The sequence below is a fragment of the Ochotona princeps genome, chromosome 1 (assembly GCF_030435755.1).
Source record: "Ochotona princeps isolate mOchPri1 chromosome 1, mOchPri1.hap1, whole genome shotgun sequence".
NCBI lineage: Eukaryota > Metazoa > Chordata > Mammalia > Lagomorpha > Ochotonidae > Ochotona > Ochotona princeps.
The window spans coordinates 138,998,809-139,142,987 of NC_080832.1; positions in this window are offsets into that span (position 1 = coordinate 138,998,809).

The window sequence follows — 144,179 nt, forward strand, 5'->3', positions numbered from 1 at the left end:
AAGTTCAGTGCCCAAGCCATTTCCCGCTGCCATGGAAACCAAGTGCTCTGGCAGCACATAGGTCTGAAAGTGGATATGACACCTAGGGAAGGGAGTGTGCTGGTGAATGGCAACTGCCCGAAGCAGCAGCACAGCTCTTCCAGTGCCAAAACAACTCCCACTGCCTGATGAATTTCACATACCATCAGCTGTCCTGGCCTCTATCTAGGAAACCCTGTTGGGTCACTTCCGGTCCCATGCCCATTGAGCCCAGTGGGATGGAATCAAGCAGCTTCAGCACCCACACAAAACGAACATGGGGCTCCTCATTCAAGGCGCTCAAAACTCCACGGCCAAACTCATGTTCAGTGCCCAAGCCATTTCCCGCTGCCATGGAAACCAAGTGCTCTGGCAGCACATATGTCTGAAAGTGGATATGACACCTAGGGAAGGGAGTGTGCTGGTGAATGGCAACTGCCCGAAGCAGCAGCACAGCTCTTCCAGTGCCAAAACAACTCCACCTGCCTCATGAACTTCACATACCATCAGCTGTCCTGGCAGCTATCTAGGAAACCCTGTTGGGTCACTTCCGGTCCCATGCCCATTGAGCTCAGTGGGATGGAATCAAGCAGCTTCAGCACCCACACAAAACTAAGATGGAGCTCCTCACTCAAGGCGCTCAAAACTCCACAGACAAAGACAAGTTCAGTGCCAGAGCGATTTCCCGCTGCCATGGAAACCAAGTGCTCTGGCAGCACATATATCTGAAAGTGGATATGACACCTAGGGAAGGGAGTGTGCTGGTGAATGGCAACTGCCTGAAGCAGCAGCACAGCTCTTCCACTGCCAAAACAACTCCACCTGCCTCATGAACTTCACATACCATCAGCTGTCCTGGCAGCTATCTAGGAAACCCTGTTGGGTCACTTCCGGTCCCATGCCCATTGAGCCCAGTGGGATGGAATCAAGCAGCTTCAGCACCCACACAAAACGAACATGGAGCTCCTCACTCAAGGCGCTCAAAACTCCACAGCCAAAGACAAGTTCAGTGCCCAAGCCATTTCCCGCTGCCATGGAAACCAAGGTCTCTGGCAGCACATATGTCTGAAAGTGGATATGACACCTAGGGAAGGGAGTGTGGTGGTGTATGGCAACTGCCCGAAGCAGCAGCACAGCTCTTCCACTGCCAAAACAACTCCCACTGCCTCATGAATTTCACATACCATCAGCTGTCCTGGCCTCTATCTAGGAAACCCTGTTGGGTCACTTCCGGTCCCATGCCCATTGAGCCCAGTGGGATGGAATCAAGCAGCTTGAGCACCCACACAAAACGAACATGGGGCTCCTCATTCAAGGCGCTCAAAACTACATGGCGAAAGACAAGTTCAGTGCCTAAGCCATTTCCCGCTGCCATGGAAACCAAGTGCTCTGGCAGCACATAGGTCTGAAAGTGGATATGACACCTAGGGAAGGGAGTGTGGTGATGTATGGCAACTGCCCGAAGCAGCCGCCCAGCTCTTCCACTGCCAAAACAACTCCACCTGCCTCATGAACTTCACATACCATCAGCTGTCCTGGCAGCTATCTAGGAAACCCTGTTGGGTCACTTCCGGTCCCATGCCCATTGAGCCCAGTGGGATGGAATCAAGCAGCTTCAGCACCCACACAAAACGAACATGGAGCTCCTCACTCAAGACGCTCAAAACTCCACAGCCAAAGACGAGTTCAGTGCCCAAGCCATTTCCCGCTGCCATGGAAACCAAGTGCTCTGGCAGCACATAGGTCTGAAAGTGGATATGACACCTAGGGAAGGGAGTGTGCTGGTGAATGGCAACTGCCCGAAGCAGCAGCACAGCTCTTCCACTGCCAAAACGACTCCAACTGCCTCATGAACTTCACATACCATCAGCTGTCCTCGCAGCTATCTAGGAAACCCTGTTGGGTCACTTCCGGTCCCATGCCCATTGAGCCCAGTGGGATAGAATCAAGCAGCTTCAGCACCCACACAAAACGAACATGGAGCTCTTCACTCAAGGCGCTCAAAACTCCACAGCCAAAGACAAGTTCAGTGCCTAAGCCATTTCCCGCTGCCATGGAAACCAAGTGCTCTGGCAGCACATATGTCTGAAAGTGTATATGACACCTAGGGAAGGGAGTCTGGTGCTGAAAGGAAACTGCCCGAAGCAGCACAACAGCTCTTCCACTGCGAAAACAACTCCACCTGCCTCATGAACTTCACATACCATCAGCTGTCCTGGCAGCTATCTAGGAAACCCTGTTGGGTCACTTCCGGTCCCATGCCCATTGAGTCCAGTGGGATGGAATTAAGCAGCTTCAGCACCCACACAAAACTAAGATGGAGCTCCTCACTCAAGGCGCTAAAAACTCCACAGACAAAGACAAGTTCAGTGCCAGAGCGATTTCCCGCTGCCATGGAAACCAAGTGCTCTGGCAGCACATATATCTGAAAGTGGATATGACACCTAGGGAAGGGAGTGTGCTGGTGAATGGCAACTGCCTGACGCAGCAGCACAGCTCTTCCAGTGCCAAAACAACTCCACCTGCCTCATGAACTTCACATACCATCAGCTGTCCTGGCAGTTATCTAGGAAACCCTGTTGGGTCACTTCCGGTCCCATGCCCATTGAGCCCAGTGGGATGGAATCAAGCAGCTTCAGCCCCCACACAAAACGAACATGGAGCTCCTCACTCAAGACGCTCAAAACTACATGGCGAAAGACAAGTTCAGTGCCCAAGCCATTTCCCGCTGCCATGGAAACCAAGTGCTCTGGCAGCACATATGTCTGAAAGTGGATATGACACCTAGGGAAGGGAGTGTGCTGGTGAATGGCAACTGCCCGAAGCAGCAGCACAGCTCTTCCACTGCCAAAACAACTCCACCTGCCTCATGAACTTCACATACCATCAGCTGTCCTGGCAGCTATCTAGGAAACCCTGTTGGGTCACTTCCGGTCCCATGCCCATTGAGCCCAGTGGGATGGAATCAAGCAGCTTCAGCACCCACACAAAACGAACATGGAGCTCCTCACTCAAGACGCTCAAAACTACATGGGAAAGACGAGTTCAGTGCCCAAGCCATTTCCCGCTGCCATGGAAACCAAGTGCTCTGGCAGCACATATGTCTGAAAGTGGATATGACACCTAGGGAAGGGAGTGTGCTGGTGAATGGCAACTGCCCGAAGCAGCAGCACAGCTCTTCCACTGCCAAAACAACTCCACCTGCCTCATGAACTTCACATACCATCAGCTGTCCTGGCAGCTATCTAGGAAACCCTGTTGGGTCACTTCCGGTCCCATGCCCATTGAGCCCAGTGGGATGGAATCAAGCAGCTTCAGCACCCACACAAAACGAACATGGAGCTCCTCACTCAAGGCGCTCAAAGCTCCACGGCCAAAGACAAGTTCAGTGCCCAAGCCATTTCCCGCTGCCATGGAAACCAAGTGCTCTGGCAGCACATATGTCTGAAAGTGGATATGACACCTAGGGAAGGGAGTGTGCTGGTGAATGGCAATTGCCCGAAGCAGCAGCCCAGCTCTTCCACTGCCAAAACAACTCCACCTGCCTCATGAACTTCACATACCATCAGCTGTCCTGGCAGCTATCTAGGAAACCCTGTTGGGTCACTTCCGGTCCCATGCCCATTGAGCCCAGTGGGATGGAATCAAGCAGCTTCAGCACAAACACAAAACGAACATGGAGCTCCTCACTCAAGGCGCTCAAAACTCCACAGCCAAAGACGAGTTCAGTGCCGAGGCCATTTCCCGCTGCCATGGAAACCAAGTGCTCTGGCAGCACATAGGTCTGAAAGTGGATATGACACCTAGGGAAGGGAGTGTGCTGGTGAATGGCAACTGCCCGAAGCAGCAGCACAGCTCTTCCACTGCCAAAACGACTCCACCTGCCTCATGAACTTCACATGCCATCAGCTGTCCTGGCAGCTATCTAGGAAACCCTGTTGGGTCACTTCCGGTCCCATGCCCATTGAGCCCAGTGGGATGGAATCAAGCAGCTTCAGCACCCACACAAACGAACATGGAGCTCCTCACTCAAGGCGCTCAAAACTCCACGGCCAAAGACAAGTTCAGTGCCCAGGCCATTTCCCGCTGCCATGGAAACCAAGTGCTCTGGCAGCACATATGTCTGAAAGTGGATATGACACCTAGGGAAGGGAGTGTGCTGGTGAATGGCAACTGCCCGAAGCAGCAGCACAGCTCTTCCACTGCCAAAACAACTCCACCTGCCTCATGAACTTCACATACCATCAGCTGTCCTGGCAGCTATCTAGGAAACCCTGTTGGGTCACTTCCGGTCCCATGCCCATTGAGCCCAGTGGGATGGAATCAAGCAGCTTCAGCACCCACACAAAACGAACATGGAGCTCCTCACTCAAGGTGCTCAAAACTCCACAGACAAAGACAAGTTCAGTGCCCAAGCCATTTCCCGCTGCCATGGAAACCAAGTGCTCTGGCAGCACATATGTCTGAAAGTGGATATGACACCTAGGGAAGGGAGTGTGCTGGTGAAAGGCAACTGCCCGAAGCAGCAGCACAGCTCTTCCACTGCCAAAACAACTCCACCTGCCTCATGAACTTCACATACCATCAGCTGTCCTGGCAGCTATCTAGGAAACCCTGTTGGGTCACTTCCGGTCCCATGCCCATTGAGCCCAGTGGGATGGAATCAAGCAGCTTGAGCACCCACACAAAACGAACATGAAGCTCCTCACTCAAGGCCCTAGAAACTCCACAGCCAAAGACAAGTTCAGTGCCTAAGCCATTTCCCGCTGCCATGGAAACCAAGTGCTCTGGCAGCACATATGTCTGAAAGTGGATATGACACCTAGGGAAGGGAGTGTGGTGGTGAATGGCAACTGCCCGAAGCAGCAGCACTGCTCTTCCACTGCCAAAACAACTCCACCTACCTCATGAACTTCACATACCATCAGCTGTCCTGGCAGCTATCTAGGAAACCCTGTTGGGTCACTTCCGGTCCCATGCCCATTGAGCCCAGTGGGATGGAATCAAGCAGCTTCAGCACCCACACAAAACTAAGATGGAGCTCCTCACTCAAGGCGCTAAAACTCCATGGCCAAAGACAAGTTCAGTGCCCAAGCCATTTCCTACTGCAATGGAAACCAAGTGCTCTGGCAGCACATATGTCTGAAAGTGGATATGACACCTAGGGAAGGGAGTGTGTTGGTGAATGGCAACTGCCCGAAGCAGCAGCACAGCTCTTCCACTGCCAAAACAACTCCACCTGCCTCATGAACTTCACATACCATCAGATGTCCTGGCAGCTATCTAGGAAACCCTGTTGGGTCACTTCCGGTCCCATGCCCATTGAGCCCAGTGGGATGGAATCAAGCAGCTTCAGCACCCACACAAAACGAACATGGAGCTCCTCACTCAAGGCGCTCAAAACTCCATGGCCAAAGACAAGTTCAGTGCCAGAGCCATTTCCCGCTGCCATGGAAACCAAGTGCTCTGGCAGAACATATATCTGAAAGTGGATATGACACCTAGGGAAGGGAGTGTGCTGGTGAATGGCAACTGCCCGAAGCAGCAGCACAGCTCTTCCACTGCCAAAACAACTCCACCTGCCTCATGAACTTCACATACCAGCAGCTGTCCTGGCAGCTATCTAGGAAACCCTGTTGGGTCACTTCCGGTCCCATGCCCATTGAGCCCAGTGGGATGGAATCAAGCAGCTTCAGCACCCACACAAAACGAACATGGAGCTCCTCACTCAAGGCGCTCAAAACTCCACAGCCAAAGACAAGTTCAGTGCCCAAGCCATTTCCCGCTGCCAAGGAAACCAAGTGCTCTGGCAGCACATATGTCTGAAAGTGGATATGACACCTAGGGAAGGGAGTGTGGTGGTGAATGGCAACTGCCCGAAGCAGCAGCACAGCTCTTCCACTGCCAAAACAACTCCACCTGCCTCATGAACTTCACATACCATCAGCTGTCCTGGCAGCTATCTAGGAAACCCTGTTGGGTCACTTCCGGTCCCATGCCCATTGAGCCCAGTGGGATGGAATCAAGCAGCTTCAGCACCCACACAAAACGAACATGGAGCTCCTCACTCAAGGCGCTAAAACTCCACAGCCAAAGACGAGTTCAGTGCCTAAGCCATTTCCCGCTGCCATGGAAACCAAGTGCTCTGGCAGAACATATATCTGAAAGTGGATATGACACCTAGGGAAGGGAGTGTGCTGGTGAATGGCAACTGCCCGAAGCAGCAGCACAGCTCTTCCACTGCAAAAAACAACTCCACCTGCCTCATGAACTTCACATACCATCAGCTGTCCTGGCAGCTATCTAGGAAACCCTGTTGGGTCACTTCCGGTCCCATGAACATTGAGCCCAGTGGGATGGAATCAAGCAGCTTCAGCACCCACACAAAACGAACATGGAGCTCCTCACTCAAGGCGCTCAAAGCTACACGGCCAAAGACAAGTTCAGTGCCCAAGCCATTTCCCGCTGCCATGGAAACCAAGTGCTCTGACAGCACATATGTCTGAAAGTGGATATGACACCTAGGGAAGGGAGTGTGCTGGTGAATGGCAACTGCCCGAAGCAGCAGCACAGCTCTTCCACTGCCAAACAATTCAACCTGCCTAATGAACTTCACATACCATCAGCTGTCCTGGCAGCTATCTCGGAAACCCTGTGGGGTCACTTCCGGTCCCATGCCCATTGAGCCCAGTGGGATGGAATCAAGCAGCTTCAGCACCCACACAAAACGAACATGGAGCTCCTCACTCAAGGCGCTCAAAATTCCACAGCCAAAGACAAGTTCAGTGCCCAAGCCATTTCCCGCTGCCATGGGAAACCAAGTGCTCTGGCAGCACATATGTCTGAAAGTGGATATGACACCTAGGGAAGGGAGTGTGCTGGTGAATGGCAACTGCCCGAAGAAGCAGCACAGCTCTTCCACTGCCAAAACAACTCCACCTGCCTCATGAACTTCACATACCATCAGCTGTCCTGGCAGCTATCTAGGAAACCCTGTTGGGTCACTTCCGGTCCCATGCCCATTGAGCCCAGTGGGATGGAATCAAGCAGCTTCAGCACCCACACAAAACGAACATGGAGCTCCTCACTCAAGGCGCTAAAACTCCACAGCCAAAGACGAGTTCAGTGCCCAAGCCATTTCCCGCTGCCATGGAAACCAAGTGCTCTGGCAGAACATATATCTGAAAGTGGATATGACACCTAGGGAAGGGAGTGTGGTGGTGAATGGCAACTGCCCGAAGCAGCAGCACAGCTTTTCCACTGCAAAAAACAACTCCACCTGCCTCATGAACTTCACATACCATCAGCTGTCCTGGCAGCTATCTAGGAAACCCTGTTGGGTCACTTCCGGTCCCATGCCCATTGAGCCCAGTGGGATGGAATCAAGCAGCTTCAGCACCCACACAAAACGAACATGGAGCTCTTCACTCAAGGCGCTCAAAACTCCACAACCAAAGACAAGTTCAGTGCCCAAGCCATTTCCCGCTGCCATGGAAACCAAGTGCTCTGGCAGCACATATGTCTCAAAGTGGATATGACACCTAGGAAAGGGAGTGTGCTGGTGAATGGCAACTGCCCGAAGCAGCAGCACAGCTCTTCCACTGCCAAAACAACTCCACCTACCTCATGAACTTCACATACCATCAGCTGTCCTGGCAGCTATCTAGGAAACCCTGTTGGGTCACTTCCGGTCCCATGAACATTGAGCCCAGTGGGATGGAATCAAGCAGCTTCAGCACCCACACAAAACGAACATGGAGCTCCTCACTCAAGGCGCTCAAAGCTACACGGCCAAAGACAAGTTCAGTGCAAAAGCCATTTCCCGCTGCCATGGAAACCAAGTGCTCTGACAGCACATATGTCTGAAAGTGGATATGACACCTAGGGAAGGGAGTGTGCTGGTGAATGGCAACTGCCCGAAGCAGCAGCACAGCTCTTCCACTGCCAAAACAACTCCAACTGCCTCATGAACTTCACATACCATCAGCTGTCCTGGCAGCTATCTCGGAAACCCTGTGGGGTCACTTCCGGTCCCATGCCCATTGAGCCCAGTGGGATGGAATCAAGCAGCTTCAGCACACACACAAAACTAACATCGAGCTCCTCACTCAAGGCGCTCAAAATTACATGGCCAAAGACAAGTTCAGTGCCCAAGCCATTTCCCGCTGCCATGGAAACCAAGTGCTCTGGCAGCACATATGTCTGAAAGTGGATATGACACCTACGGAAGGGAGTGTGGTGGTGAATGGCAACTGTCAGAAGCAGCAGCACAGCTCTTCCACTGCCAAAACAACTCCACCTACCTCATGAACTTCACATACCATCAGCTGTCCTGGCAGCTATCTAGGAAACCCTGTTGGGTCACTTCCGGTCCCATGCCCATTGAGCCCAGTGGGATGGAATCAAGCAGCTTCAGCACCCACACAAAACTAACATCGAGCTCCTCACTCAAGGCGCTCAAAACTCCACGGCCAAAGACAAGTTCAGTGGAGAAGCCAATTCCCGCTGCCATTTAAACCAAGTGCTCTGGCAGCACATATGTCTGAAAGTGGATATGACACCTAGGGAAGGGAGTGTGCTGGTGAATGGCAACTGCCCGAAGCAGCAGCCCAGCTCTTCCACTGCCAAAACAACTCCACCTACCTCATGAACTTCACATACCATCAGCTGTCCTGGCAGCTATCTAGGAAACCCTGTTGGGTCACTTCCGGTCCCATGCCCATTGAGCCCAGTGGGATGGAATCAAGCAGCTTCAGCACCCACACAAAACTAAGATGGAGCTCCTCACTCAAGGCGCTAAAACTCCATGGCCAAAGACAAGTTCAGTGCCCAAGCCATTTCCTACTGCAATGGAAACCAAGTGCTCTGGCAGCACATATGTCTGAAAGTGGATATGACACCTAGGGAAGGGAGTGTGTTGGTGAATGGCAACTGCCCGAAGCAGCAGCACAGCTCTTCCACTGCCAAAACAACTCCACCTGCCTCATGAACTTCACATACCATCAGCTGTCCTGGCAGCTATCTAGGAAACCCTGTTGGGTCACTTCCGGTCCCATGCCCATTGAGCACAGTGGGATGGAATCAAGCAGCTTCAGCACCCACACAAAACTAAGATGGAGCTCCTCACTCAAGACGCTCAAAACTCCACAGCCAAAGACGAGTTCAGTGCCTAAGCCATTTCCCGCTGCCATGGAAACCAAGTGCTCTGGCAGCACATATATCTGAAAGTGGATATGACACCTAAGGAAGGGAGTGTGGTGGTGAATGGCAACTGCCCGAAGCAGCAGCACAGCTCTTCCACTGCCAAAACAACTCCACCTGCCTCATGAACTTCACATACCATCAGCTGTCCTGGCAGCTATCTAGGAAACCCTGTTGGGTCACTTCCGGTCCCATGCCCATTGAGCCCAGTGGGATGGAATCAAGCAGCTTCAGCACCCACACAAAACGAACATGGAGCTCTTCACTCAAGGCGCTCAAAACTCCACAGCCAAAGACAAGTTCAGTGCCCAAGCCATTTCCCGCTGCCATGGAAACCAAGTGCTCTGGCAGCACATATGTCTGAAAGTGGATATGACACCTAGGAAAGGGAGTGTGCTGGTGAATGGCAACTGCCCGAAGCAGCAGCACAGCTCTTCCACTGCCAAAACAACTCCACCTACCTCATGAACTTCACATACCATCAGCTGTCCTGGCAGCTATCTAGGAAACCCTGTTGGGTCACTTCCGGTCCCATGAACATTGAGCCCAGTGGCATGGAATCAAGCAGCTTCAGCACCCACACAAAACGAACATGGAGCTCCTCACTCAAGGCGCTCAAAGCTACACGGCCAAAGACAAGTTCAGTGCCCAAGCCATTTCCCGCTGCCATGGAAACCAAGTGCTCTGACAGCACATATGTCTGAAAGTGGATATGACACCTAGGGAAGGGAGTGTGCTGGTGAATGGCAACTGCCCGAAGCAGCAGCACAGCTCTTCCACTGCAAACAATTCAACCTGCCTCATGAACTTCACATACCATCAGCTGTCCTGGCAGCTATCTAGGAAACCCTGTTGGGTCACTTCCGGTCCCATGCCCATTGAGCCCAGTGGGATGGAATCAAGCAGCTTCAGCACACACACAAAACTAACATCGAGCTCCTCACTCAAGGCGCTCAAAATTACATGGCGAAAGACAAGTTCAGTGCCTAAGCCATTTCCCGCTGCCATGGAAACCAAGTGCTCTGGCAGCACATATGTCTGAAAGTGGATATGACACCTAGGGAAGGGAGTGTGCTGGTGAATGGCAACTGTCAGAAGCAGCAGCACAGCTCTTCCACTGCCAAAACAACTCCACCTACCTCATGAACTTCACATACCATCAGCTGTCCTGGCAGCTATCTAGGAAACCCTGTTGGGTCACTTCCGGTCCCATGCCCATTGAGCCCAGTGGGATGGAATCAAGCAGCTTCAGCACCCACACAAAACGAACATGGAGCTCCTCACTCAAGGCGCTCAAAACTCCACGGCCAAAGACTAGTTCAGTGCCCAAGCCAATTCCCGCTGCCATGGAAACCAAGTGCTCTGGCAGCACATATGTCTGAAAGTGGATATGACACCTAGGGAAGGGAGTGTGGTGGTCAATGGCAACTGCCCGAAGCAGCAGCCCAGCTCTTCCACTGCCAAAACAACTCCACCTACCTCATGAACTTCACATACCATCAGCCGTCCTGGCAGCTATCTAGGAAATCCTGTTGGGTCACTTCCGGTCCCATGCTCATTGAGCCCAGGGGGATGGAATCAAGCAGCTTCAGCACCCACACAAAACGAACATGGAGCTCCTCACTCAAGGCGCTCAAAACTCCACAGCCAAAGACAAGTTCAGTGCCCAAGCCATTTCCCGCTGCCATGGAAACCAAGTGCTCTGGCAGCACATATGTCTGAAAGTGGATATGACACCTAGGGAAGGGAGTGTGCTGGTGAATGGCAACTGCCCGAAGAAGCAACACAGCTCTTCCACTGCCAAAACAACTCCACCTGCCTCATGAACTTCACATACCATCAGCTGTCCTGGCAGCTATCTAGGAAACCCTGTTGGGTCACTTCCGGTCCCATGCCCATTGAGCCCAGTGGGATGGAATCAAGCAGCTTGATCACAAACACAAAACGAACATGGAGCTCCTCACTCAAGGCCCTAGAAACTCCACAGCCAAAGACAAGTTCAGTGCACAAGCCATTTCCCGCTGCCATGGAAACCAAGTGCTCTGGCAGCACATATGTCTGAAAGTGGATATGACACCTAGGGAAGGGAGTGTGCTGGTGAATGGCAACTGCCCGAAGCAGCAGCACAGCTCTTCCACTGCCAAAACAAGTCCACCTGCCTCATGAACTTCACATACCATCAGCTGTCCTGGCAGCTATCTAGGAAACCCTGTTGGGTCACTTCCGGTCCCATGCCCATTGAGCCCAGTGGGATGGAATCAAGCAGCTTGAGCACCCACACAAAACGAACATGGAGCTCCTCACTCAAGGCGCTCAAAACTCCACAGCCAAAGACAAGTTCAGTGCCCAAGCCATTTCCCGCTGCCATGGAAACCAAGTGCTCTGGCAGCACATATGTCTGAAAGTGGATATGACACCTAGGGAAGGGAGTGTGCTGGTGAATGGCAACTGCCCGAAGCAGCAGCACAGCTCTTCCACTGCCAAAACAACTCCACCTACCTCATGAACTTCACATACCATCAGCTGTCCTGGCAGCTATCTAGGAAAACCTGTTTTGTCACTTCCGGTCCCATGCTCATTGAGCCCAGTGGGATGGAATCAAGCAGCTTCAGCACCCACACAAAACGAACATGGAGCTCCTCACTCAAGGCGCTCAAAACTACACGGCGAAAGACAAGTTCAGTGCCCAGGCCATTTCCCGCTGCCATGGAAACCAAGTGCTCTGGCAGCACATATGTGTGAAAGTGGATATGACACCTAGGGAAGGGAGTGTGCTGGTGAATGGCAACTGCCCGAAGCAGCAGCACAGCTCTTCCACTGCCAAAACAACTCCAACTGCCTCATGAACTTCACATACCATCAGCTGTCCTGGCAGCTATCTAGGAAACCCTTTTGGGTCACTTCCGGTCCCATGCCCATTGAGCCCAGTGGGATGGAATCAAGCAGCTTGAGCACCCACACAAAACTAACATGGAGCTCCTCACTCAAGGCGCTCAAAGCTCCACAGCCAAAGACAAGTTCAGTGCCCAAGCCATTTCCCGCTGCCATGGAAACCAAGTGCTCTGGCAGCACATATGTCTGAAAGTGGATATGACACCTGGGGAAGGGAGTGTGCTGGTGAATGGCAACTGTCAGAAGCAGCAGCACAGCTCTTCCAGTGCCAAAACAACTCCACCTGCCTCATGAACTTCACATACCATCAGCTGTCCTGGCAGCTATCTAGGAAACCCTGTTGGGTCACTTCCGGTCCCATGCCCATTGAGCTCAGTGGGATGGAATCAATCAACTTCAGCACCCACACAAAACGAACATGGAGCTCCTCACTCAAGGCGCTCAAAACTACACGGCGAAAGACAAGTTCAGTGCCTAAGCCATTTCCCGCTGCCATGGAAACCAAGTGCTCTGGCAGCACATATGTCTGAAAGTGGATATGACACCTAGGGAAGGGAGTGTGCTGGTGAATGGCAACTGCCCGAAGCAGCAGCACAGCTCTTCCAGTGCCAAAACAACTCCACCTGCCTCATGAACTTCACATACCATCAGCTGTCCTGGCAGCTATCTAGGAAACCCTGTTGGGTCACTTCCGGTCCCATGCCCATTGAGCCCAGTGGGATGGAATCAAGCAGCTTCAGCACCCACACAAAACGAACATGGAGCTCCTCACTCAAGGCGCTCAAAACTCCACAGCCAAAGACTAGTTCAGTGCCGAAGCCATTTCCCGCTGCCATTTAAACCAAGTGCTCTGGCAGCACATATGTCTGAAAGTGGATATGACACCTAGGGAAGGGAGTGTGCTGGTGAATGGCAACTGACCGAAGCAGCAGCACAGCTCTTCCACTGCCAAAACAACTCCACCTACCTCATGAACTTCACATACCATCAGCTGTCCTGGCAGCTATCTAGGAAACCCTGTTGGGTCACTTCCGGTCCCATGCCCATTGAGCTCAGTGGGATGGAATCAAGCAGCTTCAGCACCCACACAAAACGAACATGGAGCTCCTCAATCAAGGCGCTAGAAACTCCACAGCCAAAGACAAGTTCAGTGCCGAAGCCATTTCCCGCTGCCATGGAAACCAAGTGCTCTGGCAGCACATATGTGTGAAAGTGGATATGACACCTAGGGAAGGGAGTGTGTTGGTGAATGGCAACTGCCTGAAGCAGCAGCACAGCTCTTCCAGTGCCAAAACAACTCCACCTACCTCATGAACTTCACATACCATCAGCTGTCCTGGCAGCTATCTCGGAAACCCTGTTGGGTCACTTCCGGTCCCATGCCCATTGAGCCCAGTGGGATGGAATCAAGCAGCTTCAGCACCCACACAAAACGAACATGTAGCTCCTCACACAAGGCCCTAGAAACTCCACAGCCAAAGACAAGTTCAGTGCCCAGGCCATTTCCCGCTGCCATGGAAACCAAGTGCTCTGGCAGCACATATGTGTGAAAGTGGATATGACACCTAGGGAAGGGAGTGTGCTGGTGAATGGCAACTGCCCGAAGCAGCAGCACAGCTCTTCCACTGCAAAAAACAACTCCACCTACCTCATGAACTTCACATACCATCAGCTGTCCTGGCAGCTATCTAGGAAACCCTGTTGGGTCACTTCCGTTCCCATGCCCATTGAGCCCAGTGGGATGGAATCAAGCAGCTTCAGCACCCACACAAAACGAACATGGAGCTCCTCACTCAAGGCGCTCAAAGCTCCACAGCCAAAGACAAGTTCAGTGCCCAAGCCATTTCTCGATGCCATGGAAACCAAGTGCTCTGGCAGCACATATGTCTGAAAGTGGATATGACACCTGGGGAAGGGAGTGTGCTGGTGAATGGCAACTGCCCGAAGCAGCAGCACAGCTCTTCCAGTGCCAAAACAACTCCACCTGCCTCATGAACTTCACATACCATCAGCTGTCCTGGCAGCTATCTAGGAAACCCTGTTGGGTCACTTCCGGTCCCATGCCCATTGAGCTCAGTGGGATGGAATCAAGCAGCTTCAGCACCCACAGAAAACGAACATGGAGCTCCTCACTCAAGGCGCGAGAAGCTCCACAGCCAAAGACAAGTTCAGTGCCCAAGCCATTTCCCGCTGCCATGGAAACCAAGTGCTCTGGCAGCACATATGTGTGAAAGTGGATATGACACCTAGGGAAGGGAGTGTGCTGGTGAATGGCAACTGCCCGAAGCAGCAGCACAGCTCTTCCACTGCAAAAAACAACTCCACCTACCTCATGAACTTCACATACCATCAGCTGTCCTGGCAGCTATCTAGGAAACCCTGTTGGGTCACTTCCGGTCCCATGCCCATTGAGCCCAGTGGGATGGAATCAAGCAGCTTCAGCACCCACACAAAACGAACATGGAGCTCCTCACTCAAGGCGCTCAAAACTCCACAGCCAAAGACAAGTTCAGTGCCCAAGCCATTTCTCGATGCCATGGAAACCAAGTGCTCTGGCAGCACATATGTCTGAAAGTGGATATGACACCTGGGGAAGGGAGTGTGCTGGTGAATGGCAACTGCCCGAAGCAGCAGCACAGCTCTTCCAGTGCCAAAACAACTCCACCTGCCTCATGAACTTCACATACCATCAGCTGTCCTGGCAGCTATCTAGGAAACTCTGTTGGGTCACTTCCGGTCCCATGCCCATTGAGCCCAGTGGGATGGAATCAAGCAGCTTCAGCACCCACACAAAACGAACATGGAGCTCCTCACTCAAGGCGCTCAAAACTACACGGCGAAAGACAAGTTCAGTGCACAAGCCATTTCCTGCTGCCATTTAAACCAAGTGCTCTGGCAGCACATATGTCTGAAAGTGGATATGACACCTAGGGAAGGGAGTGTGCTGGTGAATGGCAACTGCCCGAAGCAGCAGCACAGCTCTTCCACTGCCAAAACAACTCCACCTACCTCATGAACTTCACATACCATCAGCTGTCCTGGCAGCTATCTAGGAAACCCTGTTGGGTCACTTCCGGTCCCATGCCCATTGAGCTCAGTGGGATGGAATCAAGCAGCTTCAGCACCCACACAAAACGAACATGGAGCTCCTCACTCAAGGCGCTAGAAACTCCACAGCCAAAGACAAGTTCAGTGCACAGGCCATTTCCCGCTGCCATGGAAACCAAGTGCTCTGGCAGCACATATGTGTGAAAGTGGATATGACACCTAGGGAAGGGAGTGTGCTGGTGAATGGCAACTGACCGAAGCAGCAGCACAGCTCTTCCACTACCAAAACAACTCCACCTACCTCATGAACTTCACATACCATCAGCTGTCCTGGCAGCTATCTAGGAAACCCTGTTGGGTCACTTCCGGTCCCATGCCCATTGAGCTCAGTGGGATGGAATCAAGCAGCTTCAGCACCCACACAAAACGAACATGGAGCTCCTCACTCAAGGCGCGAGAAGCTCCACAGCCAAAGACAAGTTCAGTGCCCAAGCCATTTCCCGCTGCCATGGAAACCAAGTGCTCTGGCAGCACATATGTGTGAAAGTGGATATGACACCTAGGGAAGGGAGTGTGCTGGTGAATGGCAACTGCCCGAAGCAGCAGCACAGCTCTTCCACTGCAAAAAACAACTCCACCTGCCTCATGAACTTCACATACCATCAGCTGTCCTGGCAGCTATCTAGGAAACCCTGTTGGGTCACTTCCGGTCCCATGCCCATTGAGCCCAGTGGGATGGAATCAAGCAGCTTCAGCACCCACACAAAACGAACATGGAGCTCCTCACTCAAGGCGCTCAAAGCTCCACAGCCAAAGACAAGTTCAGTGCCCAAGCCATTTCCCGCTGCCATGGAAACCAAGTGCTCTGGCAGCACATATGTCTGAAAGTGGATATGACACCTAGGGAAGGGAGTGTGCTGGTGAATGGCAACTGCCCGAAGCAGCAGCACAGCTCTTCCACTGCAAAAAACAACTCCGCCTACCTCATGAACTTCACATACCATCAGCTGTCCTGGCAGCTATCTAGGATTGTCTGTTGGGTCACTTCCGGTCCCATGCCCATTGAGCCCAGTGGGATGGAATCAAGCAGCTTGAGCACCCACACAAAACGAACATGGAGCTCCTCACTCAAGGCGCTCAAAACTCCACAGCCAAAGACAAGTTCAGTGCCTAAGCCATTTCCCGCTGCCATGGAAACCAAGTGCTCTGGCAGCACATATGTGTGAAAGTGGATATGACACCTAGGGAAGGGAGTCTAGTGCTGAAAGGAAACTGCCCGAAGCAGCAGCACAGCTCTTCCACTGCCAAAACAACTCCACCTGCCTCATGAACTTCACATACCATCAGCTGTCCTGGCAGCTATCTAGGAAACCCTGTTGGGTCACTTCCGGTCCCATGCCCATTGAGCTCAGTGGGATGGAATCAAGCAGCTTCAGCACCCACACAAAACGAACATGGAGCTCCTCACTCAAGGCGCTCAAAACTACATGGCGAAAGACAAGTTCAGTGCCTAAGCCATTTCCCGCTGCCATGGAAACCAAGTGCTCTGGCAGCACATATGTCTGAAAGTGGATATGACACCTAGGGAAGGGAGTGTGCTGGTGAATGGCAACTGCCCGAAGCAGCAGCACAGCTCTTCCAGTGCCAAAACAACTCCACCTGCCTCATGAACTTCACATACCATCAGCTGTCCTGGCAGCTATCTAGGAAACCCTGTTGGGTCACTTCCGGTCCCATGCCCATTGAGCACAGTGGGATGGAATCAAGCAGCTTCAGCACCCACACAAAACGAACATGGAGCTCCTCACTCAAGGCGCTCAAAGCTCCACAGCCAAAGACAAGTTCAGTGCCCAAGCCATTTCCCGCTGCCATGGAAACCAAGTGCTCTGGCAGCACATATGTCTGAAAGTGGATATGACACCTGGGGAAGGGAGTGTGCTGGTGAATGGCAACTGCCCGAAGCAGCAGCACAGCTCTTCCACTGCAAAAAACAACTCCGCCTACCTCATGAACTTCACATACCATCAGCTGTCCTGGCAGCTATCTAGGATTGCCTGTTGGGTCACTTCCGGTCCCATGCCCATTGAGCCCAGTGGGATGGAATCAAGCAGCTTCAGCACCCACACAAAACGAACATGGAGCTCCTCACTCAAGGCGCTCAAAACTCCACAGCCAAAGACAAGTTCAGTGCCTAAGCCATTTCCCGCTGCCATGGAAACCAAGTGCTCTGGCAGCACATATGTCTGAAAGTGGATATGACACCTAGGGAAGGGAGTCTGGTGCTGAAAGGAAACTGCCCGAAGCAGCACAACAGCTCTTCCACTGCCAAAACAACTCCACCTGCCTCATGAACTTCACATACCATCAGCTGTCCTGGCAGCTATCTAGGAAACCCTGTTGGGTCACTTCCGGTCCCATGCCCATTGAGCTCAGTGGGATGGAATCAAGCAGCTTCAGCACCCACACAAAACGAACATGGAGCTCCTCACTCAAGGCGCTCAAAACTACATGGCGAAAGACAAGTTCAGTGCCTAAGCCATTTCCCGCTGCCATGGAAACCAAGTGCTCTGGCAGCACATATGTCTGAAAGTGGATATGACACCTAGGGAAGGGAGTGTGCTGGTGAATGGCAACTGCCCGAAGCAGCAGCACAGCTCTTCCAGTGCCAAAACAACTCCACCTGCCTCATGAACTTCACATACCATCAGCTGTCCTGGCAGCTATCTAGGAAACCCTGTTGGGTCACTTCCGGTCCCATGCCCATTGAGCACAGTGGGATGGAATCAAGCAGCTTCAGCACCCACACAAAACGAACATGGAGCTCCTCACTCAAGGCGCTCAAAACTCCACAGCCAAAGACTAGTTCAGTGCCGAAGCCATTTCCCGCTGCCATTTAAACCAAGTGCTCTGGCAGCACATATGTCTGAAAGTGGATATGACACCTAGGGAAGGGAGTGTGCTGGTGAATGGCAACTGACCGAAGAAGCAGCACAGCTCTTCCACTGCCAAAACAACTCCACCTACCTCATGAACTTCACATACCATCAGCTGTCCTGGCAGCTATCTAGGAAACCCTGTTGGGTCACTTCCGGTCCCATGCCCATTGAGCTCAGTGGGATGGAATCAAGCAGCTTCAGCACCCACACAAAACGAACATGGAGCTCCTCACTCAAGGCGCTAGAAACTCCACAGCCAAAGACAAGTTCAGTGCCCAGGCCATTTCCCGCTGCCATGGAAACCAAGTGCTCTGGCAGCACATATGTGTGAAAGTGGATATGACACCTAGGGAAGGGAGTGTGCTGGTGAATGGCAACTGCCCGAAGCAGCAGCACAGCTCTTCCACTGCAAAAAACAACTCCACCTACCTCATGAACTTCACATACCATCAGCTGTCCTGGCAGCTATCTAGGAAACCCTGTTGGGTCACTTCCGGTCCCATGCCCATTGAGCCCAGTGGGATGGAATCAAGCAGCTTCAGCACCCACACAAAACGAACATGGAGCTCCTCACTCAAGGCGCTCAAAGCTCCACAGCCAAAGACAAGTTCAGTGCCCAAGCCATTTCCCGCTGCCATGGAAACCAAGGTCTCTGGCAGCACATATGTCTGAAAGTGGATATGACACCTGGATAAGGGAGTGTGCTGGTGAATGGCAACTGCCCGAAGCAGCAGCACAGCTCTTCCACTGCAAAAAACAACTCCGCCTACCTCATGAACTTCACATACCATCAGCTGTCCTGGCAGCTATCTAGGATTGCCTGTTGGGTCACTTCCGGTCCCATGCCCATTGAGCCCAGAGGGATGGAATCAAGCAGCTTCAGCACCCACACAAAACGAACATGGAGCTCCTCACTCAAGGCGCGCAAATCTACATGGCGAAAGAAAGTTCAGTGCCCAAGCCATTTCCCGATGCCATGGAAACCAAGTGCTCTGGCAGCACATATGTCTGAAAGAGGATATGACACCTAGGGAAGGGAGTGTGCTGGTGAATGGCAACTGACCGAAGCAGCAGCACAGCTCTTCCACTGCCAAAACAACTCCACCTACCTCATGAACTTCACATACCATCAGCTGTCCTGGCAGCTATCTAGGAAACCCTGTTGGGTCACTTCCGGTCCCATGCCCATTGAGCTCAGTGGGATGGAATCAAGCAGCTTCAGCACCCACACAAAACGAACATGGAGCTCCTCACTCAAGGCGCTCAAAACTCCACGAGCCAAAGACTAGTTCAGTGCCGAAGCCATTTCCCGCTGCCATTTAAACCAAGTGCTCTGGCAGCACATATGTCTGAAAGTGGATATGACACCTAGGGAAGGGAATGTGCTGGTGAATGACAACTGCCCGAAGCAGCAGCACAGCTCTTCCAGTGCCAAAACAACTCCACCTGCCTCATGAACTTCACATACCATCAGCTGTCCTGGCAGCTATCTAGGAAACCCTGTTGGGTCACTTCCGGTCCCATGCCCATTGAGCTCAGTGGGATGGAATCAAGCAGCTTCAGCACCCACACAAAACGAACATGGAGCTCCTCACTCAAGGCGCTCAAAACTACACGGCGAAAGACAAGTTCAGTGCCTAAGCCATTTCCCGCTGCCATGGAAACCAAGTGCTCTGGCAGCACATATGTCTGAAAGTGGATATGACACCTAGGGAAGGGAGTGTGCTGGTGAATGGCAACTGCCCGAAGCAGCAGCACAGCTCTTCCACTGCCAAAACAACTCCACCTACCTCATGAACTTCACATACCATCAGCTGTCCTGGCAGCTATCTAGGAAACCCTGTTGGGTCACTTCCGGTCCCATGCCCATTGAGCTCAGTGGGATGGAATCAAGCAGCTTCAGCACCCACACAAAACGAACATGGAGCTCCTCACTCAAGGCGCTAGAAACTCCACAGCCAAAGACAAGTTCAGTGCCCAGGCCATTTCCCGCTGCCATGGAAACCAAGTGCTCTGGCAGCACATATGTCTGAAAGTGGATATGACACCTAGGGAAGGGAGTGTGCTGGTGAATGGCAACTGCCCGAAGCAGCAGCACAGCTCTTCCACTGCAAAAAACAACTCCACCTACCTCATGAACTTCACATACCATCAGCTGTCCTGGCAGCTATCTAGGAAACCCTGTTGGGTCACTTCCGGTCCCATGCCCATTGAGCTCAGTGGGATGGAATCAAGCAGCTTCAGCACCCACACAAAACGAACATGGAGCTCCTCACTCAAGGCGCTCAAAACTACATGGCGAAAGACAAGTTCAGTGCCCAAGCCATTTCCCGCTGCCATGGAAACCAAGTGCTCTGGCAGCACATATGTCTGAAAGTGGATATGACTCCTACGGAAGGGAGTGTGCTGGTGAATGGCAACTGCCCAAAGCAGCAGCACAGCTCTTCCACTGCCAAAACAACTCCACCTACCTCATGAACTTCACATACCATCAGCTGTCCTATCAGCTATCTAGGAACCTCTTGGGTCACTTCCGGTCTCATGCCCATTGAGCTCAGTGGGATGGAATCAAGCAGCTTCAGCACCCACACAAAACGAACATGGAGCTCCTCACTCAAGGCGCTCAAAACTACACGGCGAAAGACAAGTTCAGTGCCTAAGCCATTTCCCGCTGCCATGGAAACCAAGTGCTCTGGCAGCACATATGTCTGAAAGTGGATATGACACCTAGGGAAGGGAGTGTGCTGGTGAATGGCAACTGCCCGAAGCAGCAGCACAGCTCTTCCAGTGCCAAAACAACTCCACCTGCCTCATGAACTTCACATACCATCAGCTGTCCTGGCAGCAATCTAGGAAACCCTGTTGGGTCACTTCCGGTCCCATGCCCATTGAGCTCAGTGGGATGGAATCAAGCAGCTTGAGCACCCACACAAAACGAACATGGAGCTCCTCACTCAAGGCGCTCAAAACTCCACAGCCAAAGACAAGTTCAGTGCCTAAGCCATTTCCCGCTGCCATGGAAACCAAGTGCTCTGGCAGCACATATGTCTGAAAGTGGATATGACACCTAGGGAAGGGAGTGTGCTGGTGAATGGCAACTGCCCGAAGCAGCAGCACAGCTCTTCCACTGCCAAAACAACTCCACCTGCCTCATGAACTTCACATACCATCAGCTGTCCTGGCAGCTATCTAGGAAACCCTGTTGGGTCACTTCCGGTCCCATGCCCATTGAGCCCAGTGGGATGGAATCAAGCAGCTTCAGCACCCACACAAAACGAACATGGAGCTCCTCAATCAAGGCGCTCAAAGCTACACGGCCAAAGACAAGTTCAGTGCCCAGGCCATTTCCCGCTGCCATGGAAACCAAGTGCTCTGGCAGCACATATGTGTGAAAGTGGATATGACACCTACAGAAGGGAGTGTGCTGGTGAATGGCAACTGTCAGAAGCAGCAGCACAGCTCTTCACTGCCAAAACAACTCCACCTACCTCATGAACTTCACATATCATCAGCTGTCCTGGCAGCTATCTAGGAAACCCTGTTGGGTCACTTCCGGTCCCATGCCCATTGAGCCCAGTGGGATGGAATCAAGCAGCTTGAGCACCCACACAAAACGAACATGGAGCTCCTCACTCAAGGCGCTCAAATCTACATGGCGAAAGACAAGTTCAGTGCCCAAGCCATTTCCCGCTGCCATGGAAACCAAGTGCTCTGGCAGCACATAGGTCTGAAAGTGGATATGACACCTAGGGAAGGGAGTGTGCTGGTGAATGGCAACTGCCCGAAGCAGCAGCACAGCTCTTCCAATGCAAAAAACAACTCCACCTACCTCATGAACTTCACATACCATCAGCTGTCCTGGCAGCTATCTAGGAAACACTGTTGGGTCACTTCCGGTCCCATGCCCATTGAGCTCAGTGGGATGGAATCAAGCAGCTTCAGCACCCACACAAAACGAACATGGAGCTCCTCACTCAAGGCGCTCAAAACTACACGGCGAAAGACAAGTTCAGTGCCTAAGCCATTTCCCGCTGCCATGGAAACCAAGTGCTCTGGCAGCACATATGTCTGAAAGTGGATATGACACCTAGGGAAGGGAGTGTGCTGGTGAATGGCAACTGCCCGAAGCAGCAGCACAGCTCTTCCACTGCCAAAACAACTCCACCTACCTCATGAACTTCACATACCATCAGCTGTCCTGGCAGCTATCTAGGAAACCCTGTTGGGTCACTTCCGGTCCCATGCCCATTGAGCTCAGTGGGATGGAATCAAGCAGCTTCAGCACCCACACAAAACGAACATGGAGCTCCTCACTCAAGGCGCTAGAAACTCCACAGCCAAAGACAAGTTCAGTGCCCAGGCCATTTCCCGCTGCCATGGAAACCAAGTGCTCTGGCAGCACATATGTCTGAAAGTGGATATGACACATAGGGAAGGGAGTGTGCTGGTGAATGGCAACTGCCCGAAGCAGCAGCACAGCTCTTCCACTGCAAAAAACAACTCCACCTACCTCATGAACTTCACATACCATCAGCTGTCCTGGCAGCTATCTAGGAAACCCTGTTGGGTCACTTCCGGTCCCATGCCCATTGAGCTCAGTGGGATGGAATCAAGCAGCTTCAGCACCCACACAAAACGAACATGGAGCTCCTCACTCAAGGCGCTCAAAACTACATGGCGAAAGACAAGTTCAGTGCCCAAGCCATTTCCCGCTGCCATGGAAACCAAGTGCTCTGGCAGCACATATGTCTGAAAGTGGATATGACTCCTACGGAAGGGAGTGTGCTGGTGAATGGCAACTGCCCAAAGCAGCAGCACAGCTCTTCCACTGCCAAAACAACTCCACCTACCTCATGAACTTCACATACCATCAGCTGTCCTATCAGCTATCTAGGAAACCTCTTGGGTCACTTCCGGTCTCATGCCCATTGAGCTCAGTGGGATGGAATCAAGCAGCTTCAGCACCCACACAAAACGAACATGGAGCTCCTCACTCAAGGCGCTCAAAACTACACGGCGAAAGACAAGTTCAGTGCCTAAGCCATTTCCCGCTGCCATGGAAACCAAGTGCTCTGGCAGCACATATGTCTGAAAGTGGATATGACACCTAGGGAAGGGAGTGTGCTGGTGAATGGCAACTGCCCGAAGCAGCAGCACAGCTCTTCCAGTGCCAAAACAACTCCACCTGCCTCATGAACTTCACATACCATCAGCTGTCCTGGCAGCAATCTAGGAAACCCTGTTGGGTCACTTCCGGTCCCATGCCCATTGAGCTCAGTGGGATGGAATCAAGCAGCTTGAGCACCCACACAAAACGAACATGGAGCTCCTCACTCAAGGCGCTCAAAACTCCACAGCCAAAGACAAGTTCAGTGCCTAAGCCATTTCCCGCTGCCATGGAAACCAAGTGCTCTGGCAGCACATATGTCTGAAAGTGGATATGACACCTAGGGAAGGGAGTGTGCTGGTGAATGGCAACTGCCCGAAGCAGCAGCACAGCTCTTCCACTGCCAAAACAACTCCACCTGCCTCATGAACTTCACATACCATCAGCTGTCCTGGCAGCTATCTAGGAAACCCTGTTGGGTCACTTCCGGTCCCATGCCCATTGAGCCCAGTGGGATGGAATCAAGCAGCTTCAGCACCCACACAAAACGAACATGGAGCTCCTCACTCAAGGCGCTCAAAGCTACACGGCCAAAGACAAGTTCAGTGCCCAGGCCATTTCCCGCTGCCATGGAAACCAAGTGCTCTGGCAGCACATATGTGTGAAAGTGGATATGACACCTACAGAAGGGAGTGTGGTGGTGAATGGCAACTGTCAGAAGCAGCAGCACAGCTCTTCACTGCCAAAACAACTCCACCTACCTCATGAACTTCACATATCATCAGCTGTCCTGGCAGCTATCTAGGAAACCCTGTTGGGTCACTTCCGGTCCCATGCCCATTGAGCCCAGTGGGATGGAATCAAGCAGCTTGAGCACCCACACAAAACGAACATGGAGCTCCTCACTCAAGGCGCTCAAATCTACATGGCGAAAGACAAGTTCAGTGCCCAAGCCATTTCCCGCTGCCATGGAAACCAAGTGCTCTGGCAGCACATAGGTCTGAAAGTGGATATGACACCTAGGGAAGGGAGTGTGCTGGTGAATGGCAACTGCCCGAAGCAGCAGCACAGCTCTTCCAATGCAAAAAACAACTCCACCTACCTCATGAACTTCACATACCATCAGCTGTCCTGGCAGCTATCTAGGAAACCCTGTTGGGTCACTTCCGGTCCCATGCCCATTGAGCTCAGTGGGATGGAATCAAGCAGCTTCAGCACCCACACAAAACGAACATGGAGCTCCTCACTCAAGGCGCTCAAAACTCCACAGCCAAAGACAAGTTCAGTGCCGAAGCCATTTCCCGCTGCCATGGAAACCAAGTGCTCTGGCAGCACATATGTCTGAAAGTGGATATGACACCTAGGGAAGGGAGTGTGCTGGTGAATGGCAACTGCCCGAAGCAGCAGCACAGCTCTTCCACTGCAAAAAACAACTCCACCTACCTCATGAACTTCACATACCATCAGCTGTCCTGGCAGCTATCTAGGAAACCCTGTTGGGTCACTTCCGGTCCCATGCCCATTGAGCCCAGTGGGATGGAATCAAGCAGCTTCAGCACCCACACAAAACGAACATGGAGCTCCTCACTCAAGGCGCTCAAAGCTCCACAGCCAAAGACAAGTTCAGTGCCCAAGCCATTTCCCGCTGCCATGGAAACCAAGTGCTCTGGCAGCACATATGTCTCAAAGTGGATATGACACCTAGGGAAGGGAGTGTGCTGGTGAATGGCAACTGCCCGAAGCAGCAGCACAGCTCTTCCACTGCCAAAACAACTCCACCTGCCTCATGAACTTCACATACCATCAGCTGTCCTGGCAGCTATCTAGGAAACCCTGTTGGGTCACTTCCGGTCCCATGCCCTTTCAGCCCAGTGGGATTGAATCAAGCAGCTTCAGCACCCACACAAAACGAACATGGAGCTCCTCACTCAAGGCCCTAGAAACTCCACAGCCAAAGACAAGTTCAGTGCCCAAGCCATTTCCCGCTGCCATGGAAACCAAGTGCTCTGGCAGCACATATGTCTCAAAGTGGATATGACACCTAGGGAAGGGAGTGTGCTGGTGAATGGCAACTGCCCGAAGCAGCAGCACAGCTCTTCCAGTGCCAAAACAACTCCACCTGCCTCATGAACTTCACATACCATCAGCTGTCCTGGCAGCTATCTAGGAAACCCTGTTGGGTCACTTCCGGTCCCATGGCCATTGAGCTCAGTGGGATGGAATCAAGCAGCTTGAGCACCCACACAAAACGAACATGGAGCTCCTCACTCAAGGCCCTAGAAACTCCACAGCCAAAGACAAGTTCAGTGCCCAGGCCATTTCCCGCTGCCATGGAAACCAAGTGCTCTGGCAGCAAATATGTCTGAAAGTGGATATCACACCTAGGGAAGGGAGTGTGCTGGTGAATGGCAACTGCCCGAAGCAGCAGCACAGCTCTTCCACTGCCAAAACAACTCCACCTACCTCATGAACTTCACATACCATCAGCTGTCCTGGCAGCTATCTAGGAAACCCTGTTGGGTCAGTTCCGGTCCCATGCCCATTGAGCTCAGTGGGATGGAATCAAGCAGCTTCAGCACCCACACAAAACGAACATGGAGCTCCTCACTCAAGGCGCTCAAAATTTCACGGCCAAAGACAAGTTCAGTGCCCAAGCCATTTCCCGCTGCCATGGAAACCAAGTGCTCTGGCAGCACATATGTGTGAAAGTGGATATGACACCTAGGGAAGGGAGTGTGCTGGTGAATGGCAACTGCCCGAAGCAGCAGCACAGCTCTTCCACTGCCAAAACAACTCCACCTACCTCATGAACTTCACATACCATCAGCTGTCCTGGCAGCTATCTAGGAAACCCTGTTGGGTCAGTTCCGGTCCCATGCCCATTGAGCTCAGTGGGATGGAATCAAGCAGCTTCAGCACCCACACAAAACGAACATGGAGCTCCTCACTCAAGGCGCTCAAAACCCCACAGACAAAGACAAGTTCAGTGCCCAAGCCATTTCCCGCTGCCATGGAAACCAAGTGCTCTGGCAGCACATATGTGTGAAAGTGGATATGACACCTAGGGAAGGGAGTGTGCTGGTGAATGGCAACTGCCCGAAGCAGCAGCACAGCTCTTCCACTGCAAAAAACAACTCCACCTACCTCATGAACTTCACATACCATCAGCTGTCCTGGCAGCTATCTAGGAAACCCTGTTGGGTCACTTCCGGTCCCATGCCCATTGAGCCCAGTGGGATGGAATCAAGCAGCTTCAGCACCCACACAAAACGAACATGGAGCTCCTCACTCGGGGCGCTCAAAACTACATGGCGAAAGACAAGTTCAGTGCCCAAGCCATTTCCCGCTGCCATGGAAACCAAGTGCTCTGGCAGCACATATGTCTGAAAGTGGATATGACACCTAGGGAAGGGAGTGTGCTGGTGAATGGCAACTGACCGAAGCAGCAGCACAGCTCTTCCACTGCCAAAACAACTCCACCTGCCTCATGAACTTCACATACCATCAGCTGTCCTGGCAGCTATCTAGGAAACCCTGTTGGGTCACTTCCGGTCCCATGCCCATTGAGCCCAGTGGGATGGAATCAAGCAGCTTCAGCACCCACACAAAACGAACATGGAGCTCCTCACTCAAGGCGCTCAAAACTACATGGCGAAAGACAAGTTCAGTGCCAAAGCCATTTCCCGCTGCCATGGAAACCAAGTGCTCTGGCAGCACATATGTCTGAAAGTGGATATGACACCTAGGGAAGGGAGTGTGCTGGTGAATGGCAACTGCCCGAAGCAGCAGCACAGCTCTTCCACTGCCAAAACAACTCCACCTGCCTCATGAACTTCACATACCATCAGCTGTCCTGGCAGCTATCTAGGAAACCCTGTTGGGTCACTTCCGGTCCCATGCCCATTGAGCTCAGTGGGATGGAATCAAGCAGCTTCAGCACCCACACAAAACAAACATGGAGCTCCTCACTCAAGGCGCTAGAAACTCCACAGCCAAAGACAAGTTCAGTGCCCAGGCCATTTCCCGCTGCCATGGAAACCAAGTGCTCTGGCAGCACATATGTGTGAAAGTGGATATGACACCTAGGGAAGGGAATGTGCTGGTGAATGGCAACTGCCCGAAGCAGCAGCACAGCTCTTCCACTGCAAAAACAACTCCACCTACCTCATGAACTTCACATACCATCAGCTGTCCTGGCAGCTATCTAGGAAACCCTGTTGGGTCACTTCCAGTCCCATGCCCATTGAGCTCAGTGGGATGGAATCAAGCAGCTTCAGCACCCACACAAAACGAACATGGAGCTCCTCACTCAAGGCGCTCAAAGCTCCACAGCCAAAGACAAGTTCAGTGCCCAGGCCATTTCCCGCTGCCATGGAAACCAAGTGCTCTGGCAGCACATATGTGTGAAAGTGGATATGACACCTAGGGAAGGGAGTGTGCTGGTGAATGGCAACTGCCCGAAGCAGCAGCACAGCTCTTCCACTGCAAAAAACAACTCCACCTACCTCATGAACTTCACATACCATCAGCTGTCCTGGCAGCTATCTAGGAAACCCTTTTGGGTCACTTCCGGTCCCATGCCCATTGAGCTCAGTGGGATGGAATCAAGCAGCTTCAGCACCCACACAAAACGAACATGGAGCTCCTCACTCAAGGCGCTCAAAACTCCACAGCCAAAGACAAGTTCAGTGCCCAGGCCATTTCCCGCTGCCATGGAAACCAAGTGCTCTGGCAGCACATATGTGTGAAAGTGGATATGACAGCTAGGGAAGGGAGTGTGCTGGTGAATGGCAACTGCCCGAAGCAGCAGCACAGCTCTTCCAGTGCCAAAACAACTCCACCTGCCTCATGAACTTCACATACCATCAGCTGTCCTGGCAGCTATCTAGGAAACCCTGTTGGGTCACTTCCGGTCCCATGCCCATTGAGCCCAGTGGGATGGAATCAAGCAGCTTCAGCACCCACACAAAACGAACATGGAGCTCCTCACTCAAGGCGCTCAAAACTACACGGCGAAAGACAAGTTCAGTGCCTAAGCCATTTCCCGCTGCCATGGAAACCAAGTGCTCTGGCAGCACATATGTCTGAAAGTGGATATGACACCTAGGGAAGGGAGTGTGCTGGTGAATGGCAACTGCCCGAAGCAGCAGCACAGCTCTTCCAGTGCCAAAACAACTCCACCTGCCTCATGAACTTCACATACCATCAGCTGTCCTGGCAGCTATCTAGGAAACCCTGTTGGGTCACTTCCGGTCCCATGCCCATTGAGCTCAGTGGGATGGAATCAAGCAGCTTGAGCACCCACACAAAACGAACATGGAGCTCCTCACTCAAGGCGCTCAAAACTCCACAGCCAAAGACTAGTTCAGTGCCCAAGCCATTTCCCGCTGCCATTTAAACCAAGTTCTCTGGCAGCACATATGTCTGAAAGTGGATATGACACCTAGGGAAGGGAATGTGCTGGTGAATGGCAACTGCCCGAAGCAGCAGCACAGCTCTTCCAGTGCCAAAACAACTCCACCTACCTCATGAACTTCACATACCATCAGCTGTCCTGGCAGCTATCTAGGAAACCCTGTTGGGTCACTTCCGGTCCCATGGCCATTGAGCTCAGTGGGATGGAATCAAGCAGCTTCAGCACCCACACAAAACGAACATGGAGCTCCTCACTCAAGGCCCTAGAAACTCCACAGCCAAAGACAAGTTCAGTGCCCAAGCCATTTCCCGCTGCCATGGAAACCAAGTGCTCTGGCAGCACATATGTCTGAAAGTGGATATGACACCTAGGGAAGGGAGTGTGCTGGTGAATGGCAACTGCCCGAAGCAGCAGCACAGCTCTTCCACTGCCAAAACAACTCCACCTGCCTCATGAACTTCACATACCATCAGCTGTCCTGGCAGCTATCTAGGAAACCCTGTTGGGTCACTTCCGGTCCCATGCCCATTGAGCTCAGTGGGATGGAATCAAGCAGCTTCAGCACCCACACAAAACGAACATGGAGCTCCTCACTCAAGGCGCTAGAAACTCCACAGCCAAAGACAAGTTCAGTGCCGAGGCCATTTCCCGCTGCCATGGAAACCAAGTGCTCTGGCAGCACATATGTGTGAAAGTGGATATGACAGCTAGGGAAGGGAGTGTGCTGGTGAATGGCAACTGCCCGAAGCAGCAGCACAGCTCTTCCACTGCCAAAACAACTCCACCTACCTCATGAACTTCACATACCATCAGCTGTCCTATCAGCTATCTAGGAAAACCTGTTGGGTCACTTCCGGTCTCATGCTCATTGAGCCCAGTGGGATGGAATCAAGCAGCTTCAGCACCCACACAAAACGAACATGGAGCTCCTCACTCAAGGCGCTCAAAACTACACGGCGAAAGACAAGTTCAGTGCCTAAGCCATTTCCCGCTGCCATGGAAACCAAGTGCTCTGGCAGCACATATGTCTGAAAGTGGATATGACACCTAGGGAAGGGAGTGTGCTGGTGAATGGCAACTGCCCGAAGCAGCAGCACAGCTCTTCCAGTGCCAAAACAACTCCACCTGCCTCATGAACTTCACATACCATCAGCTGTCCTGGCAGCTATCTAGGAAACCCTTTTGGGTCACTTCCGGTCCCATGCCCATTGAGCTCAGTGGGATGGAATCAAGCAGCTTCAGCACCCACACAAAACGAACATGGAGCTCCTCACTCAAGGCGCTCAAAACTCCACAGCCAAAGACAAGTTCAGTGCCGAAGCCATTTCCCGCTGCCATGGAAACCAAGTGCTCTGGCAGCACATATGTCTGAAAGTGGATATGACACCTAGGGAAGGGAGTGTGCTGGTGAATGGCAACTGCCCGAAGCAGCAGCACTGCCAAAACAACTCCACCTACCTCATGAACTTCACATACCATCAGCTGTCCTGGCAGCTATCTAGGAAACCCTGTTGGGTCACTTCCGGTCCCATGGCCATTGAGCTCAGTGGGATGGAATCAAGCAGCTTCAGCACCCACACAAAACGAACATGGAGCTCCTCACTCAAGGCGCTAGAAACTCCACAGCCAAAGACAAGTTCAGTGCCCAGGCCATTTCCCGCTGCCATGGAAACCAAGTGCTCTGGCAGCACATATGTCTGAAAGTGGATATGACACCTAGGGAAGGGAGTGTGCTGGTGAATGGCAACTGCCCGAAGCAGCAGCACAGCTCTTCCAGTGCCAAAACAACTCCACCTACCTCATGAACTTCACATACCATCAGCTGTCCTGGCAGCTATCTAGGAAACCCTGTTGGGTCACTTCCGGTCCCATGCCCATTGAGCTCAGTGGGATGGAATCATGCAGCTTCAGCAACCACACAAAACGAACATGGAGCTCCTCACTCAATGCGCTCAAAACTCCACAGCCAAAGACTAGTTCAGTGCCGAAGCCATTTCCCGCTGCCATTTAAAACCAAGTGCTCTGGCAGCACATATGTCTGAAAGTGGATATGACACCTAGGGAAGGGAGTGTGCTGGTGAATGGCAACTGACCGAAGCAGCAGCACAGCTCTTCCACTGCCAAAACAACTCCACCTACCTCATGAACTTCACATACCATCAGCTGTCCTGGCAGCTATCTAGGAAACCCTGTTGGGTCACTTCCGGTCCCATGGCCATTGAGCTCAGTTGGATGGAATCAAGCAGCTTCAGCACCCACACAAAACGAACATGGAGCTCCTCACTCAAGGCGCTCAAAACTACACGGCGAAAGACAAGTTCAGTGCCTAAGCCATTTCCCGCTGCCATGGAAACCAAGTGCTCTGGCAGCACATATGTCTGAAAGTGGATATGACACCTAGGGAAGGGAGTGTGCTGGTGAATGGCAACTGCCCGAAGCAGCAGCACAGCTCTTCCACTGCCAAAACAACTCCACCTGCCTCATGAACTTCACATACCATCAGCTGTCCTGGCAGCTATCTAGGAAACCCTTTTGGGTCACTTCCGGTCCCATGCCCATTGAGCTCAGTGGGATGGAATCAAGCAGCTTCAGCACCCACACAAAACGAACATGGAGCTCCTCACTCAAGGCGCTCAAAACTCCACAGCCAAAGACAAGTTCAGTGCCGAAGCCATTTCCCGCTGCCATTTAAACCAAGTGCTCTGGCAGCACATATGTCTGAAGTGGATATGACACCTAGGGAAGGGAGTGTGCTGGTGAATGGCAACTGCCCGAAGCAGCAGCACAGCTCTTCCACTGCAAAACAACTCCACCTACCTCATGAACTTCACATACCATCAGCTGTCCTGGCAGCTATCTAGGAAACCCTGTTGGGTCACTTCCGGTCCCATGGCCTTTGAGCTCAGTGGGATGGAATCAAGCAGCTTCAGCACCCACACAAAACGAACATGGAGCTCCTCACTCAAGGCGCTCAAAGCTCCACAGCCAAAGACAAGTTCAGTGCCGAGGCCATTTCCCGCTGCCATGGAAACCAAGTGCTCTGGCAGCACATATGTGTGAAAGTGGATATGACACCTAGGGAAGGGAGTGTGCTGGTGAATGGCAACTGCCCGAAGCAGCAGCACAGCTCTTCCAGTGCCAAAACAACTCCACCTACCTCATGAACTTCACATACCATCAGCTGTCCTGGCAGCTATCTAGGAAACCCTGTTGGGTCACTTCCGGTCCCATGCCCATTGAGCCCAGTGGGATGGAATCAAGCAGCTTCAGCACTCACACAAAACTAACATGTAGCTCCTCACTCAAGGCGCTCAAAGCTCCACAGCCAAAGACAAGTTCAGTGCCCAGGCCATTTCCCGCTGCCATGGAAACCAAGTGCTCTGGCAGCACATATGTCTCAAAGTGGATATGACACCTAGGGAAGGGAGTGTGCTGGTGAATGGCAACTGCCTGAAGCAGCAGCACAGCTCTTCCACTGCCAAAACAACTCCACCTGCCTCATGAACTTCACATACCATCAGCTGTCCTGGCAGCTATCTAGGAAACCCTGTTGGGTCACTTCCGGTCCCATGCCCATTGAGCCCAGTGGGATGGAATCAAGCAGCTTGAGCACCCACACAAAACGAACATGGAGCTCCTCACTCAAGGCCCTAGAAACTCCACAGCCAAAGACAAGTTCAGTGCCCAGGCCATTTCCCGCTGCCATGGAAACCAAGTGCTCTGGCAGCACATATGTCTGAAAGTGGATATGACACCTAGGGAAGGGAGTGTGGTGGTGAATGGCAACTGCCCGAAGCAGCAGCACAGCTCTTCCACTGCAAAAAACAACTCCACCTACCTCATGAACTTCACATACCATCAGCTGTCCTGGCAGCTATCTAGGAAACCCTGTTGGGTCACTTCCGGTCCCATGCCCATTGAGCCCAGTGGGATGGAATCAAGCAGCTTCAGCACTCACACAAAACTAACATGTAGCTCCTCACTCAAGGCGCTCAAAGCTCCACAGCCAAAGACAAGTTCAGTGCCCAAGCCATTTCCCGCTGCCATGGAAACCAAGTGCTCTGGCAGCACATATGTCTCAAAGTGGATATGACACCTAGGGAAGGGAGTGTGCTGGTGAATGGCAACTGCCAGAAGCAGCAGCACAGCTCTTCCACTGCCAAAACAACTCCACCTGCCTCATGAACTTCACATACCATCAGCTGTCCTGGCAGCTATCTAGGAAACCCTGTTGGGTCACTTCCGGTCCCATGCCCATTGAGCCCAGTGGGATGGAATCAAGCAGCTTCAGCACCCAGACAAAACGAACATGGAGCTCCTCACTCAAGGCCCTAGAAACTCCACAGCCAAAGACAAGTTCAGTGCCCAAGCCATTTCCCGCTGCCATGGAAACCAAGTGCTCTGGCAGCACATATGTCTCAAAGTGGATATGACACCTAGGGAAGGGAGTGTGCTGGTGAATGGCAACTGCCCGAAGCAGCAGCACAGCTCTTCCAGTGCCAAAACAACTCCACCTGCCTCATGAACTTCACATACCATCAGCTGTCCTGGCAGCTATCTAGGAAACCCTGTTGGGTCACTTCCGGTCCCATGGCCATTGAGCTCAGTGGGATGGAATCAAGCAGCTTCAGCACCCACACAAAACGAACATGGAGCTCCTCACTCAAGGCGCTAGAAACTCCACAGCCAAAGACAAGTTCAGTGCCCAGGCCATTTCCCGCTGCCATGGAAACCAAGTGCTCTGGCAGCACATATGTGTGAAAGTGGATATGACACCTAGGGAAGGGAGTGTGTTGGTGAATGGCAACTGCCCGAAGCAGCAGCACAGCTCTTCCACTGCAAAAAACAACTCCACCTACCTCATGAACTTCACATACCATCAGCTGTCCTGGCAGCTATCTAGGAAACCCTGTTGGGTCACTTCCGGTCCCATGGCCATTGAGCTCAGTGGGATGGAATCAAGCAGCTTCAGCACCCACACAAAACGAACATGGAGCTCCTCACTCAAGGCGCTAGGAACTCCACAGCCAAAGACAAGTTCAGTGCCCAGGCCATTTCCCGCTGCCATGGAAACCAAGTGCTCTGGCAGCACATATGTGTGAAAGTGGATATGACACCTAGGGAAGGGAGTGTGCTGGTGAATGGCAACTGCCCGAAGCAGCAGCACAGCTCTTCCAGTGCCAAAACAACTCCACCTACCTCATGAACTTCACATACCATCAGCTGTCCTGGCAGCTATCTAGGAAACCCTGTTGGGTCACTTCCGGTCCCATGCCCATTGAGCTCAGTGGGATGGAATCAAGCAGCTTCAGCAACCACACAAAACGAACATGGAGCTCCTCACTCAAGGCGCTCAAAACTCCACAGCCAAAGACTAGTTCAGTGCCGAAGCCATTTCCCGCTGCCATTTAAAACCAAGTGCTCTGGCAGCACATATGTCTGAAAGTGGATATGACACCTAGGGAAGGGAGTGTGCTGGTGAATGGCAACTGACCGAAGCAGCAGCACAGCTCTTCCACTGCCAAAACAACTCCACCTACCTCATGAACTTCACATACCATCAGCTGTCCTGGCAGCTATCTAGGAAACCCTGTTGGGTCACTTCCGGTCCCATGGCCATTGAGCTCAGTTGGATGGAATCAAGCAGCTTCAGCACCCACACAAAACGAACATGGAGCTCCTCACTCAAGGCGCTCAAAACTACACGGCGAAAGAAAAGTTCAGTGCCTAAGCCATTTCCCGCTGCCATGGAAACCAAGTGCTCTGGCAGCACATATGTCTGAAAGTGGATATGACACCTAGGGAAGGGAGTGTGCTGGTGAATGGCAACTGCCCGAAGCAGCAGCACAGCTCTTCCACTGCCAAAACAACTCCACCTGCCTCATGAACTTCACATACCATCAGCTGTCCTGGCAGCTATCTAGGAAACCCTTTTGGGTCACTTCCGGTCCCATGCCCATTGAGCTCAGTGGGATGGAATCAAGCAGCTTCAGCACCCACACAAAACGAACATGGAGCTCCTCACTCAAGGCGCTCAAAACTCCACAGCCAAAGACAAGTTCAGTGCCGAGGCCATTTCCCGCTGCCATGGAAACCAAGTGCTCTGGCAGCACATATGTGTGAAAGTGGATATGACACCTAGGGAAGGGAGTGTGCTGGTGAATGGCAACTGCCCGAAGCAGCAGCACAGCTCTTCCAGTGCCAAAACAACTCCACCTACCTCATGAACTTCACATACCATCAGCTGTCCTGGCAGCTATCTAGGAAACCCTGTTGGGTCACTTCCGGTCCCATGCCCATTGAGCCCAGTGGGATGGAATCAAGCAGCTTCAGCACTCACACAAAACTAACATGTAGCTCCTCACTCAAGGCGCTCAAAGCTCCACAGCCAAAGACAAGTTCAGTGCCCAAGCCATTTCCCGCTGCCATGGAAACCAAGTGCTCTGGCAGCACATATGTCTCAAAGTGGATATGACACCTAGGGAAGGGAGTGTGCTGGTGAATGGCAACTGCCTGAAGCAGCAGCACAGCTCTTCCACTGCCAAAACAACTCCACCTGCCTCATGAACTTCACATACCATCAGCTGTCCTGGCAGCTATCTAGGAAACCCTGTTGGGTCACTTCCGGTCCCATGCCCATTGAGCCCAGTGGGATGGAATCAAGCAGCTTGAGCACCCACACAAAACGAACATGGAGCTCCTCACTCAAGGCCCTAGAAACTCCACAGCCAAAGACAAGTTCAGTGCCCAGGCCATTTCCCGCTGCCATGGAAACCAAGTGCTCTGGCAGCACATATGTCTCAAAGTGGATATGACACCTAGGGAAGGGAGTGTGCTGGTGAATGGCAACTGCCAGAAGCAGCAGCACAGCTCTTCCACTGCCAAAACAACTCCACCTGCCTCATGAACTTCACATACCATCAGCTGTCCTGGCAGCTATCTAGGAAACCCTGTTGGGTCACTTCCGGTCCCATGGCCATTGAGCTCAGTGGGATGGAATCAAGCAGCTTCAGCACCCACACAAAACGAACATGGAGCTCCTCACTCAAGGCGCTCAAAACTCCACAGCCAAAGACAAGTTCAGTGCCCAGGCCATTTCCGGCTGCCATGGAAACCAAGTGCTCTGGCAGCACATATGTCTCAAAGTGGATATGACACCTAGGGAAGGGAGTGTGCTGGTTAATGGCAACTGCCAGAAGCAGCAGCACAGCTCTTCCACTGCCAAAACAACTCCACCTGCCTCATGAACTTCACATACCATCAGCTGTCCTGGCAGCTATCTAGGAAACCCTGTTGGGTCACTTCCGGTCCCATGCCCATTGAGCCCAGTGGGATGGAATCAAGCAGCTTGAGCACCCACACAAAACGAACATGGAGCTCCTCACTCAAGGCCCTAGAAACTCCACAGCCAAAGACAAGTTCAGTGCCCAAGCCATTTCCCGCTGCCATGGAAACCAAGTGCTCTGGCAGCACATATGTCTGAAAGTAGATATGACACCTAGGGAAGGGAGTGTGCTGGTGAATGGCAACTGCCCGAAGCAGCAGCACAGCTCTTCCAGTGCCAAAACAACTCCACCTGCCTCATGAACTTCACATACCATCAGCTGTCCTGGCAGCTATCTAGGAAACCCTGTTGGGTCACTTCCGGTCCCATGCCCATTGAGCCCAGTGGGATGGAATCAAGCAGCTTCAGCACCCACACAAAACGAACATGGAGCTCCTCACTCAAGGCGCTCAAAACTCCACAGCCAAAGACAAGTTCAGTGCCCAAGCCATTTCCCGCTGCCATGGAAACCAAGTGCTCTGGCAGCACATATGTCTGAAAGTGGATATGACACCTAGGGAAGGGAGTGTGCTGGTGAATGGCAACTGCCCGAAGCAGCAGCACAGCTCTTCCAGTGCCAAAACAACTCCACCTGCCTCATGAACTTCACATACCATCAGCTGTCCTGGCAGCTATCTAGGAAACCCTGTTGGGTCACTTCCGGTCCCATGCCCATTGAGCTCAGTGGGATGGAATCAAGCAGCTTGAGCACCCACACAAAACGAACATGGAGCTCCTCACTCAAGGCGCTAGAAACTCCACAGCCAAAGACTAGTTCAGTGCCCAGGCCATTTCCCGCTGCCATTTAAACCAAGTGCTCTGGCAGCACATATGTCTGAAAGTGGATATGACACCAAGGGAAGGGAGTATGCTGGTGAATGGCAACTGCCCGAAGCAGCAGCACAGCTCTTCCAGTGCCAAAACAACTCCACCTACCTCATGAACTTCACATACCATCAGCTGTCCTGGCAGCTATCTAGGAAACCCTGTTGGGTCACTTCCGGTCCCATGCCCATTGAGCCCAGGGGGATGGAATCAAGCAGCTTCAGCACCCACACAAAACGAACATGGAGTTCCTCACTCAAGGCGCCCAAAATTACATGGCCAAAGACAAGTTCAGTGCCCAAGCCATTTCCCGCTGCCATGGAAACCAAGTGCCCTGGCAGCACATATGTCTGAAAGTGGATATGACACCTAGGGAAGGGAGTGTGCTGGTGAATGGCAACTGCCCGAAGCAGCAGCACAGCTCTTCCACTGCCAAAACAACTCCACCTGCCTCATGAACTTCACATACCATCAGCTGTCCTGGCAGCTATCTAGGAAACCCTTTTGGGTCACTTCCGGTCCCATGCCCATTGAGCTCAGTGGGATGGAATCAAGCAGCTTCAGCACCCACACAAAACGAACATGGAGCTCCTCACTCAAGGCGCTCAAAACTCCACAGCCAAAGACAAGTTCAGTGCCGAAGCCATTTCCCGCTGCCATTTAAACCAAGTGCTCTGGCAGCACATATGTCTGAAGTGGATATGACACCTAGGGAAGGGAGTGTGCTGGTGAATGGCAACTGCCCGAAGCAGCAGCACAGCTCTTCCACTGCAAAACAACTCCACCTACCTCATGAACTTCACATACCATCAGCTGTCCTGGCAGCTATCTAGGAAACCCTGTTGGGTCACTTCCGGTCCCATGGCCTTTGAGCTCAGTGGGATGGAATCAAGCAGCTTCAGCACCCACACAAAACGAACATGGAGCTCCTCACTCAAGGCGCTCAAAGCTCCACAGCCAAAGACAAGTTCAGTGCCGAGGCCATTTCCCGCTGCCATGGAAACCAAGTGCTCTGGCAGCACATATGTGTGAAAGTGGATATGACACCTAGGGAAGGGAGTGTGCTGGTGAATGGCAACTGCCCGAAGCAGCAGCACAGCTCTTCCAGTGCCAAAACAACTCCACCTACCTCATGAACTTCACATACCATCAGCTGTCCTGGCAGCTATCTAGGAAACCCTGTTGGGTCACTTCCGGTCCCATGCCCATTGAGCCCAGTGGGATGGAATCAAGCAGCTTCAGCACTCACACAAAACTAACATGTAGCTCCTCACTCAAGGCGCTCAAAGCTCCACAGCCAAAGACAAGTTCAGTGCCCAAGCCATTTCCCGCTGCCATGGAAACCAAGTGCTCTGGCAGCACATATGTCTCAAAGTGGATATGACACCTAGGGAAGGGAGTGTGCTGGTGAATGGCAACTGCCCGAAGCAGCAGCACAGCTCTTCCACTGCCAAAACAACTCCACCTGCCTCATGAACTTCACATACCATCAGCTGTCCTGGCAGCTATCTAGGAAACCCTGTTGGGTCACTTCCGGTCCCATGCCCATTGAGCCCAGTGGGATGGAATCAAGCAGCTTGAGCACCCACACAAAACGAACATGGAGCTCCTCACTCAAGGCCCTAGAAACTCCACAGCCAAAGACAAGTTCAGTGCCCAGGCCATTTCCCGCTGCCATGGAAACCAAGTGCTCTGGCAGCACATATGTCTGAAAGTGGATATGACACCTAGGGAAGGGAGTGTGGTGGTGAATGGCAACTGCCCGAAGCAGCAGCACAGCTCTTCCACTGCAAAAAACAACTCCACCTACCTCATGAACTTCACATACCATCAGCTGTCCTGGCAGCTATCTAGGAAACCCTGTTGGGTCACTTCCGGTCCCATGCCCATTGAGCCCAGTGGGATGGAATCAAGCAGCTTCAGCACTCACACAAAACTAACATGTAGCTCCTCACTCAAGGCGCTCAAAGCTCCACAGCCAAAGACAAGTTCAGTGCCCAAGCCATTTCCCGCTGCCATGGAAACCAAGTGCTCTGGCAGCACATATGTCTCAAAGTGGATATGACACCTAGGGAAGGGAGTGTGCTGGTGAATGGCAACTGCCAGAAGCAGCAGCACAGCTCTTCCACTGCCAAAACAACTCCACCTGCCTCATGAACTTCACATACCATCAGCTGTCCTGGCAGCTATCTAGGAAACCCTGTTGGGTCACTTCCGGTCCCATGCCCATTGAGCCCAGTGGGATGGAATCAAGCAGCTTCAGCACCCAGACAAAACGAACATGGAGCTCCTCACTCAAGGCCCTAGAAACTCCACAGCCAAAGACAAGTTCAGTGCCCAAGCCATTTCCCGCTGCCATGGAAACCAAGTGCTCTGGCAGCACATATGTCTCAAAGTGGATATGACACCTAGGGAAGGGAGTGTGCTGGTGAATGGCAACTGCCCGAAGCAGCAGCACAGCTCTTCCAGTGCCAAAACAACTCCACCTGCCTCATGAACTTCACATACCATCAGCTGTCCTGGCAGCTATCTAGGAAACCCTGTTGGGTCACTTCCGGTCCCATGGCCATTGAGCTCAGTGGGATGGAATCAAGCAGCTTCAGCACCCACACAAAACGAACATGGAGCTCCTCACTCAAGGCGCTAGAAACTCCACAGCCAAAGACAAGTTCAGTGCCCAGGCCATTTCCCGCTGCCATGGAAACCAAGTGCTCTGGCAGCACATATGTGTGAAAGTGGATATGACACCTAGGGAAGGGAGTGTGTTGGTGAATGGCAACTGCCCGAAGCAGCAGCACAGCTCTTCCACTGCAAAAAACAACTCCACCTACCTCATGAACTTCACATACCATCAGCTGTCCTGGCAGCTATCTAGGAAACCCTGTTGGGTCACTTCCGGTCCCATGGCCATTGAGCTCAGTGGGATGGAATCAAGCAGCTTCAGCACCCACACAAAACGAACATGGAGCTCCTCACTCAAGGCGCTAGGAACTCCACAGCCAAAGACAAGTTCAGTGCCCAGGCCATTTCCCGCTGCCATGGAAACCAAGTGCTCTGGCAGCACATATGTGTGAAAGTGGATATGACACCTAGGGAAGGGAGTGTGCTGGTGAATGGCAACTGCCCGAAGCAGCAGCACAGCTCTTCCAGTGCCAAAACAACTCCACCTACCTCATGAACTTCACATACCATCAGCTGTCCTGGCAGCTATCTAGGAAACCCTGTTGGGTCACTTCCGGTCCCATGCCCATTGAGCTCAGTGGGATGGAATCAAGCAGCTTCAGCAACCACACAAAACGAACATGGAGCTCCTCACTCAAGGCGCTCAAAACTCCACAGCCAAAGACTAGTTCAGTGCCGAAGCCATTTCCCGCTGCCATTTAAAACCAAGTGCTCTGGCAGCACATATGTCTGAAAGTGGATATGACACCTAGGGAAGGGAGTGTGCTGGTGAATGGCAACTGACCGAAGCAGCAGCACAGCTCTTCCACTGCCAAAACAACTCCACCTACCTCATGAACTTCACATACCATCAGCTGTCCTGGCAGCTATCTAGGAAACCCTGTTGGGTCACTTCCGGTCCCATGGCCATTGAGCTCAGTTGGATGGAATCAAGCAGCTTCAGCACCCACACAAAACGAACATGGAGCTCCTCACTCAAGGCGCTCAAAACTACACGGCGAAAGAAAAGTTCAGTGCCTAAGCCATTTCCCGCTGCCATGGAAACCAAGTGCTCTGGCAGCACATATGTCTGAAAGTGGATATGACACCTAGGGAAGGGAGTGTGCTGGTGAATGGCAACTGCCCGAAGCAGCAGCACAGCTCTTCCACTGCCAAAACAACTCCACCTGCCTCATGAACTTCACATACCATCAGCTGTCCTGGCAGCTATCTAGGAAACCCTTTTGGGTCACTTCCGGTCCCATGCCCATTGAGCTCAGTGGGATGGAATCAAGCAGCTTCAGCACCCACACAAAACGAACATGGAGCTCCTCACTCAAGGCGCTCAAAACTCCACAGCCAAAGACAAGTTCAGTGCCGAGGCCATTTCCCGCTGCCATGGAAACCAAGTGCTCTGGCAGCACATATGTGTGAAAGTGGATATGACACCTAGGGAAGGGAGTGTGCTGGTGAATGGCAACTGCCCGAAGCAGCAGCACAGCTCTTCCAGTGCCAAAACAACTCCACCTACCTCATGAACTTCACATACCATCAGCTGTCCTGGCAGCTATCTAGGAAACCCTGTTGGGTCACTTCCGGTCCCATGCCCATTGAGCCCAGTGGGATGGAATCAAGCAGCTTCAGCACTCACACAAAACTAACATGTAGCTCCTCACTCAAGGCGCTCAAAGCTCCACAGCCAAAGACAAGTTCAGTGCCCAAGCCATTTCCCGCTGCCATGGAAACCAAGTGCTCTGGCAGCACATATGTCTCAAAGTGGATATGACACCTAGGGAAGGGAGTGTGCTGGTGAATGGCAACTGCCTGAAGCAGCAGCACAGCTCTTCCACTGCCAAAACAACTCCACCTGCCTCATGAACTTCACATACCATCAGCTGTCCTGGCAGCTATCTAGGAAACCCTGTTGGGTCACTTCCGGTCCCATGCCCATTGAGCCCAGTGGGATGGAATCAAGCAGCTTGAGCACCCACACAAAACGAACATGGAGCTCCTCACTCAAGGCCCTAGAAACTCCACAGCCAAAGACAAGTTCAGTGCCCAGGCCATTTCCCGCTGCCATGGAAACCAAGTGCTCTGGCAGCACATATGTCTCAAAGTGGATATGACACCTAGGGAAGGGAGTGTGCTGGTGAATGGCAACTGCCAGAAGCAGCAGCACAGCTCTTCCACTGCCAAAACAACTCCACCTGCCTCATGAACTTCACATACCATCAGCTGTCCTGGCAGCTATCTAGGAAACCCTGTTGGGTCACTTCCGGTCCCATGGCCATTGAGCTCAGTGGGATGGAATCAAGCAGCTTCAGCACCCACACAAAACGAACATGGAGCTCCTCACTCAAGGCGCTCAAAACTCCACAGCCAAAGACAAGTTCAGTGCCCAGGCCATTTCCGGCTGCCATGGAAACCAAGTGCTCTGGCAGCACATATGTCTCAAAGTGGATATGACACCTAGGGAAGGGAGTGTGCTGGTTAATGGCAACTGCCAGAAGCAGCAGCACAGCTCTTCCACTGCCAAAACAACTCCACCTGCCTCATGAACTTCACATACCATCAGCTGTCCTGGCAGCTATCTAGGAAACCCTGTTGGGTCACTTCCGGTCCCATGCCCATTGAGCCCAGTGGGATGGAATCAAGCAGCTTGAGCACCCACACAAAACGAACATGGAGCTCCTCACTCAAGGCCCTAGAAACTCCACAGCCAAAGACAAGTTCAGTGCCCAAGCCATTTCCCGCTGCCATGGAAACCAAGTGCTCTGGCAGCACATATGTCTGAAAGTAGATATGACACCTAGGGAAGGGAGTGTGCTGGTGAATGGCAACTGCCCGAAGCAGCAGCACAGCTCTTCCAGTGCCAAAACAACTCCACCTGCCTCATGAACTTCACATACCATCAGCTGTCCTGGCAGCTATCTAGGAAACCCTGTTGGGTCACTTCCGGTCCCATGCCCATTGAGCCCAGTGGGATGGAATCAAGCAGCTTCAGCACCCACACAAAACGAACATGGAGCTCCTCACTCAAGGCGCTCAAAACTCCACAGCCAAAGACAAGTTCAGTGCCCAAGCCATTTCCCGCTGCCATGGAAACCAAGTGCTCTGGCAGCACATATGTCTGAAAGTGGATATGACACCTAGGGAAGGGAGTGTGCTGGTGAATGGCAACTGCCCGAAGCAGCAGCACAGCTCTTCCAGTGCCAAAACAACTCCACCTGCCTCATGAACTTCACATACCATCAGCTGTCCTGGCAGCTATCTAGGAAACCCTGTTGGGTCACTTCCGGTCCCATGCCCATTGAGCACAGTGGGATGGAATCAAGCAGCTTGAGCACCCACACAAAACGAACATGGAGCTCCTCACTCAAGGCGCTAGAAACTCCACAGCCAAAGACTAGTTCAGTGCCCAGGCCATTTCCCGCTGCCATTTAAACCAAGTGCTCTGGCAGCACATATGTCTGAAAGTGGATATGACACCAAGGGAAGGGAGTATGCTGGTGAATGGCAACTGCCCGAAGCAGCAGCACAGCTCTTCCAGTGCCAAAACAACTCCACCTACCTCATGAACTTCACATACCATCAGCTGTCCTGGCAGCTATCTAGGAAACCCTGTTGGGTCACTTCCGGTCCCATGCCCATTGAGCCCAGGGGGATGGAATCAAGCAGCTTCAGCACCCACACAAAACGAACATGGAGTTCCTCACTCAAGGCGCCCAAAATTACATGGCCAAAGACAAGTTCAGTGCCCAAGCCATTTCCCGCTGCCATGGAAACCAAGTGCCCTGGCAGCACATATGTCTGAAAGTGGATATGACACCTAGGGAAGGGAGTGTGCTGGTGAATGGCAACTGCCCGAAGCAGCAGCACAGCTCTTCCACTGCCAAAACAACTCCACCTGCCTCATGAACTTCACATACCATCAGCTGTCCTGGCAGCTATCTAGGAAACCCTGTTGGGTCACTTCCGGTCCCATGCCCATTGAGCCCAGTGGGATGGAATCAAGCAGCTTGAGCACCCACACAAAACTAACATGGAGCTTCTCACTCAAGGCGCTCAAAACTCCACAGCCAAAGACAAGTTCAGTGCCCAAGCCATTTCCCGCTGCCATGGAAACCAAGTGCTCTGGCAGCACATATGTCTGAAAGGGGATATGACACCTAGGGAAGGGAGTGTGCTGGTGATTGGCAACTGCCCGAAGCAGCAGCACAGCTCTTCCAGTGCCAAAACAACTCCACCTGCCTCATGAACTTCACATACCAACAGCTGTCCTGGCAGCTATCTAGGAAACGCTGTTGGGTCACTTCCGGTCCCATGCCCATTGAGCCCAGTGGGATGGAATCAAGCAGCTTCAGCACCCACACGAAACGAACATGGAGCTCCTCACTCAAGGCGCTCAAAACTCCATGGCCAAAGACAAGTTCAGTGCCCAAGCCATTTCCCGCTGCCATGGAAACCAAGTGCTCTGGCAGCACATATGTCTGAAAGTGGATATGACACCTAGGGAAAGGAGTGTGCTGGTCAATGGCAACTGCCCGAAGCAGCAGCACAGCTCTTCCACTGCCAAAACAACTCCACCTGCCTCATGAACTTCACATACCATCAGCTGTCCTGGCAGCTATCTACTAACCCCTGTTGGGTCACTTCTGGTCCCATGCCCATTGAGCCCAGGGGGAAGGAATCAAGCAGCTTCAGCACCCACACAAAACTAACATGGAGCTCCTTACGCAAGGTGCTCAAAACCCCACAGCCAAAGACAAGTTCAGTGCCCAAGCCATTTCCCGCTGCCATGGAACTCAAGTGCTCTGGCAGCACATATGTCTGAAAGTGGATATGGCACCTAGGGAAGGGAGTGTGGTGGTGAATGGCAACTGCCTGAAGCAGCAGCAGAGCTCTTCCAGTGCCAAAACAACTCCACCTGCCTCATGAACTTCACATACCATCAGCTGTCCTGGCACCTATCTAGGAAACCCTGTTGGGTCACTTCCGGTCCCATGCCCATTGAGCCCAGTGGGATGGAATCAAGCAGCTTCAGCACCCAGACAAAACGAACATGGAGCTCCTCACTCAAGGCCCTAGAAACTCCACAGCCAAAGACAAGTTCAGTGCCCAAGCCATTTCCCGCTGCCATGGAAACCAAGTGCTCTGGCAGCACATATGTGTGAAAGTGGATATGACACCTAGGGAAGGGAGTGTGCTGGTGAATGGCAACTGCCCGAAGCAGCAGCACAGCTCTTCCAGTGCCAGAACAACTCCACCTGCCTCATGAACTTCACATACCATCAGCTGTCCTGGCAGCTATCTAGGAAACCCTGTTGGGTCACTTCCGGTCCCATGCCCATTGAGCCCAGTGGGATGGAATCAAGCAGCTTCAGCACCCACACAAAACGAACATGGAGCTCCTCACTCAAGGCGCTAGAAACTCCACAGCCAAAGACTAGTTCAGTGCCGAAGCCATTTCCCGCTGCCATTTAAACCAAGTGCTCTGGCAGCACATATGTCTGAAAGTGGATATGACACCAAGGGAAGGGAGTGTGCTGGTGAATGGCCACTGCCCGAAGCAGCAGCACAGCTCTTCCACTGCCAAAACAACTCCACCTACCTCATGAACTTCACATACCATCAGCTGTCCTGGCAGCTATCTAGGAAACCCTGTTGGGTCACTTCCGGTCCCATGGCCATTGAACTCAGTGGGATGGAATCAAGCAGCTTCAGCACCCACACAAAACGAACATGGAGCTCCTCACTCAAGGCGCTAGAAACTCCACAGCCAAAGACAAGTTCAGTGCCCAGGCCATTTCCCGCTGCCATGGAAACCAAGTGCTCTGGCAGCACATATGTGTGAAAGTGGATATGACACCTAGGGAAGGGAGTGTGCTGGTGAATGGCAACTGCCCGAAGCAGCAGCACAGCTCTTCCACTGCAAAAAACAACTCCACCTACCTCATGAACTTCACATACCATCAGCTGTCCTGGCAGCTATCTAGGAAACCCTGTTGGGTCACTTCCGGTCCCATGCCCATTGAGCCCAGTGGGATGGAATCAAGCAGCTTGAGCACCCACACAAAACTAACATGGAGCTCCTCACTCAAGGCGCTCAAAGCTCCACAGCCAAAGACAAGTTCAGTTCCAAAGCCATTTCCCGCTGCCATGGAAACCAAGTGCTCTGGCAGCACATATGTCTCAAAGTGGATATGACACCTAGGGAAGGGAGTGTGCTGGTGAATGGCAACTGCCTGAAGCAGCAGCACAGCTCTTCCACTGCCAAAACAACTCCACCTGCCTCATGAACTTCACATACCATCAGCTGTCCTGGCAGCTATCTAGGAAACCCTGTTGGGTCACTTCCGGTCCCATGCCCATTGAGCCCAGTGGGATGGAATCAAGCAGCTTGAGCACCCACACAAAACGAACATGGAGCTCCTCACTCAAGGCCCTAGAAACTCCACAGCCAAAGACAAGTTCAGTGCCCAAGCCATTTCCCGCTGCCATTTAAACCAAGTGCTCTGGCAGCACATATGTCTGAAAGTGGATATGACACCTAGGGAAGGGAGTGTGCTGGTGAATGGCAACTGCCCGAAGCAGCAGCACAGCTCTTCCAGTGCCAAAACAACTCCACCTGCCTCATGAACTTCACATACCATCAGCTGTCCTGGCAGCTATCTAGGAAACCCTGTTGGGTCACTTCCGGTCCCATGGCCATTGAGCTCAGTGGGATGGAATCAAGCAGCTTCAGCACCCACACAAAACAAACATGGAGCTCCTCACTCAAGGCGCTAGAAACTCCACAGCCAAAGACAAGTTCAGTGCCCAAGCCATTTCCCGCTGCCATGGAAACCAAGTGCTCTGGCAGCACATATGTGTGAAAGTGGATATGACACCTAGGGAAGGGAGTGTGCTGGTGAATGGCAACTGCCTGAAGCAGCAGCACAGCTCTTCCACTGCAAAAAACAACTCCACCTACCTCATGAACTTCACATACCATCAGCTGTCCTGGCAGCTATCTAGGAAACCCTGTTGGGTCACTTCCGGTCACATGCCCATTGAGCCCAGTGGGATGGAATCAAGCAGCTTCAGCACTCACACAAAACTAACATGGAGCTCCTCACTCAAGGCGCTCAAAGCTCCACAGCCAAAGACAAGTTCAGTGCCCAAGCCATTTCCCGCTGCCATGGAAACCAAGTGCTCTGGCAGCACATATGTCTCAAAGTGGATATGACACCTAGGGAAGGGAGTGTGCTGGTGAATGGCAACTGCCTGAAGTAGCAGCACAGCTCTTCCACTGCCAAAACAACTCCACCTGCCTCATGAACTTCACATACCATCAGCTGTCCTGGCAGCTATCTAGGAAACCCTGTTGGGTCACTTCCGGTCCCATGCCCATTGAGCCCAGTGGGATGGAATTAAGCAGCTTGAGCACCCACACAAAACGAACATGGAGCTCCTCACTCAAGGCCCTAGAAACTCCACAGCCAAAGACAAGTTCAGTGCCCAAGCCATTTCCCGCTGCCATGGAAACCAAGTGCTCTGGCAGCACATATGTCTGAAAGTGGATATGACACCTAGGGAAGGGAGTGTGCTGGTGAATGGCAACTGCCCGAAGCAGCAGCACAGCTCTTCCACTGCCAAAACAACTCCACCTGCCTCATGAACTTCACATACCATCAGCTGTCCTGGCAGCTATCTAGGAAACCCTGTTGGGTCACTTCCGGTCCCATGCCCATTGAGCCCAGTGGGATGGAATCAAGCAGCTTCAGCACCCACACAAAACGAACATGGAGCTCCTCACTCAAGGCGCTCAAAACTCCACAGCCAAAGACAAGTTCAGTGCCCAAGCCATTTCCCGCTGCCATGGAAACCAAGTGCTCTGGCAGCACATATGTCTGAAAGTGGATATGACACCTAGGGAAGGGAGTGTGCTGGTGAATGGCAACTGCCCGAAGCAGTAGCACAGCTCTTCCACTGCAAAAAACAACTCCACCTGCCTCATGAACTTCACATACCATCAGCTGTCCTGGCAGCTATCTAGGAAACCCTGTTGGGTCACTTCCGGTCCCATGCCCATTGAGCTCAGTGGGATGGAATCAAGCAGCTTCAGCACCCACACAAAACGAACATGGAGCTCCTCACTCAAGGCGCTCAAAACTCCACAGCCAAAGACAAGTTCAGTGCCGAAGCCCTTTCCCGCTGCCATTTAAACCAAGTGCTCTGGCAGCACATATGTCTGAAAGTGGATATGACACCTAGGGAAGGGAGTGTGCTGGTGAATGGCAACTGACCGAAGCAGCAGCACAGCTCTTCCACTGCCAAAACAACTCCACCTACCTCATGAACTTCACATACCATCAGCTGTCCTGGCAGCTATCTAGGAAACCCTGTTGGGTCACTTCCGGTCCCATGCCCATTGAGCTCAGTGGGATTGAATCAAGCAGCTTCAGCACCCACACAAAACGAACATGGAGCTCCTCACTCAAGGCGCTCAAAACTCCACAGCCAAAGACAAGTTCAGTGCCCAAGCCATTTCCCGCTGCCATGGAAACCAAGTGCTCTGGCAGCACATATGTCTGAAAGTGGATATGACACCTAGGGAAAGGAGTGTGCTGGTGAATGGCAACTGCACGAAGCAGCAGCACAGCTCTTCCACTGCCAAAACAACTCAACCTACCTCATGAACTTCACATACCATCAGCTGTCCTGGCAGCTATCTAGGAAAACCTGTTGGGTCACTTCCGGTCCCATGCTCATTGAGCCCAGTGGGATGGAATTAAGCAGCTTCAGCACCCACACAAAACGAACATGGAGCTCCTCACTCAAGGCGCTCAAAACTACAGGCCAAAGACAAGTTCAGTGCCTAAGCCATTTCCCGCTGCCATGGAAATCAAGTGCTCTGGCAGCACATATGTCTGAAAGTGGATATGACACCTAGGGAAGGGAGTGTGCTGGTGAATGGCAACTGCCCGAAGCAGCAGCACAGCTCTTCCAGTGCCAAAACAACTCCACCTGCCTCATGAACTTCACATACCATCAGCTGTCCTGGCAGCTATCTAGGAAACCATGTTGGGTCACTTCCGGTCCCATGAACATTGAGCCCAGTGGGATGGAATCAAGCAGCTTCGGCACCCACACAAAACGAACATGGAGCTCCTCACTCAAGGCGCTCAAAACTCCACAGCCAAAGACAAGTTCAGTGCCCAAGCCATTTCCCGCTGCCATGGAAACCAAGTGCTCTGGCAGCACATATGTCTGAAAGTGGGTATGACACCTAGGGAAGGGAGTGTGCTGGTGAATGGCAACTGCCTGAAGCAGCAGCACAGCTCTTCCACTGCCAAAACAACTCCACCTACCTCATGAACTTCACATACCATCAGCTGTCCTGGCAGCTATCTAGGAAACCCTGTTGGGTCACTTCCGGTCCCATGCCCATTGAGCCCAGTGGGATGGAATCAAGCAGCTTCAGCACCCACACAAAACGAACATGGAGCTCCTCACTCAAGGCGCTAGAAACTCCACAGCCAAAGACAAGTTCAGTGCCCAAGCCATTTCCCGCTGCCATGGAAACCAACTGCTCTGGCAGCACATATGTCTGAAAGTGGATATGACACCTAGGGAAGGGAGTGTGCTGGTGAATGGCAACTGCCCGAAGCAGCAGCACAGCTCTTCCAGTGCCAAAACAACTCCACCTACCTCATGAACTTCACATACCATCAGCTGTCCTGGCAGCTATCTAGGAAACCCTGTTGGGTCACTTCCGGTCCCATGCCCATTGAGCCCAGTGGGATGGAATCAAGCAGCTTCAGCACCCACACAAAACGAACATGGAGCTCCTCACTCAAGGCGCTCAAAACTCCACAGCCAAAGACAAGTTCAGTGCCCAAGCCATTTCCCGCTGCCATGGAAACCAAGTGCTCTGGCAGCACATATGTCTGAAAGTGGATATGACACCTAGGGAAAGGAGTGTGCTGGTGAATGGCAACTGCACGAAGCAGCAGCACAGCTCTTCCACTGCCAAAACAACTCCACCTACCTCATGAACTTCACATACCATCAGCTGTCCTGGCAGCTATCTAGGAAAACCTGTTGGGTCACTTCCGGTCCCATGCTCATTGAGCCCAGTGGGATGGAATTAAGCAGCTTCAGCACCCACACAAAACGAACATGGAGCTCCTCACTCAAGGCGCTCAAAACTACAGGCCAAAGACAAGTTCAGTGCCTAAGCCATTTCCCGCTGCCATGGAAACCAAGTGCTCTGGCAGCACATATGTCTGAAAGTGGATATGACACCTAGGGAAGGGAGTGTGCTGGTGAATGGCAACTGCCCGAAGCAGCAGCACAGCTCTTCCACTGCCAAAACAACTCCACCTGACTCATGAACTTCACATACCATCAGCTGTCCTGGCAGCTATCTAGGAAACCATGTTGGGTCACTTCCGGTCCCATGAACATTGAGCCCAGTGGGATGGAATCAAGCAGCTTCGGCACCCACACAAAACGAACATGGAGCTCCTCACTCAAGGCGCTCAAAACTCCACAGCCAAAGACAAGTTCAGTGCCCAAGCCATTTCCCGCTGCCATGGAAACCAAGTGCTCTGGCAGCACATATGTCTGAAAGTGGATATGACACCTAGGGAAGGGAGTGTGCTGGTGAATGGCAACTGCCCGAAGCAGCAGCACAGCTCTTCCACTGCCAAAACAACTCCACCTACCTCATGAACTTCACATACCATCAGCTGTCCTGGCAGCTATCTAGGAAACCCTGTTGGGTCACTTCCGGTCCCATGCCCATTGAGCTCAGTGGGATAGAATCAAGCAGCTTCAGCACCCACACAAAACGAACATGGAGCTCCTCACTCAAGGCGCTAGAAACTTCACAGCCAAAGACAAGTTCAGTGCCCAGGCCATTTCCCGCTGCCATGGAAACCAAGTGCTCTGGCAGCACATAGGTCTGAAAGTGGATATGACACCTAGGGAAGGGAGTGTGCTGGTGAATGGCAACTGCCCGAAGCAGCAGCACAGCTCTTCCACTGCAAAAAACAACTCCACCTACCTCATGAACTTCACATACCATCAGCTGTCCTGGCAGCTATCTAGGAAACCCTGTTGGGTCACTTCCGGTCCCATGCCCTTTGGGCCCAGTGGGATGGAATCAAGCAGCTTCAGCACTCACACAAAACTAACATGTAGCTCCTCACTCAAGGTGCTCAAAGCTCCACAGCAAAAGACAAGTTCAGTGCCCAAGCCATTTCCCGCTGCCATGGAAACCAAGTGCTCTGGCAGCACATATGTCTGAAAGTGGATATGACACCTAGGGAAGGGAGTGTGCTGGTGAATGGCAACTGCCCGAAGCAGCAGCACAGCTCTTCCAGTGCCAAAACAACTCCACCTGCCTCATGAACTTCACATACCATCAGCTGTCCTGGCAGCTATCTAGGAAACCCTGTTGGGTCACTTCTGGTCCCATGCCCATTGAGCCCAGTGGGATGGAATCAAGCAGCTTCAGCACCCACACAAAACGAACATGGAGCTCCTCACTCAAGGCCCTAGAAACTCCACAGCCAAAGACAAGTTCAGTGCCCAAGCCATTTCCCGCTGCCATGGAAACCAAGTGATCTGGCAGCACATATGTCTGAAAGAGGATATGACACCTAGGGAAGGGAGTGTGCTGGTGAATGGCAACTGCCCGAAGCAGCAACACAGTTCTTCCACTACCAAAACAACTCCACCTGCCTCATGAACTTCACATACCATCAGCTGTCCTGGCAGCTATCTAGGAAACCCTGTTGGGTCACTTCCGGTCCCCAGCCCATTGAGCCCAGTGGGATGGAATCAAGCAGCTTCAGCACCCACACAAAACGAACATGTAGCTTCTCACTCAAGGCGCTCAAACTCCACAGCCAAAGACAAGTTCAGTGCCTAAGCCATTTCCCGCTGCCATGGAAACCAAGTGCTCTGGCAGCACATATGTCTGAAAGTGGATATGACACCTAGGGAAGGGAGTGTGCTGGTGAATGGCAACTGCTCGAAGCAGCAGCACAGCTCTTCCACTGCCAAAACAACTCCGCCTACCTCATGAGCTTCACATACCATCAGCTGTCCTGGCAGATATCTAGGAAAACCTGTTGGGTCACTTCCGGTCCCATGCTCATTGAGCCCAGTGGGATGGAATTAAGCAGCTTCAGCACCCACACAAAACGAACATGGAGCTCCTCACTCAAGGCGCTCAAAACTACAGGCCAAAGACAAGTTCAGTGCCTAAGCCATTTCCCGCTGCCATGGAAACCAAGTGCTCTGGCAGCACATATGTCTGAAAGTGGATATGACACCTAGGGAAGGGAGTGTGCTGGTGAATGGCAACTGCCCGAAGCAGCAGCACAGCTCTTCCACTGCCAAAACAACTCCACCTGACTCATGAACTTCACATACCATCAGCTGTCCTGGCAGCTATCTAGGAAACCATGTTGGGTCACTTCCGGTCCCATGAACATTGAGCCCAGTGGGATGGAATCAAGCAGCTTCGGCACCCACACAAAACGAACATGGAGCTCCTCACTCAAGGCGCTCAAAACTCCACAGCCAAAGACAAGTTCAGTGCCCAAGCCATTTCCCGCTGCCATGGAAACCAAGTGCTCTGGCAGCACATATGTCTGAAAGTGGATATGACACCTAGGGAAGGGAGTGTGCTGGTGAATGGCAACTGCCCGAAGCAGCAGCACAGCTCTTCCACTGCCAAAACAACTCCACCTACCTCATGAACTTCACATACCATCAGCTGTCCTGGCAGCTATCTAGGAAACCCTGTTGGGTCACTTCCGGTCCCATGCCCATTGAGCTCAGTGGGATAGAATCAAGCAGCTTCAGCACCCACACAAAACGAACATGGAGCTCCTCACTCAAGGCGCTAGAAACTTCACAGCCAAAGACAAGTTCAGTGCCCAGGCCATTTCCCGCTGCCATGGAAACCAAGTGCTCTGGCAGCACATAGGTCTGAAAGTGGATATGACACCTAGGGAAGGGAGTGTGCTGGTGAATGGCAACTGCCCGAAGCAGCAGCACAGCTCTTCCACTGCAAAAAACAACTCCACCTACCTCATGAACTTCACATACCATCAGCTGTCCTGGCAGCTATCTAGGAAACCCTGTTGGGTCACTTCCGGTCCCATGCCCTTTGGGCCCAGTGGGATGGAATCAAGCAGCTTCAGCACTCACACAAAACTAACATGTAGCTCCTCACTCAAGGTGCTCAAAGCTCCACAGCAAAAGACAAGTTCAGTGCCCAAGCCATTTCCCGCTGCCATGGAAACCAAGTGCTCTGGCAGCACATATGTCTGAAAGTGGATATGACACCTAGGGAAGGGAGTGTGCTGGTGAATGGCAACTGCCCGAAGCAGCAGCACAGCTCTTCCAGTGCCAAAACAACTCCACCTGCCTCATGAACTTCACATACCATCAGCTGTCCTGGCAGCTATCTAGGAAACCCTGTTGGGTCACTTCTGGTCCCATGCCCATTGAGCCCAGTGGGATGGAATCAAGCAGCTTCAGCACCCACACAAAACGAACATGGAGCTCCTCACTCAAGGCCCTAGAAACTCCACAGCCAAAGACAAGTTCAGTGCCCAAGCCATTTCCCGCTGCCATGGAAACCAAGTGATCTGGCAGCACATATGTCTGAAAGAGGATATGACACCTAAGGAAGGGAGTGTGCTGGTGAATGGCAACTGCCCGAAGCAGCAACACAGTTCTTCCACTACCAAAACAACTCCACCTGCCTCATGAACTTCACATACCATCAGCTGTCCTGGCAGCTATCTAGGAAACCCTGTTGGGTCACTTCCGGTCCCCAGCCCATTGAGCCCAGTGGGATGGAATCAAGCAGCTTCAGCACCCACACAAAACGAACATGTAGCTTCTCACTCAAGGCGCTCAAACTCCACAGCCAAAGACAAGTTCAGTGCCTAAGCCATTTCCCGCTGCCATGGAAACCAAGTGCTCTGGCAGCACATATGTCTGAAAGTGGATATGACACCTAGGGAAGGGAGTGTGCTGGTGAATGGCAACTGCTCGAAGCAGCAGCACAGCTCTTCCACTGCCAAAACAACTCCGCCTACCTCATGAGCTTCACATACCATCAGCTGTCCTGGCAGATATCTAGGAAAACCTGTTGGGTCACTTCCGGTCCCATGCCCATTGAGCCCAGTGGGATGGAATCAAGCAGCTTGAGCACCCACACAAAACGAACATGGAGCTCCTCACTCAAGGCGCTCAAAACTACATGGCCAAAGACAAGTTCAGTGCCCAAGCCATTTCCCGCTGCCATGGAAACCAAGTGCTCTGGCAGCACATATGTCTGAAAGTGGATATGACACCTAGGGAAGGGAGTGTGTTGGTGAATGGCAACTGCCCGAAGCAGCAGCACAGCTCTTCCACTGCCAAAACAACTCCACCTACCTCATGAACTTCACATACCATCAGCTGTCCTGGCAGCTATCTAGGAAACCCTGTTGGGTCACTTCCGGTCCCCTGCCCATTGAGCCCAGTGGGATGGAATCAAGCAGCTTCAGCACCCACACAAAACGAACATGGAGCTCCTCACTCAAGGCGCTCAAAGCTCCACAGCCAAAGACAAGTTCAGTGCCCAAGCCATTTCCCGCTGCCATGGAAACCAAGTGCTCTGGCAGCACATAGGTCTGAAAGTGGATATGACACCTAGGGAAGGGAGTGTGCTGGTGAATGGCAACTGCCCGAAGCAGCAACACAGCTCTTCCAGTGCCAAAACAACTCCACCTGCCTCATGAACTTCACATACCATCAGCTGTCCTGGCAGCTATCTAGGAAAGCCTGTTGGGTCACTTCCGGTCCCATGCCCATTGAGCCCAGAGGGATGGAATCAAGCAGCTTCAGCACCCACACAAAACGAACATGGAGCTCCTCACTCAAGGCGCTCAAAACTACATGGCGAAAGACAAGTTCAGTGCCCAAGCCATTTCCCGCTGCCATGGAAACCAAGTGATCTGGCAGCACATATGTCTGAAAGTGGATATGACACCTAGGGAAGGGAGTGTGCTGGTGAATGGCAACTGTCGAAGAAGCAGCATAGCTCTTCCAGTGCCAAAACAACTCCACCTGCCTCATGAACTTCACATACCATCAGCTGTCCTGGCAGCTATCTAGGAAACCCTGTTGGGTCACTTCCGGTCCCATGCCCATTGAGCCCAGTGGGATGGAATCAAGCAGCTTCAGCACCCACACAAATCGAACATGGAGCTCCTCACTCAAGGCCCTAAAAACTCCACAGCCAAAGACAAGTTCAGTGCCCAAGCCATTTCCCGCTGCCATGGAAACCAAGTGCTCTGGCAGCACATATGTCTGAAAGTGGATATGACACCTAGGGAAGGGAGTGTGCTGGTGAATGGCAACTGCCCGAAGCAGCAACACAGCTCTTCCACTGCCAAAACAACTCCACCTTCCTCATGAACTTCACATACCATCAGCTGTCCTGGCAGCTATCTAGGAAACCCTGTTGGGTCACTTCTGGTCCCATGCCCATTGAGCCCAGTGGGATGGAATCATGCATCTTGAGCACCCACACAAAACTAACATGGAGCTCCTCACTCAAGGCGCTCAAAACTACATGGCCAAAGACAAGTTCAGTGCACAAGCCATTTCCCGCTGCCATGGAAACCAAGTGCTCTGGCATCACATATGTGTGAAAGTGGATATGAAACCTAGGGAAGGGAGTGTGCTGGTGAATGGCAACTGCCCGAAGCAGCAGCACAGCTCTTCCACTGCAAAAAACAACTCCACCTACCTCATGAACTTCACATACCATCAGCTGTCCTGGCAGCTATCTAGGAAACCCTGTTGGGTCACTTCCGGTCCCATGCCCATTGAGCCCAGTGGGATGGAATCAAGCAGCTTCAGCACCCACACAAAACGAACATGGAGCTCCTCACTCAAGGCACAAAAAACTCCACGGCCAAAGACAAGTTCAGTGCCCAAGCCATTTCCCGCTGCCATGGAAACCAAGTGCTCTGGCAGCACATATGTCTGAAAGTGGATATGACACCTAGGGAAGGGAGTGTGCTGGTGAATGGCAATTCCCGAAGCAGCAACACAGCTCTTCCAGTGCCAAAACAACTCCACCTGCCTCATGAATTTCACATACCATCAGCTGTAATGGCAGCTATCTGGGAAATCCTGTTGGGTCACTTCCGGTCCCATGCCCATTGAGCCCAGTGGGATGGAATCAAGCAGCTTCAGCACCCACACAAAACGAACATGGAGCTCCTCACTCAAGGCGCTCAAAACTACATGGCCAAAGACAAGTTCAGTGCCCAAGCCATTTCCCGCTGCCATGGAAACCAAGTGCTCTGGCAGCACATATGTCTGAAAGTGGATATGACACCTAGGGAAGGGAGTGTGTTGGTGAATGGCAACTGCCCGAAGCAGCAGCACAGCTCTTCCACTGCCAAAACAACTCCACCTACCTCATGAACTTCACATACCATCAGCTGTCCTGGCAGCTCTCTAGGAAACCCTGTGGGGTCACTTCCGGTCCCCTGCCCATTGAGCCCAGTGGGATGGAATCAAGCAGCTTCAGCACCCACACAAAACGAACATGGAGCTCCTCACTCAAGGCGCTCAAAGCTCCACAGCCAAAGACAAGTTCAGTGCCCAAGCCATTTCCCGCTGCCATGGAAACCAACTGCTCTGGCAGCACATATGTCTGAAAGTGGATATGACACCTAGGGAAGGGAGTGTGCTGGTGAATGGCAACTGTCAGAAGCAGCAGCACAGCTCTTCCAGTGCCAAAACAACTCCACCTGCCTCATGAACTTCACATACCATCAGCTGTCCTAGCAGCTATCTAGGAAACCCTGTTGTGTCACTTCCGGTCCCATACCCATTGAGCCCAGTGGGATGGAATCAAGCAGCTTCAGCACCCACACAAAACGAACATGGAGCTCCTCACTCAAGGCGCTCAAAACTACATGGCCAAAGACAAGTTCAGTACCCAAGCCATTTCCCGCTGCCATGGAAACCAAGTGCTCTGGCAGCACATATGTCTGAAAGTGGATATGACACCTAGGGAAGGGAGTGTGCTGGTGAATGGCAACTGCCCGAAGCAGCAGCACAGCTCTTCCAGTGCCAAAACAACTCCACCTACCTCATGAACTTCACATACCATCAGCTGTCCTGGCAGCTATCTAGGAAACCCTGTTGGGTCACTTCCGGTCCCATGCCCATTGAGCTCAGTGGGATGGAATCAAGCAGCTTCAGCACCCACACAAAACGAACATGGAGCTCCTCACTCAAGGCGCTCAAAACTACATGTCGAAAACAAGTTCAGTGCCCAAGCCATTTCCCGCTACCATGGAAAACAAGTGCTCTGGCAGCACATATGTCTGAAAGTGGATATGACACCTAGGGAAGGGAGTGTGCTGGTGAATGGCAACTGCCCGAAGCAGCAGCACAGCTCTTCCACTGCCAAAACAACTCCACCTGCCTCATGAACTTCACATACCATCAGCTGTCCTGGCAGCTATCTAGGAAACCCTGTTGGGTCACTTCCGGTCCCATGCCCATTGAGCACAGTGGGATGGAATCAAGCAGCTTGAGCACCCACACAAAACGAACATGGAGCTCCTCACTCAAGGCGCTCAAAACTCCACAGCCAAAGACAAGTTCAGTGCCGAAGCCATTTCCCGCTGCCATGGAAACCAAGTGCTCTGGCAGCACATATGTCTGAAAGTGGATATGACACCTAGGGAAGGGAGTGTGCTGGTGAATGGCAACTGCCCGAAGCAGCAGCACAGCTCTTCCAGTGCCAAAACAACTCCACCTACCTCATGAACTTCAAATACCATCAGCTGTAATGGCAGCTATCTAGGAAACCCTGTTGGGTCACTTCCGGTCCCATGCCCATTGAGCCCAGTGGGATGGAATCAAGCAGCTTCAGCACCCACACAAAACGAACATGGAGCTCCTCACTCAAGGCGCTCAAAACTCCACAGCCAAAGACAAGTTCAGTGCCCAAGCCATTTCCCGCTGCCATGGAAACCAAGTGCTCTGGCAGCACATATGTCTGAAAGTGGATATGGCACCTAGGGAAGGGAGTGTGCTGGTGAATGGCAACTGCCCGAAGCAGCAGCACAGCTCTTCCAGTGCCAAAACAACTCCACCTACCTCATGAACTTCACATACCATCAGCTGTCCTGGCAGCTATCTAGGAAACCCTGTTGGGTCACTTCCGGTCCCATGCCCATTGAGCCCAGTGGGATGGAATCAAGCAGCTTCAGCACCCACACAAAACGAACATGGAGCTCCTCACTCAAGGCGCTCAAAACTCCACAGCCAAAGACAAGTTCAGTGCCCAAGCCATTTCCCGCTGCCATGGAAACCAAGTGCTCTGGCAGCACATATGTCTGAAAGTGGATATGACACCTAGGGAAGGGAGTGTGCTGGTGAATGGCAACTGCCCGAAGCAGCAGCACAGCTCTTCCAGTGCCAAAACAACTCCACCTACCTCATGAACTTCAAATACCATCAGCTGTCCTGGCAGCTATCTAGGAAACCCTGTTGGGTCACTTCCGGTCCCATGCCCATTGAGCCCAGTGGGATGGAATTAAGCAGCTTCAACACCCACACAAAACGAACATGGAGCTCCTCACTCAAGGCGCTCAAAACTCCACGGCCAAAGACAAGTTCAGTGCCCAAGCCATTTCCCGCTGCCATGGAAACCAAGTGCTCTGGCAGCACATATGTCTGAAAGTGGATATGACACCTAGGGAAGGGAGTGTGCTGGTGAATGGCAACTGCCCGAAGCAGCAGCACAGCTCTTCCAGTGCCAAAACAACTCCACCTGCCTCATGAACTTCACATACCATCAGCTGTCCTGGCAGCTATCTAGGAAACCCTGTTGGGTCACTTCCGGTCCCATGCCCATTGAGCCCAGTGGGATGGAATCAAGCAGCTTGAGCACCCACACAAAACGAACATGGAGCTCCTCACTCAAGGCACTCAAAACTACATGGCGAAAGACAAGTTCAGTGCCCAAGCCATTTCCCGCTGCCATGGAAACCAAGTGCTCTGGCAGCACATATGTCTGAAAGTGGATATGACACCTAGGGAAGGGAGTGTGCTGGTGAATGGCAACTGCCCGAAGCAGCAGCACAGCTCTTCCAGTGCCAAAACAACTCCACCTACCTCATGAACTTCACATACCATCAGCTGTCCTGGCAGCTATCTAGGAAACCCTGTGGGGTCACTTCCGGTCCCATGCCCATTGAGCTCAGGGGATGCAATCAAGCAGCTTCAGCACCCACACAAAACGAACATGGAGCTCCTCACTGAAGACACAAAAAACTCCACGGCCAAAGACAAGTTCAGTGCCCAAGCCATTTCCCGCTGCCATGGAAACCAAGTGCTCTGGCAGCACATATGTCTGAAAGTGGATATGACACCTAGAGAAGGGAGTGTGCTGGTGAATGGCAACTGCCCGAAGCAGCAGCACAGCTCTTCCAGTGCCAAAACAACTCCACCTGCCTCATGAACTTCATATACAATCAGCTGTCCTGGCAGCTCTCTAGGAAACCCTGTTGTGTCACTTCCGGTCCCATGCCCATTAAGCCCAGTGGGATGGAATCAAGCAGCTTCAGCACCCACACAAAACGAACATGGAGCTCCTCACTCAAGGCGCTCAAAACTACATGGCGAAAGACAAGTTCAGTGCCAGAGCCATTTCCCGCTGCCATGGAAACCAAGTGCTCTGGCAGCACATATGTGTGAAAGTGGATATGACACCAAGGGAAGCGAGTGTGCTGGTGAATGGCAACTGCCCGAAGCAGCAGCACAGCTCTTCCAGTGCCAAAACAACTCCACCTGCCTCATGAACTTCACATACCATCAGCTGTCCTGGCAGCTATCTAGGAAACCCTGTTGGGTCAATTCCGGTCCCATGCCCATTGAGCCCAGTGGGATGCAATCAAGCAGCTTCAGCACCCACACAAAACGAACATGGAGCTCCTCACTCAAGGCACAAAAAACTCCACGGCCAAAGACAAGTTCAGTGCCCAAGCCATTTCCCGCTGCCATGGAAACCAAGTGCTCTGGCAGCACATATGTCTGAAAGTGGATATGACACCTAGGGAAGGGAGTGTGCTGGTGAATGGCAACTGTCCGAACCAGCAAAACAGCTCTTCCAGTGCCAAAACAACTCCACCTGCCTCATGAACTTCACATACCATCAGCTGTCCTGGCAGCTGTGTAGGAAACCCTGTGGGGTCACTTCCGGTCCCATGCCCATTGAGCCCAGTGGGATGGAATCAAGCAGCTTCAGCACCCACACAAAACGAACATGGAGCTCCTCACTCAAGGCACTCAAAACTACATGGCGAAAGACAAGTTCAGTGCCCAAGCCATTTCCCGCTGCCATGGAAACCAAGTGCTCTGGCAGCACATATGTCTGAAAGTGGATATGACACCTAGGGAAGGGAGTGTGGTGGTGAATGGCAACTGCCTGAAGCAGCAGCACAGCTCTTCCAGTGCCAAAACAACTCCACCTACCTCATGAACTTCACATACCATCAGCTGTCCTGGCAGCTATCTAGGAAACCCTGTTGGGTCACTTCCGGTCCCATGCCCATTGAGCCCAGTGGGATGCAATCAAGCAGCTTCAGCACCCACACAAAACGAACATGGAGCTCCTCACTCAAGGCACAAAAAACTCCACGGCCAAAGACAAGTTCAGTGCCCAAGCCATTTCCCGCTGCCATGGAAACCAAGTGCTCTGGCAGCACATATGTCTGAAAGTGGATATGACACCTAGGGAAGGGAGTGTGCTGGTGAATGGCAACTGCCCGAAGCAGCAAAACAGCTCTTCCAGTGCCAAAACAACTCCACCTGCCTCATGAACTTCACATACCATCAGCTGTCCTGGCAGGTATGTTGGACACCCTGTTGGGTCACTTCCGGTCCCATGCCCATTGAGCCCAGTGGGATGGAATCAAGCAGCTTCAGCACCCACACAAATCTAACATGGAGCTCCTCACTCAAGGCGCTCAAAACTCCACGGCCAAAGACAAGTTCAGTGCCCAAGCCATTTCCCGCTGCCATGGAAACCAAGTGCTCTGGCAGCACATATGTGTGAAAGTTAATATGACACCTAGGGAAGGGAGTGTGCTGGTGAATGGCAACTGCCCGAAGCAGCAGCACAGCTCTTCCAGTGCCAAAACAACTCCACCTGCCTCATGAACTTCACATACCATCAGCTGTCCTGGCAGCTATCTAGGAAACCCTGTTGGGTTACTTCCGGTCCCATGCAAATTCAGCCCAGTGGGATGGAATCAAGCAGCTTCAGCACCCACACAAAACGAACATGGAGCTCCTCACTCAAGGCCCTAAAAACTCCACAGCCAAAGACAAGTTCAGTGCCGAAGCCATTTCCCGCTGCCATGGAAACCAAGTGCTCTGGCAGCACATATGTGTGAAAGTGGATATGACACCTAGGAAAGGGAGTGTGCTGGTGAATGGCAACTGTCAGAAGCAGCAGCACAGCTCTTCCACTGCCAAAACAACTCCACCTGCCTCATGAACTTCACATACCATCAGCTGTCCTGGCAGCTATCTAGGAAACCCTGTTGGGTCACTTCCGGTCCCATGCCCATTGAGCCCAGTGGGATGGAATCAAGCAGCTTCAGCACCCACACAAAACGAACATGGAGCTCCTCACTCAAGGCGCTCAAAGCTCCACAGCCAAAGACAAGTTCAGTGCCCAAGCCATTTCCCGCTGCCAGGGAAACCAAGTGCTCTGGCAGCACATATGTCTGAAAGTGGATATGACACCTAGGGAAGGGAGTGTGCTGGTGAATGGCAACTGCCCGAAGCAGCAGCACAGCTCTTCCAGTGCCAAAACAACTCCACCTGCCTCATGAACTTCACATACCATCAGCTGTCCTGGCAGCTATCTAGGAAACCCTGTTGGGTCACTTCCGGTCCCATGCCCATTGAGCCCAGTGGGCTGGAATCAAGCAGCTTCAGCACCCACACAAAACGAACATGGAGCTCCTCACTCAAGGCGCTCAAAGCTCCACAGCCAAAGACAAGTTCAGTGCCCAAGCCATTTCCCGCTGCCATGGAAACCAAGTGCTCTGGCAGCACATATGTGTGAAAGTGGATATGACACCTAGGAAAGGGAGTGTGCTGGTGAATGGCAACTGTCAGAAGCAGCAGCACAGCTCTTCCACTGCCAAAACAACTCCACCTGCCTCATGAACTTCACATACCATAAGCTGTCTTGGCAGCTATCTAGGAAACTCTGTTGGGTCACTTCCGGTCCCATGCCCATTGAGCCCAGTGGGATGGAATCAAGCAACTTCAGCACCCACACAAAACGAACATGGAGCTCCTCACTCAAGGCGCTCAAAGCTACACAGCCAAAGACAAGTTCAGTGCCCAAGCCATTTCCCGCTGCCATGGAAACCAAGTGCTCTGGCAGCACATATGTGTGAAAGTGGATATGACACCAAGGGAAGCGAGTGTGCTGGTGAATGGCAACTGCCCGAAGCAGCAGCACAGCTCTTCCACTGCCAAAACAACTCCACCTACCTCATGAACTTCACATACCATCAGCTGTCCTGGCAGCTATCTAGGAAACCCTGTTTGGTGACTTCGTGTCCCATGGCCATTGAGCTCAGTGGGATGGAAAGAAGCAGCTTCAGCACCCACACAAAACGAACATGGAGCTCCTCACTCAAGGCGCTCAAAACTCCACAGCCAAAGACAAGTTCAGTGCCGAAGCCATTTCCCGCGGACATGGAAACCAAGTGCTCTGGCAGCACATATGTCTGAAAGTGGATATGACACCTAGGGAAGGGAGTGTGCTGGTGAATGGCAACTGCCTGAAGCAGCAGCACAGCTCTTCCACTGCCAAAACAACTCCACCTGACTCATGAACTTCACATACCATCAGCTGTCCTGGCAGCTATCTAGGAAACCCTGTTGGGTCACTTCCGGTCCCATGCCCATTGAGCCCAGTGGGATGGAATCAAGCAGCTTCAGCACCCACACAAAACGAACATGGAGCTCCTCACTCAAGGCGCTCAAAACTCCACAGCCAAAGACAAGTTCAGTGCCGAAGCCATTTCCCGCGGACATGAAAACCAAGTGCTCTGGCAGCACATATGTCTAAAAGTGGATATGACACCTAGGGAAGGGAGTGTGCTGGTGAATGGCAACTGACCGAAGCAGCAGCACAGCTCTTCCACTGCCAAAACAACTCCACCTACCTCATGAACTTCACATACCATCAGCTGTCCTGGCAGCTATCTAGGAAACCCTGTTTGGTGACTTCCTGTCCCATGCCCATTGAGCTCAGTGGGATGGAATCAAGCAGCTTCAGCACCCACACAAAACGAACATGGAGCTCCTCACTCAAGGCGCTCAAAACTCCACTGCCAAAGACAAGTTCAGTGCCCAAGCCATTTCCCGCTGCCATGGAAACCAAGTGCTCTGGCAGCACATATGTCTGAAAGTGGATATGACACCTAGGGAAGGGAGTGTGCTGGTGAATGGCAACTGCCCGAAGCAGCAGCACAGCTCTTCCACTGCCAAAACAACTCCACCTACCTCATGAACTTCACATACCATCAGCTGTCCTGGCAGCTATCTAGGAAACCCTGTTGGGTCACTTCCTGTCCCCAGCCCATTGAGCCCAGTGGGATGGAATCAAGCAGCTTCAGCACCCACACAAAACGAACATGGAGCTCCTCACTCAAGGCGCTCAAAGCTCCACAGCCAAAGACAAGTTCAGTGCCCAAGCCATTTCCCGCTGCCATGGAAACCAAGTGCTCTGGCAGCACATATGTCTGAAAGTGGATATGACACCTAGGGAAAGGAGTGTGCTGGTGAATGGCAACTGCCCGAAGCAGCAGCACAGCTCTTCCACTGCCAAAACAACTCCACCTACCTCATGAACTTCACATACCATCAGCTGTCCTGGCAGTTATCTAGGAAACCCTGTTTGGTGACTTCGTGTCCCATGCCCATTGAGCTCAGTGGGATGGAATCAAGCAGCTTCAGCACCCACACAAAACGAACATGGAGCTCCTCACTCAAGGCGCTCAAAACTACATGGCGAAAGACAAGTTCAGTGCCCAAGCCATTTCCTGCTGCCATGGAAACCAAGTGCTCTGGCAGCACATATGTCTGAAAGTGGATATGACACCTAGGGAAGGGAGTGTGCTGGTGAATGGCAACTGCCCGAAGCAGCAGCACAGCTCTTCCAGTGCCAAAACAACTCCACCTGCCTCATGAACTTCACATACCATCAGCTGTCCTGGCAGCTATCTAGGAAACCCTGTTGGGTCACTTCCGGTCCCATGCCCATTGAGCCCAGTGGGATGGAATCAAGCAGCTTGAGCACCCACACAAAACGAACATGGAGCTCCTCACTCAAGGCGCTCAAAACTCCACAGCCAAAGACAAGTTCAGTGCCCAAGCCATTTCCCGCTGCCATGGAAACCAAGTGCTCTGGCAGCACATATGTCTGAAAGTGGATATGACACCTAGGGAAGGGAGTGTGCTGGTGAATGGCAACTGCCTGAAGCAGCAGCACAGCTCTTCCACTGCCAAAACAACTCCACCTACCTCATGAACTTCACATACCATCAGCTGTCCTGGCAGCTATCTAGGAAACCCTGTTGGGTCACTTCCGGTCCCATGCCCATTGAGCCCAGTGGGATGGAATCAAGCAGCTTGAGCACCCACACAAAACGAACATGGAGCTCCTCACTCAAGGCACTCGAAACTACATGGCGAAAGACAAGTTCAGTGCCCAAGCCATTTCCCGCTGCCATGGAAACCAAGTGCTCTGGCAGCACATATGTCTGAAAGTGGATATGACACCTAGGGAAGGGAGTGTGCTGGTGAATGGCAACTGCCCGAAGCAGCAGCACAGCTCTTCCACTGCCAAAACAACTCCACCTACCTCATGAACTTCACATACTATCAGCTGTCCTGGCAGCTATCTAGGAAACCCTGTGGGGTCACTTCCGGTCCCATGCCCATTGAGCCCAGTGGGATGGAATCAAGCAGCTTCAGCACCCACACAAAACGAACATGGAGCTCCTCACTCAAGGCGCTCAAAGCTCCACAGCCAAAGACAAGTTCAGTGCCCAAGCCATTTCCCGCTGCCAGGGAAACCAAGTGCTCTGGCAGCACATATGTCTGAAAGTGGATATGACACCTAGGGAAGGGAGTGTGCTGGTGAATGGCAACTGCCCGAAGCAGCAGCACAGCTCTTCCACTGCCAAAACAACTCCACCTGCCTCATGAACTTCACATACCATCAGCTGTCCTGGCAGCTATCTAGGAAACCCTGTTGGGTCACTTCCGGACCCATGCAAATTCAGCCCAGTGGGATGGAATCAAGCAGCTTCAGCACCCACACAAAACGAACATGGAGCTCCTCACTCAAGGCCCTAAAAACTCCACAGCCAAAGACAAGTTCAGTGCCCAAGCCATTTCCCGCTGCCATGGAAACCAAGTGCTCTGGCAGCACATATGTGTGAAAGTGGATATGACACCTAGGAAAGGGAGTGTGCTGGTGAATGGCAACTGTCAGAAGCAGCAGCACAGCTCTTCCACTGCCAAAACAACTCCACCTGCCTCATGAACTTCACATACCATAAGCTGTCTTGGCAGCTATCTAGGAAACTCTGTTGGGTCACTTCCGGTCCCATGCCCATTGAGCCCAGTGGGATGGAATCAAGCAACTTCAGCACCCACACAAAACGAACATGGAGCTCCTCACTCAAGGCGCTCAAAGCTACACAGCCAAAGACAAGTTCAGTGCCCAAGCCATTTCCCGCTGCCATGGAAACCAAGTGCTCTGGCAGCACATATGTGTGAAAGTGGATATGACACCAAGGGAAGCGAGTGTGCTGGTGAATGGCAACTGCCCGAAGCAGCAGCACAGCTCTTCCACTGCCAAAACAACTCCATCTACCTCATGAACTTCACATACCATCAGCTGTCCTGGCAGCTATCTAGGAAACCCTGTTTGGAGACTTCGTGTCCCATGGCCATTGAGCTCAGTGGGATGGAAAGAAGCAGCTTCAGCACCCACACAAAACGAACATGGAGCTCCTCACTCAAGGCGCTCAAAACTCCACAGCCAAAGACAAGTTCAGTGCCGAAGCCATTTCCCGCGGACATGGAAACCAAGTGCTCTGGCAGCACATATGTCTGAAAGTGGATATGACACCTAGGGAAGGGAGTGTGCTGGTGAATGGCAACTGCCTGAAGCAGCAGCACAGCTCTTCCACTGCCAAAACAACTCCACCTGACTCATGAACTTCACATACCATCAGCTGTCCTGGCAGCTATCTAGGAAACCCTGTTGGGTCACTTCCGGTCCCATGCCCATTGAGCCCAGTGGGATGGAATCAAGCAGCTTCAGCACCCACACAAAACGAACATGGAGCTCCTCACTCAAGGCGCTCAAAACTCCACAGCCAAAGACAAGTTCAGTGCCCAAGCCATTTCCCGCTGCCATGGAAACCAAGTGCTCTGGCAGCACATATGTCTAAAAGTGGATATGACACCTAGGGAAGGGAGTGTGCTGGTGAATGGCAACTGACCGAAGCAGCAGCACAGCTCTTCCACTGCCAAAACAACTCCACCTACCTCATGAACTTCACATACCATCAGCTGTCCTGGCAGCTATCTAGGAAACCCTGTTTGGTGACTTCCTGTCCCATGCCCATTGAGCTCAGTGGGATGGAATCAAGCAGCTTCAGCACCCACACAAAACGAACATGGAGCTCCTCACTCAAGGCGCTCAAAACTCCACTGCCAAAGACAAGTTCAGTGCCCAAGCCATTTCCCGCTGCCATGGAAACCAAGTGCTCTGGCAGCACATATGTCTGAAAGTGGATATGACACCTAGGGAAGGGAGTGTGCTGGTGAATGGCAACTGCCCGAAGCAGCAGCACAGCTCTTCCACTGCCAAAACAACTCCACCTACCTCATGAACTTCACATACCATCAGCTGTCCTGGCAGCTATCTAGGAAACCCTGTTGGGTCACTTCCGGTCCCATGCCCATTGAGCCCAGTGGGATGGAATCAAGCAGCTTCAGCACCCACACAAAACGAACATGGAGCTCCTCACTCAAGGCGCTCAAAGCTCCACAGCCAAAGACAAGTTCAGTGCCCAAGCCATTTCCCGCTGCCATGGAAACCAAGTGCTCTGGCAGCACATATGTCTGAAAGTGGATATGACACCTAGGGAAAGGAGTGTGCTGGTGAATGGCAACTGCCCGAAGCAGCAGCACAGCTCTTCCACTGCCAAAACAACTCCACCTACCTCATGAACTTCACATACCATCAGCTGTCCTGGCAGTTATCTAGGAAACCCTGTTTGGTGACTTCGTGTCCCATGCCCATTGAGCTCAGTGGGATGGAATCAAGCAGCTTCAGCACCCACACAAAACGAAAATGGAGCTCCTCACTCAAGGCGCTCAAAACTCCACTGCCAAAGACAAGTTCAGTGCCCAAGCCATTTCCCGCTGCCATGGAAACCAAGTGCTCTGGCAGCACATATGTCTGAAAGTGGATATGACACCTAGGGAAGGGAGTGTGCTGGTGAATGGCAACTGCCCGAAGCAGCAGCACGGCTCTTCCACTGCCAAAACAACTCCACCTACCTCATGAACTTCACATACCATCAGCTGTCCTGGCAGCTATCTAGGAAACCCTGTTGGGTCACTTCTACTACCATGCCCATTGAGCCCAGTGGGATGGAATCCAGCAGCTTCAGCACCCACACAAAACGAACATGGAGCTCCTCACTCAAGGCCCTAAAAACTCCACGGCCAAAGACAAGTTCAGTGCCCAAGCCATTTCCCGCTGCCATGGAAACCAAGTGCTCTGGCAGCACATATGTCTGAAAGTGGATATGACACCTAGGGAAGAGAGTGTGCTGGTGTATGGCAACTGCCCGAAGCAGCAACACAGCTCTTCCAGTGCCAAAACAACCCCACCTGCCTAATGAACTTCACATACCATCAGCTGTCCTGGCAGCTATCTAGGAAACCCTGTTGGGTCACTTCCGGTCCCATGCCCATTGAGCCCAGTGGGATGGAATCAAGCAGCTTCAGCACCCACACAAATCTAACATGGAGCTCCTCATTCAAGGCACTCAAAACTACATGGCGAAAGACAAGTTCAGTGCCCAAGCCATTTCCCGCTGCCATGGAAACCAAGTGCTCTGGCAGCACATATGTCTGAAAGTGGATATGACACCTAGGGAAGGGAGTGTGCTGGTGAATGGCAACTACTCAAAGCAGCAACACAGCTCTTCCACTGCCAAAACAACTCCACCTACCTCATGAACTTCACATACCATCAGCTGTCCTGGCAGCTATCTAGGAAACCCTGTTTGGTAACTTCCTGTCCCATGCCCATTGAGCTCAGTGGGATGGAATCAAGCAGCTTCAGCACCCACACAAAACGAACATGGAGCTCCTCACTCAAGGCGCTCAAAACTACATGGCGAAAACAAGTTCAGTGCCCAAGCCATTTCCCGCGGACATGGAAACCAAGTGCTCTGGCAGCACATATGTCTGAAAGTGGATATGACACCTAGGGAAGGGAGTGTGCTGGTGAATGGCAACTGCCCGAACCAGCAAAATAGCTCTTCCAGTGCCAAAACAACTCAACCTGCCTCATGAACTTCACATACCATCAGCTGTCCTGGCAGCTATCTAGGAAACCCTGTTGGGTCACTTCCGGTCCCATGCCCATTGAGCCCAGTGGGATGGAATCAAGCAGCTTGAGCACCCACACAAAACGAACATGGAGCTCCTCACTCAAGGCGCTCAAAACTCCACAGCCAAAGACAAGTTCAGTGCCCAAGCCATTTCCCGCTGCCATGGAAACCAAGTGCTCTGGCAGCACATATGTCTGAAAGTGGATATGACACCTAGGGAAGGGAGTGTGCTGGTGAATGGCAACTGCCCGAAGCAGCAGCACAGCTCTTCCACTGCCAAAACAACTCCACCTACCTCATGAACTTCACATACCATCAGCTGTCCTGGCAGCTATCTAGGAAACCCTGTTGGGTCACTTCCGGTCCCATGCCCATTGAGCCCAGTGGGATGGAATCAAGCAGCTTGAGCACCCACACAAATCTAACATGGAGCTCCTCACTCGAGGCGCTCAAAACTCCACAGCCAAAGACAAGTTCAGTGCCCAAGCCATTTCCCGCGGACATGGAAACCAAGTGCTCTGGCAGCACATATGTCTGAAAGTGGATATGGCACCTAGGGAAGGGAGTGTGCTGGTGAATGGCAACTGCCCGAAGCAGCAGCACAGCTCTTCCAGTGCCAAAACAACTCAACCTGCCTCATGAACTTCACATACCAACAGCTGTTCTGGCAGCTATCTAGGAAACCCTGTTGGGTCACTTCCGATCCCATGCCCATTGAGCCCAGTGGGATGGAATCAAGCAGCTTCAGCACCCACACAAAACGAACATGGAGCTCCTCACTCAGGGCGCTCAAAACTTCACAGCCAAAGACAAGTTCAGTGCCCAAGCCATTTCCCGCTGCCATGGAAACCAAGTGCTCTGGCAGCACATATGTCTGAAAGTGGATATGACACCTAGGGAAGGGAGTGTGCTGGTGAATGGCAACTGCCGGAACCAGCAAAACAGCTCTTCCAGTGCCAAAACAACTCCACCTGCCTCATGAACTTCACATACCATCAGCTGTCCTGGCAGCTATCTAGGAAACCCTGTTGAGTCACTTCCGGTCCCATGCCCATTGAGCCCAGTGGGATGGAATCAAGCAGCTTCAGCACCCACACAAATCTAACATGGAGCTCCTCACTCAAGGCGCTCAAAACTCCACGGCCAAAGACAAGTTCAGTGCCGAATCCATTTCCCGCTGCCATGGAAACCAAGTGCTCTGGCAGCACATATGTCTGAAAGTGGATATGACACCTAGGGAAGGGAGTGTGCTGGTGAATGGCAACTGCCCGAAGCAGCAGCACAGCTCTTCCACTGCCAAAACAACTCCACCTCCCTATGAACTTCACATACCATCAGCTGTCCTGGCAGCTATCTAGGAAACCCTGTTGGGTCACTTCCGGTCCCATGCCCATTCAGCCCAGTGGGATGGAATCAAGCAGCTTCAGCACCCACACAAAACGAACATGGAGCTCCTCACTCAAGGCCCTAAAAACTTCACGGCCAAAGACAAGTTCAGTGCCCAAGCCATTTCCCGCTGCCATGGAAACCAAGTGCTCTAGCAGCAAATATGTCTGAAAGTGGATATGACACCTAGGGAAGGGAGTGTGTTGGTGAATGACAACTGCCCGAAGCAGCAGCACAGCTCTTCCAGTGCCAAAACAACTCCACCTGCCTCATGAACTTCACATACCATCAGCTGTCCTGGCAGCTATCTAGGAAACCCTGTTGGGTCACTTCCGGTCCCATGCCCATTGAGCCCAGTGGGATGGAATCAAGCAGCTTCAGCACCCACACAAAACGAACATGGAGCTCCTCACTCAAGGCCCTAAAACTCCACAGCCAAAGACAAGTTCAGTGCCCACGCCATTTCCCGCTGCCATGGAAACCAAGTGCTCTGGCAGCACATATGTCTGAAAGTGGATATGACACCTAGGGAAGGGAGTGTGCTGGTGAATGGCAACTGCCCGAAGCAGCAGCACAGCTCTTCCACTGCCAAAACAACTCCACCTACCTCATGAACTTCACATACCATCAGCTGTCCTGGCAGCTATCTAGGAAACCCTGTTGGGTCACTTCGTGTCCCATGCCCATTGAGCTCAGTGGGATGGAATCAAGCAGCTTGAGCACCCACACAAATCTAACATGGAGCTCCTCACTCGAGGCGCTCAAAACTCCACAGCCAAAGACAAGTTCAGTGCCCAAGCCATTTCCCGCTGCCATGGAAACCAAGTGCTCTGGCAGCACATATGTGTGAAAGTGGATATGGCACCTAGGGAAGGGAGTGTGCTGGTGAATGGCAACTGCCCGAAGCAGCAGCACAGCTCTTCCAGTGCCAAAACAACTCAACCTGCCTCATGAACTTCACATACCAACAGCTGTTCTGGCAGCTATCTAGGAAACCCTGTTGGGTCACTTCCGGTCCCATGCCCATTGAGCCCAGTGGGATGGAATCAAGCAGCTTCAGCACCCACACAAAACGAACATGGAGCTCCTCACTCAGGGCTCTCAAATCTTCACAGCCAAAGACAAGTTCAGTGCCCAAGCCCTTTCCCGCTGCCATGGAAACCAAGTGCTCTGGCAGCACATATGTCTGAAAGTGGATATGACACCTAGGGAAGGGAGTGTGTTGGTGAATGGCAACTGCCCGAAGCAGCAGCACAGCTCTTCCACTGCCAAAACAACCTCACATCCCTATGAACTTCACATACCATCAGCTGTCCTGGCAGCTATCTAGGAAACCCTGTTGGGTCACTTCCGGTCCCATGCCCATTGAGCCCAGTGGGATGCAATCAAGCAGCTTCAGCACCCACACAAAACGAACATGGAGCTCCTCACTCAAGGCCCTAAAAACTTCACGGCCAAAGACAAGTTCAGTGCCCAAGCCATTTCCCGCTGCCATGGAAACCAAGTGCTCTGGCAGCACATATGTCTGAAAGTGGATATGACACCTAGGGAAGGGAGTGTGCTGGTGAATGGCAACTGCCCGAAGCAGCAGCACAGCTCTTCCACTGCCAAAACAACTCCACCTACCTCATGAACTTCACATACCATCAGCTGTCCTGGCAGCTATCTAGGAAACCCTGTTGGGTCACTTCCGGTCCCATGCCCATTGAGCCCAGTGGGATGGAATCAAGCAGCTTCAGCACCCACACAAATCTAACATGGAGCTCCTCACTCGAGGCGCTCAAAACTCCACAGCCAAAGACAAGTTCAGTGCCCAAGCCATTTCCCGCGGACATGGAAACCAAGTGCTCTGGCAGCACATATGTCTGAAAGTGGTTATGGCACCTAGGGAAGGGAGTGTGCTGGTGAATGGCAACTGCCCGAAGCAGCAGCACAGCTCTTCCAGTGCCAAAACAACTCAACCTGCCTCATGAACTTCACATACCAACAGCTGTTCTGGCAGCTATCTAGGAAACCCTGTTGGGTCACTTCCGGTCCCATGCCCATTGAGCCCAGTGGGATGGAATCAAGCAGCTTCAGCACCCACACAAAACGAACATGGAGCTCCTCACTCAGGGCGCTCAAAACTTCACAGCCAAAGACAAGTTCAGTGCCCAAGCCATTTCCCGCTGCCATGGAAACCAAGTGCTCTGGCAGCACATATGTCTGAAAGTGGATATGACACCTAGGGAAGGGAGTGTGCTGGTGAATGGCAACTGCCCGAACCAGCAAAACAGCTCTTCCAGTGCCAAAACAACTCCACCTGCCTCATGAACTTCACATACCATCAGCTGTCCTGGCAGCTATCTAGGAAACCCTGTTGAGTCACTTCCGGTCCCATGCCCATTGAGCCCAGTGGGATGGAATCAAGCAGCTTCAGCACCCACACAAATCTAACATGGAGCTCCTCACTCAAGGCGCTCAAAACTCCACGGCCAAAGACAAGTTCAGTGCCGAATCCATTTCCCGCTGCCATGGAAACCAAGTGCTCTGGCAGCACATATGTCTGAAAGTGGATATGACACCTAGGGAAGGGAGTGTGCTGGTGAATGGCAACTGCCCGAAGCAGCAGCACAGCTCTTCCACTGCCAAAACAACTCCACCTCCCTATGAACTTCACATACCATCAGCTGTCCTGGCAGCTATCTAGGAAACCCTGTTGGGTCACTTCCGGTCCCATGCCCATTGAGCCCAGTGGGATGGAATCAAGCAGCTTGAGCACCCACACAAAACGAACATGGAGCTCCTCACTCAAGACGCTTAAAATTCCATGGCCAAAGACAAGTTCAGTGCCCAAGCCATTTCCCGCTGCCATGGAAACCAAGTGCTCTGGCAGCACATATGTCTGAAAGTGGATATGACACCTAGGGAAGGGAGTGTGCTGGTGAATGGCAACTGCCAGAAGCAGCAGCACAGCTCTTCCAGTGCCAAAACAACTCCACCTACCTCATGAACTTCACATACCATCAGCTGTCCTGGCAGCTATCTAGGAAACCCTGTTGTGTCACTTCCGGTCCCATGCCCATTGAGCCCAGTGGGATGGAATCATGCAGCTTCAGCACCCACACAAAACTAACATGGAGCTCCTCACTCAAGGCGCTCAATGCCCACAGTCAAAGACAAGTTCAGTGCCCAAGCCATTTCCCGCTGCCATGGAAACCAAGTGCTCTGGCAGCACATATGTCTGAAAGTGGATATGACACCTAGGGAAGGGAGTGTGCTGGTGAATGGCAACTGCCCAAAGCAGCAGCACAGCTCTTCCAGTGCCAAAACAACTCCACCTACCTCATGAACTTCACATACCATCAGCTGTCCTGGCAGCTATCTAGGAAACCCTGTTGGGTCACTTCCTGTCCCATGCCCATTGAGCTCAGTGGGATGGAATTAAGCAGCTTGAGCACCCACACAAATCTAACATGGAGCTCCTCACTCAAGGCGCTCAAAGCTCCACAGCCAAAGACAAGTTCAGTGCCCAAGCCATTTCCCGCTGCCATGGAAACCAAGTGCTCTGGCAGCACATATGTCTGAAAGTGGATATGACACCTAGGGAAGGGAGTGTGCTGGTGAATGGCAACTGCCCGAAGCAGCAGCACAGCTCTTCCAGTGCCAAAACAACTCCCACTGCCTGATGAATTTCACATACCATCAGCTGTTCTGGCCTCTATCTAGGAAACCCTGTTGGGTCACTTCCGGTCCCATGCCCATTGAGCAAAGTGGGATGGAATTAAGCAGCTTCAGCACCCACACAAAACGTACATGGAGCTCCTCACTTAAGGCCCTAAAAACTCCACAGAAAAAGACAAGTTCAGTGCCCAAGCCATTTGCCGCTGCCATGGAAACCAAGTGCTCTGGCAGCACATATGTCTGAAAGTAGATATGACACCTAGGGAAGGGAGTGTGCTGGTGAATGGCAACTGCCCGAAGCAGCAGCACAGCTCTTCCAGTGCCAAAACAACTCCACCTGCCTCATGAACTTCACATATCATCAGCTGTCCTGGCAGCTCTCTAGGAAACCCTGTTGTGTCACTTCCGGTCCCATGCCCATTGAGCCCAGTGGGATGGAATCAAGCAGCTTCAGCACCCACACAAAACGAACATGGAGCTCCTCACTTAAAGCCCTAAAAACTCCACAGCCAAAGACAAGTTCAGTGCCCAAGCCATTTCCCGCGGCCATGGAAACCAAGTGCTCTAGCAGCAAATATGTCTGAAAGTGGATATGACTCCTAGGGAAGGGAGTGTGTTGGTGAATGGCAACTGTCCGAAGCAGCAGCACAGCTCTTCCACTGCCAAAACAACTCCACCTACCTCATGAACTTCACATACCATCAGCTGTCCTGGCAGCTATCTAGGAAACCCTGTTGGGTCACTTCCAGTCCCATGCCCATTGGGCCCAGTGGGATGGAATCAAGCAGCTTGAGCACCCACACAAAACGAACATGGAGCTCCTCACTCAAGGTCCTAAAAACTCCACAGCCAAAGACAAGTTCAGTGCCCAAGCCATTTCCCGCTGCCATGGAAACCAAGTGCTCTGGCAGCACATATGTCTGAAAGTGGATATGACACCTAGGGAAGGGAGTGTGCTGGTGAATGGCAACTGCCCGAAGCAGCAGCACAGCTCTTCCAGTGCCAAAACAACTCCACCTGCCTCATGAACTTCACATACCATCAGCTGTCCTGGCAGCTATCTAGGAAACCCTGTTGGGTCACTTCCGGTCCCATGCCCATTGAGCCCAGTGGGATGGAATCATGCAGCTTCAGCACCCACACAAAACGAACATGGAGCTCCTCACTCAAGGCGCTCAAAGCCCACAGTCAAAGACAAGTTCAGTGCCCAAGCCATTTCCCGCTGCCATGGAAACCAAGTGCTCTGGCAGCACATATGTCTGAAAGTGGATATGACACCTAGGGAAGGGAGAGTGCTGGTGAATGGCAACTGCCCGAAGCAGCAGCACAGCTCTTCCACTGCCAAAACAACTCCACCTGCCTCATGAACTTCACATACCATCAGCTGTCATGGCAGCTATCTAGGAAACCCTGTTGAGTCACTTCCGCTCCCCAGCCCATTGAGCCCAGTGGGATGGAATCATGCAGCTTCAGCACCCACACAAAACGAACATGGAGCTCGTCAATCAAGGTCCTAAAAACTACACGGCCAAAGACAAGTTCAGTGCCCAAGCCATTTCCCGCTGCCATGGAAACCAAGTGCTCTGGCAGCACATATGTCTGAAAGTGGATATGACACCTAGGGAAGGGAGTGTGCTGGTGAATGGCAACTGCCCGAAGCAGCAGCACAGCTCTTCCACTGCCAAAACAACTCCACCTGCCTCATGAACTTCACATACCATCAGCTGTCCTGGCAGCTATCTAGGAAACCCTGTTGGGTCACTTCTGGTCCCATGCCCATTGAGCCCAGTGGGATGGAATCATGCAGCTTCAGCACCCACACAAAACTAACATGGAGCTCCTCACTCAAGGCGCTCAAAGCCCACAGTCAAAGACAAGTTCAGTGCCCAAGCCATTTCCCGCTGCCATTTAAACCAAGTGCTCTGGCAGCACATATGTCTGAAAGTGGATATGACCCCTAGGGAAGGGAGTGTGGTGGTGAATGGCAACTGCCCGAAGCAGCAGCACAGCTCTTCCACTGCCAAAACAACTCCACCTGCCTCATGAACTTCACATACCATCAGCTGTCCTGGCAGCTATCTAGGAAACCCTGTTGGGTCACTTCCGGTCCCATGCCCATTGAGCCCAGTGGGATGGAATCAAGCAGCTTCAGCACCCACACAAAACGAACATGGAGCTCCTCACTTAAAGCCCTAAAAACTCCACAGCCAAAGACAAGTTCAGTGCCCAAGCCATTTCCCGCTGCCATGGAAACCAAGTGCTCTGGCAGCAAATATGTCTGAAAGTGGATATGACACCTAGGGAAGGGAGTGTGTTGGTGAATGGCAACTGCCCGAAGCAGCAGCACAGCTCTTCCACTGCCAAAACAACTCCACATCCCTATGAACTTCACATACCATCAGCTGTCCTGGCAGCTATCTAGGAAACCCTGTTGGGTCACTTCCGGTCCCATGCCCATTGAGCCCAGTGGGATGCAATCAAGCAGCTTCAGCACCCACACAAAACGAACATGGAGCTCCTCAATCAAGGCCCTAAAAACTTCACGGCCAAAGACAAGTTCAGTGCCCAAGCCATTTCCCGCTGCCATGGAAACCAAGTGCTCTGGCAGCACATATGTCTGAAAGTGGATATGACACCTAGGGAAGGGAGTGTGCTGGTGAATGGCAACTGCCCGAAGCAGCAGCACAGCTCTTCCACTGCCAAAACAACTCCACCTACCTCATGAACTTCACATACCATCAGCTGTCCTGGCAGCTATCTAGGAAACCCTGTTGGGTCACTTCCGGTCCCATGCCCATTGAGCCCAGTGGGATGGAATCAAGCAGCTTGAGCACCCACACAAATCTAACATGGAGCTCCTCACTCGAGGCGCTCAAAACTCCACAGCCAAAGACAAGTTCAGTGCCCAAGCCATTTCCCGCGGACATGGAAACCAAGTGCTCTGGCAGCACATATGTCTGAAAGTGGATATGGCACCTAGGGAAGGGAGTGTGCTGGTGAATGGCAACTGCCCGAAGCAGCAGCACAGCTCTTCCAGTGCCAAAACAACTCAACCTGCCTCATGAACTTCACATACCAACAGCTGTTCTGGCAGCTATCTAGGAAACCCTGTTGGGTCACTTCCGGTCCCATGCCCATTGAGCCCAGTGGGATGGAATCAAGCAGCTTCAGCACCCACACAAAACGAACATGGAGCTCCTCACTCAGGGCGCTCAAAACTTCACAGCCAAAGACAAGTTCAGTGCCCAAGCCATTTCCCGCTGCCATGGAAACCAAGTGCTCTGGCAGCACATATGTCTGAAAGTGGATATGACACCTAGGGAAGGGAGTGTGCTGGTGAATGGCAACTGCCGGAACCAGCAAAACAGCTCTTCCACTGCCAAAACAACTCCACCTGCCTCATGAACTTCACATACCATCAGCTGTCCTGGCAGCTATCTAGGAAACCCTGTTGAGTCACTTCCGGTCCCATGCCCATTGAGCCCAGTGGGATGGAATCAAGCAGCTTCAGCACCCACAGAAATCTAACATGGAGCTCCTCACTCAAGGCGCTCAAAACTCCACGGCCAAAGACAAGTTCAGTGCCGAATCCATTTCCCGCTGCCATGGAAACCAAGTGCTCTGGCAGCACATATGTCTGAAAGTGGATATGACACCTAGGGAAGGGAGTGTGCTGGTGAATGGCAGCTGCCCGAAGCAGCAGCACAGCTCTTCCACTGCCAAAACAACTCCACCTCCCTATGAACTTCACATACCATCAGCTGTCCTGGCAGCTATCTAGGAAACCCTGTTGGGTCACTTCTGGTCCCATGCCCATTGAGCCCAGTGGGATGGAATCAAGCAGCTTGAGCACCCACACAAAACGAACATGGAGCTCCTCACTCAAGACGCTTAAAATTCCATGGCCAAAGACAAGTTCAGTGCCCAAGCCATTTCCCGCTGCCATGGAAACCAAGTGCTCTGGCAGCACATATGTCTGAAAGTGGATATGACACCTAGGGAAGGGAGTGTGCTGGTGAATGGCAACTGCCCGAAGCAGCAGCACAGCTCTTCCAGTGCCAAAACAACTCCACCTACCTCATGAACTTCACATACCATCAGCTGTCCTGGCAGCTATCTAGGAAACCCTGTTGTGTCACTTCCGGTCCCATGCCCATTGAGCCCAGTGGGATGGAATCAAGCAGCTTCAGCACCCACACAAAACGAACATGGAGCTCCTCAAACAAGGCGCTCAAAACTACGTGGCGAAAGACAAGTTCAGTGCCCAAGCCATTTCCCGCTGCCATGGAAACCAAGTGCTCTGGCAGCACATATGTCTGAAAGTGGATATGACACCTAGGGAAGGGAGTGTGCTGGTGAATGGCAACTGCCCAAAGCAGCAGCACAGCTCTTCCAGTGCCAAAACAACTCCACCTACCTCATGAACTTCACATACCATCAGCTGTCCTGGCAGCTATCTAGGAAACCCTGTTGGGTCACTTCCTGTCCCATGCCCATTGAGCTCAGTGGGATGGAATCAAGCAGCTTCAGCACCCACACAAAACGAACATGGAGCTCCTCACTCAAGGCGCTCAAAGCTCCACAGCCAAAGACAAGTTCAGTGCCCAAGCCATTTCCCGCTGCCATGGAAACCAAGTGCTCTGGCAGCACATATGTCTGAAAGTGGATATGACACCTAGGGAAGGGAGTGTGCTGGTGAATGGCAACTGCCCGAAGCAGCAGCACAGCTCTTCCAGTGCCAAAACAACTCCCACTGCCTCATGAATTTCACATACCATCAGCTGTCCTGGCCTCTATCTAGGAAACCCTGTTGGGTCACTTCCGGTCCCATGCCCATTGAGCAAAGTGGGATGGAATTAAGCAGCTTCAGCACCCACACAAAACGTACATGGAGCTCCTCACTTAAGGCCCTAAAAACTCCACAGAAAAAGACAAGTTCAGTGCCCAAGCCATTTGCCGCTGCCATGGAAACCAAGTGCTCTGGCAGCACATATGTCTGAAAGTAGATATGACACCTAGGGAAGGGAGTGTGGTGGTGAATGGCAACTGTCAGAAGCAGCAGCACAGCTCTTCCACTGCCAAAACAACTCCACCTGGCTCATGAACTTCACATATCATCAGCTGTCCTGGCAGCTCTCTAGGAAACCCTGTTGTGTCACTTCCGGTCCCATGCCCATTGAGCCCAGTGGGATGGAATCAAGCAGCTTCAGCACCCACACAAAACGAACATGGAGCTCCTCACTTAAAGCCCTAAAAACTCCACAGCCAAAGACAAGTTCAGTGCCCAAGCCATTTCCCGCTGCCATGGAAACCAAGTGCTCTAGCAGCAAATATGTCTGAAAGTGGATATGACACCTAGGGAAGGGAGTGTGTTGGTGAATGGCAACTGTCCGAAGCAGCAGCACAGCTCTTCCACTGCCAAAACAACTCCACCTACCTCATGAACTTCACATACCATCAGCTGTCCTGGCAGCTATCTAGGAAACCCTGTTGGGTCACTTCCAGTCCCATGCCCATTGAGCCCAGTGGGATGGAATCAAGCAGCTTGAGCACCCACACAAAACGGACATGGAGCTCCTCACTCAAGGTCCTAAAAACTCCACAGCCAAAGACAAGTTCAGTGCCCAAGCCATTTCCCGCTGCCATGGAAACCAAGTGCTCTGGCAGCACATATGTGTGAAAGTGGATATGACACCTAGGGAAGGGAGCGTGCTGGTGAATGGCAACTGCCCGAAGCAGCAGCACAGCTCTTCCACTGCCAAAACAACTCCACCTGCCTCATGAACTTCACATACCATCAGCTGTCCTGGCAGCTATCTAGGAAACCCTGTTGGGTCACTTCCGGTCCCATGCCCATTGAGCCCAGTGGGATGGAATCATGCAGCTTCAGCACCCACACAAAACGAACATGGAGCTCCTCACTCAAGGCGCTCAAAGCCCACAGCCAAAGACAAGTTCAGTGCCCAAGCCATTTCCCGCTGCCATGGAAACCAAGTGCTCTGGCAGCACATATGTCTGAAAGTGGATATGACACCTAGGGAAGGGAGAGTGCTGGTGAATGGCAACTGCCCGAAGCAGCAGCACAGCTCTTCCACTGCCAAAACAACTCCACCTGCCTCATGAACTTCACATACCATCAGCTGTCCTGGCAGCTATCTAGGAAACCCTGTTGAGTCACTTCCGCTCCCCAGCCCATTGAGCCCAGTGGGATGGAATCATGCAGCTTCAGCACCCACACAAAACGAACATGGAGCTCGTCAATCAAGGTCCTAAAAACTACACGGCCAAAGAGAAGTTCAGTGCCCAAGCCATTTCCCGCTGCCATGGAAACCAAGTGCTCTGGCAGCACATATGTCTGAAAGTGGATATGACACCTAGGGAAGGGAGTGTGCTGGTGAATGGCAACTGCCCGAAGCAGCAGCACAGCTCTTCCACTGCCAAAACAACTCCACCTGCCTCATGAACTTCACATACCATCAGCTGTCCTGGCAGCTATCTAGGAAACCCTGTTGGGTCACTTCTGGTCCCATGCCCATTGAGCCCAGTGGGATGGAATCATGCAGCTTCAGCACCCACACAAAACTAACATGGAGCTCCTCACTCAAGGCGCTCAAAGCCCACAGTCAAAGACAAGTTCAGTGCCCAAGCCATTTCCCGCTGCCATCTAAACCAAGTGCTCTGGCAGCACATATGTCTGAAAGTGGATATGACCCCTAGGGAAGGGAGTGTGGTGGTGAATGGCAACTGCCCGAAGCAGCAGCACAGCTCTTCCACTGCCAAAACAACTCCACCTGCCTCATGAACTTCACATACCATCAGCTGTCCTGGCAGCTATCTAGGAAACCCTGTTGGGTCACTTCCGGTCCCATGCCCATTGAGCCCAGTGGGATGGAATCAAGCAGCTTCAGCACCCACACAAAACGAACATGGAGCTCCTCACTTAAAGCCCTAAAAACTCCACAGCCAAAGACAAGTTCAGTGCCCAAGCCATTTCCCGCTGCCATGGAAACCAAGTGCTCTGGCAGCAAATATGTCTGAAAGTGGATATGACACCTAGGGAAGGGAGTGTGTTGGTGAATGGCAACTGTCCGAAGCAGCAGCACAGCTCTTCCACTGCCAAAACAACTCCACCTGCCTCATGAACTTCACATACCATCAGCTGTCCTGGCAGCTATCTAGGAAACCCTGTTGGGTCACTTCCAGTCCCATGCCCATTGAGCCCAGTGGGATGGAATCAAGCAGCTTGAGCACCCACACAAAACGAACATGGAGCTCCTCAATCAAGGTCCTAAAAACTACACAGCCAAAGACAAGTTCAGTGCCCAAGCCATTTCCCGCTGCCATGGAAACCAAGTGCTCTGGCAGCACATATGTCTGAAAGTGGATATGACACCTAGGGAAGGGAGCGTGCTGGTGAATGGCAACTGCCCGAAGCAGCAGCACAGCTCTTCCAGTGCCAAAACAACTCCACCTGCCTCATGAACTTCACATACCATCAGCTGTCCTGGCAGCTGTCTAGGAAACCCTGTTGGGTCACTTCCGGTCCCATGCCCATTGAGCCCAGTGGGATGGAATCATGCAGCTTCAGCACCCACACAAAACGAACATGGAGCTCCTCACTCAAGGCGCTCAAATCCCACAGTCAAAGACAAGTTCAGTGCCCAAGCCATTTCCCGCTGCCATGGAAACCAAGTGCTCTGGCAGCACATATGTCTGAAAGTGGATATGACACCTAGGGAAGGGAGAGTGCTGGTGAATGGCAACTGCCCGAAGCAGCAGCACAGCTCTTCCACTGCCAAAACAACTCCACCTGCCTCATGAACTTCACATACCATCAGCTGTCCTGGCAGCTATCTAGGAAACCCTGTTGAGTCACTTCCGCTCCCCAGCCCATTGAGCCCAGTGGGATGGAATCATGCAGCTTCAGCACCCACACAAAACGAACATGGAGCTCGTCAATCAAGGTCCTAAAAACTACACGGCCAAAGAGAAGTTCAGTGCCCAAGCCATTTCCCGCTGCCATGGAAACCAAGTGCTCTGGCAGCACATATGTCTGAAAGTGGATATGACACCTAGGGAAGGGAGTGTGCTGGTGAATGGCAACTGCCCGAAGCAGCAGCACAGCTCTTCCAGTGCCAAAACAACTCCACCTGCCTCATGAACTTCACATACCATCAGCTGTCCTGGCAGCTATCTAGGAAACCCTGTTGGGTCACTTTTGGTCCCATGCCCATTGAGCCCAGTGGGATGGAATCATGCAGCTTCAGCACCCACACAAAACTAACATGGAGCTCCTCACTCAAGGCGCTCAATGCCCACAGTCAAAGACAAGTTCAGTGCCCAAGCCATTTCCCGCTGCCATGGAAACCAAGTGCTCTGGCAGCACATATGTCTGAAAGTGGATATGACACCTAGGGAAGGGAGTGTGGTGGTGAATGGCAACTGCCCGAAGCAGCAGCACAGCTCTTCCACTGCCAAAACAACTCCACCTGCCTCATGAACTTCACATACCATCAGCTGTCCTGGCAGCTATCTAGGAAACCCTGTTGGGTCACTTCCGGTCCCATGCCCATTGAGCCCAGTGGGATGGAATCAAGCAGCTTCAGCACCCACACAAAACGAACATGGAGCTCCTCACTCAAGGTCCTAAAAACTCCACAGCCAAAGACAAGTTCAGTGCCGAAGCCCTTTCCCGCTGCCATGGAAACCAAGTGCTCTGGCAGCACATATGTCTGAAAGTGGATATGACACCTAGGGAAGGGAGTGTGCTGGTGAATGGCAACTGTCAGAAGCAGCAGCACAGCTCTTCCAGTGCCAAAACAACTCCACCTGCCTCATGAACTTCACATATCATCAGCTGTCCTGGCAGCTATCTAGGAAACCCTGTTGAGTCACTTCCGGTCCCATGCCCATTGAGCCCAGTGGGATGGAATCAAGCAGCTTCAGCACCCACACAAAACGTACATGGAGCTCCTCACTTAAGGCCCTAAAAACTCCACAGCCAAAGACAAGTTCAGTGCCCAAGCCATTTCCCGCTGCCATGGAAACCAAGTGCTCTGGCAGCACATATGTCTGAAAGTGGATATGACACCTAGGGAAGGGAGAGTGCTGGTGAATGGCAACTGCCCGAAGCAGCAGCACAGCTCTTCCACTGCCAAAACAACTCCACCTGCCTCATGAACTTCACATACCATCAGCTGTCCTGGCAGCTATCTAGGAAACCCTGTTGAGTCACTTCCGCTCCCCTGCCCATTGAGCCCAGTGGGATGGAATCAAGCAGCTTCAGCACCCACACAAAACGAACATGGAGCTCCTCAATCAAGGTCCTAAAAACTACACGGCCAAAGACAAGTTCAGTGCCCAAGCCATTTCCCGCTGCCATGGAAACCAAGTGCTCTGGCAGCACATATGTCTGAAAGTGGATATGACACCTAGGGAAGGGAGTGTGGTGGTGAATGGCAACTGCCCGAAGCAGCAGCACAGCTCTTCCACTGCCAAAACAACTCCACCTACCTCATGAACTTCACATACCATCAGCTGTCCTGGCAGCTATCTAGGAAACCCTGTTGGGTCACTTCCGGTCCCATGCCCATTGAGCCCAGTGGGATGGAATCAAGCAGCTTCAGCACCCACACAAAACGAACATGGAGCTCCTCACTCAAGGCCCTAAAAACTCCACAGCCAAAGACAAGTTCAGTGCCCAAGCCATTTCCCGCTGCCATGGAAACCAAGTGCGCTAGCAGCAAATATGTCTGAAAGTGGATATGACACCTAGGGAAGGGAGTGTGTTGGTGAATGGCAACTGCCAGAAGCAGCAACACAGCTCTTCCACTGCCAAAACAACTCCACCTGCCTCATGAACTTCACATACCATCAGCTGTCCTGGCAGCTATCTAGGAAACCCTGTTGGGTCACTTCCGGTCCCATGCCCATTGAGCCCAGTGGGATGGAATCAAGCAGCTTCAGCACCCACACAAAATGAACATGGAGCTCCTCACTCAAGGTCCTAAAAACTCCACAGCCATAGACAAGTTCAGTGCCGAAGCCCTTTCCCGCTGCCATGGAAACAAAGTGCTCTGGCAGCACATATGTCTGAAAGTGGATATGACACCTAGGGAAGGGAGTGTGCTGGTGAATGGCAACTGTCAGAAGCAGCAGCACAGCTCTTCCACTGCCAAAACAACTCCACCTGCCTCATGAACTTCACATATCATCAGCTGTCCTGGCAGCTATCTAGGAAACCCTGTTGAGTCACTTCCGCTCCCCTGCCCATTGAGCCCAGGGGGATGGAATCAAGCAGCTTCAGCACCCACACAAAACGAACATGGAGCTCCTCAATCAAGGTCCTAAAAACTACACGGCCAAAGACAAGTTCAGTGCCCAAGCCATTTCCCGCTGCCATGGAAACCAAGTGCTCTGGCAGCACATATGTCTGAAAGTGGATATGACACCTAGGGAAGGGAGTGTGCTGGTGAATGGCAACTGCCCGAAGCAGCAGCACAGCTCTTCCACTGCCAAAACAACTCCACCTGCCTCATGAACTTCACATACCATCAGCTGTCCTGGCAGCTATCTAGGAAACTCTGTTGGGTCACTTCTGCCCCCCTGCCCATTGAGCCCAGTGGGATGGAATCAAGCAGCTTCAGCACCCACACAAAACGAACATGGAGCTCCTCACTCAAGGCGCTCAAAACTACACAGCCAAAGACAAGTTCAGTGTCCAAGCCATTTCCCGCTGCCATGGAAACCAAGTGCTCTGGCACCACATATGTCTGAAAGTGGATATGACACCTAGGGAAGGGAGTGTGCTGGTGAATGGCAACTGCCCGAAGCAGCAGCACAGCTCTTCCAGTGCCAAAACAACTCCACCTGCCTCATGAACTTCACATATCATCAGCTGTCCTGGCAGCTATCTAGGAAACCCTGTTGGGTCACTTCCAGTCCCATGCCCATTGAGCAAAGTGGGATGGAATCAATCAGCTTCAGCATCCACACAAAATGAACATGGAGCTCCTCACTCAAGGCGCTCAAAACTACATGGCGAAAGACAAGTTCAGTGCCCAAGACATTTCCCGCTGCCATGGAAACCAAGTGCTCTGGCAGCACATATGTCTGAAAGTGGGTATGACACCTAGGGAAGGGAGTGTGCTGGTGAATGGCAGCTGCCCGAAGCAGCAGCACAGCTCTTCCAGTGCCAAAACAACTCCACCTGCCTAATGAAATTCTCATACCATCAGCTGTCCTGGCAGCTATCTAGGAAACCCTGTTGGGTCACTTCCAGTCCCATGCCCATTGAGCCCAGTGGGATGGAATCAAGCAGCTTCAGCACCCACACAAATCTAACAATGAGCTCCTCACTCAAGGCGCTCAAAACTTCACAGCCAAAGACAAGTTCAGTGCCCAAGCCATTTCCCGCTGCCATGGAAACCAAGTGTTCTGGAAGCACATATGTCTGAAAGTTAATATGACACCTAGGGAAGGGAGCGTGCTGGTGAATGGCAACTGTCAGAAGCAGCAGCACAGCTCTTCCACTGCCAAAACAACTCCACCTGCCTCATGAACTTCACATACCATCAGCTGTCCTGGCAGCTATCTAGGAAACCCTGTTGGGTCACTTCCGGTCCCATGCCCATTGAGCCCAGTGGGATGGAATCAAGCAGCTTCAGCACCCACACAAAACGAACATGGAGCTCCTCACTCAAGGCGCTCAAAACTACATGGCGAAAGACAAGTTCAGTGCCAAAGCCATTTCCCGCTGCCATGAAAACCAAGTGCTCTGGCAGCACATATGTCTGAAAGTGGGTATGACACCTAGGGAAGGGACTGTGGTGGTGAATGGCAGCTGCCCGAAGCAGCAGCACAGCTCTTCCACTGCCAAAACAACTCCACCTGCCTCATGAAATTCTCATACCATCAGCTGTCCTGGCAGCTATCTAGGAAACCCTGCTGGGTCACTTCCGGTCCCATGCCCATTGAGCCCAGTGGGATGGAATCAAGCAGCTTCAGCACCCACACAAAACGAACATGGAGCTCCTCACTCAAGGCGCTCAAAACTACACAGCCAAAGACAAGTTCAGTGCCCAAGCCATTTCCCGCTGCCATGGAAACCAAGTGCTCTGGCAGCACATATGTCTGAAAGTGGATATGACACCTAGGGAAGGGAGTGTGCTGGTGAATGGCAACTGCCCGAAGCAGCAGCACAGCTCTTCCAGTGCCAAAACAACTCCACCTGCCTCATGAAATTCTCATACCATCAGCTGTCCTGGCAGCTATCTAGGAAACCCTGTTGGGTCACTTCCGGTCCCATGCCCATTGAGCCCAGTGGGATGGAATCAAGCAGCTTCAGCACCCACACAAAACGAACATGGAGCTCCTCACTCAAGGCGCTCAAAACTCAATTTTATCTCTCAACACAAATGGCCTGAACTCACCAATCAAAAGGCATAGATTAACAGAATGGATTATCAAACAGCACCCAACTATCTGTTGCCTACAAGAGACACATCTAACCAGAAGAGATTCAAAGAAGCTGAAAGTGAAAGGTTGGAAACAGATATTTCATGCCAATGGACGAGAAAAAAAGGATGGGGTAGCTGTCTTAATTTCAGATGATGTGGACTTCAATCTGACACACATCAAAAAGGACAGGGAAGGACATTATATATTGGTGAAGGGACTGATCCATCAGGAAGTAATTACCATTGTGAACATATATGCACCAAATTCAAACGCACCTAGCTACGTGAAGCAATTACTCACGGACTTAAGGGGAGACATAGATATGCACACAATAATAGTGGGTGATCTTAACACCCCACTAACAACTATAGACAGATCAACAAAACAAAAACTCAACAAAGAAACAACAGAACTCATACAAACAATAGAACAACTGGACTTGGTTGACATTTATAGAATTTTTTACCCTAAGGCCACAGATTATACATTTTTTTCAGCAGTGCATGGCACCTTCTCCAGGATCGACCACATGATAGGACACAAAGCAAACCTAAATAACTTCAAAAAGATAGGAATCATACCATGTACCCTCTCAGACCACCACGGAATGAAGCTGGAAATCAGCAATTCAAAATGCCCCAGGAAATACAGAAACTCTTGGAGGCTGAACAATATGCTACTAAACGAACAATGGATCAGAGAAGAAATTAAAGATGAGATCAAAAAATTTATGGAAACCAATGAAAACTCTGACACAACATTCCAAAATTTGTGGGACACTGCCAAAGCAGTGCTACGGGGTAAACTCATCGCAATTGGAGCTCATGTCAAGGCCCAAGAGAGGCGCCAAATACAGGAACTAAACACACACCTCCAGGAACTGGAAAAACAACAGCAGAAGAGCCCCACACACAATAGGAAACAAGAAATCATCAAAACAAGGGAGGAAATCAACCAGATAGAAATAAAAAAAAACATACACAAAATCAATGAATCAAAAAGCTGGTTTTTTGAGAAGATAAACAAGATAGACACTCCACTGGCCCGACTGACAAAGAAAAAACAAGAGAAGGCAAGAATTAACAGCATCAAAGATGAAAAAGGCAACATAACAACAGACACCGCATCCATTAAGGCCATAATCAGAAATTACTACAAAGCACTGTACTCCAACAAATCAGAAGATCACCAAGAAATGGAAAAGTTCTTAGACTTCTACCACTTGCCAAAACTTAGCCCAGAGGCAACAAACGACCTGAACAAACCCATAACTGAAGTAGAGATTGAATCAGTGATTAAAGACCTCCCAACAAGGAAAAGCCCAGGCCCAGACGGCTTCACTCCAGAATTCTACAAAACATTCCGAACAGAGCTGACCCCAATCCTCTACAAACTCTTCAAAACAATAGAAAAAGAGGCAACCCTTCCAAACTCATTCTATGAAGCCAACATTACCTTAATCCCAAAACCAGACAGAGAACTAACAGAGAAGGAAAACTACAGACCTATCTCTTTGATGAACATTGATGCTAAGATTCTCAACAAAATCCTAGCCAACAGAATTCAAAAACACATCAGACAGATCATTCATCCAGATCAAGTAGGATTCATCCCTGGAATGCAGGGATGGTTCAACATTCGAAAATCTATAAATGTGATACACCACATCCAAAAACTGAAAAACAAGAATCACATGATAGTATCAATAGATGCAGAAAAAGCTTTCGACAAAATCCAACATCACTTCCTACTAAAAACCCTAACCAAGGTAGGCATAGATGGAAAAATCCACAACATAATTAAAGCAATATATGAAAAACCCAACGCCAGCATCATACTGAATGGAGAAAAGCTGGAACCCTTCCCACTGAGATCTGGAACAAGACAGGGATGTCCACTTTCTCCACTACTATTCAACATAGTCCTAGAGGTACTCGCTGAGGCCATAAGACAAGAAAAAGAAATCAGAGGAATCCAAATGGGAAACGAAGAAGTCAAGCTCTCACTATACGCAGATGATATGATTCTTTATGTAGAAGAGCCAAGAGACTCAATACAGAGACTGCTAGAACTTGTACGAGAGTTTGGTAGAGTGGCAGGGTACAAAATTAATGAACAAAAATCAACAGCCATAGTGTATGCGAACAGCCCCAAGATGGAAAAAGACTTAACCAACAAGATACCATTCAAAATAACAGAGAAAAGTATGAAATATCTGGGAATAAATCTAACCAAAAATGTAGAAGACTTATTTGAAGAAAACTACAATCTGCTTAAAAAAGAAATTGAACAAGACCTCAAAAGATGGAGTAATATCCCATGCTCCTGGATAGGTAAAATCAATATCATTAAAATGTCTATACTGCCAAAAGCAATATATACATTCAACGCAATCCCAATCAAATTGCCCAAAATATTCTTCATGGAACTGGAAACAATGATCCAAAGGTTCATCTGGAAGCACAAAAAACCACGGATAGCTAGAACTATCCTGAAGAACAGGAAGTTAGCAGGGGGAATCACAGTTCCGGACCTCTGGACATACTATAGGGCAGTGGTTATCAAAACAGCGTGGTACTGGCACAAAGATAGAGAGGAAGATCAATGGAGCAGAATAGAAACGCCAGAAGGAAACCCACACAGATACAGCCAAATAATCTTTGACAAAAAGACAAACGACAACCCAGGCAAATGGGAAGGTCTGTTCAATAAAAGCTGCTGGGACAACTGGTTGATAGCCTGCAGAAACAAAAAAATAGATCCACATCTCTCACCATACACTAAGATCAGATCTAAATGGATAACAGATCTAAACCTACATCCAGAAACCTTCAAACTTTTGGAAGAAAATGTTGGAAACACACTGGAACACTTAGGGGTAGGCCCTCACTTCCTAAAAAAGACTCCAGATGCAGTAGAAATCAAGACCAAAATAAACAATTGGGACCTCATCAAACTAAGAAGCTTCTGTACAGCTAGAGAAACAATCAACAAAGTAAAAAGGCAACCCACAGAATGGGAGAAGATCTTCGCACACGACATAGGTGATAGAGGGCTAATATCCAGAATATACAAAGAGCTACAAAACAACCAAAATGTCAAAACAAACAAGCCACTCAAGAAATGGGCACGGGAAATGGGCAGACACTTCACAAAGGAACAAACCCAAATGGCAAATAAACATATGAAAAAATGCTCAAGTTCCCTGGCAATAAGGGAAATCCAAATTAAAACATCAATGAGGTACCACCTAACGCCAGTAAGACTGGCCCACATGAATAAAAGCACCAACGACACTTGTTGGCGAGGTTGCGGGGAAAAGGGAACCCTACTCCACTGCTGGTGGGGCTGCAGGCTGGTACAGCCTCTATGGAAATCAGTATGGAGAATATTCAAACAACTCAAATTCAACATACCGTATGATCCAGCAATAGCACTCCTAGGAATATATCCAGAACACTTGTTCTATGAGAAACCAACATGTACTCCTATGTTCATAGCAGCACAATCAGTAATTGCAAAAACATGGAAACAACCAAAATGCCCATCAAAAGAGGATTGGATAAGAAAGCTATGGTTCATCTACTCCATGGAATACTACTCAGCTATTAAAAAAAACAAAATGCAGTTCTTTGTGGCCAAATGGGCCAAACTGGAAACCATAATGCTAAGGGAAATGAGCCAATCCCAAAAGGTTAAATACCACATGTTTGCCTTAATTTAAGATGATATGATGTTATGTTTAACATGTTATGTTTTGAATGTTATATGTTGTGTATAAACTAAAATTGAAGTATAGGTGAGGTGGTCACAGAAGGTGGCTGGGAACCCGCATTTACTTTTAACATATTGGTTACTCATTACTATGTCAATTAATTCCATAATGATGTAAATTTTTGCTGATGGTATGTTGGAGCTTAAATTGACTGGGATGATACTCTGCTGGCTCTGTCATCAGACCAGAGAGGGTATACCTAAGAAACCGTTGAACTTGACGGGACAATAAGATGCTGGACTCTATGTTTGGTATACGCTTGCAATGGGGAAATCTCAACTGAACTTGAGCTGTGGTTATGCAATAAGGTGGAGGAATCCACCATGGTGGGAGGGTTTGGGGAGGGGTGGGGAGAACCCAAGTATCTATGTAACTGTGTCACATAATACAATGTAATTACTGAAGTTAAATAATAAATAATTAAAAAAAAAAAAAAAGAAAGTGGATATGACACCTATGGAAGGGAGTGTGCTGGTGAATGGCAACTGTCAGAAGCAGCAGCACAGCTCTTCCACTGCCAAAACAACTCCACCTACCTCATGAACTTCACATACCATCAGCTGTCCTGGCAGCTATCTAGAAAACCCTGTTGGGTCACTTCCGGTCCCATGGCCATTGAGCCCAGTGGGATGGAATCAAGCAGCTTCAGCACCCACACAAAACGAACATGGAGCTCCTCACTCAAGGCCCTAAAAACTCCACCGCCAAAGACAAGTTCAGTGCCAAAGCCATTTCCCGCTGCCATGGAAACCAAGTGCTCTGGCAGCACATATGTCTGAAAGTGGATATGACACCTAGGGAAGGGAGTGTGCTGGTGAATGGCAACTGCCCGAAGCAGCAGCACAGCTCTTCCACTGCCAAAACAACTCCACCTGCCTCATGAAATTCTCATACCATCAGCTGTCCTGGCAGCTATCTAGGAAACCCTGCTGGGTCACTTCCGGCCCCATGCCCATTGAGCCCAGTGGGATGGAATCAAGCAGCTTCAGCACCCACACAAAACGAACATGGAGCTCCTCACTCAAGGCGCTAGAAACTCCACAGCCAAAGACAAGTTCAGTGCCCAAGCCATTTCCCGCTGCCATGGAAACCAAGTGCTCTGGCAGCACATATGTCTGAAAGTGGATATGACACCTAGGGAAGGGAGTGTGCTGGTGAATGGCAACTGCCCGAAGCATCAGCACAGCTCTTCCAGTGCCAAAACAACTCCACCTACCTCATGAACTTCACATACCATCAGCTGTCCTGGCAGCTATCTAGGAAACCCTGTTTGGTGACTTCCTGTCCCCTGCCCATTGAGCTCAGTGGGATGGAATCAAGCAGCTTCAGCACCCACACAAAACGAACATGGAGCTCCTCACTCAAGGCCCTAAAAACTCACAGCCAAAGACAAGTTCAGTGCCCAAGCCTTTTCCCGCTGCCATGGAAACCAAGTGCTCTGGCAGCACATATGTCTGAAAGTGGATATGACACCTAGGGAAGGGAGTGTGCTGGTGAATGGCAACTGCCCGAAGCAGCAGCACAGCTCTTCCAGTGCCAAAACAAGTCCACCTACCTCATGAACTTCACATAATATCAGCTGTCCTGCAGCTATCTAGGAAACCCTGTTGGGTCACTTCCGGTCCCATGCCCATTGAGCCCAGTGGGATGGAATCAAGCAGCTTCAGCACCCACACAAAACGAACATGGAGCTCCTCACTCAAGGCGCTCAAAACTCCACAGCCAAAGACAAGTTCAGTGCCCAAGCCATTTCCCGCTGCCATGGAAACCAAGTGCTCTGGCAGCACATATGTGTGAAAGTGGATATGACACCTAGGGAAGGGAGTGTGCTGGTGAATGGCAACTGACCGAAGCAGCAGCACAGCTCTTCCACTGCCAAAACAACTCCACCTGACTCATGAACTTCACATACCATCAGCTGTCCTGGCAGCTATCTAGGAAACCCTGTTGGGTCACTTCCAGTCCCATGCCCATTGAGCCCAGTGGGATGGAATCAAGCAGCTTCAGCACCCACACAAAACGAACATGGAGCTCCTCACTCAAGGCGCTCAAAACTCCACGGTGAAAGACAAGTTCAGTGCCCAAGCCATTTCCCGCTGCCATGGAAACCAAGTGCTCTGGCAGCATATATGTCTGAAAGTGGATATGACACCTAGGGAAGGGAGTGTGCTGGTGAATGGCAACTGCCCGAAGCAGCAGCACAGCTCTTCCACTGCCAAAACAACTCCACCTGCCTCATGAACTTCACATACCATCAGCTGTCCTGGCAGCTATCTAGGAAACCCTGTTGGGTCACTTCCAGTCCCATGCCCATTGAGCCCAGTGGGATGGAATCAAGCAGCTTGAGCACCCACACAAAACGAACATGGAGCTCCTCACTCAAGGCGCTCAAAACTCCACGGCCAAAGACAAGTTCAGTGCCCAAGCCATTTCCCGCTGCCATGGAAACCAAGTGCTCTGGCAGCACATATGTCTGAAAGTGGATATGACACCTAGGGAAGGGAGTGTGCTGGTGAATGGCAACTGCCCGAAGCAGCAGCACAGCTCTTCCAAGGCCAAAACAACTCCTCCTGCCTCATGAAATTCTCATACCATCAGCTGTCCTGGCAGCTATCTAGGAAACCCTGCTGGGTCACTTCTGGCCCCATGCCCATTGAGCCCAGTGGGATGGAATCAAGCAGCTTCAGCACCCACACAAAACGAACATGGAGCTCCTCACTCAAGGCGCTCAAAACTACATGGCGAAAGACAAGTTCAGTGCCCAAGCCATTTCCCGCTGCCATGGAAACCAAGTGCTCTGGCAGCACATATGTCTGAAAGTGGATATGACACCTAGGGAAGGGAGTGTGCTGGTGAATGGCAACTGCCCGAAGCAGCAGCACAGCTCTTCCAGTGCCAAACAACTCCACCTACCTCATGAACTTCACATACCATCAGCTGTCCTGGCAGCTATCTAGGAAACCCTTTTTGGTGACTTCCTGTCCCATGCCCATTGAGCTCAGTGGGATGGAATCAAGCAGCTTCAGCACCCACACAAAACGAACATGGAGGTCTTCACTCAAGGCCCTAAAATCTCCACAGCCAAAGACAAGTTCAGTGCCCAAGCCATTTCCCGCTACCATGGAAACCAAGTGCTCTGGCAGCACATATGTCTGAAAGTGGATATGACACCTAGGGAAGGGAGTGTGCTGGTGAATGGCAACTGACCGAAGCAGCAGCACAGCTCTTCCACTGCCAAAACAACTCCACCTGACTCATGAACTTCACATACCATCAGCTGTCCTGGCAGCTATCTAGGAAACCCTGTTGGGTCACTTCCAGTCCCATGCCCATTGAGCCCAGTGGGATGGAATCAAGCAGCTTCAGCACCCACACAAATCTAACATGGAGCTCCTCACTCAAGGCCCTAAAAACTCCACGGCCAAAGACAAGTTCAGTGCCCAAGCCATTTCCCGCTGCCATGGAAACCAAGTGCTCTGGCAGCACATATGTCTGAAAGTGGATATGACACCTAGGGAAGGGAGTGTGCTGGTGAATGGCAACTGCCCGAAGCAGCAGCACAGCTCTTCCACTGCCAAAACAACTCCACCTGCCTCATGAACTTCACATACCATCAGCTGTCCTGGCAGCTATCTAGGAAACCCTGTTGGGTCACTTCCAGTCCCATGCCCATTGAGCCCAGTGGGATGGAATCAAGCAGCTTGAGCACCCACACAAAACGAACATGGAGCTCCTCACTCAAGGCGCTCAAAACGTCACGGCGAAAGACAAGTTCAGTGCCCAAGCCATTTCCCGCTGCCATGGAAACCAAGTGCTCTGGCAGCACATATGCCTGAAAGTGGATATGAAACCTAGGGAAGGGAGTGTGCTGGTGAATGGCAACTGCCCGAAGCAGCAGCACAGCTCTTCCAGTGCCAAAACAACTCCATCTGCCTCATGAACTTCACATACCATCAGCTGTCCTGGCAGCTATCTAGGAAACCCTGTTGGGTCACTTCTGGTCCCATTCCCATTGAGCCCAGTGGGATGGAATCAAGCAGCTTCAGCACCCACACAAAACGAACATGGAGCTCCTCACTCAAGGCGCTCAAAACTACATGGCGAAAGACAAGTTCAGTGCCCAAGCCATTTCCCGCTGCCATGGAAACCAAGTGCTCTGGCAACACATATGTGTGAAAGTGGATATGACACCTAGGGAAGGGAGTGTGCTGGTGAATGGCAACTGACCGAAGCAGCAGCACAGCTATTCCAGTGCCAAAACAATTCAACCTATCTCATGAACTTCACATACCATCAGCTGTCCTGGCAGCTATCTAGGAAACCCTGTTGGGTCACTTCCGGTCCCCTGCCCATTGAGCCCAGTGGGATGGAATCAAGCAGCTTCAGCACCCACACAAAACGAACATGGAGCTCCTCAATCAAGGCGCTCAAAACTACATGGCCAAAGACAAGTTCAGTGCCCAAGCCATTTCCCGCTGCCATGGAAACCAAGTGCTCTGGCAGCACATATGTCTGAAAGTGGATATGACACTTAGGGAAGGGAGTGTGCTGGTGAATGGCAACTGCCCGAAGCAGCAGCACAGCTCTTCCACTGCCAAAACAACTCCACCTGCCTCATGAACTTCACATACCATCAGCAGTCCTGGCAGCTATCTAGGAAACCCTGTTGGGTCACTTCCGGTCCCATGCCCATTGAGCCCAGTGGGATGGAATCATGCAGCTTGAGCACCCACACAAAACGAACATGGAGCTCCTCACTCAAGGCGCTCAAAACTCCACAGCCAAAGACAAGTTCAGTGCCCAAGCCATTTCCCGCTGCCATGGAAACCAAGTGCGCTAGCAGCACATATGTCTGAAAGTGGATATGACACCTAGGGAAGGGAGTGTGCTGGTGAATGGCAACTGCCAGAAGCAGCAACAGAGCTCTTCCACTGCCAAAACAACTCCACCTGCCTCATGAACTTCACATACCATCAGCTGTCCTGGCAGCTATCCAGGAAACCCTGTTGGGTCACTTCCGGTCCCATGCCCATTGAGCCCAGTGGGATGGAATCAAGCAGCTTCAGCACCCACACAAAACGAACATGGAGCTCCTCACTCAAGGCGCTCAAAGCTCCACAGCCAAAGACAAGTTCAGTGCCCAAGCCATTTCCCGCTGCCATGGAAACCAAGTGCTCTGGCAGCACATATGTCTGAAAGTGGATATGACACCTAGGGAAGGGAGTGTGCTGGTGAATGGCAACTGCCCGAAGCAGCAGCACAGCTCTTCCAGTGCCAAAACAATTCCACCTACCTCATGAACTTCACATACCATCAGCTGTCCTGGCAGCTATCTAGGAAACCCTGTTGGGTCACTTCCGGTCCCATGCCCATTGAGCCCAGTGGGATGGAATCAAGCAGCTTCAGCACCCACACAAAACGAACATGGAGCTCCTCACTCAAGGCGCTCAAAGCTCCACAGCCAAAGACAAGTTCAGTGCCCAAGCCATTTCCCGCTGCCATGGAAACCAAGTGCTCTGGCAGCACATATGTCTGAAAGTGGATATGACACCTAGGGAAGGGAGTGTGCTGGTGAATGGCAACTGCCCGAAGCAGCAGCACAGCTCTTCCACTGCCAAAACAACTCCACCTACCTCATGAACTTCACATACCATCAGCTGTCCTGGCAGCTATCTAGGAAACCCTGTTGTGTCACTTCCGGTCCCATGCCCATTGAGCCCAGTGGGATGGAATCATGCAGCTTCAGCACCCACACAAAACAAACATGGAGCTCCTCACTCAAGGCGCTCAAAACTCCACAGCCAAAGACAAGTTCAGTGCCCAAGCCATTTCCCGCTGCCATGGAAACCAAGTGCTCTGGCAGCACATATGTGTGAAAGTGGATATGACACCTAGGGAAGGGAGTGTGCTGGTGAATGGCAACTGCCCGAAGCAGCAGCACAGCTCTTCCACTGCCAAAACAACTCCACCTGCCGCATGAACTTCACATACCATCAGCTATGCTGGCAGCTATCTAGGAAACACTGTTGGGTCAGTTCCGGTCCCCTGCCCATTGAGCCCAGGGGGATGGAATCAAGCAGCTTCAGCACCCACACAAAACGAACATGGAGCTCCTCACTCAAGGCGCTCAAAACTACATGGTGAAGACAAGTTCAGTGCCCAAGCCATTTCCCGCTGCCATGGAAACCAAGTGCTCTGGCAGCACATATGTCTGAAAGTGGATATGACACCTAGGGAAGGGAGTGTGTTGGTGAATGGCAACTGCTCGAACCAGCAGCACAGCTCTTCCACTGCCAAAACAACTCCACCTACCTCATGAACTTCACATACCATCAGCTGTCCTGGCAGCTATCTAGGAAACCCTGTTGGGTCACTTCCGGTCCCATGCCCATTGAGCCCAGTGGGATGGAATCAAGCAGCTTCAGCACCCACACAAAACGAACATGGAGCTCCTCACTCAAGGCGCTCAAAACTGCACAGCCAAAGACAAGTTCAGTGCCCAAGCCATTTCCCGCTGCCATGGAAACCAAGTGCTCTGGCAGCACATATGTCTGAAAGTGGAAATGACACCTAGGGAAGGGAGTGTGCTGGTGAATGGCAACTGCCCGAAGCAGCAGCACAGCTCTTCCACTGCCAAAACAACTCCACCTACCTCATGAACTTCACATACCATCAGCTGTCCTGGCAGCTATCTAGGAAACCCTGCTGGGGCACTTCCGGTCCCATGCCCATTGAGCCCAGTGGGATGGAATCAAGCAGCTTCAGCACCCACACAAAACGAACATGGAGCTCCTCACTCAAGGCGCTCAAAACTCCACAGCCAAAGACAAGTTCAGTGCCCAAGCCATTTCCCGCTGCCATGGAAACCAAGTGCTCTGGCAGCACATATGTCTGAAAGTGGATATGACACCTAGGGAAGGGAGTGTGCTGGTGAATGGCAACTGCCCGAAGCAGCAGCACAGCTCTTCCACTGCCAAAACAACTCCACCTGCCTCATGAACTTCACATACCATCAGCTGTCCTGGCAGCTATCCAGGAAACCCTGTTGGGTCACTTCTGGTCCCATGCCCATTGAGCCCAGTGGGATGGAATCAAGCAGCTTCAGCACCCACACAAAACGAACATGAAGCTCCTCACTCAAGGCGTTCAAAACTCCACAGCCAAAGACAAGTTCAGTGCCCAAGCCATTTCCCGCTGCCATGGAAACCAAGTGCTCTGGCAGCACATATGTCTGAAAGTGGATATGACACCTAGGGAAGGGAGTGTGCTGGTGAATGGCAACTGCCCGAAGCAGCAGCACAGCTCTTCCACTGCCAAAACAACTCCACCTGCCTCATGAACTTCACATACCATCAGCTGTCCTGGCAGCTATCTAGGAAACCCTGTTGTGTCACTTCCGGTCCCATGCCCATTGAGCCCAGTGGGATGGAATCATGCAGCTTCAGCACCCACACAAAACGAACATGGAGCTCCTCACTCAAGGCGCTCAAAACTCCACAGCCAAAGACAAGTTCAGTGCCCAAGCCATTTCCCGCTGCCATGGAAACCAAGTGCTCTGGCAGCACATATGTCTGAAAGAGGATATGACACTTAGGGAGGGGAGTATGGTGGTGAATGGCAACTGCCCGAAGCAGCAGCACAGCTCTTCCACTGCCAAAACAACTCCACCTGCCTCATGAACCTCACATACCATCAGCTGTCCTGGCAGCTATCTAGGAAACCCTGTTGGGTCACTTCCGGTCCCATGCCCATTGAGCCCAGTGGGATGGAATCAAGCAGCTTCAGCACCCACACAAAACGAACATGGAGCTCCTCAATCAAGGCGCTCAAAGCTCCACAGCCAAAGACAAGTTCAGTGCACAAGCCATTTCCCGCTGCCATGGAAACCAAGTGCTCTGGCAGCACATATGTCTGAAAGTGGATATGACACCTAGGGAAGGGAGTGTGCTGGTGAATGGCAACTGCTCGAAGCAGCAGCACAGCTCTTCCAGTGCCAAAACAACTCCACCTGCCTCATGAACTTCACATACCATCAGCAGTCCTGGCAGCTATCTAGGAAACCCTGTTTGGTGACTTCCTGTCCCATGCCCATTGAGCCCAGTGGGATGGAATCAAGCAGCTTCAGCACCCACACAAAACGAACATGGAGCTCCTCACTCAAGGCGCTCAAAACTACATGGTGAAAGACAAGTTCAGTGCCCAAGCCATTTCCCGCTGCCATGGAAACCAAGTGCTCTGGCAGCACATATGTCTGAAAGTGGATATGACACCTAGGGAAGGGAGTGTGCTGGTGAATGGCAACTGCTCGAAGCAGCAGCACAGCTCTTCCAGTGCCAAAACAACTCCACCTGCCTCATGAACTTCACATACCATCAGCTGTCCTGGCAGCTATCTCGGAAACCCTGTTGGGTCACTTCCGGTCCCATGCCCATTGAGCCCAGTGGGATGGAATCAAGCAGCTTCAGCACCCACACAAAACGAACATGGAGCTCCTCACTCAAGGCGCTCAAAACTCCACAGCCAAAGACAAGTTCAGTGCGCAAGCCATTTCCCGCTGCCATGGAAACCAAGTGCTCTGGCAGCACATATGTCTGAAAGTGGATATGACACCTAGGGAAGGGAGTGTGCTGGTGAATGGCAACTGCCCGAAGCAGCAGCACAGCTCTTCTACTTCCAAAACAACTCCACCTGCCGCATGAACTTCACATACCATCAGCTGTCCTGGCAGCTATCTAGGAAACACTGTTGGGTCAGTTCCGGTCCCCTGCCCATTGAGCCCAGTGGGATGGAATCAAGCAGCTTGAGCACCCACACAATACGAACATGGAGCTCCTCAATCAAGGCGCTCAAAGCTCCACAGCCAAAGACAAGTTCAGTGCCGAAGCCATTTCCCGCTGCCATGGAAACCAAGTGCTCTGGCAGCACATATGGCTGAAAGTGGATATGACACCTAGGGAAGGGAGTGTGCTGGTGAATGGCAACTGCCCGAAGCAGCAGCACAGCTCTTCCAGTGCCAAAACAACTCCACCTACCGCATGAACTTCACATACCATCAGCTGTCCTGGCAGCTATCTAGGAAACCCTGTTTGGTGACTTCCTGTCCCCTGCCCATTGAGCCCAGTGGGATGGAATCAAGCAGCTTCAGCACCCACACAAAACGAACATGGAGCTCCTCACTCAAGGCGCTCAAAACTCCACAGCCAAAGACAAGTTCAGTGCCCAAGCCATTTCCCGCTGCCATGGAAACCAAGTGCTCTGGCAGCACATTTGTCTGAAAGTGGATATGACACCTAGGGAAGGGAGTGTGCTGGTGAATGGCAACTGCCCGAAGCAGCAGCACAGCTCTTCCACTGCCAAAACAACTCCACCTGCCTCATGAACTTCACATACCATCATTAGTCCTGGAAGCTATCTAGGAAACCCTGTTTGGTGAATTCTTGTCCCATGCCCATTGAGCTCAGTGGGATGGAATCAAGCAGCTTCAGCACCCACACAAAACGAACATGGAGCTCCTCACTCAAGGCGCTCAAAACTCCACAGACATAGACAAGTTCAGTGCCTAAGCCATTTCCCGCTGCCGTGGAAACCAAGTGCTCTGGCAGCACATATGTCTGAAAGAGGATATGACACTTAGGGAGGGGAGTATGGTGGTGAATGGCAACTGCCCGAAGCAGCAGCACAGCTCTTCTACTTCCAAAACAACTCCACCTGCCGCATGAACTTCACATACCATCAGCTGTCCTGGCAGCTATCTAGGAAACCCTGTTGGGTCACTTCCGGTCCCATGCCCATTGAGCCCAGTGGGATGGAATCAAGCAGCTTCAGCACCCACACAAAACGAACATGGAGCTCCTCACTCAAGGCGCTCAAAACTCCACAGCCAAAGACAAGTTCAGTGCCCAAGCCATTTCCCGCTGCCATGGAAACCAAGTGCTCTGGCAGCACATATGTCTGAAAGTGGATATGACACCTAGGGAAGGGAGTGTGCTGGTGAATGGCAACTGCCCGAAGCAGCAGCACAGCTCTTCCACTGCCAAAACAACTCCACCTGCCTCATGAACTTCACATACCATCAGCAGTCCTGGCAGCTATCTAGGAAACCCTGTTGGGTCACTTCCGGTCCCATGCCCATTAAGCTCAGTGGGATGGAATCAAGCAGCTTGAGCACCCACACAAAACGAACATGGAGCTCCTCACTCAAGGCCCTAAAAACTCCACGGCCAAAGACAAGTTCAGTGCCCAAGCCATTTCCCGCTGCCATGGAAACCAAGTGCTCTGGCAGCACATATGTCTGAAAGTGGATATGACACCTAGGGAAGGGAGTGTGCTGGTGAATGGCAACTGCCCGAAGCAGCAGCACAGCTCTTCCAGTGCCAAAACAACTCCACCTACCTCATGAACTTCACATACCATCAGCTGTCCTGGCAGCTATCTAGGAAACCCTGTTGGGTCACTTCCGGTCCCATGCCCATTGAGCCCAGTGGGATGGAATCAAGCAGCTTCAGCACCCACACAAAACGAACATGGAGCTCCTCACTCAAGGCGCTCAAAACTCCACAGCCAAAGACAAGTTCAGTGCCCAAGCCATTTCCCGCTGCCATGGAAACCAAGTGCTCTGGCAGCACATATGCCTGAAAGTGGATATGACACCTAGGGAAGGGAGTGTGCTGGTGAATGGCAACTGCCCGAAGCAGCAGCACAGCTCTTCCAACGCCAAAACAACTCAATCTGCCTCATGAAATTCTCATACCATCAGCTGTCCTGGCAGCTATCTAGGAAACCCTGTTGGGTCACTTCTGGTCCCATGGCCATTGAGCCCAGTGGGATGGAATCAAGCAGCTTCAGCACCCACACAAAACGAACATGGAGCTCCTCACTCAAGGCGCTCAAAACTCCACAGCCAAAGACAAGTTCAGTACCCAAGCCATTTCCCGTTGCCATGGAAACCAAGTGCTCTGACAGCACATACGTCTGAAAGTGGATATGACACCTAGGGAAGGGAGTGTGCTGGTGAATGGCAACTGCCCGAAGCAGCAGCACAGCTCTTCCACTGCCAAAACAACTCCACCTGCCTCATGAACTTCACATACCATCAGCTGTCCTGGCAGGTATGTTGGACACCCTGTTGGGTCACTTCCGGTCCCATGCCCATTGAGCCCAGTGGGATGGAATCAAGCAGCTTCAGCACCCACACAAAACGAACATGGAGCTCCTCACTCAAGGCGCTCAAAACTCCACAGCCAAAGACAAGTTCAGTGCCCAAGCCATTTCCCGCTGCCATGGAAACAAAGTGCTCTGGCAGCACATATGTCTGAATGTGGATATGACTCCTAGGGAAGGGACTGTGGTGGTGAATGGCAACTGCCCGAAGCAGCAGCACAGCTCTTCCACTGCCAAAACAACTCCACCTACCTCAAGAACTTCACATACCATCAGCTGTCCTGGCAGGTATGTTGGACACCCTGTTGGGTCACTTCCGGTCCCATGCCCATTGAGCCCAGTGGGATGGAATCAAGCAGCTTGAGCACCCACACAAAACGAACATGGAGCTCCTCACTCAAGGCGCTCAAAACTACATGGCGAAAGACAAGTTCAGTGCCCAAGCCATTTCCCGCTGCCATGGAAACCAAGTGCTCTGGCAGCACATATGTCTGAAAGTGGATATGACACCTAGGGAAGGGAGTGTGCTGGTGAATAGCAACTGCCCGAAGCAGCAGCACAGCTCTTCCACTGCCAAAAGAACTCCACCTGCCTCATGAACTTCACATACCATCAGCTGTCCTGGCAGCTATCTAGGAAACCCTGTTGGGTCACTTCTGGTCCCATGGCCATTGAGCCCAGTGGGATGGAATCAAGCAGCTTGAGCACCCACACAAAACGAACATGGAGCTCCTCACTCAAGGCGCTCAAAACTCCACAGCCAAAGACAAGTTCAGTGCCCAAGCCATTTCCCGCTGCCATGGAAACCAAGTGCTCTGGCAGCACATATGTCTGAAAGTGGATATGACACCTAGGGAAGGGACTGTGGTGGTGAATGGCAACTGCCCGAAGCAGCAGCACAGCTCTTCCACTGCCAAAACAACTCCACCTGCCTCATGAACTTCACATACCATCAGCTGTCCTGGCAGCTATCTAGGAAACCCTGTTTGGTGACTTCCTGTCCCATGCCCATTGAGCCCAGTGGGATGGAATCAAGCAGCTTCAGCACCCACACAAAACGAACATGGAGCTCCTCACTCAAGGCGCTCAAAACTACACGGCGAAAGACAAGTTCAGTGCCTAAGCCATTTCCCGCTGCCATGGAAACCAAGTGCTCTGGCAGCACATATGTCTGAAAGAGGATATGACACTTAGGGAGGGGAGTATGGTGGTGAATGGCAACTGCCCGAAGCAGCAGCACAGCTCTTCCACTGCCAAAACAACTCCACCTACCTCAAGAACTTCACATACCATCAGCTGTCCTGGCAGGTATGTTGGACACCCTGTTGGGTCACTTCCGGTCCCATGCCCATTGAGCCCAGTGGGATGGAATCAAGCAGCTTGAGCACCCACACAAAACGAACATGGAGCTCCTCACTCAAGGCGCTCAAAACTCCATGGCGAAAGACAAGTTCAGTGCCCAAGCCATTTCCCGCTGCCATGGAAACCAAGTGCTCTGGCAGCACATATGTCTGAAACTGGATATGACACCTAGGGAAGGGAGTGTGCTGGTGAATAGCAACTGCCCGAAGCAGCAGCACAGCTCTTCCACTGCCAAAAGAACTCCACCTGCCTCATGAACTTCACATACCATCAGCTGTCCTGGCAGCTATCTAGGAAACCCTGTTGGGTCACTTCCGGTCCCATGCCCATTGAGCCCAGTGGGATGGAATCAAGCAGCTTCACCACCCACACAAAACGAACATGGAGCTCCTCACTCAAGGCGCTCAAAACTCCACAGCCAAAGACAAGTTCAGTGCCCAAGCCATTTCCCGCTGCCATGGAAACCAAGTGCTCTGGCAGCACATATGTCTGAAAGTGGATATGACACCTAGGGAAGGGACTGTGGTGGTGAATGGCAACTGCCCGAAGCAGCAGCACAGCTCTTCCAGTGCCAAAACAACTCCACCTACCTCATGATCTTCACATGCCATCAGCTGTCTTGGCAGCTATCTAGGAAACCCTGTTGGGTCACTTCCGGTCCCATGCCCATTGAGCCCAGTGGGATGGAATCAAGCAGCTTGAGCACCCACACAAAACGAACATGGAGCTCCTCACTCAAGGCGCTCAAAACTACACGGCGAAAGACAAGTTCAGTGCCTAAGCCATTTCCCGCTGCCATGGAAACCAAGTGCTCTGGCAGCACATATGTCTGAAAGTGGATATGACACCTAGGGAAGGGAGTGTGCTGGTGAATGGCAACTGCCCGAAGCAGCAGCACAGCTCTTCCACTGCCAAAACAACTCCACCTGCCTCATGAACTTCACATACCATCAGCTGTCCTGGCAGCTATCTAGGAAACCCTGTTGGGTCACTTCCGGTCCCATGCCCATTGAGCCCAGTGGGATGGAATCAAGCAGCTTCAGCACCCACACAAAACGAACATGGAGCTCCTCACTCAAGGCGCTCAAAACTCCACAGCCAAAGACAAGTTCAGTGCCCAAGCCATTTCCCGCTGCCATGGAAACAAAGTGCTCTGGCAGCACATATGTCTGAATGTGGATATGACTCCTAGGGAAGGGACTGTGGTGGTGAATGGCAACTGCCCGAAGCAGCAGCACAGCTCTTCCACTGCCAAAACAACTCCACCTACCTCAAGAACTTCACATACCATCAGCTGTCCTGGCAGGTATGTTGGACACCCTGTTGGGTCACTTCCGGTCCCATGCCCATTGAGCCCAGTGGGATGGAATCAAGCAGCTTGAGCACCCACACAAAACGAACATGGAGCTCCTCACTCAAGGCGCTCAAAACTACATGGCGAAAGACAAGTTCAGTGCCCAAGCCATTTCCCGCTGCCATGGAAACCAAGTGCTCTGGCAGCACATATGTCTGAAAGTGGATATGACACCTAGGGAAGGGAGTGTGCTGGTGAATAGCAACTGCCCGAAGCAGCAGCACAGCTCTTCCACTGCCAAAAGAACTCCACCTGCCTCATGAACTTCACATACCATCAGCTGTCCTGGCAGCTATCTAGGAAACCCTGTTGGGTCACTTCTGGTCCCATGGCCATTGAGCCCAGTGGGATGGAATCAAGCAGCTTGAGCACCCACACAAAACGAACATGGAGCTCCTCACTCAAGGCGCTCAAAACTCCACAGCCAAAGACAAGTTCAGTGCCCAAGCCATTTCCCGCTGCCATGGAAACCAAGTGCTCTGGCAGCACATATGTCTGAAAGTGGATATGACACCTAGGGAAGGGACTGTGGTGGTGAATGGCAACTGCCCGAAGCAGCAGCACAGCTCTTCCACTGCCAAAACAACTCCACCTGCCTCATGAACTTCACATACCATCAGCTGTCCTGGCAGCTATCTAGGAAACCCTGTTTGGTGACTTCCTGTCCCATGCCCATTGAGCCCAGTGGGATGGAATCAAGCAGCTTCAGCACCCACACAAAACGAACATGGAGCTCCTCACTCAAGGCGCTCAAAACTACACGGCGAAAGACAAGTTCAGTGCCTAAGCCATTTCCCGCTGCCATGGAAACCAAGTGCTCTGGCAGCACATATGTCTGAAAGAGGATATGACACTTAGGGAGGGGAGTATGGTGGTGAATGGCAACTGCCCGAAGCAGCAGCACAGCTCTTCCACTGCCAAAACAACTCCACCTACCTCAAGAACTTCACATACCATCAGCTGTCCTGGCAGGTATGTTGGACACCCTGTTGGGTCACTTCCGGTCCCATGCCCATTGAGCCCAGTGGGATGGAATCAAGCAGCTTGAGCACCCACACAAAACGAACATGGAGCTCCTCACTCAAGGCGCTCAAAACTCCATGGCGAAAGACAAGTTCAGTGCCCAAGCCATTTCCCGCTGCCATGGAAACCAAGTGCTCTGGCAGCACATATGTCTGAAACTGGATATGACACCTAGGGAAGGGAGTGTGCTGGTGAATAGCAACTGCCCGAAGCAGCAGCACAGCTCTTCCACTGCCAAAAGAACTCCACCTGCCTCATGAACTTCACATACCATCAGCTGTCCTGGCAGCTATCTAGGAAACCCTGTTGGGTCACTTCCGGTCCCATGCCCATTGAGCCCAGTGGGATGGAATCAAGCAGCTTCACCACCCACACAAAACGAACATGGAGCTCCTCACTCAAGGCGCTCAAAACTCCACAGCCAAAGACAAGTTCAGTGCCCAAGCCATTTCCCGCTGCCATGGAAACCAAGTGCTCTGGCAGCACATATGTCTGAAAGTGGATATGACACCTAGGGAAGGGACTGTGGTGGTGAATGGCAACTGCCCGAAGCAGCAGCACAGCTCTTCCAGTGCCAAAACAACTCCACCTACCTCATGATCTTCACATGCCATCAGCTGTCTTGGCAGCTATCTAGGAAACCCTGTTGGGTCACTTCCGGTCCCATGCCCATTGAGCCCAGTGGGATGGAATCAAGCAGCTTGAGCACCCACACAAAACGAACATGGAGCTCCTCACTCAAGGCGCTCAAAACTACACGGCGAAAGACAAGTTCAGTGCCTAAGCCATTTCCCGCTGCCATGGAAACCAAGTGCTCTGGCAGCACATATGTCTGAAAGTGGATATGACACCTAGGGAAGGGAGTGTGCTGGTGAATGGCAACTGCCCGAAGCAGCAGCACAGCTCTTCCACTGCCAAAACAACTCCACCTACCTCATGAACTTCACATACCATCAGCTGTCCTGGCAGCTATCTAGGAAACCCTGTTGGGTCACTTCCGGTCCCATGCCCATTGAGCTCAGTGGGATGGAATCAAGCAGCTTCAGCACCCACACAAAACGAACATGGAGCTCCTCACTTAAGGCGCTCAAAACTACATGGTGAAAGACAAGTTCAGTGCCCAAGCCATTTCCCGCTGCCATGGAAACCAAGTGCTCTGGCAGCACATATGTCTGAAAGTGGATATGACACCTAGGGAAGGGACTGTGGTGGTGAATGGCAACTGCCCGAAGCAGCAGCACAGCTCTTCCAGTGCCAAAACAACTCCACCTACCTCAAGAACTTCACATACCATCAGCTGTCCTGGCAGCTATCTAGGAAACCCTGTTGGGTCACTTCCGGTCCCATGCCCATTGAGCCCAGTGGGATGGAATCAAGCAGCTTGAGCACCCACACAAAACGAACATGGAGCTCCTCACTCAAGGCGCTCAAAACTCCATGGCGAAAGACAAGTTCAGTGCCCAAGCCATTTCCCGCTGCCATGGAAACCAAGTGCTCTGGCAGCACATATGTCTGAAACTGGATATGACACCTAGGGAAGGGAGTGTGCTGGTGAATAGCAACTGCCCGAAGCAGCAGCACAGATCTTCCACTGCCAAAAGAACTCCACCTGCCTCATGAACTTCACATACCATCAGCTGTCCTGGCAGCTATCTAGGAAACCCTGTTGGGTCACTTCCGGTCCCATGCCCATTGAGCCCAGTGGGATGGAATCAAGCAGCTTCACCACCCACACAAAACGAACATGGAGCTCCTCACTCAAGGCGCTCAAAACTACACGGCGAAAGACAAGTTCAGTGCCCAAGTCATTTCCCGCTGCCATGGAAACCAAGTGCTCTGGCAGCACATATGTCTGAAAGTGGATATGACACCTAGGGAAGGGACTGTGGTGGTGAATGGCAACTGCCCGAAGCAGCAGCACAGCTCTTCCACTGCCAAAACAACTCCACCTACCTCATGAACTTCACATACCATCAGCAGTCCTGGCAGCTATCTAGGAAACCCTGTTGGGTCACTTCTGGTCCCATGCCCATTGAGCCCAGTGGGATGGAATCAAGCAGCTTCAGCACCCACACAAAACGAACATGGAGCTCCTCACTCAAGGCGCTCAAAACTCCACAGCCAAAGACAAGTTCAGTGCCCAAGCCATTTCCCGCTGCCATGGAAACCAAGTGCTCTGGCAGCACATATGTCTGAAAGTGGATATGACACCTAGGGAAGGGAGTGTGCTGGTGAATGGCAACTGCCCGAAGCAGCAGCACAGCTCTTCCACTGCCAAAACAACTCCACCTACCTCAAGAACTTCACATACCATCAGCTGTCCTGGCAGGTATGTTGGACACCCTGTTGGGTCACTTCCGGTCCCATGCCCATTGAGCCCAGTGGGATGGAATCAAGCAGCTTGAGCACCCACACAAAACGAAGATGGAGCTCCTCACTCAAGGCGCTCAAAACTACATTGCGAAAGACAAGTTCAGTGCCCAAGCCATTTCCCGCTGCCATGGAAACCAAGTGCTCTGGCAGCACATATGTCTGAAAGTGGATATGACACCTAGGGAAGGGAGTGTGCTGGTGAATAGCAAGTGCCCGAAGCAGCAGCACAGATCTTCCACTGCCAAAAGAACTCCACCTGCCTCATGAACTTCACATACCATCAGCTGTCCTGGCAGCTATCTAGGAAACCCTGTTGGGTCACTTCCGGTCCCATGCCCATTGAGCCCAGTGGGATGGAATCAAGCAGCTTCACCACCCACACAAAACGAACATGGAGCTCCTCACTCAAGGCGCTCAAAACTACACGGCGAAAGACAAGTTCAGTGCCCAAGTCATTTCCCGCTGCCATGGAAACCAAGTGCTCTGGCAGCACATATGTCTGAAAGTGGATATGACACCTAGGGAAGGGACTGTGGTGGTGAATGGCAACTGCCCGAAGCAGCAGCACAGCTCTTCCACTGCCAAAACAACTCCACCTACCTCATGAACTTCACATACCATCAGCAGTCCTGGCAGCTATCTAGGAAACCCTGTTGGGTCACTTCTGGTCCCATGCCCATTGAGCCCAGTGGGATGGAATCAAGCAGCTTCAGCACCCACACAAAACGAACATGGAGCTCCTCACTCAAGGCGCTCAAAACTACACAGCCAAAGACAAGTTCAGTGCCCAAGCCATTTCCCGCTGCCATGGAAACCAAGTGCTCTGGCAGCACATATGTCTGAAAGTGGATATGACACCTAGGGAAGGGAGTGTGCTGGTGAATGGCAACTGCCCGAAGCAGCAGCACAGCTCTTCCACTGCAAAAACAACTCCACCTACCTCATGAACTTCACATACCATCAGCTGTCCTGGCAGCTATCTAGGAAACCCTGTTTGGTGACTTCCTGTCCCATGCCCATTGAGCTCAGTGGGATGGAATCAAGCAGCTTCAGCACCCACACAAAACTATCATGGAACTCCTCACTCAAGGCGCTCAAAACTCCATAGCCAAAGACAAGTTCAGTGCCCAAGCCATTTCCCGCTGCCATGGAAACCAAGTGCTCTGGCAGCACATATGTCTGAAAGTGCATATGACACCTAGGGAAGGGACTGTGGTGGTGAATGGCAACTGCCCGAAGCAGCAGCACAGATCTTCCACTGCCAAAACAACTCCACCTACCTCAAGAACTTCACATACCATCAGCTGTCCTGGCAGCTATCTAGGAAACCCTGTTTGGTGACTTCCTGTCCCATGCCCATTGAGCCCAGTGGGATGGAATCAAGCAGCTTCAGCACCCACACAAAACGAACATGGAGCTCCTCACTCAAGGCGCTCAAAACTCCACAGCCAAAGACAAGTTCAGTGCCCAAGCCATTTCCCGCTGCCATGGAAACCAAGTGCTCTGGCAGCACATATGTCTGAAAGTGGATATGACACCTAGGGAAGGGACTGTGGTGGTGAATGGCAACTGCCCGAAGCAGCAGCACAGCTCTTCCACTGCCAAAACAACTCCACCTACCTCATGAACTTCACATACCATCAGCAGTCCTGGCAGCTATCTAGGAAACCCTGTTGGGTCACTTCTGGTCCCATGCCCATTGAGCCCAGTGGGATGGAATCAAGCAGCTTCAGCACCCACACAAAACGAACATGGAGCTCCTCACTCAAGGCGCTCAAAACTCCACAGCCAAAGACAAGTTCAGTGCCCAAGCCATTTCCCGCTGCCATGGAAACCAAGTGCTCTGGCAGCACATATGTCTGAAAGTGGATATGACACCTAGGGAAGGGAGTGTGCTGGTGAATGGCAACTGCCCGAAGCAGCAGCACAGCTCTTCCACTGCCAAAACAACTCCACCTACCTCAAGAACTTCACATATCATCAGCTGTCCTGGCAGGTATGTTGGACACCCTGTTGGGTCACTTCCGGTCCCATGCCCATTGAGCCCAGTGGGATGGAATCAAGCAGCTTCAGCACCCACACAAAACGAAGATGGAGCTCCTCACTCAAGGCGCTCAAAACTACATTGCGAAAGACAAGTTCAGTGCCCAAGCCATTTCCCGCTGCCATGGAAACCAAGTGCTCTGGCAGCACATATGTCTGAAACTGGATATGACACCTAGGGAAGGGAGTGTGCTGGTGAATAGCAACTGCCCGAAGCAGCAGCACAGATCTTCCACTGCCAAAACAACTCCACCTGCCTCATGAACTTCACATACCATCAGCTGTCCTGGCAGCTATCTAGGAAACCCTGTTGGGTCACTTCCGGTCCCATGCCCATTGAGCCCAGTGGGATGGAATCAAGCAGCTTCACCACCCACACAAAACGAACATGGAGCTCCTCACTCAAGGCGCTCAAAACTACACGGCGAAAGACAAGTTCAGTGCCCAAGTCATTTCCCGCTGCCATGGAAACCAAGTGCTCTGGCAGCACATATGTCTGAAAGTGGATATGACACCTAGGGAAGGGACTGTGGTGGTGAATGGCAACTGCCCGAAGCAGCAGCACAGCTCTTCCACTGCCAAAACAACTCCACCTACCTCATGAACTTCACATACCATCAGCAGTCCTGGCAGCTATCTAGGAAACCCTGTTGGGTCACTTCTGGTCCCATGCCCATTGAGCCCAGTGGGATGGAATCAAGCAGCTTCAGCACCCACACAAAACGAACATGGAGCTCCTCACTCAAGGCGCTCAAAACTACACAGCCAAAGACAAGTTCAGTGCCCAAGCCATTTCCCGCTGCCATGGAAACCAAGTGCTCTGGCAGCACATATGTCTGAAAGTGGATATGACACCTAGGGAAGGGAGTGTGCTGGTGAATGGCAACTGCCCGAAGCAGCAGCACAGCTCTTCCACTGCAAAAACAACTCCACCTACCTCATGAACTTCACATACCATCAGCTGTCCTGGCAGCTATCTAGGAAACCCTGTTTGGTGACTTCCTGTCCCATGCCCATTGAGCTCAGTGGGATGGAATCAAGCAGCTTCAGCACCCACACAAAACTATCATGGAACTCCTCACTCAAGGCGCTCAAAACTCCATAGCCAAAGACAAGTTCAGTGCCCAAGCCATTTCCCGCTGCCATGGAAACCAAGTGCTCTGGCAGCACATATGTCTGAAAGAGGATATGACACTTAGGGAGGGGAGTATGGTGGTGAATGGCAACTGCCCGAAGCAGCAGCACAGATCTTCCACTGCCAAAACAACTCCACCTACCTCAAGAACTTCACATACCATCAGCTGTCCTGGCAGCTATCTAGGAAACCCTGTTTGGTGACTTCCTGTCCCATGCCCATTGAGCCCAGTGGGATGGAATCAAGCAGCTTCAGCACCCACACAAAACGAACATGGAGCTCCTCACTCAAGGCGCTCAAAACTCCACAGCCAAAGACAAGTTCAGTGCCCAAGCCATTTCCCGCTGCCATGGAAACCAAGTGCTCTGGCAGCACATATGTCTGAAAGTGGATATGACACCTAGGGAAGGGAGTGTGCTGGTGAATGGCAACTGCCCGAAGCAGCAGCACAGCTCTTCCACTGCCAAAACAACTCCACCTACCTCATGAACTTCACATAATATCAGCTGTCCTGCAGCTATCTAGGAAACCCTGTTGGGTCACTTCCGGTCCCATGCCCATTGAGCCCAGTGGGATGGAATCAAGCAGCTTCACCACCCACACAAAACTAACATGGAGCTCCTCACTCAAGGCGCTCAAAACTACACGGCGAAAGACAAGTTCAGTGCCTAAGCCATTTCCCGCTGCCATGGAAACCAAGTGCTCTGGCAGCACATATGTCTGAAAGAGGATATGACATTTAGGGAAGGAAGTGTGCTGGTGAATGGCAACTGCCCGAAGCAGCAGCACAGCTCTTCCACTGCCAAAACAACTCCACCTGCCTCATGAACTTCACATACCATCAGCTGTCCTGGCAGCTATCTAGGAAACCCTGTTGGGTCACTTCCGGTCCCATGCCCATTGAGCCCAGTGGGATGGAATCAAGCAGCTTCAGCACCCACACAAAACGAACATGGAGCTCCTCACTCAAGGCGCTCAAAACTCCACAGCCAAAGACAAGTTCAGTGCCCAAGCCATTTCCCGCTGCCATGGAAACCAAGTGCTCTGGCAGCACATATGTCTGAATGTGGATATGACTCCTAGGGAAGGGAGTGTGCTGGTGAATGGCAACTGCCCGAAGCAGCAGCACAGCTCTTCCACTGCCAAAACAACTCCACCTACCTCAAGAACTTCACATACCATCAGCTGTCCTGGCAGCTATCTAGGAAACCCTGTTTGGTCACTTCCGGTTCCATGCTCATTGAGCCCAGTGGGATGGAATCAAGCAGCTTCACCACCCACACAAAACGAACATGGAGCTCCTCACTCAAGGCGCTCAAAACTACATGGCGAAAGACAAGTTCAGTGCCCAAGCCATTTCCCGCTGCCATGGAAACCAAGTGCTCTGGCAGCACATATGTCTGAAACTGGATATGACACCTAGGGAAGGGAGTGTGCTGGTGAATAGCAACTGCCCGAAGCAGCAGCACAGCTCTTCCACTGCCAAAACAACTCCACCTGCCTCATGAACTTCACATACCATCAGCTGTCCTGGCAGGTATGTTGGACACCCTGTTGGGTCACTTCCGGTCCCATGCCCATTGAGCCCAGTGGGATGGAATCAAGCAGCTTCAGCACCCACACAAATCTAACATGGAGCTCCTCACTCAAGGCGCTCAAAACTCCACAGCCAAAGACAAGTTCAGTGCCCAAGCCATTTCCCGCTGCCATGGAAACCAAGTGCTCTGGCAGCACATATGTCTGAAACTGGATATGACACCTAGGGAAGGGACTGTGCTGGTGAATGGCAACTGCCCGAAGCAGCAGCACAGCTCTTCCACTGCCAAAACAACTCCACCTACCTCATGAACTTCACATACCATCAGCTGTCCTGGCAGCTATCTAGGAAACCCTGTTGGGTCACTTCCGGTCCCATGCCCATTGAGCCCAGTGGGATGGAATCAAGCAGCTTCAGCACCCACACAAAACGAACATGGAGCTCCTCACTCAAGGCGCTCAAAACTACATTGCGAAAGACAAGTTCAGTGCCCAAGCCATTTCCCGCTGCCATGGAAACCAAGTGCTCTGGCAGCACATATGTCTGAAAGTGGATATGACACCTAGGGAAGGGAGTGTGCTGGTGAATGGCAATTGCTCGAAGCAGCAGCACAGCTCTTCCACTGCCAAAACAACTCCACCTACCTCATGAACTTCACATACCATCAGCTGTCCTGGCAGCTATGTAGGAAACCCTGTTTGGGTCACTTCTGGTCCCATGCCCATTGAGCCCAGTGGGATGGAATCAAGCAGCTTCAGCACCCACACAAATCGAACATGGAGCTCCTCACTCAAGGCGCTCAAAACTTCACAGCCAAAGACAAGTTCAGTGCCCAAGCCTTTTCCCGCTGCCATGGAAACCAAGTGCTCTGGCAGCACATATGTCTGAAAGTGGATATGACACCTAGGGAAGGGAGTGTGCTGGTGAATGGCAACTGCCCGAAGCAGCAGCACAGCTCTTCCACTGCCAAAACAACTCAACCTGCCTCATCAAATTCTCATACCATCAGCTGTCCTGGCAGCTATCTAGGAAACCCTGTTGGGTCACTTCCGGTCCCATGCCCATTGAGCCCAGTGGGATGGAATCAAGCAGCTTCAGCAGCCACACAAAACTAACATGGAGCTCCTCACTCAAGGCGCTCAAAACTACACGGCGAAAGACAAGTTCAGTGCCTAAGCCATTTCCCGCTGCCATGGAAACCAAGTGCTCTGGCAGCACATATGTCTGAAAGAGGATATGACACTTAGGTAAGGAAGTGTGCTGGTGAATGGCAACTGCCCGAAGCAGCAGCACAGCTCTTCCACTGCCAAAACAACTCCACCTGCCTCATGAACTTCACATACCATCAGCTGTCCTGGCAGCTATCTAGGAAACCCTGTTGGGTCACTTCCGGTCCCATGCCCATTAAGCTCAGTGGGATGGAATCAAGCAGCTTCAGCACCCACACAAAACGAACATGGAGCTCCTCACTCAAGGCCCTAAAAACTCCACGGCCAAAGACAAGTTCAGTGCCTAAGCCATTTCCCGCTGCCATGGAAACCAAGTGCTCTGGCAGCACATATGTCTGAAAGTGGATATGACTCCTAGGGAAGGGAGTGTGCTGGTGAATAGCAACTGCCCGAAGCAGCAGCACAGCTCTTCCACTGCCAAAACAACTCCACCTGCCTCATGAACTTCACATACCATCAGCTGTCCTGGCAGCTATCTAGGAAACCCTGTTGGGTCACTTCCGGTCCCATGCCCATTGAGCCCAGTGGGATGGAATCATGCAGCTTCAGCACCCACACAAAACGAACATGGAGCTCCTCACTCAAGGCGCTCAAAACTCCACAGCCAAAGACAAGTTCAGTGCCCAAGCCATTTCCCGCTGCCATGGAAACCAAGTGCTCTGGCAGCACATATGTGTGAAAGTGGATATGACACCTAGGGAAGGGAGTGTGCTGGTGAATGGCAACTGCCCGAAGCAGCAGCACAGCTCTTCCACTGCCAAAACAACTCCACCTGCCTCATGAACTTCACATGCCATCAGCTGTCCTGGCAGCTATCTAGGAAACCCTGTTGGGTCACTTCCGGTCCCATGCCCATTGAGCCCAGTGGGATGGAATCAAGCAGCTTCACCACCCACACAAAACGAACATGGAGCTCCTCACTCAAGGCGCTCAAAACTACATGGCGAAAGACAAGTTCAGTGCCTAAGCCATTTCCGGCTGCCATGGAAACCAAGTGCTCTGGCAGCACATATGTCTGAAACTGGATATGACACCTAGGGAAGGGACTGTGCTGGTGAATAGCAACTGCCCGAAGCAGCAGCACAGCTCTTCCACTGCCAAAACAACTCCACCTGCCTCATGAACTTCACATACCATCAGCTGTCCTGGCAGCTATCTAGGAAACCCTGTTGGGTCACTTCCGGTCCCATGCCCATTGAGCCCAGTGGGATGGAATCAAGCAGCTTGAGCATCCACACAAAACGAACATGGAGCTCCTCACTCAAGGCGCTCAAAACTCCACAGCCAAAGACAAGTTCAGTGCCCAAGCCATTTCCCGCTGCCATGGAAACCAAGTGCTCTGGCAGCACATATGTCTGAAAGTGGATATGACACCTAGGGAAGGGAGTGTGCTGGTGAATGGCAACTGCCCGAAGCAGCAGCACAGCTCTTCCACTGCCAAAACAACTCCACCTACCTCATGATCTTCACATGCCATCAGCTGTCTTGGCAGCTATCTAGGAAACCCTGTTTGGTGACTTCCTGTCCCCTGCCCATTGAGCCCAGTGGGATGGAATCAAGCAGCTTCAGCACCCACACAAAACGAACATGGAGCTCCTCACTCAAGGCCCTAAAAACTACACGGCGAAAGACAAGTTCAGTGCCTAAGCCATTTCCCGCTGCCATGGAAACCAAGTGCTCTGGCAGCACATATGTCTGAAAGTGGATATGACACCTAGGGAAGGGAGTGTGCTGGTGAATGGCAACTGCCCGAAGCAGCAGCACAGCTCTTCCAGTGCCAAAACAACTCCACCTACCTCATGAACTTCACATACCATCAGCTGTCCTGGCAGCTATCTAGGAAACCCTGTTTGGTGACTTCCTGTCCCATGCCCATTGAGCTCAGTGGGATGGAATCAAGCAGCTTGAGCACCCACACAAAACGAACATGGAGCTCCTCACTCAAGGCGCTCAAAACTCCACAGCCAAAGACAAGTTCAGTGCCCAAGCCATTTCCCGCTGCCATGGAAACCAAGTGCTCTGGCAGCACATATGTCTGAAAGTGGATATGACACCTAGGGAAGGGAGTGTGCTGGTGAATGGCAACTGTCAGAAGCAGCAGCACAGCTCTTCCAGTGCCAAAACAACTCCACCTGCCTCATGAACTTCACATATCATCAGCTGTCCTGGCAGCTATCTAGGAAACCCTGTTTGGTGACTTCCTGTCCCATGCCCATTGAGCCCAGTGGGATGGAATCAAGCAGCTTCAGCACCCACACAAAACGAACATGGAGCTCCTCACTCAAGGCGCTCAAAACTCCACAGCCAAAGACAAGTTCAGTGCCCAAGCCATTTCCCGCTGCCATGGAAACCAAGTGCTCTGGCAGCACATATGTCTGAAAGTGGATATGACACCTAGGGAAGGGAGTGTGCTGGTGAATGGCAACTGCCCGAAGCAGCAGCACAGCTCTTCCACTGCCAAAACAACTCAACCTGCCTCATCAAATTCTCATACCATCAGCTGTCCGGGCAGCTATCTAGGAAACCCTGTTGGGTCACTTCCGGTCCCATGCCCATTGAGCCCAGTGGGATGGAATCAAGCAGCTTCAGCACCCACACAAAACGAACATGGAGCTCCTCACTCAAGGCGCTCAAAACTCCACAGCCAAAGACAAGTTCAGTGCCTAAGCCATTTCCCGCTGCCATGGAAACCAAGTGCTCTGGCAGCACATATGTCTGAAAGAGGATATGACACTTAGGTAAGGAAGTGTGCTGGTGAATGGCAACTGCCCGAAGCAGCAGCACAGCTCTTCCACTGCCAAAACAACTCCACCTGCCTCATGAACTTCACATACCATCAGCTGTCCTGGCAGCTATCTAGGAAACCCTGTTGGGTCACTTCCGGTCCCATGCCCATTAAGCTCAGTGGGATGGAATCAAGCAGCTTCAGCACCCACACAAAACGAACATGGAGCTCCTCACTCAAGGCCCTAAAAACTCCACGGCCAAAGACAAGTTCAGTGCCCAAGCCATTTCCCGCTGCCATGGAAACCAAGTGCTCTGGCAGCACATATGTCTGAAAGTGGATATGACTCCTAGGGAAGGGAGTGTGCTGGTGAATAGCAACTGCCCGAAGCAGCAGCACAGCTCTTCCACTGCCAAAACAACTCCACCTGCCTCATGAACTTCACATACCATCAGCTGTCCTGGCAGCTATCTAGGAAACCCTGTTGGGTCACTTCCGGTCCCATGCCCATTGAGCCCAGTGGGATGCAATTAAGCAGCTTCAGCACCCACACAAAACGAACATGGAGCTCCTCACTCAAGGCGCTCAAAACTCCACAGCCAAAGACAAGTTCAGTGCCCAAGCCATTTCCCGCTGCCATGGAAACCAAGTGCTCTGGCAGCACATATGTGTGAAAGTGGATATGACACCTAGGGAAGGGAGTGTGCTGGTGAATGGCAACTGCCCGAAGCAGCAGCACAGCTCTTCCACTGCCAAAACAACGCCACCTGCCTCATGAAATTCACATGCCATCAGCTGTCCTGGCAGCTATCTAGGAAACCCTGTTGGGTCACTTCCGGTCCCATGCCCATTGAGCCCAGTGGGATGGAATCAAGCAGCTTCACCACCCACACAAAACGAACATGGAGCTCCTCACTCAAGGCGCTCAAAACTACATGGCGAAAGACAAGTTCACTGCCTAAGCCATTTCCCGCTGGCATGGAAACCAAGTGCTCTGGCAGCACATATGTCTGAAACTGGATATGACACCTAGGGAAGGGAGTGTGCTGGTGAATAGCAACTGCCCGAAGCAGCAGCACAGCTCTTCCACTGCCAAAACAACTCCACCTGCCTCATGAACTTCACATACCATCAGCTGTCCTGGCAGCTATCTAGGAAACCCTGTTGGGTCACTTCCGGTCCCATGCCCATTGAGCCCAGTGGGATGGAATCAAGCAGCTTCACCACCCACACAAAACGAACATGGAGCTCCTCACTCAAGGCGCTCAAAGCTCCACAGCCAAAGACAAGTTCAGTGCCCAAGCTATTTCCCGCTGCCATGGAAACCAAGTGCTCTGGCAGCTCCTATGTCTGAAAGTGGATATGACACCTAGGGAAGGGACTGTGGTGGTGAATGGCAACTGCCCGAAGCAGCAGCACAGCTCTTCCAGTGCCAAAACAACTCCACCTACCTCATGAACTTCACATACTATCAGCTGTCCTGGCAGCTATCTAGGAAACCCTGTTGGGTCACATCCTGTCCCATGCCAATTGAGTCTAGTGGGATGGAATCAAGCAGCTTCACCACCCACACAAAACGAACATGGAGCTCCTCACTCAAGGCGCTCAAAACTCCACAGCCAAAGACAAGTTCAGTGCCCAAGCCATTTCCCGCTGCCATGGAAACCAAGTGCTCTGGCAGCACATATGTCTGAAAGTGGATATGACACCTAGGGAAGGGACTGTGGTGGTGAATGGCAACTGCCCGAAGCAGCAGCACAGCTCTTCCACTGCCAAAACAACTCCACCTACCTCATGAACTTCACATACCATCAGCTGTCTTGGCAGCTATCTAGGAAACCCTGTTGGGTCACTTCCGGTCCCATGCCCATTGAGCCCAGTGGGATGGAATCAAGCAGCTTCAGCACCCACACAAAACGAACATGGAGCTCCTCACTCAAGGCCCTAAAAACTACACGGCGAAAGACAAGTTCAGTGCCTAAGCCATTTCCCGCTGCCATGGAAACCAAGTGCTCTGGCAGCACATAAGTCTGAAAGTGGATATGACACCTAGGGAAGGGAGTGTGCTGGTGAATGGCAACTGCCCGAAGCAGCAGCACAGCTCTTCCAGTGCCAAAACAACTCCACCTACCTCATGAACTTCACATACCATCAGCTGTCCTGGCAGCTATCTAGGAAACCCTGTTTGGTGACTTCCTGTCCCATGCCCATTGAGCTCAGTGGGATGGAATCAAGCAGCTTCAGCACCCACACAAAACGAACATGGAGCTCCTCACTCAAGGCGCTCAAAACTCCACAGCCAAAGACAAGTTCAGTGCCCAAGCCATTTCCCGCTGCCATGGAAACCAAGTGCTCTGGCAGCACATATGTCTGAAAGTGGATATGACACCTAGGGAAGGGAGTGTGCTGGTGAATGGCAACTGTCAAAAGCAGCAGCACAGCTCTTCCAGTGCCAAAACAACTCCACCTGCCTCATGAACTTCACATATCATCAGCTGTCCTGGCAGCTATCTAGGAAACCCTGTTTGGTGACTTCCTGTCCCATGCCCATTGAGCCCAGTGGGATGGAATCAAGCAGCTTCACCACCCACACAAAACGAACATGGAGCTCCTCACTCAAGGCGCTCAAAACTCCACAGCCAAAGACAAGTTCAGTGCCCAAGCCATTTCCCGCTGCCATGGAAACCAAGTGCTCTGGCAGCACATATGTCTGAAAGTGGATATGACACCTAGGGAAGGGAGTGTGCTGGTGAATGGCAACTGCCCGAAGCAGCAGCACAGCTCTTCCACTGCCAAAACAACTCAACCTGCCTCATCAAATTCTCATACCATCAGCTGTCCGGGCAGCTATCTAGGAAACCCTGTTGGGTCACTTCCGGTCCCATGCCCATTGAGCCCAGTGGGATGCAATCAAGCAGCTTCAGCAGCCACACAAAACTAACATGGAGCTCCTCACTCAAGGCGCTCAAAACTACACGGCGAAAGACAAGTTCAGTGCCTAAGCCATTTCCCGCTGCCATGGAAACCAAGTGCTCTGGCAGCACATATGTCTGAAAGAGGATATGACACTTAGGTAAGGAAGTGTGCTGGTGAATGGCAACTGCCCGAAGCAGCAGCACAGCTCTTCCACTGCCAAAACAACTCCACCTGCCTCATGAACTTCACATACCATCAGCTGTCCTGGCAGCTATCTAGGAAACCCTGTTGGGTCACTTCCGGTCCCATGCCCATTAAGCTCAGTGGGATGGAATCAAGCAGCTTCAGCACCCACACAAAACGAACATGGAGCTCCTCACTCAAGGCCCTAAAAACTCCACGGCCAAAGACAAGTTCAGTGCCAAAGCCATTTCCCGCTGCCATGGAAACCAAGTGCTCTGGCAGCACATATGTCTGAAAGTGGATATGACTCCTAGGGAAGGGAGTGTGCTGGTGAATAGCAACTGCCCGAAGCAGCAAAACAGCTCTTCCACTGCCAAAACAACTCCACCTGCCTCATGAACTTCACATACCATCAGCTGTCCTGGCAGCTATCTAGGAAACCCTGTTGGGTCACTTCCGGTCCCATGCCCATTGAGCCCAGTGGGATGGAATCATGCAGCTTCAGCACCCACACAAAACGAACATGGAGCTCCTCACTCAAGGCGCTCAAAACTCCACAGCCAAAGACAAGTTCAGTGCCCAAGCCATTTCCCGCTGCCATGGAAACCAAGTGCTCTGGCAGCACATATGTCTGAAAGTGGATATGACACCTAGGGAAGGGAGTGTGCTGGTGAATGGCAACTGCTCGAAGCAGCAGCACAGCTCTTCCACTGCCAAAACAACTCCACCTACCTCAAGAACTTCACATACCATCAGCTGTCCTGGCAGCTATCTAGGAAACCCTGTTTGGTGACTTCCTGTCCCATGCCCATTGAGCCCAGTGGGATGGAATCAAGCAGCTTCACCACCCACACAAAACGAACATGGAGCTCCTCACTCAAGGCGCTCAAAACTCCACAGCCAAAGACAAGTTCAGTGCCCAAGCCATTTCCCGCTGCCATGGAAACCAAGTGCTCTGGCAGCACATATGTCTGAAAGTGGATATGACACCTAGGGAAGGGAGTGTGCTGGTGAATGGCAACTGCCCGAAGCAGCAGCACAGCTCTTCCAGTGCCAAAACAACTCCACCTACCTCATGAACTTCACATACCATCAGCTGTCCTGGCAGCTATCTAGGAAACCCTGTTGGGTCACTTCCGGTCCCATGCCCATTGAGCCCAGTGGGATGGAATCAAGCAGCTTCACCACCCACACAAAACGAACATGGAGCTCCTCACTCAAGGCGCTCAAAACTACACGGCGAAAGACAAGTTCAGTGCCTAAGCCATTTCCCGCTGCCATGGAAACCAAGTGCTCTGGCAGCACATATGTCTGAAAGAGGATATGACATGTAGGGCAGGAAGTGTGCTGGTGAATGGCAACTGCCCGAAGCAGCAGCACAGCTCTTCCACTGCCAAAACAACTCCACCTGCCTCATGAACTTCACATACCATCAGCTGTCCTGGCAGCTATCTAGGAAACCCTGTTGGGTCACTTCCGGTCCCATGCCCATTGAGCCCAGTGGGATGGAATCAAGCAGCTTCAGCACCCACACAAAACGAACATGGAGCTCCTCACTCAAGGCGCTCAAAACTCCACAGCCAAAGACAAGTTCAGTGCCCAAGCCATTTCCCGCTGCCATGGAAACCAAGTGCTCTGGCAGCACATATGTCTGAATGTGGATATGACTCCTAGGGAAGGGAGTGTGCTGGTGAATGGCAACTGCCCGAAGCAGCAGCACAGCTCTTCCACTGCCAAAACAACTCCACCTGCCTCATGAACTTCACATACCATCAGCTGTCCTGGCAGCTATCCAGGAAACCCTGTTGGGTCACTTCCGGTCCCATGCCCATTGAGCCCAGTGGGATGGAATCAAGCAGCTTCAGCACCCACACAAAACGAACATGGAGCTCCTCACTCAAGGCGCTCAAAACTCCACAGCCAAAGACAAGTTCAGTGCCCAAGCCATTTCCCGCTGCCATGGAAACCAAGTGCTCTGGCAGCACATATGTCTGAAAGTGGATATGACACCTAGGGAAGGGACTGTGGTGGTGAATGGCAACTGCCCGAAGCAGCAGCACAGCTCTTCCACTGCCAAAACAACTCCACCTACCTCATGAACTTCACATACTATCAGCTGTCCTGGCAGCTATCTAGGAAACCCTGTTGGGTCACATCCTGTCCCATGCCAATTGAGCCCAGTGGGATGGAATCAAGCAGCTTCAGCACCCACACAAAACGAACATGGAGCTCCTCACTCAAGGCGCTCAAAACTCCACAGCCAAAGACAAGTTCAGTGCCCAAGCCATTTCCCGCTGCCATGGAAACCAAGTGCTCTGGCAGCACATATGTCTGAATGTGGATATGACTCCTATGGAAGGGAGTGTGCTGGTGAATGGCAACTGCCCGAAGCAGCAGCACAGCTCTTCCACTGCCAAAACAACTCCACCTACCTCATGAACTTCACATACCATCAGCTGTCCTGGCAGCTATCCAGGAAACCCTGTTGGGTCACTTCCGGTCCCATGCCCATTGAGCCCAGTGGGATGGAATCAAGCAGCTTGAGCACCCACACAAAAGGAACATGGAGCTCCTCAATCAAGGCGCTCAAAACTCCACAGCCAAAGACAAGTTCAGTGCCCAAGCCATTTCCCGCTGCCATGGAAACCAAGTGCTCTGGCAGCACATATGTCTGAAAGTGGATATGACTCCTAGGGAAGGGAGTGTGCTGGTGAATAGCAACTGCCCGAAGCAGCAGCACAGCTCTTCCACTGCCAAAACAACTCCACCTGCCTCATGAACTTCACATACCATCAGCTGTCCTGGCAGCTATCTAGGAAACCCTGTTGGGTCACTTCCGGTCCGATGCCCATTGAGCCCAGTGGGATGAAATCAAGCAGCTTCACCACCCACACAAAACGAACATGGAGCTCCTCAATCAAGGCGCTCAAAGCTCCACAGCCAAAGACAAGTTCAGTGCCCAAGCCATTTCCCGCTGCCATGGAAACCAAGTGCTCTGGCAGCACATATGTCTGAAAGTGGATATGACACCTAGGGAAGGGAGTGTGCTGGTGAATGGCAACTGCCCGAAGCAGCAGCACAGCTCTTCCAGTGCCAAAACAACTCCACCTGCCTCATGAACTTCACATACCATCAGCTGTCCTGCCAGCTATCTAGGAAACCCTGTTGTGTCACTTCCGGTCCCATGCCCATTGAGCCCAGTGGGATGGAATCATGCAGCTTCAGCACCCACACAAAACGAACATGGAGCTCCTCACTCAAGGCGCTCAAAACTCCACAGCCAAGACAAGTTCAGTGCCCAAGCCATTTCCCGCTGCCATGGAAACCAAGTGCTCTGGCAGCACATATGTCTGAAAGTGGATATGACACCTAGGGAAGGGAGTGTGCTGGTGAATGGCAACTGCTCGAAGCAGCAGCACAGCTCTTCCACTACCAAAACAACTCCACCTACCTCATGAACATCACATACCATCAGCTGTCCTGGCAGCTATCTAGGAAACCCTGTTGGGTCACTTCCGGTCCCATGCCCATTGAGCCCAGTGGGATGGAATCAAGCAGCTTCAGCACCCACATAAATCGAACATGGAGCTCCTCACTCAAGGCGCTCAAAACTCCACAGCCAAAGACAAGTTCAGTGCCCAAGCCATTTCCCGCTGCCATGGAAACCAAGTGCTCTGGCAGCACATATGTCTGAAAGTGGATATGACACCTAGGGAAGGGAGTGTGCTGGTGAATAGCAACTGCCCGAAGCAGCAGCACAGCTCTTCCACTGCCAAAACAACTCCACCTGCCTCATGAACTTCACATACCATCAGCTGTCCTGGCAGCTATCTAGGAAACCCTGTTGGGTCAATTCCGGTCCCATGCCCATTGAGCCCAGTGGGATGAAATCAAGCAGCTTCACCACCCACACAAAACGAACATGGAGCTCCTCAATCAAGGCGCTCAAAACTCCACAGCCAAAGACAAGTTCAGTGCCCAAGCCATTTCCCGCTGCCATGGAAACCAAGTGCTCTGGCAGCACATATGTCTGAAAGTGGATATGACACCTAGGGAAGGGAGTGTGCTGGTGAATAGCAACTGCCAGAAGCAGCAGCACAGCTCTTCCACTGCCAAAACAACTCCACCTGCCTCATGAACTTCACATACCATCAGCTGTCCTGGCAGCTATCTAGGAAACCCTGTTGGGTCACTTCCGGTCCCATGCATATTGAGCCCAGTGGGATGAAATCAAGCAGCTTCACGACCCACACAAAACGAACATGGAGCTCCTCAATCAAGGCGCTCAAAGCTCCACAGCCAAAGACAAGTTCAGTGCCCAAGCCATTTCCCGCTGCCATGGAAACCAAGTGCTCTGGCAGCACATATGTCTGAAAGTGGATATGACACCTAGGGAAGGGAGTGTGCTGGTGAATGGCAACTGCCCGAAGCAGCAGCACAGCTCTTCCACTGCCAAAACAACTCCACCTGCCTCATGAACTTCACATACCATCAGCTGTCCTGGCAGCTATCTAGGAAACCCTGTTGGGTCACTTCCGGTCCCATGCCCATTGAGCCCAGTGGGATGGAATCAAGCAGCTTCACCACCCACACAAAACGAACATGGAGCTCCTCACTCAAGGCGCTCAAAACTACATGGCGAAAGACAAGTTCAGTGCCCAAGCCATTTCCCGCTGCCATGGAAACCAAGTGCTCTGGCAGCACATATGTCTGAAAGTGGATATGACACCTAGGGAGGGGAGTATGGTGGTGAATGGCAACTGCCTGAAGCAGCAGCACAGCTCTTCCACTGCCAAAACAACTCCACCTGCCTCATGAACTTCACATACCATCAGCTGTCCGGGCAGCTATCTCGGAAACCCTGTTGGGTCACTTCCGGTCCCATGCCCATTGAGCCCAGTGGGATGGAATCAAGCAGCTTCAGCACCCACACAAAACGAACATGGAGCTCCTCACTCAAGGCGCTCAAAACTCCACAGCCAAAGACAAGTTCAGTGTCCAAGCCATTTCCCGCTGCCATGGAAACCAAGTGCTCTGGCAGCACATATGTCTGAAAGTGGATATGACACCTAGGGAAGGGAGTGTGCTGGTGAATGGCAACTGCCCGAAGCAGCAGCACAGCTCTTCCACTGCCAAAACAACTCCAACTGCCTCATCAAATTCTCATACCATCAGCTGTCCGGGCAGCTATCTAGGAAACCTTGTTGGGTCACTTCCGGTCCCATGCCCATTGAGCCCAGTGGGATGGAATCAAGCAGCTTCAGCACCCACACAAAACGAACATGGAGCTCCTCACTCAAGGCGCTCAAAACTCCACAGCCAAAGACAAGTTCAGTGTCCAAGCCATTTCCCGCTGCCATGGAAACCAAGTGCTGTGGCAGCACATATGTCTGAAAGTGGATATGACACCTAGGGAAGGGAGTGTGCTGGTGAATGGCAACTGCCCGAAGCAGCAGCACAGCTCTTCCACTGCCAAAACAACTCCACCTGCCTCATGAACTTCACATACCATCAGCTGTCCTGGCAGCTATCTAGGAAACCCTGTTTGGTGACTTCCTGTGCCCTGCCCTTTGAGCTCAGTGGGATGGAATCAAGCAGCTTCAGCACCCACACAAAACGAACATGGAGCTCCTCACTCAAGGCGCTCAAAACTACATGGTGAAAGACAAGTTCAGTGCCCAAGCCATTTCCCGCTGCCATGGAAACCAAGTGCTCTGGCAGCACATATGTCTGAAAGTGGATATGACTCCTAGGGAAGGGAGTGTGCTGGTGAATAGCAACTGCCCGAAGCAGCAGCACAGCTCTTCCACTGCCAAAACAACTCCACCTGCCTCATGAACTTCACATACCATCAGCTGTCCTGGCAGCTATCTAGGAAACCCTGTTGGGTCACTTCTGGTCCCATGCCCATTGAGCCCAGTGGGATGGAATCAAGCAGCTTCACCACCCACACAAAACGAACATGGAGCTCCTCACTCAAGGCGCTCAAAACTACATGGCGAAAGACAAGTTCAGTGCCCAAGCCATTTCCCGCTGCCATGGAAACCAAGTGCTCTGGCAGCACATATGTCTGAAACTGGATATGACACCTAGGCAAGGGAGTGTGCTGGTGAATAGCAACTGCCCGAAGCTGCAGCACAGCTCTTCCACTGCCAAAACAACTCCACCTGCCTCATGAACTTCACATACCATCAGCTGTCCTGGCAGCTATCTAGGAAACCCTGTTGGGTCACTTCCGGTCCCATGCCCATTGAGCCCAGTGGGATGGAATCAAGCAGCTTCAGCACCCACACAAAACGAACATGGAGCTCCTCACTCAAGGCGCTCAAAACTCCACAGCCAAAGACAAGTTCAGTGCCCAAGCCATTTCCCGCTGCCATGGAAACCAAGTGCTCTGGCAGCACATATGTCTGAAAGTGGATATGACACCTAGGGAAGGGACTGTGGTGGTGAATGGCAACTGCCCGAAGCAGCAGCACAGCTCTTCCACTGCCAAAACAACTCCACCTACCTCATGAACTTCACATACCATCAGCAGTCCTGGCAGCTATCTAGGAAACCCTGTTGGGTCACTTCTGGTCCCATGCCCATTGAGCCCAGTGGGATGGAATCAAGCAGCTTCAGCACCCACACAAAACGAACATGGAACTCCTCACTCAAGGCGCTCAAAACTCCACAGCCAAAGACAAGTTCAGTGAGCAAGCCATTTCCCGCTGCCATGGAAACCAAGTGCTCTGGCAGCACATATGTCTGAAAGTGGATATGACACCTAGGGAAGGGACTGTGGTGGTGAATGGCAACTGCCCGAAGCAGCAGCACAGCTCTTCCACTGCCAAAACAACTCAACCTGCCTCATCAAATTCTCATACCATCAGCTGTCCGGGCAGCTATCTAGGAAACCCTGTTGGGTCACTTCCGGTCCCATACCCATTGAGCCCAGTGGGATGGAATCAAGCAGCTTCAGCACCCACACAAAACGAACATGGAGCTCCTCACTCAAGGCGCTCAAAACTCCACAGCCAAAGACAAGTTCAGTGTCCAAGCCATTTCCCGCTGCCATGGAAACCAAGTGCTCTGGCAGCACATATGTCTGAAAGTGGATATGACACCTAGGGAAGGGAGTGTGCTGGTGAATGGCAACTGCCCGAAGCAGCAGCACAGCTCTTCCAGTGCCAAAACAACTCAACCTGCCTCATCAAATTCTCATACCATCAGCTGTCCGGGCAGCTATCTAGGAAACCCTGTTGGGTCACTTCCGGTCCCATGCCCATTGAGCCCAGTGGGATGGAATCAAGCAGCTTGAGCACCCACACAAAACGAACATGGAGCTCCTCACTCAAGGCGCTCAAAACTCCACGGCGAAAGACAAGTTCAGTGCCCAAGCCATTTCCCGCTGCCATGGAAACCAAGTGCTGTGGCAGCACATATGTCTGAAAGTGGATATGACACCTAGGGAAGGGAGTGTGCTGGTGAATGGCAACTGCCCGAAGCAGCAGCACAGCTCTTCCAGTGCCAAAACAACTCCACCTGCCTCATGAACTTCACATACCATCAGCTGTCCTGGCAGCTATCTAGGAAACCATGTTGGGTCACTTCTGGTCCCATGGCCATGGTGCCCAGTGGGATGGAATCAAGCAGCTTCAGCACCCACACAAAACGAACATGGAGCTCCTCACTCAAGGCGCTCAAAACTCCACAGCCAAAGACAAGTTCAGTGCCCAAGCCATTTCCCGCTGCCATGGAAACCAAGTGCTCTGGCAGCACATATGTCTGAAAGTGGATATGACACCTAGGGAAGGGACTGTGGTGGTGAATGGCAACTGCCCGAAGCAGCAACACAGCTCTTCCACTGCCAAAACAACTCCACCTACTTCATGAAGTTCACATGCCATCAGCTGTCCTGGCAGCTATCTAGGAAACCCTGTTGGGTCACTTCCGGTCCCATGCCCATTGAGCCCAGTGGGATGGAATCAAGCAGCTTGAGCACCCACACAAAACTAACATGGAGCTCCTCAATCAAGGCGCTCAAAACTACACGGCGAAAGACAAGTTCAGTGCCTAAGCCATTTCCCGCTGCCATGGAAACCAAGTGCTCTGGCAGCACATATGTCTGAAAGAGGATATGACACTTAGGGAAGGGAGTAGTGTGGTGAATGGCAACTGCCTGAAGCAGCAGCACAGCTCTTCCACTGCCAAAACAACTCCACCTGCCTCATGAACTTCACATACCATCAGCTGTCCTGGCAGCTATCTAGGAAACCCTGTTGGGTCACTTCCGGTCCCATGCCCATTGAGCCCAGTGGGATGGAATCAAGCAGCTTCAGCACCCACACAAAACGAACATGGAGCTCCTCACTCAAGGCGCTCAAAACTCCACGGCGAAAGACAAGTTCAGTGCCCAAGCCATTTCCCGCTGCCATGGAAACCAAGTGCTCTGGCAGCACATATGTCTGAAAGTGGATATGACATGTAGGGAAGGGAGTGTGGTGGTGAATGGCAACTGCCCGAAGCAGCAGCACAGCTCTTCCAGTGCCAAAACAACTCCACCTACTTCATGAAGTTCACATGCCATCAGCTGTCCTGGCAGCTATCTAGGAAACCCTGTTTGGTGACTTCCTGTCCCATGCCCATTGAGCTCAGTGGGATGGAATCAAGCAGCTTCAGCACCCACACAAAACGAACATGGAGCTCCTCACTCAAGGCGCTCAAAACTCTACAGCCAAAGACAAGTTCAGTGCCCAAGCCATTTCCCGCTGCCATGGAAACCAAGTGCTCTGGCAGCACATATGTCTGAAAGTGGATATGACACCTAGGGAAGGGAGTGTGCTGGTGAATGGCAACTGCCCGAAGCAGCAGCACAGCTCTTCCATTGCTAAAACAACTCCACCTACCTCATGAACTTCACATACCATCAGCTGTCCTGGCAGCTATCTAGGAAACCCTGTTGGGTCACTTCCGGTCCCATGCCCATTGAGCCCAGTGGGATGGAATCAAGCAGCTTCAGCACCCACACAAAACGAACATGGAGCTCCTCACTCAAGGCGCTCAAAACTCCACAGCCAAAGACAAGTTCAGTGCCCAAGCCATTTCCCGCTGCCATGGAAACCAAGTGCTCTGGCAGCACATATGTCTGAAAGTGGATATGACACCTAGGGAAGGGAGTGTGCTGGTGAATGGCAACTGCCCGAAGCAGCAGCACAGCTCTTCCACTGCCAAAACAACTCCACCTGCCTCATGAACTTCACATACCATCAGCAGTCCTGGCAGCTATCTAGGAAACCCTGTTTGGTGACTTCCTGTCCCATGCCCATTGAGCCCAGTGGGATGGAATCAAGCAGCTTCAGTACCCACACAAAACGAACATGGAGCTCCTCACTCAAGGCGCTCAAAACTACATGGTGAAAGACAAGTTCAGTGCCCAAGCCATTTCCCGCTGCCATGGAAACCAAGTGCTCTGGCAGCACATATGTCTGAAAGTGGATATGACACCTAGGGAAGGGAGTGTGCTGGTGAATGGCAACTGCTCGAACCAGCAGCACAGCTCTTCCACTGCCAAAACAACTCCACCTACCTCATGAACTTCACATACCATCAGCTGTCCTGGCAGCTATCTAGGAAACCCTGTTGGGTCACTTCCGGTCCCATGCCCATTGAGCCCAGTGGGATGGAATCAAGCAGCTTCAGCACCCACACAAAACGAACATGGAGCTCCTCACTCAAGGCGCTCAAAACTCCACAGCGAAAGACAAGTTCAGTGCCCAAGCCATTTCCCGCTGCCATGGAAACCAAGTGCTCTGGCAGCACATATGTCTGAAAGTGGATATGACACCTAGGGAAGGGAGTGTGCTGGTGAATGGCAACTGCCCGAAGCAGCAACACAGCTCTTCCACTGCCAAAACAACTCCACCTACTTCATGAAGTTCACATGCCATCAGCTGTCCTGGCAGCTATCTAGGAAACCCTGTTGGGTCACTTCCGGTCCCATGCCCATTGAGCCCAGTGGGATGGAATCAAGCAGCTTGAGCACCCACACAAAACTAACATGGAGCTCCTCACTCAAGGCGCTCAAAACTCCACAGCCAAAGACAAGTTCAGTGCCCAAGCCATTTCCCGCTGCCATGGAAACCAAGTGCTCTGGCAGCACATATGTCTGAAAGTGGATATGACACCTAGGGAAGGGAGTGTGCTGGTGAATGGCAACTGCCCGAAGCAGCAGCACAGCTCTTCCATTGCTAAAACAACTCCACCTACCTCATGAACTTCACATACCATCAGCTGTCCTGGCAGTTATCTAGGAAACCCTGTTGGGTCACTTCCGGTCCCATGCCCATTGAGCCAAGTGGGATGGAATCAAGCAGCTTCAGCACCCACACAAAACGAACATGGAGCTCCTCACTCAAGGCGCTCAAATCTACACGGCGAAAGACAAGTTCAGTGCCTAAGCCATTTCCCGCTGCCATGGAAACCAAGTGCTCTGGCAGCACATATGTCTGAAAGAGGATATGACACTTAGGGAAGGAAGTGTGCTGGTGAATGGCAACTGCCCGAAGCAGCAGCACAGCTCTTCCAGTGCCAAAACAACTCCACCTGCCTCATGAACTTCACATACCATCAGCTGTCCTGGCAGCTATCTAGGAAACCCTGTTGGGTCACTTCCGGTCCCATGCCCATTGAGCCCAGTGGGATGGAATCAAGCAGCTTCAGCACCCACACAAAACGAACATGGAGCTCCTCACTCAAGGCCCTAAAAACTCCACGGCGAAAGACAAGTTCAGTGCCCAAGCCATTTCCCGCTGCCATGGAAACCAAGTGCTCTGGCAGCACATATGTCTGAAAGTGGATATGACACCTAGGGAAGGGAGTGTGCTGGTGAATGGCAACTGCCCGAAGCAGCAGCACAGCTCTTCCACTGCCAAAACAACTCCACCTACCTCATGAACTTCACATACCATCAGCTGTCCTGGCAGCTATCTAGGAAACCCTGTTGGGTCACTTCCGGTCCCATGCCCATTGAGCCCAGTGGGATGGAATCAAGCAGCTTCAGCACCAACACAAAACTAACATGGAGCTCCTCACTCAAGGCGCTCAAACCTACATGGCCAAACTCAAGTTCAGTGCCCAAGCCATTTCCCGCTGCCATGGAAACCAAGTGCTCTGGCAGCACATATGTCTGAAAGTGGATATGACACCTAGGGAAGGGAGTGTGGTGGTGAATGGCAACTGCCCGAAGCAGCAGCACAGCTCTTCCACTGCCAAAACAACTCCACCTACCTCATGAACTTCACATACCATCAGCTGTCCTGGCAGCTATCTAGGAAACCCTGTTGGGTCACTTCCGGTCCCATGCCCATTGAGCCCAGTGGGATGGAATCAAGCAGCTTGAGCACCCACACAAAACGAACATGGAGCTCCTCACTCAAGGCGCTCAAAACTCCACAGCCAAAGACAAGTTCAGTGCCGAAGCCCTTTCCCGCTGCCATTTAAACCAAGTGCTCTGGCAGCACATATGTCTGAAAGTGGATATGACACCTAGGGAAGGGAGTGTGCTGGTGAATGGCAACTGCCCGAAGCAGCAACACAGCTCTTCCACTGCCAAAACAACTCCACCTACTTCATGAAGTTCACATGCCATCAGCTGTCCTGGCAGCTATCTAGGAAACCCTGTTGGGTCACTTCCGGTCCCATGCCCATTGAGCCCAGTGGGATGGAATCAAGCAGCTTGAGCACCCACACAAAACTAACATGGAGCTCCTCACTCAAGGCGCTCAAAACTCCACAGCCAAAGACAAGTTCAGTGCCCAAGCCATTTCCCGCTGCCATGGAAACCAAGTGCTCTGGCAGCACATATGGCTGAAAGTGGATAGGACACCTAGGGAAGGGAGTGTGCTGGTGAATGGCAACTGCCCGAAGCAGCAGCACAGCTCTTCCATTGCTAAAACAACTCCACCTACCTCATGAACTTCACATACCATCAGCTGTCCTGGCAGCTATCTAGGAAACCCTGTTGGGTCACTTCCGGTCCCATGCCCATTGAGCCCAGTGGGATGGAATCAAGCAGCTTCAGCACCCACACAAAACGAACATGGAGCTCCTCAATCAAGGCGCTCAAAACTCCACAGCCAAAGACAAGTTCAGTGCCCAAGCCATTTCCCGCTGCCATGGAAACCAAGTGCTCTGGCAGCACATATGTCTGAAAGTGGATATGACACCTAGGGAAGGGAGTGTGCTGGTGAATGGCAACTGCCCGAAGCAGCAGCACAGCTCTTCCACTGCCAAAACAACTCCACCTGCCTCATGAACTTCACATACCATCAGCAGTCCTGGCAGCTATCTAGGAAACCCTCTTTGGTGACTTCCTGTCCCATGCCCATTGAGCTCAGTGGGATGCAATCAAGCAGCTTCAGCACCCACACAAAACGAACATGGAGCTCCTCACTCAAGGCGCTCAAAACTCCACGGCGAAAGACAAGTTCAGTGCCCAAGCCATTTCCCGCTGCCATGGAAACCAAGTGCTCTGGCAGCACATATGTCTGAAAGTGGATATGACACCTAGGGAAGGGAGTGTGCTGGTGAATGGCAACTGCTCGAACCAGCAGCACAGCTCTTCCACTGCCAAAACAACTCCACCTACCTCATGAACTTCACATACCATCAGCTGTCCTGGCAGCTATCTAGGAAACCCTGTTGGGTCACTTCCGGTCCCATGCCCATTGAGCCCAGTGGGATGGAATCAAGCAGCTTCAGCACCCACACAAAACGAACATGGAGCTCCTCACTCAAGGCGCTCAAAACTCCACAGCCAAAGACAAGTTCAGTGCCCAAGCCATTTCCCGCTGCCATGGAAACCAAGTGCTCTGGCAGCACATATGTCTGAAAGTGGATATGACACCTAGGGAAGGGAGTGTGCTGGTGAATGGCAACTGCCCGAAGCAGCAGCACAGCTCTTCCACTGCCAAAACAACTCCACCTACCTCATGAACTTCACATACCATCAGCTGTCCTGGCAGCTATCTAGGAAACCCTGTTTGGTGACTTCCTGTCCCATGCCCATTGAGCTCAGTGGGATGGAATCAAGCAGCTTCAGCACCCACACAAAACGAACATGGAGCTCCTCACTCAAGGCGCTCAAAACTACAAGGTGAAAGACAAGTTCAGTGCCCAAGCCATTTCCCGCTGCCATGGAAACCAAGTGCTCTGGCAGCACATATGTCTGAAAGAGGATATGACACTTAGGGAGCGGAGTATGGTGGTGAATGGCAACTGCCCGAAGCAGCAGCACAGCTCTTCCACTGCCAAAACAACTCCACCTGCCTCATGAACTTCACATACCATCAGCTGTCCTGGCAGCTATCTAGGAAACCCTGTTGGGTCACTTCCGGTCCCATGCCCATTGAGCCCAGTGGGATGGAATCAAGCAGCTTCAGCACCCACACAAAACGAACATGGAGCTCCTCACTCAAGGCGCTCAAAACTCCACGGCGAAAGACAAGTTCAGTGCCCAAGCCATTTCCCGCTGCCATGGAAACCAAGTGCTCTGGCAGCACATATGTCTGAAAGTGGATATGACACCTAGGGAAGGGAGTGTGCTGGTGAATGGCAACTGCTCGAAGCAGCAGCACAGCTCTTCCACTGCCAAAACAACTCCACCTACCTCATGAACTTCACATACCATCAGCTGTCCTGGCAGCTATCTAGGAAACCCTGTTGGGTCACTTCCGGTCCCATGCCCATTGAGCCCAGTGGGATGGAATCAAGCAGCTAGAGCACCCACACAAAACGAACATGGAGCTCCTCACTCAAGGCGCTCAAAACTCTACAGCCAAAGACAAGTTCAGTGCCCAAGCCATTTCCCGCTGCCATGGAAACCAAGTGCTCTGGCAGCACATATGTCTGAAAGTGGATATGACACCTAGGGAAGGGACTGTGGTGGTGAATGGCAACTGCCCGAAGCAGCAGCACAGCTCTTCCACTGCCAAAACAACTCCACCTACCTCATGAACTTCACATGCCATCAGCTGTCCTGGCATCTATCTAGGAAACCCTGTTGGGTCACTTCCGGTCCCATGCCCATTGAGCCCAGTGGGATGGAATCAAGCAGCTTCAGCACCCACACAAAAGGAACATGGAGCTCCTCACTCAAGGCCCTAAAAACTCCACGGCGAAAGACAAGTTCAGTGCCCAAGCCATTTCCCGCTGCCATGGAAACCAAGTGCTCTGGCAGCACATATGTCTGAAAGTGGATATGACACCTAGGGAAGGGAGTGTGCTGGTGAATGGCAACTGCTCGAAGCAGCAGCACAGCTCTTCCACTGCCAAAACAACTCCACCTGCCTCATGAACTTCACATACCATCAGCTGTCCTGGCAGCTATCTAGGAAACCCTGTTGGGTCACTTCCGGTCCCATGCCCATTGAGCCCAGTGGGATGGAATCAAGCAGCTTCAGCACCCACACAAAACGAACATGGAGCTCCTCACTCAAGGTGCTCAAACCTACATGGCCAAACTCAAGTTCAGTGCCCAAGCCATTTCCCGCTGCCATGGAAACCAAGTGCTCTGGCAGCACATATGTCTGAAAGTGGATATGACACCTAGGGAAGGGAGTGTGCTGGTGAATGGCAACTGCCCGAAGCAGCAGCACAGCTCTTTCACTGCTAAAACAACTCCACCTACCTCATGAACTTCACATACCATCAGCTGTCCTGGCAGCTATCTAGGAAACCCTGTTGGGTCACTTCCGGTCCCATGCCCATTGAGCCCAGTGGGATGGAATCAAGCAGCTTCAGCACCAACACAAAACTAACATGGAGCTCCTCACTCAAGGCGCTCAAACCTACATGGCCAAACTCAAGTTCAGTGCCTAAGCCATTTCCCGCTGCCATGGAAACCAAGTGCTCTGGCAGCACATATGTCTGAAAGTGGATATGACACCTAGGGAAGGGACTGTGCTGGTGAATGGCAACTGCCCGAAGCAGCAGCACAGCTCTTCCACTGCCAAAACAACTCCACCTACCTCATGAACTTCACATACCATCAGCTGTCCTGGCAGGTATCTAGGAAACCCTGTTGGGTCACTTCCGGTCCCATGCCCATTGAGCCCAGTGGGATGGAATCAAGCAGCTTCACCACCCACACAAAACGAACATGGAGCTCCTCACTCAAGGCGCTCAAAACTCCACAGCCAAAGACAAGTTCAGTGCACAAGCCATTTCCCGCTGCCATGGAAACCAAGTGCTCTGGCAGCACATATGTCTGAAAGTGGATATGACACCTAGGGAAGGGACTGTGGTGGTGAATGGCAACTGCCCGAAGCAGCAGCACAGCTCTTCCACTGCCAAAACAACTCCACCTACCTCATGAACTTCACATGCCATCAGCTGTCCTGGCAGCTATCTAGGAAACCCTGTTGGGTCACTTCCGGTCCCATGCCCATTGAGCCCAGTGGGATGGAATCAAGCAGCTTCAGCACCCACACAAAACGAACATGGAGCTCCTCACTCAAGGCGCTCAAAACTACACGGCGAAAGACAAGTTCAGTGCCTAAGCCATTTCCCGCTGCCATGGAAACCAAGTGCTCTGGCAGCACATATGTCTGAATGAGGATATGACACTTAGGGAAGGGACTGTGGTGGTGAATGGCAACTGCCCGAAGCAGCAGCACAGCTCTTCCACTGCCAAAACAACTCCACCTGCCTCATGAACTTCACATACCATCAGCTGTCCTGGCAGCTATCTAGGAAACCCTGTTGGGTCACTTCCGGTCCCATGCCCATTGAGCCCAGTGGGATGGAATCAAGCAGCTTCAGCACCCACACAAAACCAACATGGAGCTCCTCACTCAAGGCGCTCAAAACTCCATGGCGAAAGACAAGTTCACTGCCCAAGCCATTTCCCGCTGCCATGGAAACCAAGTGCTCTGGCAGCACATATGTCTGAAAGTGGATATGACACCTAGGGAAGGGACTGTGCTGGTGAATAGCAACTGCCCGAAGCAGCAGCACAGCTCTTCCACTGCCAAAACAACTCCACCTACCTCATGAACTTCACATGCCATCAGCTGTCCTGGCAGCTATCTAGGAAACCCTGTTGGGTCACTTCCGGTCCCATGCCCATTGAGCCCAGTGGGATGGAATCAAGCAGCTTCAGCACCCACACAAAACTAACATGGAGCTCCTCACTCAAGGCGCTCAAACCTACATGGCCAAACTCAAGTTCAGTGCCCAAGCCATTTCCCGCTGCGATGGAAACCAAGTGCTCTGGCAGCACATATGTCTGAAAGTGGATATGACACCTAGGGAAGGGAGTGTGTTGGTGAATGGCAACTGCCCGAAGCAGCAGCACAGCTCTTCCACTGCCAAAACAACTCCACCTACCTCATGAACTTCACATACCATCAGCTGTCCTGGCAGCTATCTAGGAAACCCTGTTGGGTCACTTCCGGTCCCATGCCCATTGAGCCCAGTGGGATGGAATCAAGCAGCTTCAGCACCCACACAAAACGAACATGGAGCTCCTCACTCAAGGCGCTCAAAACTCCACAGCCAAAGACAAGTTCAGTGCCCAAGCCATTTCCCGCTGCCATGGAAACCAAGTGCTCTGGCAGCACATATGTCTGAAAGTGGATATGACACCTAGGGAAGGGAGTGTGGTGGTGAATGGCAACTGCCCGAAGCAGCAGCACAGCTCTTCCACTGCCAAAACAACTCCACCTACCTCATGAACTTCACTTGCCATCAGCTGTCCTGGCAGCTATCTAGGAAACCCTGTTGGGTCACTTCCGGTCCCATGCCCATTGAGCCCAGTGGGATGGAATCAAGCAGCTTCAGCACCCACACAAAACGAACATGGAGCTCCTCACTCAAGGCGCTCAAAACTCCACAGCCAAAGACAAGTTCAGTGCAAAAGCCATTTCCCGCTGCCATGGAAACCAAGGTCTCTGGCAGCACATATGTCTGAAAGCGGATATGACACCTAGGGAAGGGAGTGTGGTGGTGAATGGCAACTGCCCGAAGCAGCAGCACAGCTCTTCCACTGCCAAAACAACTCAACCTGCCTCATCAAATTCTCATACCATCAGCTGTCCTGGCAGCTATCTAGGAAACCTTGTTGGGTCACTTCCGGTCCCATGCCCATTGAGCCCAGTGGGATGGAATCAAGCAGCTTCAGCACCCACACAAAACGAACATGGAGCTCCTCAATCAAGGCGCTCAAAACTCCACAGCCAAAGACAAGTTCAGTGCCCAAGCCATTTCCCGCTGCCATGGAAACCAAGTGCTCTGGCAGCACATATGTCTGAAAGTGGATATGACACCTAGGGAGGGGAGTATGGTGGTGAATGGCAACTGCCTGAAGCAGCAGCACAGCTCTTCCACTGCCAAAACAACTCCACCTGCCTCATGAACTTCACATACCATCAGCTGTCCTGGCAGGTATGTTGGACACCCTGTTGGGTCACTTCCGGTCCCATGCCCATTGAGCCCAGTGGGATGGAATCAAGCAGCTTCAGCACCCACACAAAACGAACATGGAGCTCCTCACTCAAGGCGCTCAAAACTACATGGCGAAAGACAAGTTCAGTTCCGAAGCCATTTCCCGCTGCCATGGAAACCAAGTGCTCTGGCAGCACATATGTCTGAAAGTGGATATGACACCTAGGGAGGGGAGTATGGTGGTGAATGGCAACTGCCTGAAGCAGCAGCACAGCTCTTCCACTGCCAAAACAACTCCACCTGCCTCATGAACTTCACATACCATCAGCTGTCCTAGCAGCTATCTAGGAAACCCTGTTGGGTCACTTCCGGTCCCATGCCCATTGAGCCCAGTGGGATGGAATCAAGCAGCTTCAGCACCCACACAAAACGAACATGGAGCTCCTCACTCAAGGCGCTCAAAACTACATGGCCAAAGACAAGTTCAGTGCCCAAGCCATTTCCCGCTGCCATGAAAACCAAGTGCTCTGGCAGCACATATGTCTGAAAATGGATATGACACCTAGGGAAGGGAGTGTGCTGGTGAATGGCAACTGCCCGAAGCAGCAGCACAGCTCTTCCAGTGCCAAAACAACTCCACCTGCCTCATGAACTTCACATACCATTAACTGTCCTGGCAGCTATCTAGGAAACCCTGTTGGGTCACTTCCGGTCCCATGCCCATTGAGCCCAGTGGGATGGAATCAAGCAGCTTGAGCACCCACACAAAACGAACATGGAGTTCCTCACTCAAGGCGCTCAAAACTACATGGCCAAAGACAAGTTCAGTGCCTAAGCCATTTCCCGCTGCCATGGAAACCAAGTGCTCTGGCAGCACATATGTCTGAAAGTGGATATGACACCTAGGGAAGGGAGTGTGCTGGTGAATGGCAACTGCCCGAAGCAGCAGCACAGCTCTTCCACTGCCAAAACAACTCCACCTGCCTCATGAAATTCTCATACCATCAGCTGTCCTGGCAGCTATCTAGGAAACCCTGTTGGGTCACTTCCGGTCCCATGCCCATTGAGCCCAGAGGGATGGAATCAAGCAGCTTCAGCACCCACACAATATGAACATGGAGCTCTTCACTCAAGGCGCTCAAAACTCCACAGCCAAAGACAAGTTCAGTGCCCAAGCCATTTCCCGCTGCCATGGAAACCAAGTGCTCTGGCAGCACATATGTCTGAAAGTGGATATGACACCTAGGGAAGGGAGTATGGTGGTGAATGGCAACTGCCCGAAGCAGCAGCACAGCTCTTCCACTGCCAAAACAACTCAACCTGCCTCATCAAATTCTCATACCATCAGCTGTCCTGGCAGCTATCTAGGAAACCTTGTTGGGTCACTTCCGGTCCCATGCCCATTGAGCCCAGTGGGATGGAATCAAGCAGCTTCAGCACCCACACAAAACGAACATGGAGCTCCTCAATCAAGGCGCTCAAAACTCCACAGCCAAAGACAAGTTCAGTGCCCAAGCCATTTCCCGCTGCCATGGAAACCAAGTGCTCTGGCAGCACATATGTCTGAAAGTGGATATGACACCTAGGGAAGGGAGTATGGTGGTGAATGGCAACTGCCTGAAGCAGCAGCACAGCTCTTCCACTGCCAAAACAACTCCACCTGCCTCATGAACTTCACATACCATCAGCTGTCCTGGCAGGTATGTTGGACACCCTGTTGGGTCACTTCCGGTCCCATGCCCATTGAGCCCAGTGGGATGGAATCAAGCAGCTTCAGCACCCACACAAAACTAACATGGAGCTCCTCACTCAAGGCGCTCAAAACTCCACAGCCAAAGACAAGTTCAGTGCCCAAGCCATTTCCCGCTGCCATGGAAACCAAGTGCTCTGGCAGCACATATGTCTGAAAGTGGATATGACACCTAGGGAGGGGAGTATGGTGGTGAATGGCAACTGCCTGAAGCAGCAGCACAGCTCTTCCACTGCCAAAACAACTCCACCTGCCTCATGAACTTCACATACCATCAGCTGTCCTAGCAGCTATCTCGGAAACCCTGTTGGGTCACTTCCGGTCCCATGCCCATTGAGCCCAGTGGGATGGAATCAAGCAGCTTCAGCACCCACACAAAACGAACATGGAGCTCCTCACTCAAGGCGCTCAAAACTACATGGCCAAAGACAAGTTCAGTGCCCAAGCCATTTCCCGCTGCCATGAAAACCAAGTGCTCTGGCAGCACATATGTCTGAAAATGGATATGACACCTAGGGAAGGGAGTGTGCTGGTGAATGGCAACTGCCCGAAGCAGCAGCACAGCTCTTCCAGTGCCAAAACAACTCCACCTGCCTCATGAACTTCACATACCATCAGCTGTCCTGGCAGCTATCTAGGAAACCCTGTTGGGTCACTTCCGGTCCCATGCCCATTGAGCCCAGTGGGATGGAATCAAGCAGCTTCAGCACCCACACAAAATGAACATGGAGCTCCTCACTCAAGGCGCTCAAAACTCCACAGCCAAAGACAAGTTCAGTGCCCAAGCCATTTCCCGCTGCCATGGAAACCAAGTGCTCTGGCAGCACATATGTCTGAAAGTGGATATGACACCTAGGGAAGGGACTGTGGTGGTGAATGGCAACTGCCCGAAGCAGCAGCACAGCTCTTCCACTGCCAAAACAACTCCACCTGCCTCATGAACTTCACATACCATCAGCTGTCCTGGCAGCTATCTAGGAAACCCTGTTGGGTCACTTCCGGTCCCATGCCCATTGAGCCCAGTGGGATGGAATCAAGGAGCTTGAGCACCCACACAAAACGAACATGGAGTTCCTCACTCAAGGCGCTCAAAACTACATGGCCAAAGACAAGTTCAGTGCCTAAGCCATTTCCCGCTGCCATGGAAACCAAGTGCTCTGGCAGCACATATGTCTGAAAGTGGATATGACACCTAGGGAAGGGAGTGTGGTGGTGAATGGCAACTGCCCGAAGCAGCAGCACAGCTCTTCCACTGCCAAAACAACTCCACCTGCCTCATGAAATTCTCATACCATCAGCTGTCCTGGCAGCTATCTAGGAAACCCTGTTGGGTCACTTCCGGTCCCATGCCCATTGAGCCCAGAGGGATGGAATCAAGCAGCTTCAGCACCCACACAATATGAACATGGAGCTCTTCACTCAAGGCGCTCAAAACTCCACAGCCAAAGACAAGTTCAGTGCCCAAGCCATTTCCCGCTGCCATGGAAACCAAGTGCTCTGGCAGCACATATGTCTGAAAGAGGATATGACACTTAGGGAGGGGAGTATGGTGGTGAATGGCAACTGCCCGAAGCAGCAGCACAGCTCTTCCACTGCCAAAACAACTCCACCTGCGTCATGAACTTCACATACCATCAGCTGTCCTGGCAGCTATCTAGGAAACCCTGTTGGGTCACTTCTGGTCCCTTGCCCATTGAGCCCAGTGGGATGGAATCAAGCAGCTTCAGCACCCACACAAAACGAACATGGAGCTCCTCACTCAAGGCCCTAAAAACTCCACGGCGAAAGACAAGTTCAGTGCCCAAGCCATTTTCCGCTGCCATGGAAACCAAGTGCTCTGGCAGCACATATGTCTGAAAGTGGATATGACACCTAGGGAAAGGAGTGTGTTGGTGAATGGCAACTGCCCGAAGCAGCAGCACAGCTCTTCCACTGCCAAAACAACTCCACCTGCCTCATGAACTTCACATACCATCAGCTGTCCTGGCAGCTATCTAGGAAACCCTGTTTGGTGACTTCCTGTCCCATGCCCATTGAGCTCAGTGGGATGGAATCAAGCAGCTTCAGCACCCACACAAAACGAACATGGAGCTCCTCACTCAAGGCGCTCAAAACTACATGGTGAAAGACAAGTTCAGTGCCCAAGCCATTTCCCGCTGCCATGGAAACCAAGTGCTCTGGCAGCACATATGTCTGAAAGTGGATATGACACCTAGGGAAGGGAGTGTGTTGGTGAATGGCAACTGCTCGAAGCAGCACAGCTCTTCCACTGCCAAAACAACTCCACCTGCCTCATGAACTTCACATACCATCAGCTGTCCTGGCAGCTATCTAGGAAACCCTGTTGTGTCACTTCCTGTCCCATGCCCATTGAGCTCAGTGGGATGGAATCAAGCAGCTTCAGCACCCACACAAAAGGAACATGGAGCTCCTCACTCAAGGCGCTCAAAACTACATGGTGAAAGACAAGTTCAGTGCCCAAGCCATTTCCCGCTGCCATGGAAACCAAGTGCTCTGGCAGCACATATGTCTGAAAGTGGATATGACACCTAGGGAAGGGAGTGTGGTGGTGAATGGCAACTGCCCGAAGCAGCAGCACAGCTCTTCCACTGCCAAAACAACTCCACCTGCCTCATGAACTTCAGATACCATCAGCTGTCCTGGCAGCTATCTAGGAAACCCTGTTGGGTCACTTCCGGTCCCATGCCCATTGAGCCCAGTGGGATGGAATCAAGCAGCTTGAGCACCCACACAAAACGAACATGGAGCTCCTCACTCAAGGCGCTCAAAACTCCACAGCCAAAGACAAGTTCAGTGCCTAAGCCATTTCCCGCTGCCATGGAAACCAAGTGCTCTGGCAGCACATATGTCTGAAAGTGGATATGACACCTAGGGAAGGGAGTGTGGTGGTGAATGGCAACTGCCCGAAGCAGCAGCACAGCTCTTCCACTGCCAAAACAACTCCACCTGCCTCATGAAATTCTCATACCATCAGCTGTCCTGGCAGCTATCTAGGAAACCCTGTTGGGTCACTTCCGGTCCCATGCCCATTGAGCCCAGTGGGATGGAATCAAGCAGCTTCAGCACCCACACAATATGAACATGGAGCCCTTCACTCAAGGCGCTCAAAACTCCACAGCCAAAGACAAGTTCAGTGCCCAAGCCATTTCCCGCTGCCATGGAAACCAAGTGCTCTGGCAGCACATATGTCTGAAAGAGGATATGACACTTAGGGAGGGGAGTATGGTGGTGAATGGCAACTGCCCGAAGCAGCAGCACAGCTCTTCCACTGCCAAAACAACTCCACCTGCCTCATGAACTTCACATACCATCAGCTGTCCTGGCAGCTATCTAGGAAACCCTGTTGGGTCACTTCCGGTCCCATGCCCATTGAGCCCAGTGGGATGGAATCAAGCAGCTTCAGCACCCACATAAAACGAACATGGAGCTCCTCACTCAAGGCCCTAAAAACTCCACGGCGAAAGACAAGTTCAGTGCCCAAGCCATTTCCCGCTGCCATGGAAACCAAGTGCTCTGGCAGCACATATGTCTGAAAGTGGATATGACACCTAGGGAAGGGAGTGTGTTGGTGAATGGCAACTGCTCGAAGCAGCAGCACAGCTCTTCCACTGCCAAAACAACTCCACCTGCCTCATGAACTTCACATACCATCAGCTGTCCTGGCAGCTATCTAGGAAACCCTGTTGGGTCACTTCCTGTCCCATGCCCATTGAGCTCAGTGGGATGGAATCAAGCAGCTTCAGCACCCACACAAAAGGAACATGGAGCTCCTCACTCAAGGCGCTCAAAACTACATGGTGAAAGACAAGTTCAGTGCCCAAGCCATTTCCCGCTGCCATGGAAACCAAGTGCTCTGGCAGCACATATGTCTGAAAGTGGATATGACACCTAGGGAAGGGAGTGTGCTGGTGAATGGCAACTGTCCGAAGCAGCAGCACAGCTCTTCCACTGCCAAAACAACTCCACCTACCTCATGAACTTCACATACCATCAGCTGTCCTGGCAGCTATCTAGGAAACCCTGTTGGGTCACTTCCGGTCCCATGCCCATTGAGCCCAGTGGGATGGAATCAAGCAGCTTCAGCATCCACACAAAAGGAACATGGAGCTCCTCAATCAAGGCGCTAAAATCTCCACAGCCAAAGACAAGTTCAGAGCCCAAGCCATTTCCCGCTGCCATGGAAACCAAGTGCTCTGGCAGCACATATGTCTGAAAGTGGATATGACAACTAGGGAAGGGAGTGTGCTGGTGAATGGCAACTGCCCGAAGCAGCAGCACAGCTCTTCCACTGCCAAAACAACTCCACCTACCTCATGAACTTCACATACCATCAGCTGTCCTGGCAGCTATCTAGGAAACCCTGTTGGGTCACTTCCGGTCCCATGCCCATTGAGCCCAGTGGGATGGAATCAAGCAGCTTGAGCACCCACACAAAACGAACATGGAGCTCCTCACTCAAGGCGCTCAAAACTACACGGCGAAAGACAAGTTCAGTGCCTAAGCCATTTCCCGCTGCCATGGAAACCAAGTGCTCTGGCAGCACATATGTCTGAAAGAGGATATGACACCTAGGGAAGGGAGTGTGCTGGTGAATGGCAACTGCCCGAAGCAGCAGCACAGCTCTTCCAGTGCCAAAACAACTCCACCTGCCTCATGAACTTCACATAGCATCAATTGTCTTGGCAGCTATCTAGGAAACCCTGTTGGATCACTTCCGGTCCCATGCCCATTGAGCCCAGTTGGATGGAATCAAGCAGCTTAAGCACCCACACAAAACTAACATGGAGCTACTCACTCTAGGCGCTCAAAACTCCATGGCCAAAGACAAGTTCAGTGCCCAAGCCATTTCCCGCTGCCATGGAAACCAAGTGCTCTGGCAGCACATATGTCTGAAAGTGGATATGACACCTAGGGAAGGGAGTGTGGTGGTGAATGGCAACTGCCCAAAGCAGCAGCAAAGCACTTTCAGTGCCAAAACAACTCCACCTGCCTCATGAACTTCACATACCATCAGCTGTCCTGGCAGCTATCTAGGAAACCCTGTTGGGTCACTTCCGGTCCCATGCCCATTGAGCCCAGTGGGATGGAATCAAGCAGCTTCAGCACCCACACAAAGCTATCATGGAGCTCCTCACTCAAGGCGCTCAAAACTCCACGGTTAAAGACAAGTTCAGTGCCCAAGCCATTTCCCGCTGCCATGGAAACCAAGTGCTCTGGCAGCACATATGTCTGAAAGTGGATATGACACCTAGGGAAGGGAGTGTGCTGGTGAATGGCAACTGCCCGAAGCAGCAGCACAGCTCTTCCACTGCCAAAACAACTCCACCTGCCTCATGAACTTCACATACCATCAGCTGTCCTGGCAGCTATCTAGGAAACCCTGTTGGGTCACTTCCGGTCCCATGACCATTGAGCCCAGTGGGATGGATTCAAGAAGCTTCAGCACCCACACAATTCTAACATGGAGCTGTTCACTCAAGGCACTCATAACTTCACAGCCAAACTCAAGATCAGTGCCCAAGCCATTTCCCGCTGCCATGGAAACCAAGTGCTCTGGCAGCACATATGTCTGAAAGTGGATATGACACCTAGGGAAGGGAGTGTGCTGGTGAATGGCAACTGCCAGAAGCAGCAGCACAGCTCTTCCACTGCCAAAACAACTCCACCTGCCTGATGAACTTCACATACCATCAGCTGTCCTGGCAGCTATCTAGGAAACCCTGTCGGGTCACTTCCGGTCCCATGCCCATTGAGCCCAATAGGATGGAATCAAGCAGCTTGAGCACCCACACAAAACGAACATGGAGCTCCTCACTCAAGGCGCTCAAAACTCCACGGCCAAAGACAAGTTCAGTGCCCAAGCCATTTCCCGCTGCCATGGAAACCAAGTGCTCTGGCAGCACATATGTCTGAAAGTGGATATGACACCTAGGGAAGGGAGTGTGCTGGTGAATGGCAACTGCCCGAAGCAGCAGCACAGCTCTTCCACTGCCAAAACAACTCCACCTGCCTCATGAACTTCACATACCATCAGCTGTCCTGGCAGCTATCTAGGAAACCCTGTTGGGTCACTTCCGGTCCCATGCCCATTGAGCCCAGTGGGATGGAATCAAGCAGCTTCAGCACACACACAAAACGAACATGGAGCTCCTCACTCAAGGTGGACAAAACTCCACAGCCAAAGACAAGTTCAGTGCCCAAGCCATTTCCCTCTGCCATGGAAACCAAGTGCTCTGGCAGCACATATGTCTGAAAGTGGATATGACACCTAGGGAAGGGAGTGTGCTGGTGAATGGCAACTGCCCGAAGCAGCAGCACAGCTCTTCCACTGCCAAAACAACTCCACCTGCCTCATGCATTTTACATAAAATCAGCTGTCCTGGCAGCTATCTAGCAAACCCTGTTGGGTCACTTCCGGTCCCATGCCCATTGAGCCCAGTGGGATGGAATCAAGAAGC